Consider the following 144,179-nt stretch of genomic DNA (forward strand, 5'->3'; position numbering starts at 1 on the left):
AAGGACAGACGGACGGACGGACGGACAAACCGAAAACATAATGCCTCCTGCGACACTTCGTGGCGAAGACACAAAAAAAAAAAACCAACATAATAAAACATTAAAACAATTCTTACATTTTCAGTTAGCCGGGATTAAAATAGTCCGTTTGTCTGTCTAGATCCAGAGTTTTACAGCTGAAAATACCTATACATTAAATGCCAGACACAAAAACAAGAAAATGATACCTAGGACCAAAGACACATAAGAAGGCAAGTACTAAGTAAGTGTTACGAAGTACATGATACGTAGAATATAGCTAAGAATGTGTTTTTATGTAAAAGAAAATCTGATAGCTTCCTTTGACATTGAGATTCTATAGAATGCCATCAATTCCGTCACATCCTTCAAAGTTATGGTCCCATAATATCTGATAGCGTGTCTTGAAATACTATATCTGAAGACGGAAACATACAATTGAATTGGCCTGTCTAGTATTACAAGTGTTCTTATTTGAATAAAAGGAATTTAAACAAACTTTGCCAAAAATAACACTAATGAATGCATAAAAGCTGCGAGGAAACTATTTTCTCATCGAAAATGGACAAAACAATAGATTCTTTGAATAAATGAATGTGTGACTGAAAGAATGCTGATGATATGGCTCAAACGTTGTTGTTGTTTTTTTTTTTCCTGCGAATAAAGAGACACTTTGCACAATTTTCTAAACCGGTAGTTATAATAAAAATATAATAATGAACTTTCCAAGAAAGTCATGAGGTATAGTACTATGTGCACGTACATTGTACGTTTGTATATGCCATCGATTACATCTATTTCTCCAGCGACTTTACAGATTAGTCCATTTACATGATGTTTCCCTGGCATGAAACTTAAAATTACTACAGTCCGGAATCAGCAATCCTTGCAATAACATCATTTAGACATATTATTTTGCTGTTTGACCGTAATGATTATCAGACTTTTTTTTTTTTTTTTTGCTGCGTTTAATTAAATATGAAGGCCAAGAACCCTCCCCCCCCCCCCAAAAAAAAAGGCGAAAATAAAGTTTGAATTGAATTGAATTGAATAGAATTAACTTTCTCTTGCTTAGAACCTGCACGTATTGACGCTCTGAATGTCTTCAAATAGGATCACAAAATCAGTATTTGCTTAATCAATTTGAATTGAATTCCAAGTCTATGTTAGCATTGCATTCTGTGAGTCATTTACACGTACAACATCAAACGATATGGACCTTTCTTTTTATTTAGAGCAGATCCCTAACGCAAGTCCATATAATCGTCCTGGGAAAGAACAAACATTTACTGTTACAAATTACTCACGGTTTCAAGTGTAACTTCTAAACCACTAAGCGATACTTCTTCATCCATAAAACTGTGCTTTTACACGTGTTCTTCTTGTTTTTAAACAATGAATATCGAATAACTTTTTATCTCAATTTTTTTAAACCTTAGTTATCCTTGTGAGTTGTTCCGATATATGATTTTTTATTGTCTTTCTGTCTGCATCTTCTGTTACTGTAGCTGTAGGTTCGTTGCTACTGAAAGTAGTAGTGTGTTTTTATTTTTATTTCTATTTATTGTCTTCTTTATAAAAGCAGGGTAGTCCCATTCAAGCCGCAAGGCCTGCTTTCCAAGGGAGCCCTGCTGTGTGTGTCGAATGTCTTATTCTATCAGTATCAAAATCCCTTTTTCAGAATTTCTCGGCAACATATTTCCTATCCATTGTATGTCTTTTTTTTTTTCATATACTGTATGGTTGAGAGTGGGAACATAAACTCTATCCGTTGGTGGATCTAACCCGGGGATCTAACATCTCCATGATGAAAACTATCACTTAAAGGACTCCTATGTTTAGTATTTTCAAATGACTTGACAAATCCTGTGAGCCAACGGGAAAAGTACTGCACATAATTTCCAAAATTACATAGTCCTCACTCCGCAAAATGAGACGAAAATAGCTTCCTCGGCAACATGAAAGAATCGAATTTTGAAAATTCAGTCAATATTGAATTATTATGTTTGTTTCTCCTCAAGCTGAGCAACACCCAAAATATACTATGGCTATAATACCTTTATGAATGCATTGTCCTTGTGAAAGAGGCTATATGGCAGTATATGTGAATAAAAACATCGAAGAAGGCGACAAGTAATATAATAGATAGAAAGTGTTGGAAGGAACATGCTCGTGAAAAGAGACACTCGAAAACACAGGGATAAAACAGCACGAACCGGCTTTTAACAATGATGGAATTACACTCTCTACAACGCTGTCATGCTACAAAAATCACTACTGAATACATCCGGCTTTGTTATTGTCTTCTTGTCTCTCTGAAACTCGTGTTCTTCAAAGTCTACGTTGCTTCCTCTCCTTTGTAATGTATTGTATGTAGACATTTTTTCGTCTCTTTCTTAAAGCCCTGTACAATGCTTCTTCCTATGGGGGAAGCGGGACATTAAGTAAAAGGTGTTGCTTGCAAGACATCACTACAGAAAGCTCACTCTGACGGTGTTTGAGTGTGTAATCTGATTACGTAGCTGACTATCCTAATATACAATATAAGTCGTGCCACTTATCGAACATTCGACATCAAATGGAATGAGAGTGACGTCAGCCCAAACTACGATACATCTTGGCGGGATTTTTCTCAATTAAAGACATATACAATTTCGGTTCATGTGCTTAAAGAAAATAGAACAAAAGCAAAAACACGAACGACACGACGGAAAATAATGAATAAAAGAGTCATTACCGAGCTTTGCTTCTAAAGCACAACACCGTGCCTTTCATTATACGAAAGATACAAGTCACAGGTTTTATCTCAAGCAGAATGATGAGAGATGAGAGAATTCGTTATTCTTTTCTTCCCCAGTGAGGCCAATACACATTGGGTCATCGGCCATTATAACTTACGGGTATCTGGGGATGTTGTTATTCCTCTTCCATTTGGCAGTGGAATGAGGACGAAACAAACCTGGTACATCTTCAAGGCAGTATGGCTGTCTTCAGTTATATCCATACACACAATCGTTTACCTCCCACCTTGCTAGCCTTTCACAGAGTATCAAGCGGAGCCAGCAGTGTGTGGTTCCGCTCTGCCCCAGCCCATGAGGCGTCGCGGACACCGTTCAATGGAGCCGGGTGACGACCACTGTATGTCTTCCTTTTGCTGCGGAATCAATGTGGACACAATGTAGAAGCCCTAATAAGGAAGTTCTCTGTTTCGTGGTGTATAAGGGGAAAAATGTCTTAAGACGTTGATTTCTACAGCGAGCCAGAGGACTTTCCATTTCTGTATAATCTCCAAAAGGTTAGCGCATGAAGACGAAGTGTGGATATTTTTCAAACCACAGTTCCGAGTTATTTTTGCCACACCCTACCACAAACTCATTATTCTTCGTGCTACTGGATAAAATCTGGTCAGGAGATAGGTTCAGGGTAGAATGCAAGTTTATGACGATTGATTTAGGTACAGAAGACATGCTGTTGTTGAAAACGGTGGAGATAAGATGTAGGATATCAACGACAATGTGATGGGGATCGGGAGCTTTCGTTGTGGTGCAGGGCTCATCGAGGGACTGTGAACAGACATGATACACAGAATGAATATGAAAACAAGGAGACATGGATGCGGTGCTGGGGTACCAACAACATACATGTACAAACAAAAGTAACAATCAAGACGTTATAGCAAAGACATGAAAAAACCCCAGAATATATGTACATGTATAGAAAGTAGAACATTTCAAACGAATATAAGATGGTATTATAATAATGATGATGATGATAATACTAATAATAAACATATGGCGAAGGAGGGAGAGAGAAAGATGGATAGCGGAAGGGGAGAGAAAGAAGAAATGATGGTAAGGGATGGAGCTGAAGTCAATAGAACAGGAGCACACAAGCGATGGTATTGTTCGAATTATTTCTTTCTCCGCCCTCATTTTCGCAACTGTGAAAGACTGCATGTAAATCACAGAAATTTGTTTGCCCGAATCCTGCCATGAGGGATGAAGTAGCTAAGGGCGTGGGAAAAGCTCCAAGAGGAGAGTGTCAAAGACAACTTTACCTTCTTAATAAGAATCAGGGGGAGGGGTAGAAAAAAAATCTGTAGGGCAAAAAGCCAGCTTTGAGAAAATCTCTCTTTCATGCCATTTCTTCTTTTTGCCGTTTTATTACAACAAAACTTTATCTTAGTGGGTGTATTTTCGGAAACTCTGGCTCGATAATCTGCAAGATGTATTCATCCGCAGTCAATCGAACTCAATCTTTCGTCCATTAAACCGGGCAATTACTGTGATTCGACCAATTTAGCACGTTCGCGAGGTCCTCAAAGCGACCCCTAAAATCAATCAGCATGTCGGATATTAACAAAATGATTAGAAGCTTCAAGCTAGGGGGTGGGGGAGACATAGGGGAGCTAGCATACGGTTAAAGAGGGGTGAAAGGGGACATTCACACTGCATGCATACCTTATGACCCAACAGAATTGTTCTTTGTGATTGCAAGGATTTTAGAAGTTATTGGCAGCGATGTGAAGTTAGAATAATGACTCAGTACCGGTGGCGTTTGCAATCTTACAAATATTCACATGCTCCATTAGAGATGTCTATACTAAGGTAGCAGACTACTTAATGGGTCAAAAACGTATTAACTTTATGGCGCTTTATGTGAAAATGCATAACATGTCAATGCATCATTTCCATCCATTCTAGGATAAAGCAATGATATTCAAGAAATTTTGAATGCAATTTACTTTCCGTGAAAAAATATAGTCTACTCTAATCCCATTATTTTGAAAAATGCCTCTTCTGTCAAGACAGTAAATAATATTAATAGATTTTGTATAAAATTTTGTGTAAATGTACGCTTCTTGCTGGGACATTTATTTTGTACCTTAATATGAACATGCCTTTTCATTAATCTTTATGGAACCTGTGGTTACCTATGGTTGTAAACTTGAGTAAAAACAAAAACTTCTGACAGTACAATTACTTTGTCTTAAGTGTAGAGTCTATAGAAGCTTCATGTTCACGACAACTGGTGGTTGACTTTGATGAACAGAGCAAACGCAGACACACGCAACAACTGTGTGGTATCGATTGATACGGAACTTAGGATGAGAAAGTCAAGTTTCACAAACATTGTATATTATGCGAAGTAGAGGTGATGATATTGTCAGTTTACACGGTAGCTTGTTGTTGACCTAAACACACACATGCATAAAAATGTCCTTTCTTCTTTCTTTTTTTTTTTTCGTATCATTTTTTCTTCTTTTGCCGCAGGGCAATAACCTTGCGATGACTTTTGAAGGGATGGGTTGTCGATGCTAAATTGTCGGGTGATGTTCGTTATTCCGAAGGTTCCGTATTATATTCCGAAACACACAAATACCTTACACGTAAAGATGCTCGTTTATCCGAAAATGAAATAGGGTTCATCAATGCGAACATTAATTGTGTTATTCCGAAAGTTCGTCATTCCGAGGGTTCGTTAATCCGAAAATGAAGCAAGTTTTGTTTTTCTCTCTTTCTAAAGGTTCGTTAATCTGAAAGTGAGATAAGAATCGTTATTCTGGAAGGTTCGTTAATCCGAAAGTGAAAATAAGGTGCATACTATCGAACGACCATTCGGATCGAATTACTAACCTGGGTATATCGTTTTCGGAATAACGAACCTTCGAAAAAAAAAAAAAAAAAAACCGAGTCTTTTTTTTTTTCCGTTTCAGATTAACGAACCTTCGGAATAAGGAACTGTGACTGAATTATCGACCAGAACGTATTTTTTATTTTTGTATTTTGTGTGTGTATGTATTTGTACACACCGATCAGAGAGTTGTGAGGTGATGAAGTCATCGCCTCATCCAATGTGCATTCAGTCATAGTTGGGACCGTTTTCTCTCTTTGCTGAAAAATATTTGGAACTTTAAAGTCTAACAACTTATGTTTTTTATCTCATGACTAATTTCAACAAAACGAGATAAAAGGGAAACATTTGAAGTATACGTTTGCTTTACCTCTGGTTTCAGCGTTTATCGTGTTTATTATGCTCCCATGTAGTACTCATACTTTGAACTCGTTATGAAACTGATCGTAGATAGCTCGTATACCAGTGTATTTTTTATGCTAATTTTTATCAATCAGTACTTATTCTTTTCTTTTCTCTCTTTTTTTCTATTTTTTTTCTCTTTCCTTTACTTCTTCTGCTCTTTGTACCTTGCTACTTTAGCTTTCAAAATAGTTTCGTCATTAGTACTTTGTGTCCTATCTCCATTGCAAAACGAATTTACATTGATACGTTTTTCTTTTCCTGGAACACGCGATCACAAGCTTTGCTTCTGCGGTTCCTTCGTATTTCACATGTTATAGAGAATTGTCTTTTATATATATATGCTGACACACTTTCTTGTCATGACCAACTTTATATCATATTTTGTATTTTGCTAATTGCTTATTTGTATTTTTGTTTCTTTTTTGTTAAGCCCCAGTCACATACAAACACGGATGCTCAAGGATCTACACGGCAATCCCCGGATCATGCGTGCGATGATCCGGGGAGATCCGGGATAGATTTGCCAAGAATGGAGCGTCGACGAGCATTAATGACTGTACACACAGCATCAACACGGCAGCTACACGAATGAGGCCGGACTAACACGGCATCTACACGAGATCTACACGGCGCTAACACGGACCATGCCGGACAAAGCCGGCATCTACACGGTCCATGCAGGCAGAGCACGGCGTCTACACGGACCAACACGGCAGCAACACGGACCAACACGGCAGCTACACACATGCCACACCTGCAGACGAAAAAGCGAGCAAATTTTGATTTTTCATCAGTCTTCTCGTTATCGTCACGTCAACATCGCCTTTGCTTCTTGAGTAAATCATATTAAACTGATTATGTTGCATCTTTAAAGGGGTCGTATGGGCCATTCTCCGAAAAAGTGTGTAATTACAGTTGTAGGGCCTATTTGTGACAAAAAAAAATAAACATCACAGACTTCATTCATTTTTAACCAATTCAGAAAATTCAATCCTGTAGGAACACAAAACAATCAATGGGTGATTTTTGAACGCTCATTTTTTTTTTTCTAGAAACATTTCCAAACGCAGAGTCCTTTTTTTACTAAGTCATGTTAAAACCACATGTCAGATACGTTACCAGAGGTAGCATCTTAGAAAATTGGATCAGAAGACGACCAGTGTGGTAACGTATCTTACGTATTAGAAGTTCCATTAGCGTGTACGTTTCAGAGCCAACGCCAATCATGCCAATAAATTGATTTGAACTTGTAAGAACATCACAATGTGACTATTTCAGTTAAAACACCGCACTGCTAATCGTAAAGAATGGTCTCGTCATAGATAGAAGATAAGATAAATCTTCAATCATATCAATAAAACTTTGAGATATACATGAAATACGAGAACCAAACAAACATAAATCCACAATAATTTAGTATAGTTATAATTTTTTGATATAGTTCAGAAAGTTTGTAATTACACGAAAGACAGTAAAAATGAAATCGGAAAAGATTTCTATGCAAATCATACACATGAATTCAATTTTCTTTTGTACCTGTCTGTAATAAATTAAGCCTCAAGAAACAATAAATGATGGTAACGTATCTGACAAACCATTTATGTTCACTGACACATTTAAATACAGATTTACATCAAACCCCGATCACTGAAACATGCGATTCAAGAACCTGATTTTTTTTAACCTTTATGGAGATAAAATGCAAAATTATAATGAACACAGATAGACCGTTCATGTAGTCGCGTTTGCTGTGAAGTTGACAACATAAGGCGAGTACCAGACTTTAGCACTTAAAATATCGATAAGTTGATTTTTACAGACAAAAAGTTATTGTAATTATAAAACACACAAACACACACACACACACACACACACACACACACACACACACACACCACAACAAAGCAGAAATATAATGAATTTGGAACGTATATCTGACTGCAATTTTTGTTTATGCCATAATTCTAAGGGATAGTACAGTTCTGGTTTAGATGAGGATTCAGGTTTTAACTTTTTGCAAGACAATCGAAATCCACTAATACGACATACTTCCAAGAACATACAATTTTAAGAGGAATTGAAAGTTTATTTCATGAAATTCGGTTCAGAAATGGCTGAGATGTACCAGATAAAGTGAAAGAAAGAAGTCCAAATAAAAGTAGATGGGCCATCATATTTTGTTAGGACCGCTTTCTTTTACTTTATTTTGGATATCTCGACCACTTCAAAACCGATATTCATAAAACTTTGAATTCCTCTTAATAGAACTGCATGTTCTCTTGGCAAATCTCAATTTGATTCTTTCGCAGTTCAAGTTGGCAGCTTAGCAACTTCAATCTCATCTCGTCATCCACGGATGCAGCGCCTGTGGCAGCAGAGAGAAGTGAGATGATGTTGAAATCTCCCCCAATTTATAGGGAAGTCGAGTGGGTCCGTGTGATCTTGATGTGAAAAAAAAGAGAGATGGACTGCCAAGGATACTCCCGGCACCTACACGGTCGTTGCAGGCATCAACACGGACCTTCCCGGCATTTACACGGCAGCCACACGGACCACCCCGGATTGCTCTGCCAACACGGCAATCCCCGGATGACGCCGGATGTTTTTGACATCCAAAAGTTGCTGTGTTGGCATCCCGGACGTCCCCGGATGTCCCCGGACATACACGGATGCCCCCGGCGTCAACACGGATCTCTCCCCGGATCACCCCGGATCAGATCCGGGGTGGTCCGGGATGTCTATGTGACTGGGGCATTAAGTACATGTACAGATGTGATGTGAAATATGAAAATAAACAACTGGAACTGTTCACTGTGTCTCGAGTGTAAGACCAGTGCAGTTTCAGTGATTCAATTCAACTCGATTCAATTCAAACCCTGTCATTCTTCTAGTAAAGCCCGCCTGCCGTTGTTTTCTTGGGGTTTTCTCTGCGTTTCACTCTATTCGTCAAGGTCAGAGGGGGTGTTTCATCAACGCTTGTCAGCGCCGACAACTGTCGGCGCTGACAAATTTCAACGAAATCTTTGGTTTTGATTGGCTGAGATGCTCTGGTCACTGACTGTTACTATGGTGATTCAAGTTGTCAGCGCCGACAAACGTTGATGAAACACCCCCCAGATTTGATATCTGTTTCGTTGCTGTGAAATGGTTTTCTTGTCACGTCCATCATGCCCGCTTGATCCAGAAAATTGCAAGAATAACTATGACGCTCGCTAAAAGCTACAGATACTACATTTTTGTGTTTCCTATTAAGTCTGTATTTTCAGTAAGTCATAACACCAAATACCTCGATATCTTTTATTTTGATGGAAAACAAAACCCTATATATAGCATTACGAATTAGATAACAAAACAATATTGAATAGATTTATTTACATTTTATAACAAGATTTCAATAAATCAATCATTGAATAGAATACTGTACTGACAATGACAAGATGGTTTTAAAGACTCATTCTCAGTTCTTACCTTTAACGTCCGCTGCAAATCATGTCATAACAAATTTGTGGGTAAGTTTTATCCTGCAGTATACGCTTGAATTATGGATTGATTCCAACAGCCATTGAATGTTTAGATTGGAAGGTAAATGATAATCCATTTATATTGCGGTTATAATCGCCAAGTCTAAAAAGAAAAAAAACAAACAAACAAAGAAAACAACACACATACAAACGAAAATTCGACTGCATTCATTAAAAAAGATAATGTGCGGGCGTGTTTGTGTGTGTGTGAGTATGCTTGTTACTTTCACGATGAAGTGACTGCGGCTAGTTCGTAAGTCATTATTAACTATTCCTATTTCTTTTCGTTCAATGGTAGTGGTAATTATAATAAATGGGCACAGGGTGGGAGGAGAACTTGAAAGCATCTGTCTTTAGAAACATGGAACTTAACGTTTCTATTTCGTAAGCGAAACAAGCAATGCTCCACACACACTTCACACTGCACATTCATTTTCCCCACTGTCCACAACCTGACAAACCCTTGACCACTATTTTAACCAGCAAAGTCTATGGGCATTTCAGAATCTCATGGTAAACGTAGATGACTCTACTAATGTAATTTGAAGTCATAATACAAACATTACATGACTTTATTGTATGTATGTTGTATGTATGTATGTATAAATGTATGTATCTGTACACACACACACACACACACAAACTATTATATATACACACACACACACAATTACATTTAAGCACACGAACACCCATACATGATATATAAAAAATGTGTGAGTGTATGTGTGTGTGTGTGTTTAGAATAGCCCTCACACTCTTATATCTTTTTGTTTCCATTACAGTTGTTGTTTTTTGATCTGCATCTTCCACTGAATCTGGCTTGAACTAAAATAGTATAGTTGCAAACTTATCCTCATTTTGATGAGTGCATGTGATCGTAGGGGTACCCACAACTGCTGTTATCATGTCAAATCATGTATTTATCACAATCACTTGGGTTTCAATCTTTGGACAAAGTAACACTATCATTGCAATGCTTACTGAAATTTGATGAGGCATGTAATGTAAAAAAAAAAAAAAAAAATACTCTACCCCCTCCCCACATCAAAAGCGTTAAAATTGGCTTCTCTCAAACACAAGAGATGATACTGCTATGAGAAAACAACATATCAAATATTGCAGCCCAAAACGGGCGGATAGTTTATTGGTCTGTTCAAGTTGGCGTATGCTCCATAAAATAGAAAATAGTGTAATGTACAACTAACAAGCTAAAAACATACCGATGTAAACCTCATATCAACCAAGGGAAGATCTCATAAATGTCATATATCAAACTTAACATAGTCCAGTTATGTGTCTGGGTTTTCTTTTCTTTTCTGTGATAACCCTTACAAAAAAAGGAATCATGAAAAAGTATATTTGCTCATGCATTAACATATTTATTTCACAAGAAACATGTTATTGATCAAGAAAATGTTCATCAAATATGGATATAAAACTAAACAAGTTATCTAATGCAAGAATGCTTCAACAGCCCAAGTGGAATTCACACAACTATTTCAATATTTCTTCAAAATATACATATATTTATATATATATATCTCAAACACTTCAAAATATGAAAATAAGTCTAAAATAGTTTGTGTGAAATGAATGACAAACCTAGACCAACAAAGCTTAAACAAACACATTTTGAGAAGAAAAAACAATAATTTTCTTCATATCTGATTTAACTGTCCAGTTAACAGAACAGAAATCAGAGATTCAGACCACACATAATTGAATGCTTCCAATCACAAATGCCATGCAAGGTGGTTCTCTTGATTACTCTTACAGTTTAAGAAAGAGAGGGCAGATGAAACCAGTACCATTGTACCAAATATAACATTGAAAATGACACCTTTGGTGAAGTGCTACACCAAATATGACTGTTTGATTTGTTTGCTTTTTATCATTCTTCATTAAATGTCTCAAAGATAGGGAAAAGTAATTGCCAAGGATCCCTTTGGCAGAGATGTTATCTTCCCATCAGTATTTATGCAAAACAAATATGCAAACAAAAATATATGCCAAAAAATGTAAAACTGGCCAGTTAAGCTGCACAAAATGAAATGAAACAGAAATTTTCATGAAATTGTGCATCTTTAAACACAAAAGTGGTGTTCATTGCAATTTTCATGTTGAATAATGTTAGAATATGTTAAAAAGATTCACTATTCATCACACAGCTGTGAGTCAGTTACTTCTATTACAAAGCATCAAATGGATGGCCATTTTGTACGCTGAGAATCAGAAGGGCGCTATCACATTCTAAGATTCAATACTTAATAAAAATGAAACTATCAATTTCCATGAAATAATAAGTTCACTTGATTAAAAGTGGGTAAATTTATAAGCATTGTTCCAAAAATTGAGAAAAATAGTGCCCTCGTGGTTTTAATTTTTAAAATCTTACTGAAAATAAAAATAATTTTAAGTTGACACCATAATATAGAGGAGATAAAATTCCACAGTGTAATACATATAACAATATCTCCAAAATTGTGATAATGCCCCTCTGGTTCTCAGCCAACGATTCACCTCTGAAGTACGGCCTTTGGCTTATATCTGTTGTATTACTGAGACATTTTACACTCTTTCTCATTAAAATATAATCAAGAGTTTAGATTCCCTGAATATAAAAAAAAAAATAGACAAGGCAGTGTATGTGTGTGAAGCATCACAAACATTTTCATCAATTCTTCTTGCAATTTCCAGGTCTGGTACACAAATATAATGTGCTTTCATCATGATGTACATTGGCAAGGCTGTCCACAAAACCATTCATAGATAAAAATATACTCTAACAATGAATATCTCTTGTAAAAATAATATCCCACCTCCTTTTGATGTAGGCCTCTTCATTCAGGCCTATAGACATGTTGCTCTACAAGTATACAATAAGAGCTGTATCAAGGAAACCTGTGAAAATGATTCTTTTCATTTCTTTTTCCTTTATAAATTAGTAGTGATGTTCATGATACAAAATATACATTCATAACCTCTGGCAGTGTATGTCAATGTTCAATAGTGAAGCATATAATAAAAACCTTACAACATTAGAAACTATATTTTAGAAGAAAATGCTTATGATGATATACACAAGCTAATCTACCTATCAATCATTTTCTTCAAAAGAACTTCTGACAGTATGCTCACAAATATCTTTTTGTTTGCAGTAAACAAAGTGCATTCCTTTAACAGTTGGGCAGTGATGGCAAAATTGAAATGTGTATACATAAAGAGTTTCAGCATAGTGTCAAATATTTGCTCTAAACAAGGTAATACCACCCCCCCCCCAAAAAAAAAGAAAAAGAAAAGAGAAAACAACAAAATACTTAGGGAAAGTGGTTCCTGTGTATGCAAGTGCCACCGTGGCTGAAACAAGTGCTTGTAGAATCATTTCAAAAATCTGGGAGACATAATTGCATCCTGCCCTAAAAAAATCTACTGAAGAAAATGCACAAGCAAGAAATCATGTTCCCCATCTGTGACTCTCAGATATCAAGTGTGCATATTCTTCTTTTTTCTAGAGAGACTCATAAATGCAAAGCATCTTGCTACAAACAGATAAGTTTAGGATGAGGATTTAAAATGGAAAGATACCATGCAAGGCACAGCACAAATGTGGATAAGTGGCTTTAAACTTGGCACAAAACAAAAGAAAAGATATGTAACATATTACTTCAAAACTGAACAGAAGAACAATTTTGGAAAATCCAAAAGTAGTACTCCCTATAATAGTGCCATCACTCTCCTTGTACATTCTCATTTAGAGGTGATGTTCTCAATATTTGATACATTCTTTATTAAAAAAAAGGCAGACAAAAAATCCCAACAAAAACATACAAAAATGTTCCCAATCAATCTGATTTTTCTCCTAACGAAAGTACAGAATCATCACACAAACTGACAAGTTTAACATAATAAGCCCACATCTACCATCAAACTGCTTGATAATCATAAAAAAGTGCAGTCCAGACAAAAATGCATATTCACATCTTGGTACACCACTAAATTTGACACATCTGCAGATTGTACTCTTTTGTTGGCTGGCAGTGCTTGCATGAATTCTGCAGTTAACCCCAAAAAAGAAAATAAAATACTGAAAAGTGAATTGTGCCTATATCATTACTAACAACACAAATTGTCCATCCTATGCACATTTCCTGCATCTTGTTGCAGCAACAGTATGAAAATAGTTCTTCCTATAGTGTACATATATACATGCAGTATGCAAGTGTACTATGCAAAAGTTCTTTCACTAATAAAAAAAGAAAAAAAAAAAAGCTTCCTAAAACTACAGTTTGTTTGTGACTGGGGGCAATATATGCTGCTTTGTCTCCTCAGAATTTAGAAAACAATTTGACACAAGGATGTTCAGCCTGATAATAAACTGTAATATATATGCATACAAAATGATCCCATGTCACTGCTGAAATATGGGATGGGGATGCGGGCTAGTAGAGTAAAATATATGCTTACATCATACATTGCATAAAAAAAGAATGTCTCAATATCTGCAGGTTCTTTCAAGTCATTTGGCAGTTTAAGCATGTTTTGAGAGAGGCTGCATTAAATAATTACACCATAGTATACTGAAAGACAACAATGAAATAGTAAAAATCCAGATGCGACATAGACCTACAGCATATGTGACCATACCTAGAGTGATGCAAAGGAAGAAGTACACATTTATTTTATTTCAGGCTCTAATCTGGATGTTTGGACTGATATAACCGGTGCAATTTATCTTCCAAATTCTAGTGCACCTTGAAGAGATATAATACAGTAATTAAAACCTACAGGATAGCATGTCATGCAATCTGGCAACAAATTAGTAAATAGTACTTAATGTAGTCTGTCAATATCGATGATTAGCAATCTTTGTAGCAGAAGTCAGAAATTACATCTCAGATCTTGTATATACCCCTCTCAGGACCATGTAAAATGTCCATGGAATTTTGCTTCCAGACACATGCATGTGCAGGAAAAATCCTCTTCCTCTTTCTTTAACACATTGGCCCTCATCTTAAGATTATGGGCATTGTATTCAGGAGATATTAAACTTTCTTCAAATTCTCTTCAGTTCTGCTTCTTCGTTTGCATTGTAATTTCATAATTCTATTTCACTTTATTTCCCCACATGATTCAGTGCACCATTACAGATTAACTTGCACAGATACTGCTGCAACCTGTGACAAAAAAAGAAAGGAATATGGGGGAAAAAAAAAGCATAACTAAGCAGGATGAGAACATGTGAACATTTCAAAGAGCCATGTAATATCTGAACATCACATCTATTTGTCTGCCTACCTCTTTGGTCAGTGCAAATGCTATATGTATGGCTGAAGCAAAGATGGTTTTCAGGGAGATTGAGTACAGCACCCTACTTGATTCATTGTACTGTGAAGAAGGAGATAGGTTTGGTGCAAAATCCTTGGCCATCCTTTAAAAAAAAAAAAGTTGCCATGGCAACCGGAATGCCTCCGCTATATCGCATGGTACTCCCAACAGATCTGGAATACATCTTGACAATGTGAGATGACAGTTTCATATAATTTGCCAAAAACTGAAATTACTTGTTTGTCACAAATATGTTTACTATTTACTTTCCTTGCACTAGTTTTCATTTGGATGGATGGCTATGCTGTTTGAGAGAGCAGGTATTTGGAAATGTTAGCATTTTTATTTGACCTTTGACCCTTCCATTTGACCTCATGGCCCACAATTCCTCAAATAATCAGTAACAAGTAGCTTCCATTTTCATGGCAATACTTCAAGCTATTTCCACAACATGGGAAAAAATTGTGACATTCTTACATTTTCAGTTAACCTATGACCCCATGGCCAAAATCTTCCCTATACAGAACCATTGTGCAGTAATGCATACACCTAGCTCTATGAAGTATATACATTGGGTAATTTTCAAAGTGCAGGGAAAAAGTGCAATTTCAGCATTAAATGGTAGAACTTTGGCATTTTAACATGACTTTTGACCCCTGACCTATGACCCATGACCCAAAGATTCCCAGATTATCACTTTCAGCAGTATATGCATACAATATTTACAAAGTTTCATGAATATACCTTGAGCCATTTCCATGATATGGAGAAAAAGGCGAAATTCTAGCCTTTCACTTGACCTTTGAGCTTTCACTTTAGGGCCCAAAATTTTCCCTAGAGAATCTTTATTTGGTAACATATTAGTACATTAATTAAGAAAATACCTTAAGGCATTGCATAAATATGGGAGAAATAGTGAAACTTTAAGAGTCTGACCATGACCTTTGACTTTAAGCATGTGCACCCAAAAGTTGATAGGCACAACCTCTTCCACTCATACACACATGTACATATGTAAACTTTCATTAGGATGCCTCAAATGGTGTTTATGTCAGGCTGTGCACAAAATTGATTATGGGCAGATTGACGGACAGACGGACAGACAACCCGAAAACAATATCTCCGGTGGCACTTCGTAGTGGAGGCATAGAAAACATGGTAATAGAAATTGTTTTCATAACTATGTCTATAAACATGTACATGGACCAATAAATCTTGAAAATGGAAGCATATATGTATTTACAACAAGTCTGGGCACATCATCAAAAAATGAACATAATTATGGTAAGTTCTGTACAAATGAAAATAAATATCTTTGCTTGGAACAAACATTTACAACACACTTTTTTACATCACATGAATGGCTAAAATTATACAGATACTGCTAGCAATATGGAGATTGTCATGTACAACAACTGATGTTTGCAGACCACATAATGTAAAAAAAAAAATGCAAAAACAAATTAAGGAATCTGACAGCTTTTGTCTGCAGACTTTTTGAACCATAATGGAAAAGGAAATTTCTGTGGATCAGAAATTCTACTTGAATAGGTGAACTGCAAACACAAATGTTACCTGAAGGCATAAAAACTACTCCTTCTTTCAACAACAAGGCAACTAAGGTTGGATATTGAAAAATTATGTATAAAATTTAAAAATGTGTTTATATGAAAAATATAAAATGTGATCACTGTTGGGATTAACATACAGGTAATCATTACATAAACAAGGCAATTTGATCACATCAATGGAAGACTGGAACACCTTGCACAGCATGTTAGAGTTAATAAGAGTAATAAAAAGAGCTAAAATTCAAGTGCATTTTCTCGTTCCAATACATTTCTTGTACAATCTTCTCTGCAAATGTAGTACATACACAAATATTCACCACTACTTATATTTTCCCAAAACTGTATGGCAGTTCACCTCATAGAAACACTCCTACTGGCAACAGTCAGGATCTTGGAAATAATATCTTATGTTCCAATCCCCTATGCATGCAGCTCTCAACTCATTTCTTCAGGCAGTGTCTTGTAGCATTTTTCTCACAATTGCAAAATTGACAGACAAAACAAAAAATGGATACAAAAAAAAAATTGTCAACAACTTCCCTACAATCACAAAGAGTGACTGCTGAGTAGATACAGTTGAAAAAATTGCAGCATGGAGATATCAAAAGCAAATACTTCGTAACAACAACAATAAAACCCCACATACATGTGCTTGATGCATGATAACAGTAACATTGTGATAAATGTTGTTAATGCAAAATGTACAAACTCCCTCTGACTGTTAAATATTCTTGTTGGTCTGCAACAGTCTACATGGCCAGGGGGAGTTCCCCCTCTCAGAAGGGACTATGATTCCAAAACTCTGAAAACTTCACAGTGAATACCACCAGTTACATCTACTTGCATTTGACATCTACTTTGCATCTGATTAGCAGCCACCTGTGATGCTACACAAACTGTTGAAGTGGCAGAGTGTCTCGCTGTCCTGGAACCATTTTGCACAGCATCCAGTCGTGTGCCTGAGTACAGCTACATTAAACTTTTTGAAAATATCCATTTTGAGATATCAATCTTGTTTATGGCATTCTGACCTCAGGACACTGGACCAATGACAGCTTGTCCAATCAACACCGTCCAGTACATCCTATAAGGGAATTCCCCAAATGTGACCAGTTGCTCTTGCCATTACTGTTGACAGGAGCATACAAACAGGCAATGGGATGTAGATTCACCAGAAAGCCGTTGGTTGGTGACTTGCCCAAAATCTCCTGCATTTTGCTCTTTTCAAACATTTCATTCCTCTTTTCCTTTGTCAGAGTTGTATTGTTTCAAGTTATTGGTCACTAGTAGTACTGTGCCCGACAATAACAAGAAGTGTGGTGGCTCATCACAAACAAAGCATCACTTCATTCTGTTCAAAAAATTTAGATGACCACAGCTTTGTCTTGGAAGAAAGAGCTATCTGGCCACAGTAGAGAGAGGAGATGAGGCTAAATGAATGGGTAAAGATGCCATGTAGTTCACTGCCTGTTGTTCTTCTTGTTGCGCTTATTCCTCCCATTCCTGCGACTCGACGACTGCCTCTGGCTATTCTGTTGCGGCCGCTGCGATTCGTTATGTTGATGAGCAAATCGTTTGCACTTGCAGCTGCGAACTGTCTTGATGCGGTAAGTTCTGACCTGATTATTGTCACAGATTAGGCGGACTTTCTTTTGCCGCACATTGTCATTAACACACCTCCACTCTTTCCTCTTATCGTTGCTCCAAACTTTTACGTGCTCATAGTACCAATCATGATAGGACTCCGGAATGCATGAACCGGCACACACCACCTCCGTGATTGGTCTCGGACTAGTGCAAAATCCATCTGAAATATAGCGCTTGGATCTCAATTCCACGCAATGGACTTGCAACCTCTCTGAAAGGCAAAATAGAGACACAGAAGTGTAAATTACAATTCAAAGTTAATCATGAGCTACGAAATAATTCAAAATCACAAGATATCCATGTTTTTACATCACAATAGAGCCCAATCAAAACACAATAACCTGTTTAATTTTTGTTTCTATAATGCATCCAAGCAATCATTGAATAGGATGGTTTCATCTAAACAATGACAGCCATAATTTCCTATGATTACTAGAATTCTCAATAATGGATTTAATTTCATTTGTCAAACCCTAGGGTTTGCTCCTTATGCAATAAAACTGCCAGTTTTATTGCAGGAGGAGCATAAAAACACAAAGATATCTTTAAAATGTTGACAATAACGATTTTGTTTTTCTTATTTGTAGTGGTTTTATTCTGCAAAGGTTTACTTGAATACACAGTATCATTCAAATGCTTCAAATGTGCTGCCGGACATTGCTATCCACAAGTGAAGATCTTCCAGAATGTGTGACTGGCCTTGTGACCGGAAGGATTGGTAGGAAGAACACAGGTGATATTATTGGTGTTCAGGAGGCATGCCTAAAGTCAACTGCACTGTACAGGTGCCTCTGATGACTTGATTCTCACTACAGTTGGCCCAACTTAATCAGGAGGGGGCTGGAAGACAAGTTTTCCCCCCATTATAATGAGTGGTGGCTGGTATTGGCCTGTGCATATCACCATTTTGACACCCAGTCTGTGAGCTGTACACTAAACCACGCACAGTTTTCCTATCCATTGATGTCCATGGCAACAAGTACACATGTGCTTCAACATACAGAAACAAAATGGCTATAAAAAAGACATGGCAGCTTCAAAGCAAGGGTGCATGCTTCACTGGAATAAACCTCCATTCATTTCTTTCACAAAATAGTCCTATTCAGAGTTCACAATGCAGTCACAATGCCTACAACGCTGCTTATCAATACTGAGACATCTATAGGCAGTACTACTATCAAACTTGAACATGTTTTGCAACATCATTTGATGGAACGACATGTACACTGATGCACAACAAACACACTTTTTTCTTTTTTTCTGATCATCTTTTTTTTTCTCTCTGTCACACACACGTGTCTATACACACACATACAATACACAGGGCTGCACAGTGGCGCCGGTCCGACGGTCACAGACCAGTAAAAGTCACTGTCGGACCGGTAACTTTTCAGGAACTCCACAAGTTACCGGTCCGACATGACCAGTAAAAAATAGCATTGGCGGAGTCAGTAGAAAGAAAAAGAGCAGCCCCGATCAGGGAAAAATAGAATGCAATATATCGCATTGTTCAACAAGTTTTACGCAAGTTTTCGTTTATGACTACCGGCGGTGCAATTTGTACAGTAAACATACATTGTAATTAGTTTTGAGCATTAGCAGTCAATGAGATGGTTATTCGCACTCGCGCATTGGCGCTCACTGCTCACGCACTGCCATGCCATGCAATACATGCAAAGTATGTAAAATGTAATAACAATTCCCCGACTCCGGTTTGTTTGTTCGTTTGCTTGCGATCGGCGGTCATGCCAGACAAGGTCGGAGTATTGATAGAGGCGCATGAATTTCTGTGGTCATTTTACTCATGAATTTTTAACGCAAGATCCGATCCCGGCTTCGCAGCAGCGTGGCAGTTGCCATTTTAGAACTAATTTACTTGTGCCGATTTTTAGAAAAAGTGAAAATATATTCAGCAGCAAACAGATCTGATTGCGTTCATTTTCATTTTACCCATTTCACAAATGAATATTTTCATTCCTTCAGAATGGTCTCATAATGAAGACAGGCGCAAAAAGAATCACGAAATCGGCCCTGCCGTGTACCTTTCAAGAACGCATGCACAAAATGTGACACGATTATCGGGAGAAAAAAAAAATTCATGAAATTATCGCAGTCCCGTTGAAATTTGAGGAAACAATAGGCACAAAAAGTATCTTGAATTCGGTCCAGCATGTCGTGTTGGTTATCAAAAACGCATGCACAAATGCGAAGAGATTATCGGGGAAAAAAGTATGGAAAGCATTTTCAATCCTTCTGATGGGTGCATCACAACAGATTACAGCAGAAATAATTCATGAAGTCATCGCAATCCCGCTGATATTTGAGGTAGACATAGGTGCAAAAAAGATTGTGAATTCGACCGTGTCGTATACCTTTTAAGGACGCATGAATACGAAATGCGAAAAGATTATTGGGAGAAAAATAAAGGACACATTTTCAACTCCTTCTGGCGTGCGCATCATAAGGATTACAAGCCGGATATCAATTCATAACATCGCAATCCCGTTGAAATTTGAGGAAACAATAGGCACAAAAAGGATCTCGAATTCGGCCCTGCATGCTGTGTATTTTTTTCAAAAAAAAACGCATAATATGTACAAATGCGAAGGGACTTTGGGGACAAAAATATAGATTGCATTTTCAACCCTTCTGGTGCATGCATCACAAAAGATTACAGCCAAAATAATTCATAAAATCATCACAATCCTGCTGATTTTCAGGTAGAAATAGGCGCAAAAAGGATTGTGAATTCGGCAGTGTCATATACCTTTTAAGAATGCATGTACGAAATGCAAAGAGATATGGGGAGAAAAATGAAAGACATATTTTCAATGCCTTTTGGCGTGTGCATCATAAAGATTACAGCCGAATAATAAAAATCATTGCATTCACGTTGAAGTTTGAGGAAACAATAGGCGTAAAACGAATCATGAATTCGGCCGTGTTGTATATCTTTTAAGAACGCATTTAAGAAATTCGAAGAATTTATCGGTAAAAAAATAAGGACACATTTTCAACCCATTTTGGCGCGTGCATTGTAAAAGATTACACCCGAAGAAATTCATGAAATTGTCACAATCCCGCTGATATTTGAGGTAGAAATATGCGCAAAAAGGATTGTGAATTCGGCCGTGTCGTATATCTTTTAAGAACGCATTTACGAAATGCGAAGAGTTTATCACGGAAAAAAAAATAAGGACACATTTTCAACCCATTTTGGCGCGTGCATTGTAAAAGATTACAGCCGTAGTAATTCATGAATTCGTCACAATCCCGCCGATATTTGAGGTAGAAAAATAGGCGCAAAAAGGATCACGAATTCGGTCCTGCCGTATATACCTTTCAAGAACGCATGTACAAATGCGAAGAGATAATCGGGAGAAATATAAAGGACGCATTTTCAACCATTCTGGTGCGTGCATCACAAAAGATCCACAGGAATTCATGAAATTGTCACAATCCCTCTGATATTTGAGGTAGAAATAGGTGCATAAATGATCGTGAAATTGGTCGTGTTATAAGAACGCATTAACGAAATTCGAAAAATTTATCGGGAAAAAAATAACACATTTTCAACCCCTCTTGGCGCGTGCATCATAAGATTACAGCCGAATAATCCATGAAATCATCGCAATCCCGTTGAAATTTGAGGAAACAACAGCCGCAAAAAGGATCTCGAATTCGTCCCTGCATGCTGTGATATAAAAAAAAAAAAAAATGCATGCACAAATACGAAGAGATTTTCAGGAGAAAAATAAAGAATGCATTTTCAACCCTTCTGGTGCGTGCATCACAAAAGATTACAGCCGAAATATTTCATGAAATCATCGCAATCCCGTTCAAGTTTGAGGAAACAATATATAGGCGCAAAAAGAATCATGAATTCGGCCGTGTCATATCTTTTAAGAATGCATTTACGAAATGGGAAGCGTTAAAGATTACAGCTGTAGTAGTAGTTCATGAAATCGTCACAATCCCGCTGATATTTGAGGTAGAAATTCGGCCCTGCATACCGTGTACCTTTCAAGAACGCTCGCACAAATGCGAAGAGATAATCGGGAGAATAATAAAGAACGCAATTTCAACCATTCTGATTACATCCGAAGTAATTCATGAAACCGTCACAATCCCGCTGATATTTGAGGTAGAAATAGGCGTATATCATATATGTCGTATATCTTTTAAGAATGCATTTATGAAATTTGAAGAGTTTATCAAGAAAAAATAAAGGACACATTTTCAACCCCTTTTGGCGCGTGCATCGTAAAAGATTACAGCCGAAGTAATTCATGAAATCGTCACAATCCTGCTGATATTTGAGGCAGAAAATATAGGTGCAAAAAGGATCGCAAATTCGGCCCTGCCATATATACCTTTCAAGAACGCATGCACAAATGCAAAGAGATTATGGGGAGAAAAATAAAGAACCCCTTATGGCATGTGCATCAGAAAATACTACAGCTAAAATGATTATTGAAATCATTGCAATCCAGCTGAGCACCAAGAGTGTGAAATGCGCAGCAAGTTAAGTAACTCATGTTACTCTATGTGTGCCGATGTTTAGAAAAAGTCACAAACGCATTTGATACAATCTGATTTTGTTCATTATCATTTTATACTTTAATTCACAAACAAACATTCAATTCTTTTAAAATGGTTCTATACACGAAGAAGAGATAGGAGTACAAAGCATCACAAATTTGACCCTGCAGTGTACTTTCAAGAACGCATACATGATATGAGAAGAGATTTTCGGAAGAAAATTAAAAAACGCATTTCAATCCCTTTTTTTTTTCTTCTTCCTTTTCGTATCAACGAATCAATTCGCAAATGATTCCTTTTTGTTCCTTTTCAATGTAATGATCCATAAAGGCTTTCTTGTGCAATGAAACAATGCAAGCTTACAAAATATCAATCTGTAAAAGGTACATTTTTTTTGGGGGGGGGGGGGCGTATAAGTAGTCGACAAAAAATCTGAAAATAAATTTGCAAGTCACTTAATGCTTTTTAAGGTGGTTGTTGTTGACCAGTAAATTTTCTGTTCGGACCAGTAAAACATTGGTAAAATGGGGTATTTACCGGTCCGACAGAGACAGGTTGGACCGGCAGAAAAGATGGGTTAGTGTGCAGCCCTGCATTACACATATTCTGATGCACTCAGAATGAGAGTTTAGACCAAGGTGGGGAACTGAAGTGCATGTATGAGTAGAAGCTGATTATTTCTAAGGATTTAGTTGTCATTTTTTAAATTGAAGAGCAACAATTGATGTAAGTGGTTATTCCAAAATACATTCCAATATAAGGGTTTGTGGTTCTGATTGAGTAGTGAAAATAGCATGTATAAAGTTTGTCATATATAATCTTGTTGCAGAGACTATTTCATTCATTATTGTAAATTTTATGTCAACCACTTCCTATGTTGATACCCCAATTCAAATTTAAAATCTAAATATTGGAAAAAAAGGACACTCACCCAAAAATTGCATACTGAGAAAAGAGGTTTTGAAGTATAGGGTCTATTCAAGTGCTTCACCTTACCAAGTCATGCTAGCTATGCAATGAATGGGACAAAAAACAGGATGTAAAACACTACAGCAACAACAATGGAGAGATTATCAGATTAACCTGAAATTGAGCATGCTATATCAACACTTTCTTTCCTTGACTGATACCAACTTTCAAAGCAGTAGCACTATCCTTTCAAAAGTTATTAGAGTTGGAAGTGAAGTGCAAAGGATTTAATTCTAAGAAATAGAAAGGGGCATCTAAGACATACCTAGTCACACTAGTCATACCTAGTCACACTAGTCTAGAAAAAGGAGCTAAAAGTGTAAATACACAATTTTGCATTCTTTTTTTTATATTATCTCAAACTTTAGCACAATGTAGAAGAAAAATTGCTTTTTAAGAAAATATGAAAAACTCAAGATTGACTTGGTTGACCCATTTCACACCGATTTTGAGTTCTTGTGTAACAATCAGGGTGTCAGGCTTTTCGTTGGTTTCGTGATGCACAATCTCATATGCAACATAATGAATGAAGCAGGTAATGTTTCTGTCAAAGGGATATAGCTTCTGTGTCTACACTGCTTACACTGTCACTCTGTTCCAAAAAATTCTCTCACTGAAGGTGATAGCTAAGTCTTATACAGGGAGAAAGGGAGTTACCTTCTTTTTTTATGCCAGTGTTCTAATATTTTTAAGTTGCAATATGCTGAAATGAATCTTACTCTTACCCCTTTAATACCAGCATATCCCCTTGAAAAATTGATAAAAGCAATGCAAAATCACGCAAGAGCAAATTCGCTGGCTCAAGCAGCCCAACAATATATATATTTTTTTTTCCACTGACAAAGCATTCATACGAGAAACAGGAGTAAAGAAATAATTGTCTATAGCACGCCTTTGAGAAGTGAACCACCTTTCACACGGGACACTGCATGAAGCATTCCTTTGACTATGTGGGGGGTCTCCTCTTGCACATGCATTACACTCTCATGCATTCATGTTCTCAATATAACTGATTGCATATGTTTTTGCATCTGTGCACTCACAGTCAATTTTTTTTCTATCAGTTTTTGCAGTTAGGCATTACAATAGTTACTACTAAGAACACTTCTAGAGATTCAAGTTCTCATCAGATCTTGTCATTAATGTCTGATTCCTTATATTCAACTGTTGTTTTCCAAAGACACAAAATAACATCAAAATATATCACAAAGGACAACAAGGACGTAAAAGGCTATTGTGACAGAAATGTCTGATATTCACTAAAGAACTGTAGTCACACTTTTAGTCGCACTTTGACGCATTGTAATCTGACAGCACATGGACAGCAGGGACATGGGCAGTAGATTTCTCTGAGCGTATTGGGCTGTGTCTTTGGTCTACTAGAGCAACCAGTTGTAACAACAGAAGTTTCAGCTAAGAAAAAAAAAGAAAAAAGAAAGAGAGAGGGCGAGAACTAGAAGGGGAGATTTCAAGTGGTGATAAAAGATGAACAATTTCACCCTGAAAGGAGCACCAAAAAAAAAAAAAAAAAAAAAAAGAGTGGGGAAAGAAGAGAAGCTGAGATTTGTGAGGCTAGCAATTCAATGGGGAGGCTTGCTTGACTTATTCTGCTCGCTTCTTTTCTTCCCTGCCAATGCGTTCTCCATTCACACGCAGCCACGGGTGACAAACCAACTGACTTTTTTATTTTCTTTCCCTCTGCTCTCATTCTATGTCTTTTTTATTCAACGCTTTAAGCTGCTGGGAAAGAAAGACACCTGTACAAGGCCAGGCACTGGCTAAAGGGGGAGAGAGAAAAAAAAAAAAAGAGAAAGAAAGAAAGAGAGAGCGAGAGAAAGGGGGGGGGGGGGGGACAAGAGAGAAAATTGGAGAGGGGAGTGTAATAAACTGATGGTATCATATCTGCAAATGACCCTTTTTTCTCCTCTCTCCTCCTTCATGTCTTTTTCCCCCCTGAGCCTAAAAAAAAAAAAAGCTTGCTTTTGCTTTGGAGTATATAAGAATCAATATGTGTTGTACTTTCTTTCTTGTACTCCTAAGGAATAAGAATTTTATTTTTCCACACATATCATTTCTACAGGATCTAACTGCTTAATTTTTTTTTTTCAAGGTGATGTGCCATGCTACAGTCCATATGCTGGTGGCATTTTGGACATTCTACAGCATTTAACTTAAGGGCAACTCAATTTAAATGAAAATTATTGCATATGCTTGTATCTATAATTGTATAAAAGTTACACAACTATATGTTTAAATGTAAGTGTATGTGTATATATATATATATATATATATATATATATATTTATGTATGCATGTATTTTTTTCATGATTATCATGGTCTATACTCATTTTAATGTTTCATGAAATTATTTCACTTTTGTTTTTCTTTCTTACTTCCTATTTACAGTATATGGTATTTGAAGCAATTATACCCACCAATCTTCAAATGATTATTATGGTTTATTTCGTTGTTTAATTTTACATTAAATGATTGCATTTTATGTCTTTAATATATATATATATATATATATATATACACACACACACACACACACACATATTGACCACTTTTTGTTTTTGCAGTCAAGTTGAAGCATGTCCCATGAAGAAAAGAAGAAAGAGAAGTCAAAGGCTTTGTGGCATGGAAATGAAACATTTGTGGGAATAGAAAAAAAATGATAGGAAAAGAAACAAAAAAGGTGCTGTTTCCTTGGAGTCACACAGGATTCCTAGAATATTTTCCTTGCAGGTCTGAGTCATAAGTAAAGGTTGATTAAATTTCAGTTTACCCCTTTCCAAAAAGGTCAACAACATTTTTTGCATTGAACGTGCTCCAGTGTGCTAGAAGTAGGAATGATACCTGGCACTGTAAGCTTGGTATTGAGAGGGCTGAACATGCCCAAACTGCCGGTGGTTTTGGGGTGCAACAAAAGAATTTTTCGTCAGCACTCTCAGAGCCTACTTTGTAGGCTAGGGAAACCACCCACATTGATCACTGCAGAGCTTTTTCACTTTCTCTCTTCTTTTCTTTTTAGACAAGTAATCTAGAAGATGATGTCACGGCTACATAGTAGGGAAGTCATGATGTAGGTTTTGCTGGAAACCCCTTCAAGACAAATTCTAATTAAGAAATACAATTTAAAGATGGTATTTTGCTCAAAACGGCAGGCAATCTTGCTGTCATGTGGCTACCCTACTTACCAACACCTTTGGAATTAGTCTTTAGAAAACATGGTTGGAAGACAGCGATTCTGTGGGATTTTTATTTTGCTTATCTGTAGCTAGCTCATCAAATCGCTTACTTTTTGGGATTGGTATTTACTGGATTATCAGTCATTCACAAAGCAATGCAGACAGTCTCTCTCAAAGTAAGTTCTTTCTACCTCAAGTACATCTGGATTACGAGATGAATAACTGGCGAAAGCATTGTATGAGATAAATTCTTTCCATACCTATGAGAATGGAAACAAAATAATTCTACTCAAAGAGTATTACACAAGCAATAATGACAAGAAGGCCAAGGAGCACCATTTTCAACAGTCTCCTGATTGATAATGTCACTGGGAAAAGGAAAACAAATTTTCTTCATAATCTCCATCAATTCACAAATATTAGAAAATATTTCAAAATGTCTATATAACACTACCACTTTAGGGCAGTGACATCTGGAAAGAAAGCAAAAACTGTGAAAGAATGATGACTATTGGTAAGCATGAGGACTCTTCCAATTATATAACAGGAATATGACATTCTAGAAGAAAGATATATATCTCTCCTAGACATCAATCGATGATGATTTTTTTGCAGGCAACAGTGACAGTCATCCTCATTGCTGTTTGTTTGATAAATTAAGAAAGATGTAGATGGAACAAGCGAATACTGCCACCACATAATGCCTTAAATAACTCCATTTTCCTTCCAGTTGCTGAAAATGGCATATTGAGAGAAAAAGAAGTAATATCCATGAACAGTGGAGAGAAATTATGTCTGGAAAGGGATGGGAAAAAGATGAATCTCCTGAAAACATGCTATTTTGTCAAGGATCATCCGAACCATTGTATATCCTAATTTTTGGTCATTTTTTTTATTTCAAGATTTTTAGTTATTTCTATAGTGGGCATTCCGTTTATACACATATTGTTAAATTTTAAGTTCTAATTTGATGTAATTTTTATGTAATCATCACTTTCAGTCTTGTATTTTCATTTTGTTTGTTTCCTCATAGGCAAAGCGGACTAAAAAACGAACAATGTGGCTGTCCTCTCCTATATAAACAACGGTTCGGATGCCTGCAAACACATTGTGTGCGGTCAACAAAACGATCACATATCAGGCACATTGACTTTGCGTGTAAGATCAGTAATATATGACAGTTCGGTGACCACAAGTACTTGTGCATGCAGTCAACACAACTGTCATATACATGGTAGTTGACAACAGTCTTTGCAAACAGAAAAAAACATACACGTAGCTCTCTTGCAATTTCTCGCACATTCCTCACTATACGATTCAACAAAAACATTACATGTTAGAGAAAGAATTGAAGTCTGACGATTACAAATATAATTGGAAATGCCAGACATAAAAGTGTAGCAATCATGATTATAAAATGGGTAAACTTCAAATGCGATTATCTCAAAATATCATTCTTATGCAAAACTTGTACAAACGACGGTTCGGATGACCACCGACGACGATTTTGTCCTTTGTGATGAACGGATATGGGTAGTTTGACGAGGAAAGCATACTTCTGACTTCCTCCCAGTAACCCTTTCTGGATCACCACCTCAATGTGCTGTCAACATTATGCACACACAGGTGGTTACAAGAGCTCAACTATGGTCCAAGATAACTTGGACTGTACACCTACGGACAGAAAACCAATTGGAATCATACTCTAAACGTAATTTAAGAGCACTGGCTATCCCAGTAATATGTCAACAGGCCCATTCAAATACACCCGATATTGATGGTTTTGGAAAATTACTTTTTGCAATGTGAAACAAAAACAATTAATTCTTGGGTGTGAACACACAAAAATTTGTTAACTCTCTCAATACATATCACATTGTGAAAATTGGTCCAGCTTTATTTTTTTTTAAACTGTTGTGGCAATTTGCTTTGTATGGTGTGTGTAAATGGCAAGATGAAGAAACTAATGATTTTTAAAATCCCATAATGCAGTTCTTGCAACACAAGGTCCACACACTCCGGTCATTGTTTAGGCATGCACAGTCTGGAGATTCAAAGCGCTTCAGTTACAGCCAAGTAAGTTTTTTGCCAAGTGTGAATGGTGGCAAACAGAATCGATTTTCACATTCGAAACCGAAAACCGATTGCTCTTGTGTGTGAATGGGGCTAACAAGACTAGTGATTCTTGTTTCAACACCAAAGTCAAAGACACGGTCATCAGAAAATAACTCCTCTTTCTTCTTAATTCGTACCTAGTAGCAGACGACGCTTAGGCCCAATTTAGCTAGCAGGCGGCGCTTGTGTACTGTCCTATCCATGTAGATATCTCAAATTTCACTGAACCAAATCCCACCAAAATTACAGGATACATTTCTAAGCATATTTCAAAGTACTCTCTTATATTTGAACGAAATCAGTAATCGGGAAGGATCAATATCGACAGCGACTTTCAAGTCGTCACTCAAAATAAAACTCACTCTTCGCGAGAGATCTTGGCGAACGCGACCTGCACAATCTAGAACTGAAGTTAGCCGACCAGTACTGTGTGAACAGGGAATTTACGAGGGAACAAAACTCAAAAGTGTAATGATTGTGGCGACTTGTGTGATTTACGAACTACATTTTTCATTTAACTTACCACAAATAATTTGTAAATTGATTTTTTGCTCCCAATTACTTGAAAGATTTGACTCATGATATTAGATGGCTAACTTCAGTCAGTGCGTGCGCAGGCAGGTAGGGCCTACGCCGCGATCACTCATGTTTAGTCGTACAGAGCAGATTAGTTTTAGCGACGACAGGAAAGTCGACAACTACACTTACGCTTCCCACCTTGTGATTTGGTTCCAATTAGCGTGAGCAATTGGATATGAGTCATTAGTATTTCCTGTGATTTTGGTGCAATTTGGTAAAGTGAATTTTGAGATATCTACATTGATACGGAAGAACGCTAGCAGCATACCTAAACCAGCGCTTGGATCGGGCAGCGGCGGCACTGTTAGTATCTACGTGGTCAGGCCACTCTTCCGAGGTATGGGTCCTACTAAAACTAATTGTTAGATCTAACTAGTTAGTCCTTGGTGTAAATACGACCACCATGCGATTTATCTCGACTAAAAAAACATTGGAAATCCATAAAGCAGATACCTTACCTGCAAAATTCAACACAGGAACAACAGTGCCTGCAGCACAAGGGTCTAGATCTATAACGCTAGACCTTGGAGTCTGGACTTCCTTCAAGTTCTGGCAGCAGGGGTATGTATACTATAACGTTACGCTGTGCCTTTTTAGCGCTGTGCACGTACAGCTGTCGACGGCGAGTGAGTGTACTCATCAAAACTTGGACTGCCACATAGAATCTACTCGGTCCTTGACTGCTCAGTAGTCCTAGTCCTAGTTCCAGTCTAGAGTCTATTCTATGTGTACTGGGTGCAGTTTTCTTCTAACTAGGCGTAAATCGTGATTGCCATTGACTATTTTTTGGATTTAGATTTTAAGAATCACTCGGCCCTCATCTACGTCAGATAGTTTGAACTGTCGAACCATGTATCGCTAGCGCTCATCATTATATCAATGCATAGTTAGTGCAACGTTACTTACACACAGTTTTCTATGGGCAGCACGTTCGGATACCGGTAACGATGCCAATTTCATTTTGCATATCTGGAATATTCCCCACAAGTTTTATCTAAATATAAAGCTTTTGAAGAGATTCCTTTTAAAAATTAAAAAAATATTGTTTAACATGTTTATTTCAGCTCCGCTCCATATTGCAATTTTACTAATTAACAGCTTTTCTAGTACTTCATGTGAGATTTCATCAGTAAATTGACATGTGTAGTTCATCTTGCTAAAGTCGGAGTTGTACACCTGTGACGTATGCCAAATTGTGTGGATCGTTCCATGGCTTGCTCGTTTTCATTTTCTTTTTCAAAAAATCATTACAGGCTAATCCTGGGTTTTAGAATCCTCTCTTTCCAGTAGTAGGCACAAAAAAATGCAGATTAGAATTATCAGACAATTAGAAAATGTCAGTACAGTTTTCTTTTAAGGTTCCTAGTTATCATAACTATGATCCTTTTCCTTCTTTGACATTTTGCTCTTGCATTCATATGTCACTAAATTCCCAGTGCTGAATGTTTTTGCCACTTAAAACTACCACAAATGTATAACAATGACATACACTACAGCAAGTTAGAAATGTGTGTGTGTCTTCTCATCCAAAGCATAATCATTTCAGTGACTGGCTTAATTCCTGCATGGGTTGGTGGGGCAAGAAAATGAACAGTCCTATGAGTGTACAGCCCATATACCTTAGGTTCAGTCGCACAGACCATGTATCCACATGTAAACGTTGCTGTGTGTAATTACACTTTGGTAGCATTGATAAATGATAACCCATCAATACTCTGCCTTTTGAATAAATAATGCCTGTTTGAACAGTATCGTACTCAAACATACTTTATATTTTCTTTGGATAAACCCGAGTCTTGAGGTCAAGCCAGCAATAAAACGAAAGATGAAAAGAGAGTAAATGAAGAAAATCTTATTCCCTTTGTGGAAAAAAAAAATACCATGCAACAAAACTGCGACAGGCAATTATTGGCATACAGCAGTTTTAAAATGCATTATGGGTAGCAAAATGGAGGATTTGCTTTATTGTCAGTAAAGCTTGATGTACAAAAGTAAACCTTTCTTTGGCTTTTATGAGAGGTGTAACTGAATGTACCATATGTCTTTGACAACTTTGGTTCTTACTTAATCCTTACCCCTCAAATCAGATGTCCTGCCTTTTAACCCTTTCATCACCACTGGCAATATAGTTGTATGCAATGTTCATGGCTTTCTGGCTGCTGGTCGGAGAGGGTTAGACCCGGCATGGTGGTGCTTAAAACTAAAGCTATACACATGCTGCAAGAGGTTTTTATCTACACTTACACCTGCATGTATGCACAGCATTCTTCAGCACCAGATGCAACTTTTTAAGCAGGCATGAATATTAGGGTCTACATGTCTGTATAAAGAGTTCAGCATAGAACGACCCCTGCCAATGGTGAAAACGTAAACCAAACTGTAGAAGACGATGGTGGCAAGGATATAAAGCATAGGGGAAAAAAATTCACAGCATGAAGATAGCATAGATAAGAGAAGCATGAAGTGTTTGATTTGTGCAATGTTTAGGAGGTGGATACAAAAGCAGATAAAAGTCACCATGCTCTCATGGAGTACTTCATTTACACATGTGTAGCCATGCAGCTCTGAGACGTGTTCTCAATATCATTCCTCAACTAGAAATGTCGCTAAGGCGACTGGTATGCCTCCGCCATAATGCATGATTCTCCTAATAGGTCTATAATAGTACATGTGGACAATGTGTGATTACATTTTCACAAAATTGGCAAAATATTAAAATGACAAGTTTGTCACAAATGTGTTGAATGTTCACCTTCCTTGACCTAGGTTTAATTGGATGAATAGGAGAGCATGTGTTTGGGGATTTACGGACTTAAACTTGACTCTGACCCATTCATAAGTTTATGCATTGAGTAATTTTCAAGGTATGGAGAAAAAGTGCAATTTCTGTATTGAAAAGTACATTGTTGCCATTTTCATCTGGCCTTTGACCCTAAAATTCATCTAGGATAATCACTGTCGGGCAGAACCTTTTGACCTTTGAGGCAAAAAAAGAAAGAAAAAAAAGAAGAAAGTTTCCAGAGAATCTCTGTTAGGTTATATACATGCATACACCAAGTGTAAAAAAAAAAATAATCCTGCTGGCATTGCATAGATATGAGGGAAATAGTAAAATTTTGAAGTGTTGCCCTTGACCTTTGACCCCATGAACCCTAAATTCTCTAGATAATCACTGCCAGTCAGTCCATGTATATATACTATGTTCCATGAAGATACCTTGAACAATTTCCAAGGTACGGAGAAAAAAGTGAAGTTTTAATATATTTACTTGATCTTTTGACCTTTGACCTCATGACCCCAAACTTTCACCAGAGAATCTTAATTGGGTAATACATGTATACACTAAGTTTCAAGAAAATATCATCAGGCATTGCATAGGTATGGTGGAAATAGTAAAATTTTACGTGTTTGACCTTGACCTGTTGATCTTTGACCTTGAGCAAAATTCATTACGGACGGACGGACAGACGGACAGATGGAAGGACAGAAGGAAGGACGGACGGACGGACGGACAGACAGACAGACGGAAGGATGGATGGACGGACCGACAACCCGAAAACACACTGCCTCCGGCACCACTTCGTGGCGGAGGCATAAAAAGAATCTCACCTTACAAACATTGTCCCACATATTCATACTTCAGTTAATGGCTTGAAGACTACTGTATAGCAGATATTCGTTGTTTGATTTTAATCCAGATTGTCAACCAGTTCTGTACTACTTGTGGCTTTTGTTTGTCGATTAACAGAGCACCTAACATGAAACGTGTCCATTTCCTTTTCGAAACTTCCCTCATCAATATCAACATCAATTCAATCTGGGGCTTACAGTATGGACTGAAAAATACTTGTTTCTTAATGATACAATGAAGATATAATTTTGAATGTCTATTCGTGTATTGATGTTCTTGTTATTTTTAATCAGCTGGACAGTCATGTGACAAAAAAAAATTGTCCATCGCATCACTTTCAATCATTTTTCCAAATGCAGGAATACTATTACTAACCATCATGTGAGATCTACACATATGCACATAAACATACTCCATCGTGATACTGCACAAAGCTTTACACGTGAACCCCACCCCCCAAAAGTAAACAGCATTTAAAATACAGTAATTGCGTTGTATAAACCTTGCTAGATAAATTGAACTTTGAGCAGACTCTGGGCACATCGTTTTGATGCTCAGATTATTGCGAGTAAATAATGTAGTAAGATAATCTGCAACAGCAAGTCGATCAGTACTAACTTTATGGTTTTTTTTTTTTTTTGGGGGGGGGGGCAGAAACATACACACACATAAAAGGACACAGAAGACAAAATCAGTTGTTTGGGTCTGTCACATGTCTGCACAATATCAAAATACAGCACCGAATAGTAACTCCATGAAAATGTTTTAAAAGCTGTAATTCAATGGTTATGATCCAGAAGAAGGGTTGACACAATGTAAAGTCTGAGTACTGAATCTTATTTATATCAAAGTAATTCTTGCATTGAGTTGTTTAATCGCAACTGATTGACAAATTGCCCGATATGTCAATCAGAACTGAATCTTATTTCTCAACAGAGGGGTTTACTTTGAATGAGTGTGAAACAATATCAATTTAAGACTCTACAGAATGTCCAGAGAGTAAGGGGAAATCAGTTCTTCATCTATTAAAAAAGAATTTACCCCTTCTTGCTGCTGAAGTCTCAAGAATGACTAAGAAGTTGATCACCTACTTAACATCATTTTATTTAATGACAGAATGTTACTGCAGTAAGATCATCTCCCCTCTTAAAAAAAAAAGAACCTATTTGCATTGCTCCACCTTCCACTAAACAAGTGGGTTCACTAATACTGTATTCACACTGGTCCTTGGATATAAGCCGTGACTAATGCAAGATGGTGTTCCGCACTGATGTTGAATTGGCAAAGCTGCCAACATTCCAACATCAAAATTAGGGAGATTCCAAAGAACAATCAGGGAGACCTAAGTCATGTGTTTTAAATGCATCTCAGTATAGGCCAAATGATATCCAAATCAGGGAGACTTTTGTATCTCATTGTCAAGAAATGAACCGACATTACCACCAGGCTGTTCCTGGTTGCTGGGACAGCAGTAGATGAAAGGTTTGAGTCCCACTGGTTCCTTTTTTCTGACATGTTTGTTAATCTACAGATTAGCAGTTGAGATCTTAACAAATTTCATTTGCAGAGGGAGAAAATTTAAAGAAATTCACACCTGAACCTTCATCCCTCTGAATAATATCTTGCTTTCATTAAGCCAACTCTCATTTGAATGTTTTAATATGCCATAGTTTTCCATTTCCTATAACACATTCGGTATCACTATTTACTCAATTGTTCTATCAGGCAGCTGTCAGTACCAAGCTACATAATCATGCAAACTAGTGTATGTATATATCTGCATATGCCAACTGCAGTGTGTACTACATACTTCTATAAAAAGATTTTCCCTTATCAGAATTATCAACAAGCACCCATCTGCCTGGATTGTTTATTTTGATTATTTGAGTAGGGACTATGACCATCGTTTCTTATTCACTACGCGAAGACCTGAGGCATTTATCTTATGGCAGGTGACAACCTGTGCCCCTCCTCCCCAGCATTCCTCTCCAAACTGAGACAGGTGTTCCAGTGTTCCAATGGTGGGGATGCATGATGCCATATTTAGAATCCCAGTCTATCTTCACTGTAAGTTAGTGTACAAATCGGTATATTCACATGTGAGATAATGTGTTGAATAAACATTCATATGTTAAGGTTCAACTTCAGTCATAAATTGTGATGATCTATTTTTCTTCCTAGGGATCATAGATTAAGATATGCCATCATTGAAAATCGTCTTTAGGAACACAGATTAATAAGAAACAAGAACATACAAACCCACAAGGATTGCATGCAGCAAGAATAGCACGCATAATATCACTGTACATCACATTCTTGTAATCACTTCATCATTTTCGCTCAATTGCTGGAATTCTTATTCAAACAAATCACACACACACACACACACAAATCAAAATATAATCCATGTGAATAATCATATTTTTGATACACCTTGGTAACATTTTATGACACTGGCAATAAATTTGTCTTTTTTGCTAGTAAGGCAGAGTAAATACAATGTTTGCATATACTTGTGAAGCAAAACTTCGACAGGTGACATCTGGCCATGGTTAAAAGGACAGCAAACAAAACAAAAAAAATGACAATAATAGTAATAGAATAACAAGTACCATCATGCCATCCCTGGCAATAGTTCAAGACATGTGCTACTTTATCAAATTACCTTTGGATAAATGATATCTCTTTTTGTTATTGTTTACCTGGTGACGATAATGTACTGTTTTATGTCTAAGTGTATATGATCCCTGCATGGTCCAAAGTGCAATCAAGGTCAGGCTGGGGTGAAACCACTTCAAAATTCACATCATATGGTTTCACAAGCTACTCACCATGTGACAAGATTTTCTGTTATGGTAGTTGCAGACATGTTGTTACTTGCTTTTTTTCTTCACATTGTTATATGTAAATCTTGAACATATTAATTGTGATATGATCCAGGAAATTGTATGAGAGTACAGTGAACTACAGATTAAGGGGGATTCATTCTTCCCATAGTGCAATGACCAATATGCTCAAATTCATGCAAAATGTGATACATTTTCTCCAAAGTTAGCAACATCAATGTTCTGCCTGTATCCTTGGTATATCCCCTTTCTTATCCAAAGTGTGATTAAATGATTATGTACAAATGAGAGCAGTTTGAAACAGACTGCAAATCATGTTACCTACAAACATAAGTTATAATGTTCATATTCATATCTTACTGTTAGTTGACTTTAAACACTGCACTGTTGGACCATCTTATGAACTTCCTCAACCTTTATTGTAATGAGTTTGATTTTGTACTATCTTATGGTAATACAAAAAATTATGTATAAAAGAGCCAATCAATTCCAGAACCAGTAGGGAGCAAATACAACTATTCTCAATGTGCATATTCCACTGTTTTACTACTTGGCCTTGCAACATAATTGTCTCAGTCACTCCATGATAAGAATACTGAACCATTTCAGTGATGTTCCTGCTGATGAATGACTTCTAAGGTACATTTACACCTCTTTGATTTTCTTGAGTCCTCACAATAACAGAAGAATGTGAGCTTCTGTGCTATTAAAGTGACTTGTGACATTTGCAACAAAACACATCTACATCTTCATAAGATAAACATGTGTACTCAAAACTCTCAATCCGATAACCTCCACTCATAATCATGTAACAAGGGTAAAAAAAAAGAAGCATGGGACATTTTAAGCTCTATCAACACTGGGAATTCGTGACAATGGAACCTTTTTAGTTTGATCATTGAAATAACAATGACAACATGTAGCTGCTGCACATGTTAAGCTTACATTTGAGGACTACCAGACTTTAGTTCACATAGACCAACAGCATACCTCAGTTTCTTGCTATCATCTTGCACATGAATTTATTCTACCTCCATTTTGAATGAACAAATATGCCCTACATGACAGTCTGCTTGTTTCAGAATATGCTGGAATAATGCAGAGTACAATATCATTACACTGTAGTACGACAGAATTCATGCCTGTTTTGAAAGCTGCACTATCCCTATATGAAGGAGGAATATACAAAATGAAATGGGCTTAATAAAATTGATATGTCATCTCATAATAGAGACAGACTCCATGAAGCTAATGCAGTATTGATCTGATGCGGTATTATTTTTGGAGAAAAATAGCAGGAAGACACCCCTTTAGTGTGAGAACTAAGCATCGTATCAAATTACTATTTTTCTTCTGGCAATTATCTCTCACTGCTGGACACTAAAGTCTCATCTGGAAAAGTTTTTTCCCTTCTCATTTCCTGTCCCCTTTTAGTTGTCAAATGCGATCTTTAGATGTAGATGGGTTGAATATTGGCTGGGCTTCTTACAGAGGGGCTTCTGCTGATAGGAGAGAGAAGAAAAAAATTATCTGGAGGAGAGATCAGAGTATCAGACAAGACTGGCCCAAATCTGCCTCATCAGTCCTATGGCAAAGAGTTAATGACTGCAGGTTGATGACACAACAAACAGATCAATGTGTTTGGTAAATGAGTCAAATCTTGATCCAGATAATGATAGCTAACAGGGTCCAGCATGGTACAGGGGAGGTGGTGGTGTGTCTGTCTCATAATGTCTGTGTACTACTCCCAATGGCCATAATACAAACACTGCAAACCCTCGGAGGAATGTACTACAAAAGGGTCAATCCACATGCCTGTCATGTCTTCACAGAAAAGGAAACTTTCTAAGAGCGTTTCTGACACACAGATAATTACTGAAAATAGGATGTAAGGATGATAATGCAAAACATGACAACAGTAATTTTTCTTTAACTATTATCTTCATAATTATCATCATGATTATTACGATTATAATCATGATAATAGCACCATGGAATTGTTGTTATCATTATGTCTTATTAGAATGTGTCTATTCCTGTTGACTGAGCCCTGCTATTTCTCGCTATCGCCAATGATGTAAAAAGTAATTGGATGTGGCTTTTTCGTCAAGATTTAGTGCACTTCCGGGACTCGGGCACTTCTGGTGCACGGCATATTTTGCACAGTGCTAGCGTGCGCGTACGTGTACCTTACCTAGTGCCGCGCCAGCCACGGATAAGCAGCTGTACCCGAGCCAGCCGGGCCTGTGTTACATACTGTAGCTATAGCCCCCGCATTGCCCTAGGCCTTGCATATAGCATGCAGCGCACGCATACAAGCTAGACATACTGGTACTGCTTGATCATTGCGATCGACTTTCACATCAGTCATCTCTGCATACGCTGAAAATAATACTGGAAAATATTCACCCACCTGGATATCGTCATGGAATGCCCATTTTGTTTTATTTGTTCTCTGTTGAAGTGCCGCGAACGCAATCAGGAATGAACCGTGATCTCAAACTTATCCTGCCTCCGAAGCAATTTCTTCAAAGCAAGTAACTATACACAGCCACACACTGTATAAGTAACTGCTTCGCACAGCGTCTGGTCGGGCTACCAAGCAAGTCGCACGCGCTGTGGAGTAACCCGGAAACCGCATGCCAGGGATATTTCTGTAGATTTGTTCGTTTATTGTCGTGCGACCAACAAATGGCAGCTTCGCAGTAACGACCCATATAGTCATATTTATGGCAATTTCTCTGGAATGGAGAAATTTCAAATCATATAAAAGCTAAAATTCAAGGCGAGGAAACAGTAAGTACATGTAAGATTCAGTCAGTTGTATATGTAAAGAGCATTAGTCGCGTATCACGCGCATACGAACGGAAGTGACTTGGCTCCCGAACTATCCCATAATGCATCGTAAATGACGCTTAAATGAACATCCGGGTACTTTTTACGTCATTGGCGATAGCGAGAATTTTCAGCGGTCCTCAAACAACAAGATTTTGTACACAAAGAATCAATTGCAAAATGCAACATTAGGGTGCCTGACTCCCCTTCGCGCCCCCCCCCCCTAATCTCTTGTGGAATAACTCCACCAAGTAAAAATAAAACAGAAATAAGTGGCAGACAAAACAGGTGTTGGAACACCTGTTTTGTTATTTACAAGGTAAGCATGTCACTTGTTTTGTTATTTACAAGGTGAGCATGTCACTTATTTTGTTATTTACAAGGCGAGCATGTCACTTAAATATGTGATAACCACATAACAAATCTGTCTCACTTTGTACTGCTATACTTCATTATCATCTGCATGTTTATTCCTTCATTGTATAAATTAAGAGAATATCCATCCCCATTAGTTTCAGATGACTGGTAATGTGGACATATAATTTATACAAATCTATGCACTTTTTTTTTTTTGGCCAAAAAGCAATACATTATGAACCACTATAGTTCTGTTTGGCTGCCTCTTTCAACTTCTATTTCCACGGTTGGAATTCATCCATGTGCATCTAGGCAATGTATAATCAATAAAACATCAGTTGAACCTATCTCTACACAAATTTGGGGGTTACCTTGGGTAAAGAGGCTTACAGAGGAGTTATGCACAGAGTTGAACACAAGTTGGAATTTGCCTCTTTAACATATTTTAACTATAATTATGTTCAGACGATGATCCTCCCTTAAGGTTAGCTACCCTCGAGGTTAAGGATCATCATCTGAATGTAACTAATGTAATCTGTCACAGGATTTAAAGTGTATCTGTACACAGAAATTTGGTTTTCTGACATTGTAGGTTATTGTACTGGTAATATCCCTATGAAATATAAGAGTGCAACATTACTTACATACAGAGATATAGCAATATATAAAGAGACATAGAGCAATCTCTAAAATGCCAAAAATTTCATGCGCCTTGATCTAAGAGTAGTCGTCTGGCGTTATTGACTGCATTCGATTGTGTAGTTTGATAATTTTCTGTACGATCAGTGTACTACGATACTCTAAAAACATGCAAACGCACGCAAATGTCCACATACGCAGCTATAGGTTGGTGGTGCCGCGCCGGGCCACTGACTAGGCAGCCGCGGCAGCATCTACTCATGCAGATGCATACGGCTCGATGAGGCGATACCGATAGACTGTATTCGATATAGCTGTGTGCAGACGGAGGCAAACAAAGGAAACGTGCACACACCGATGGTCTACGCGCGGCTACTATTTTCAGATCTGGCTACTATTGCAGTGCGCACTAGTGCGTGCTGATTTATCAAAATTAATAATTCACAGTTTTGGGCATTTTTTGTGATGGGATACAATTTTCTCTAGAGTTCTTAGGACATGCCATCACACCTCTCAAATTTGAATTTTAGGGGAGAGTTTCCCTTTAATAGACTGCTTCTGTAATGTATTACAATTCATGGAAGTTTCTTTTCCACAACCTAGTTATGAAGCTCCCTCCCTATGGCCCGGATTCACGAAGGTGGTACAATTAAAACCAAGGTTTAAACCATGGACAATTTGTATGGAGTGCCAAGTGTCGCATGTCCTATTTCGTTACAAAATCAGTCATTTCGTCGATGAAATGTTGTCATTTCATTACGAAATGTTCATTTCGTCGACGGAATTACTGATTTGCGAGCGGTACCTCCGAGGCGTGCTGTCATTGTGATGTACATGTGTTCATTGTTACATTGTAATCACTAGTTGTCAGATGGCACGCTCTTCATTCTTGCGCATGCACACCAGTCAACCAAACTTTGAGAACTTAAAGATCAAGAAGTTTGGTTGCCAGTGTGGACAGACAAGCAAACTTCACAATCTTTTGCCATGTGACCATGGCTATTGTGGTTTTGCAATATACTCATATAGCTAGTATATGATCATGAATGCTCCCACTAGATCATATGCATGACAAATGCAAAATTAGGCCAAGTGCAGTTTTATCACAACACAGAATTGCATGAGGGCTATTAATAATGCAACCGGCTAAAATAGTGTATGTAAGAGCGTGTACCACAAAAGCGTAAATAATGTATAACTTGTCTAGGCTAGATACTGCTCTAGGCTAGGGCCATAATTTTATTACAATCTGCAAAAACAAAATAAATCCTATTGTACAAACTAGGGTGCTCTATAACTCTGTTGATTTATGTGGCACTATTATACTCCTGTTCATGGAGAATATGTTCATGGAGAATATAAAGCTTATCGTCGCTGGGGTGACAAGACCTTGTATCTGCTTTTTTAGTGAAAATGACTTTTTTGAATTAATGGTCAAATAATGGGTATTAAGTGATGTCCTGTCCAAATCCCAATTGTCTTCCTCCAAAAATGAAGCCACCAAGGCATGTCAAAGGAAAGGCTTTCCCATTCGCTCTAGTGCTTTGGCTGCCATGTTTTTTGGCTCTCCTGAACATTTGACATTTTGTAGATACGAGGTCTTGTCGCCCCAGCGATGTTATGTTTCTTCCAAAAGAGTATACTATACACGTACAGATAACATCCAAATCTAAATGGACCACTTTCCATACTGTAGATGTAAGGTCCACTGTTAGGACTAAGCAGTCTTTCACATCCTACATGCATACAGTTGAGTAATATTCCTATGTTACTGACTGGCCTTTTATGCTGTCTCTATGCTCAGCGAAGCATGAAGATAAAAAGAAACACAAAAAAACAAAAATGCAGTTTATACATAAGTCTACAAACACTACGTTACTGTTCACCTGGAGCTGTGTGTTTACGCCATGGCTACATAATAGTACACAAATGTAAACAAGATGACTCATTCCTATTTGTGAAACAAGGGATTTCCTGTGCAAAGAATGAAAAAGTATAGGGTAAAACCCCCAGTATTTGGTCATTTAAGCTTTTCTGCACTAGTTTTCACACTAAAATAATACATACACACATCATATCACAGCAATGTATGTGAAATATATCAAATTTCTTTAATCTCAATTTTCATTTTGTTAACTATCACACAGAATTTCACAAAATCCCAAAATATATCACCTTGAAAATTCCCCAGAATACGGTCACTGCAACCAGTATTCGGTCACACGATATGCGCGTTCAAAGTCAATGCGTGTTCAAGGCAGCTGAAAAACGCGCTGCGCACGACCTTGTTGGCGCACAACTGCATCTGCGACATTGCGGCGCCCGTTGGTGACCGAATACTGGGGAATCGCCACTTGCATTCAACCCTTGTACACTGAGACACTGCATTGGCACGTACTGAACTTTTGTTTTTCTTTTGCTTTTTTGAAGATAACCATTACACTCCAAGCTTGCAATATGTGAAAAAATCCCACAAGAGAACGGCGTATTTCTCAATTTTTAGCGCTTTTTCGGCAACCCGTACTCTTAAAACTGGGCTCAATCCGCGCGCGCTTTTGGAAAGTCGCGCCGATTCTGCACTTTTGACGGTGAAATTTGGGATTTTGGATGGTTTTTTGGAGGGGGCTAAGGGAGTTTCCTGTTGTGAATGAGTGTGCAAGTATGTGATTTGATGTGATCTGCGTGTGTTGTGACAGTAGAACTTACTGGCTGGTGATTAGAGATAAGTGACCGTATACTGGTACCCTTACCCTATATTACAAGATCACGCTTATTTCATAACAAAATCAGTGAATGTCACATGACATAAATTTAACCAATCACAAGTCTTGTTATAAATATGATGTTTACTACCATTAAAAAAAAAATCAAAAAGTCATCTGCCTCTGTGACTAATGGATCAATCCACTGATGTGCTTAAATCCACATTTGGGGGGGGGGGAGGCGATGGTAACTATGATGGGTCAGGGAGTATGCTCATAGGAGATAATGACACATTGATCTCATGCCAGAATAGAAGGTAAAGAAAACCTTATCCTATACAAAGTGTACTTGCCAACACCTGCATTCAATTGTAATTCAAAGTAAGAAGCCACACAGCTTAAGTATGGTTTTTTTTTTCTGCATGCTTCATTTCCACTGGATTTCAACCCATGCAAATAAAATAGCGCTTCTTTGTACTGTATTGACTGTTTCTGTACAATAATTTGAAACAGGCTTTTTCAGAGGTAAGTCAAAACAAACTGATTTCGCGTCATTTCTACAAAGTCAACAACTTAACGGTTCTCAACTGGCAATAACACTATGTTTTGGAGACTATCACTAGTTCCTTGTGCAAAAAATCAAATAGCTTCTCTTCTTACATGAGACAAACCCTGGTTGAACTTTCCTAGCAAGGTGCATTTAGAAAGGTGACTTATATCATAATTAGATATCAGGAACCACTTGTCTTTTGTTGCTAAAGAAAGAGAGAGGACATTGAAATGTGCCTTTCAATTCACTGGAACGATCATGACTGAACGCTTCGGCAATGATGCGATTTGCACTTGATGAGTCATATTTTATGGCTTTACCACATCTTCTTTTCTGAACCATTTGCGATGAAGGACCTCAACTCGAATTAGAGACATCAAGTTTATTTGAGTTCAACATAAAATCACAAGTCATGAGAACTAGCTTTGCCATGTGATTCTTCAGTCTGTTACTCCAATAAAAATTTGTTCAGCTCGGGCATCTACACCTAGACCCCGTTTACAGTGCGAGGCGAGACCGCGGCCGAGCCGCGGCCGAGCTCAGCCCCGCTTCAGTGTAAACGCGCAAAAGGCCAAATGCGAGGCCAAAATTGGCCTCGCATTTGGCCTCGCTCTGGAGGTGGTCTCGGCCGCGGCCGAGCCGCGGCCGAGCCCTGCCTCTTCTTGGTGTAAACGCAAACTGGGCCAAATGCGCGGCCAATTGCGCGGCCAATTTTAGTCTGGCTTCCAAACCCTCTGCCTGTATCTTTCACTATTCAGGATATTAACCCCCTCAACGTCGAAAACTAGTATAGTTTAAGGTGGTTTTGTCCTGCAAAGGATTTTTTCCTTCGGCAAAGGCCTTTGCCCTAACGGGGTCTATCACATAAAAGTCCTCAAAATGAAATTGCAATGTTTTTGGAATATATGGGTGACTCATTTCTTCACACTTTGACCTTGTGATCTTTGATCTTATGACCACAAGCTCTTGTCACTCCATTTTTTCATGATCTTAAGAGTGAGGTTTACTGAGAGACCTCGGCTCTCTCTCGAGTCAGGGCAGAAATGGTTACGTGCCGAATGAATGACTGCCTTCCCAAAGTGAAAATGTATCGACGTTCGCAGATGCAATACTGTTCCAATGAACCTTCAAAAACTTTATAAAAATGACTAAGCAGTACGACATCCTACGTGGTATATTGTACATCAAAACCTCACTTGTTGTTCCACAATTACTTACATCAGTTTGTATTTCTACTTACAAGTGTGTGTGCGCATACACTTCTCTCCTTTCCTTGGTCTGTCTCTCCCTCTCTCTCTCTGTTCTGTACGGCCTCAGCTCGTTTGAAGCAGCACCTGACCTTTTTGATATTCACTGATTGGTGTATCATTTAACAGCAAGATGGATTAGTGCAAACTTCCTGACCTCATTTTACCCGAACAAAGTTTTTGAAGAGCCTGCCTAGTTATATGTAACAAGTAAGCAGAAACTTTGTTCCCAACTATCTCTCTCTCTCTCTCTCTCTTCTCTCCATCCCCCACCCCCTTCACCTTTTTGCAAATCGAGCATATTTTATTGATTTTTCACCATTGGACTTTGGAATATTTGAGAGTCGGAATATTTGAGAGCACGATCCTTAGCTGCACTGTGTACATTACACTGGTCACAAGGGATATGCGTACTGGATAAAGGAAACTCACTTATAAGCATAGGTGCTACCTATTAGACAAAACTTTCCAAAAAAAGTAGGAAATACTGCTGGACAACTTTGCCCAAACTGGAGCAGATTTGGGTACTTCCTCAAGATCTCAACTCCTACACCAGCCTTACCCTTTGATTGGCCAGCGCACTTAAGGGACCAGTTCCCTTTTTTTTTTCTCATTGTCAATAACAATACGCATAATGCCTTCTAGGGACTTCACTATTCTTCAGTTTAGAGTTTGTTCATATTATTTGAATGTCATTCTAAATGCAATTGTGGGAGCAACAGTAAGGCATTTTGCATGTGTTGACATACTGTACAGCAATCCTGGACAATCTACTGAGAAGGAACAGTTCTACATTTTCCCACGGGCAGGGAGAAATCTTTATCAAAACCTACATTCTGACATTAAATATCAATGAAGATCCTTTTTTTAATCGTTTTCCTTTCAAAAAGAGCATGGAGGATATAAATGAAATACAGACGGCCAGGCAGTTTTGATCATTAAATTTTGACCTTTCACCCTGGTGACAGTGTTTGGGGGCTCACCAAAAGTCTCTTCCTTTGTCATTTGAGTTTGAATGAAAAGCAGGGGAGAGAAAATGGGAGGAAAGATATCATGATGACGGTAATGATTATCGCTTCTAACCTCCAGGCATCTCTCTCTCCTAAGTAGGAAATCATTTATCAACAATACGGGGAGGAAATGGACAAGAAATTAGCTTGGAGACAGGATGCTCAATCCCATAGACATCAACGAATGAATGGGGGAATTCATCTACGCCTGTGTGCTCACTGCCTTCGCAGTAACATTTAGAAGAGAACAATTGGAAAAGGGGGAACCTTTTTTCTTGGCATCTGTCAAATGAGAATGGCCATTATGACTTTGTCTCCACCTGAAAAGGGGCAATATTTGTTCTTTTGCAGGATTTCTCCCTATCTTTCTGTCAATCTCTTTTTCCAAGTGGTTGCACTTTTCAAAGGCAGCAGAAAGGGCCTCACAGTAACCATGGGATTTCTCTAGGTTTCAATTTCAGATGTACCAAAAAGACCCCAAAACTTTCAGTTGTAATGAGTTGTTCCTTCGTTGAAACTATTTGACTTTACTGTAGTATAAGTATAATTTAATTTTATTTTGGCTGTGTTTATCAACTTTTCCATGTTTGAAACACATTTCAATACCCACTATCAAAATGCATTTGCAAATGTCTTTCGGATCATGTTTCTCGAATTGTTGCATTTATCAACTCTGTCATGAGTCAATTGGGAGGCCTTGTCACTGCACAGGTCTATTGCGCAGTTTGACCTGAGGATTGGAGATGTGTAGTTGGCAGTGGTTGGCATGGGCAGGTCTGAGGTAGAACGCATTTTTCGAAACCACTTTGTGTTCACTAACTCTGCACAGATACTTTCTAGCCCAAACACATTTGCATTCACACCTTTTTCAGTGTTTCAAAAACATGTTTCTAACCCCATAATCAAACCAGCTTTGCATTTTTTAACTGACAAAAACTCCCTGAATCTATCAATCTACAAATTGTACAACTTTGCGATTGGATAGATCTGAAATGTATGACCTAATACATCACAATCTACCCCAAGATGCATCTGATTACTGTCTTAAAGTTGAGCATCATTATGACACAAGACTAAAGCAAAATTTGAATTACAAGCCAGAAAAATTCAAATATGAAATTGGTAAATGTCCATGTTATAGCAGGTAGTAATATTTGGACAGGTTTCTATGATGATCTGAAAGATATAAATTCATGTAATATTTTCAGCTGTTGTTGAGAACCCACAAACAACATACAGCACAAGCACAATTTGCCTGTGGTGTTCACTGCTTTCAAAAAGAATGCACAAAAGAAATAATGTTAACCTGATCTTCATCCATAGCGTCATGTGTTTTTGGCACTCCTTTTTTATGTTTCCTTGTAGGACAAGTTTACCTTAATATACATGTATGTGGATTGAGTGAATCCAGCAATATCAGTAGAACACATCGGTGAAAGTTTGAGGAAACTCAGACAATCCGTTAAAAGTTATGAATTTTTAAAGTCTCTGTGCAGTCACTGCTGGATGAGACGACTACTAGTTTATGATGTACAAAATGTGTGCATATGTAGAATGATGTAAGGAAAATGTAAAGAGAATTCCACAAAATTGAGAAAGTACACATTCCCTCGACTTGTTACTCACATTATATGGTAAGGGTAATATTATTCCCCCTACTTTTTTAAAACAGGCAAGTCAAGTGCTTTTTCATTTTGTGAGAAAATTGAAAACATTAAATTTCCTTTATATTTTTTAGATGATATATCATTCTTACATGTGACATCAAAAGCCATTGAAGTCTACTAATTCAGTGAAGGCAGCACTGAATTACATAAAAAAATCATAACTTTTGAAGGGATTGTCTGATTTATTTAAACTACAATGGTATGTTCTACTGATATTGCTGCATTCTCTCAATTCACATGTTTATCAAGGTGAACTTCTCCTTTAAGCTGAGCTCTCTAACCTTTGGTATCTGCTACCTCCAATCTTGCAAGTTTTCATGCAATAATACTTAACTGGAAATACTGATGATCAAAAAATTTGCTTTCTACATTACACTGTCATTATACACAGCAAAACATACTTCATCCATTAACTTTATCATAGACGTGTGACCTTACATGGAAAAAATTAAGGCCATCAGCATTATGCTATTTGCAGCATGATTGTGGGTGAAATCTAGCTTCTGTCAGAAGCTTTTATTTTCTCCATCACCATAATCTGCCAAAGGACACTGTTTGTGCATTCAAAACAGATGTCAGTGTCCTTAGATGCAAAACATTTGCAAAATACGGCTGGTATTATCTACTGATGTATTCATCACAAGGTCTTATGTAACTATTTCCTACAGGAATCATCGGAGGTAAGTTATCTGTAGAGATATTACAAAGGGCACTAATAACAATTTAGCCATAATGTAGCATTGGGGTATTATGAAATAGAAGAGCAATCTGTATACAAACACATTCACTGTTAGACTTCAGATGTGCCTACATATCTGTAACAGACGATATCCTTTCCTTCTGATTTAAATAGCCATTTTTAAACACTTTTCCCTAATCCAATAACCTATTTCTTTGTTAAACTCTACTTACTATGATTTGTGTCAATACTGTTTGAAAAGACTCTTCAATAGATTTGGATAGCTTTGTATGCAAACTCTATAGAAGCAGAGTTCTTTCTGCATATAGACAAAGAAGATCATCCTTCTACATCAGCACTTGTGTATGGAATACTGAGCAAACAAAGTTTAAAAGGCACCACAGGGTCAGGACTTTTGTGTATGCTATCAACACATACACCACTCAAAAACACATATCATAACTATTTTCACCTCAAAAATTCCAACTGACTCCACAAACGGACAACATTTGTGCAATCTCTTGTTGGGTTGACATTCTGTACCGATACATCACGTTTTGTACATACATACATCATGCAATCATGCAATGTAGACCGGTTTATCACTGGCCCTTACATTCGCCCAGTTGAAACCACAACACATGCATGCATAATAACAAGTTTCAAGTTTATTCATCTAGGTAATCTATACCTACTCTTATGTGCCTGCGTGCACCCAATGCTCTGAAGTACTATCTGTAACCAATGTGTTGCTCAAAAAACACTGCGTAATTTCAAATACGTGACTTGTAAGTGATCATCCCTTTTTAAATAACCCTTCTATGAGTTGCATTTTTCATGTTTCTAAATTTGCAAAGGAGCTACTCAATATGACATCTTTTCCTCAGCACCAATTAAATTTGTACAAATTTTTGCACCAATTTGCTTTTGTTATTTTCAGTCAATACACTTTTTTTTTTTAGATACATTCTCCAAAATTCGGATTGACAAATGCATTGGGATCTTTACGAGAGCTGCGTGTGAACTAAGCACTCAAGGGGTGACATTTTCAGCCAGTAGTATAGTATGTCGTGCATAGGCAGGCAGCATGAACTGTACATGTAACTCTTCAGATGCTGTGAAATGGTCCTTGTCAGCAAGAAATACTGTAGAAATGCTACAGTATGCCAGTATTGTTCATGGTTGTCAGTTAGAATGCTGCCATATTGTTCTTATTAACAAAAAGTGGTTTGATGCTGACACTCCTATGTCATTTTGATGAATTGTCTCTGAGAAAGAAAGCCATACAAACAGCCATTCATTAACCAATCAGGTTTCAGAGGCTTAACGAAATCCCAGAAGGCTTCTATGAAAACCTTTAACAATCTTATAATTGCAGTCGTTTACCCAGAATGACCTGGTGACACCATTGAGAGAGCAATACTGATCTGTGCTGCACAAATGGAAGCAAAGTTTTACATTCGATTGTCAGGCAAAGAACAAAGTCGCGACAAGAGAGGGAAGTATCAAAGGTTTTTTGTTCTTCTCTTTATTTCTCGTTTGAACCTAAACAATGATTGAAGCTATCTCTCGACCTAAAATCTCATTTAATCAAGCCTCCTTGCTTTGGATTGGCTTTGGGACCCTCTATGATAAACACTGTTGTGATAAAAGAAAAGAGAACAAGAAAGAGACAAAGAGACTTAGAGAGACAGAGAGAAGAAGAGAGAGAAAGAAAGAGAGTCAGGGGGAAATGTACGCCAATGTTTACAAACCAGGGGCCCTGACTGAAGTACGTCCACTGGGAATGTTCACATTCAGCTGATTTATCACAGTGATTCCAGCCAGTTTGAATACCTGTTCTCTCTCTCTCTCTCTCTTTGTGTCTCTGTATTTTAACCAGAACTGAGATTAAGAATAAGATATATAGTAAACTCCCTTTTCCTAATCAGTTTTCCATTTATTGGATCATGAATAATCTGGTGAGAAATTGCATGACACTGATGGAATACATTTGCCTCTGTAATAAACCTAGCAATCACTACCCCCTCCTATCCATCCTTTTCATACACATGTCACTGATGATTAATTTGGCAGGTACTTCAAATGGGTTATTTGCAAGTAATCAACCCTTCCATCAACTCCCTGTTTTAGAGAGACAGTAATTGATCGACCTAAACTGTTCCAGCATTGTTCCTGTCACAATCAGAACTGAGCAAACACTCCCGAGCTTTTGGACAGAATTGTTCTTTGGTATCAAAGTAATCGGTGGAAAATGTACGCACTTGTCAATCACAAACTCGGCGAGTTTCTCATGCAATCTTTGTGATTTGGTTGGTACTGTACACACAGGCTGTCACTCCTGTTGGCTTCCCCTCACTGCTTCACACCCATACCACCTGGAGACTTGTCAATCTTGAGTGATGGACAGCCAATGGAAGTGGGTGCATGGGGTGAGAGGAGAGAAATTCATGCACCTGAATGAGATCTCGTATATTGAAAAACCGAGTCCATTGTGGATGCCGCACGCACTTTTGCAGGATGATGAAGCAAGAAAGTGTACTCTCACAGAGAGGGTATGCATTACTGACTGCCTTCGGTTTCCAGCAACAACAAATAGGGAAAGCAGAGATTTATATTCATGATACTAGCCTGATGCATCAATGCATTCAGTTATATTCTGGTGCACATCACACTGTGTGGAAATCCCCTCTATTCACTTGCCAGTTCTGATTCAAAATGAACAGAAAAGACTCAACTAGACTCAATGTGCTAATGGTCAACTACCAAACACACCTATCTGGTCTGCCACCATGCTACCAAAATTTTATTTGGACTGTCAGGAGTACAACAAAATAGATTCCTTAAAAGTTCTGAAGTCCAGAAACCAGATCCTTCCAAGAGATCATAATTGCTTATGCAGGACTCATCAACAGAACTTACAATCAACTACGCATTACAAATTAATAGAAGAGGTGATATATAACATTTGACGATATGATATTCTACCTATTTTGTTGTTGTTGCTTTGACTTGCCTACAGTGAGCATCATACCACTCTATTGTGTTACATCAATGACATATCTCATCCCCATTTTTTCCCCTTGATTCAACAGCAATGATATTAAGAGCACTACAGAGAAAAAAAAAAAGGACAGGGAGGCACCATCTACGAGGCTAAGTCAATATTATCTTTCTCTACTCTGCCCCTCACAAGTAGGAACTGAAATACAGTCGAGCGTGGCTGCACGAGGCCTGGCGTTATACAAGCACACACCTGCACAGCTAGGGAGAGCACCAATTAATACCTGCCATCAACAAACAAAAGTCCCTGTGCACACCTGTAGAATTCTCCAATGCTAGGGTGCAACTTGCGCAAAGTTTTGACTGAGCTTCAGATGCAAAGAATAAATTATGGGGATGACAGTTGGGGGGAGGGGGAAATGAGAAAACAGGTAAGTCATCAATATTGTTGGCTCTACACATATAACAAAAAAAAAAAAGCAGAAAGGGAAAGATGTACCTATTGCTATTTTGCAACAATCACTTTTTGAGCATACAATTAATGACTTAGTGAAGGAACTGTCCATTGAAAGATGGGGAAAAGAGCAGCATTGTGACTTCAGGAAATTATTAAGCATTATAAATTGACATTATTTTCACATCTTCAGAAGATGAGTGAGGAATTACCCTTTTTTTTTTTTGTTCACTTTGTAATGTTCTATACTTTTGACTGGTATGTTTAATGGATATGTTGTGATCGAGCAGATAGCAAACTGCACTGTCAAAAGAAAGTTCCATCATTTTCATTACACTGGTATTCTCCAGCAGGACACTTTGTCCCAATTGTTTCTCACTATCTCCAGGTATATGAATGGACTGGACAGAAATGTGTGCATCAGAAACTGGCAGTGTGGCCCATATACTCCATAGGGGAGTTGAACGAGAAAATGGCAAGTGCAGGATCCATTTTTTTTGTGTGTATGGGGTGCAATATTTGAGTGCAACAACTTTGACAAAAGGTTCTTGACCTATCAAAAAAGCTTTTATAAACATTATTCTAACAATATGTATACACTGCTATATAAGACATAACTTTCCAAATCAAATGTAGAAAAAAAAAGTTCAAAATTGGCACACAAAGTAAAGATAAATACCTTTAATAATTCTTTTGTACTCAGGAATATTCTGTAACATATACAATGTAAACAGCTCTCTAATTTCCTCTTATCATAAGGAGTGTTTCTTATCAACTTGTTACATTTTCATTTTCATTTCTTGCCAAGCATTCAATGATTTGGCTGTAATCCTGACTGACTACAGATACTAATTTGTTCCATTTACCATATACCTGTAATTAGATAATTCAGTACTTCTTGTCATAACTTAAGATTACAAACATTTAAGAAATGTCACAATGGCAATGGACGTGAGCAGTTAAGGATGATTTTGCCAACACAAAATTGATCAAGGAAAGTAAACAACAATGATCTCTTTCCATGCATCTGAGAGAAATGGTAGGCTTGATCTTGTTTTTGTTTTTTGTTTTTTTGTCATTTTTATTTCAACTTTCCTCTCTCTGTACATTTGTAGGTCACACTGGTAAATACATTCACTCTGGACTTTCACAGTTTATGCCACTTCTACCTTCAGATCTTGGGGAACTGAAACTGTCAATGATGAATGTGAGGCTACATTTTCTTCTTGTTCCCCTCTGCTTGGTCCATCTATTCCTCCCTTTTATCTTATTTTATTTTATATTTTATTCTTTTCCTCTTCTTTAAGTATATCTTATTCTAGGTTGTCTTTCCTTACCTAATTGATTTCCATGTGTGCTTTATACTCTACACATATTTTACAGGAACCTTCTTCTTTGGTTGTGGATGATTCATCTGAGAAAGTAAAGATGGGTGGCCAACCAATTTCTGAAACTTGCCTGCATTGTTCTTGCTCAATGTTAACTTTGGCATTTTATATTTCACTTGCAGGCCTCGAAATAGGATTTTGGAGGGGCAAGTCCATTTAGAAAAGGGCACTTTTTCCAAGAGGCCAGGGCACTTAGGTCAGTCAGAGGGGCACCAAGGCCACATTGGAAAGGGCATGTTGGGTGTTTATACGTGATGTGAATGCCCCATAGAGCTGTATGCTATCGACCGTGCTGCTACACTCCAGCAGCGCACGCACGCATAAGATCTCTCCACAGCAGACGACGTTAGGCAGTAGGCCATACGCAATACGATGTAGGTTCTGTAATACAGTACGTTCTCAACGCGTACGCCGCGCTCGCTTTGGAGCACTTCCGGCGCCATTTTGCTTTGAGCACGCGGGCATGAATGCAGAGCGAGAGAGATGTCAATGCTCGCAGCCGTCCGACAGGCCTGGCATTTTTTTAGCATGGCTTGCGACCACTTGCTCCGGCCCGCCGCTGCCTAGCTAGTAACTCTATGGCCGCTGCGCTGCGGAGGCAGTCGGGACAGTAAAAGCCGGTCGGGCGTACACGTACGTAGACTTCTACACGTCGTCTCGTATCTCGGAAAGATACTTTGAGTTTGAATCAGATATATTGGGACGCGAGTGAACTGAAGGTATGATATTTGAGATCAGGAAAGTTGTTCAAGCTTATTAAAGTGTAGACTTTGAGAAAGGGCATATTATACGTCATAAATAATAACTTTCATTCTAAAAGGGCACCACGGCCACAAGAAAAAGGGAACATTTTTTTTGGCCGTAACTTTGATCAAGGAAAAAAAGGCATTGCGGCCAACGAGAGGGGCACCGACGGCCATGGCCGTCGGTTAATTTGAGGCCTGCACTTGGGGCTTCACTCTTTACTTGCCAGGCTTGATGAGCTCTTGATCAGCAAAGTGCCAACAGGGACTCACACAAAGCCTCAAACAAAATCGCCTTTAAAGTTTTGTGAGTGTGTGTGTGGAGGGGGGTGGGGGACACTATCAGCAAGCAACTATTTGAGCTTCACAGGAGCCCACTCATCAGTAGATTAATGGTTTCCTTCCTCACGGTACGTGTGGTTCACCTACGTCCACAAAAATAACTTTTATGGCAATGAAACATTTAATCACTGCAAATCAAGGGGAGCATCAATTACACAAGAGAACTCCCACATCCTGTCCAGCAACGCAGATGGGGCAAATTCCCATCTATCCAGCATCCCTTCCCTTCAATTTCTTTTAAACCAAAAAAACAAAAGCAAAAACAAAACAAACAAAACACAAGAGTAAACTATGTCTGGGCAATAGCAAGCAGAGGATGTTCAAATTAGAAGTGGCTTCACGGATGTGTCGCTACTAGCGTACTTCTCTTTAATTGATTACTTGGGCGGCGGGGGTAGGAGTTGTTACACCATGTCAGTTTACTGGGGCGATTATCATATGAAGCAGGAAATGTCATTCTTGCCCGAGTTGCAGACAGAGGACTCTGTGCTACCTCACATCTGGCATGGGGCACTCAGGATAAGAATGATTTGCATTTTGTCCCCTGTACATCTTCCTTCCATTCCCTGAGGAAGTCTCCTAACCAAACTCTGTATCCTACCCCCATCCCAACCTCCCCCTCCCCCCCCCCCCCTCTCAAATCCCTCTATAAAAAAATCCTTCCATTGTTGATCAGTACGCACTGATTCTACTTTCTTGTAGGCATAACCATGTGTTCTTTTGTCTGGGAATTCTTCTCTCCCAAATCTGCCCTTTGTTACTTCTGTCCCTTCGCTGCTTCTCAAGGCCCCCACTTCACCCATACTTCTATCACATACATAAAACTTATTATCTAACAATTCCCTATGCCTTGTCAGAGTGAAGAAGAACTCCATGGGTGTGCATATATATACAAGGTTCATACAGCATTTCTTACAGCTCATGAGACAGTTGGAATCTTAATTTCATGCATCTGCAAATTTTTCTAGCTGATATATTTTACCTCAGACATTTCTCTCTTAAACTAATTAAAACAATCTGACCCATAGTTGTCAAACACTGTCCATAAATGTATTTTTCAAGCTATAAATTGTAAATACACATTAACAAATTAATATATGTTTTAATTAAAATTCAATACATCTTTACTATGTCCGCAGTAAGATATTATCAAAATTTGGATTTATGTCAAATACACTGTAGGCCAATTGTTTCTTATTGCTTCAGGAAGTAATAGCATGATTGATAAATAGCCAGAGCACACATGGCCAATGCCCTAATCTCAGTTATTTTCTCATTCTCCTCTGACTACAATGGAATTAATCATGCAAAATGTAGATCACATTTCTCCCTTTCACTCTCTCTCTCTTTCTTTGTCTGTCTGTCTGTCTGTCTCTCTCTCTCATCCTCTTCTCCCTGACATAATAATCATATCATGGAAAATACAAGTGCATTAATTTCCATTCTGATTTAACACTGCACAAGAAACTTCTTAAAGTACTATTTATACTTTCCAAATGAGACAATTCTATTCATGCCATATTGTTAGTAGTGACCACCAGACAGCAATGGAAGTTCAAACTTTGTTTGTTTGTATGTTTTTGTATTGCTTAATAGAACTGTTGAAATTTTAGTAGAAAGAGATATAGGTAGGCTCCTGTAAAAGTGATATTTTTGTGTGAGTAATTTTTCACATAAGATGAATTTCGCATGTTTTTAATTCCGTGAAATCAGGACATCAACTGTTGGAACATATGGCCAGCAAAATTATTTGTGTGCTTTTATTTTTGCACTAGCTTCTGGTTGAGCAAAATGCCAAAAAAAAAAAAAAATCCACACCGCAAAAATGTCCATTTTTACAGTAATGGGGAATCATTACACGGCATGTCCATTTTTGTACAGATTCAGACATCAACATACAAGTTATTTAGATTCAGCAATTTTGAGGTAAAAAACTTTCGTGTGTGTAGGCATTCATGTTTTATTGAAAGTTTCTTTCTTCACATTTATTTTTACAGGGACTTTGCAGCATATCACAGTAGTGTTCTTGGGCTTTGCCATTTTATCAGGCACAGGAAGTATTAAGGGAATGACAGTGGGCGTGGATTGAAATTTGTCAATTATCTCTTCTGAATGAGATGAGTAACAGCAACTGTCCTTGTCTGTCTCAGGAAGGGGTGATCCTAATCTCAGCTTGGACCCAGGCCGAAACTGGGCTCTGTTTCAGAAGAATTGGATATTATGAATGAGTTGAATGCCCATTTTTCATTTTCACTGCTAGATAACAATGCTACTGATAACAGTCTAGAAATTGCAATGTTTCTGATATGCTGTTCAGAGTACAGCCAAGTGTTATGAGGGTTTAATGTTGCATTGATTATGAGGATCTACTAAACCATAAGTGAGTTTAAGCATCTATTACACAATAATAATATTAATATTAATATTAATAATAATAATAATAATAATAATAATAATAATAATGAGGGTAAGTTGGAACTTAGAATTCTCTGCATGGGTCTCAGCTTTAACACTGTGCATTCCTCGCATAACGCAAAAGGAATACCTGCAAAGCAAAAATTTTCTTTTTCTGATAGTGGGATTTTTGTTGTTGTTAATGTCGTTTTGAAAAGGGTCCAATGAAAGCACCAATGATAGAAGTTGACAAGAGCAAAGAGTGGCAAATTTGTAATCATGACTTGTTTTTATTATGGCAGAGCTTTGAAGATGATTTGTAGTGCTTGCACGACACTCTTTAGCTCAATTATCTATTGATTAACTTTTCTCTACAGAGGTGTGTGTGTGTGTGTGTGTGTGTAGAGTGTTATGTCTGCTTAAAGATACATGTACAAATGAACAATCTTCAGCAAACACAGACGGAACTCATATTTCTCCAAAAGTCACAAAAATTCACATTTTCAGAGCAGCACAGCACAAAATCACTGAGTACAAAATAGGTGATGTCGAGATCACATGAACACTACTGTTAATTTAGGTGGCTGATGCACATTATGCAACATCATTACATGTGACAATGACAAACCTGCCAACAAATCTAACAATTACACAGCTATAACCATTAAAAGGACCGCTAATGAAACTCCCATTCATCATGGACATGTCTTCTTGGCATTTTGGCAATATGACAATTTGGCCATGATAACCATCACTTCTAAAAGGAATATGAGTGTAGCTTGAAACTTCTTTCTTTTTTTTTTTTCTTTTTTTTAGAACATTCCTTGACATAAAAAAAAATGAACAGAAGAGAATGAACAGAGGAACAGGTGCTTGAACTTTTATGATAATTGTCTTTCAATCAAGGTATGGAACCAATGCTGTTATACAAGCTATGCCATCTGCTCTGCAGGTATGCACTCCTTGTTTTTTCCTGATTGAGTGAGCCATGCATGGTATATGGACTCTGGAGAAAAATTGATTATTTTGCAGCATCAATCACACATTGACCCAGAAGCAGTCTTTGTGACCCAATTCTCACTATGGTGTAATTTCATGGATGGCAAGGTACACAGGCAATAGCATGGCTGCTCACAAAATACAGGAAAAAAAAAATGTGTTGGCACTGAAATTGCATCCTTTAGAGTTACCTCAGTGCAACTCTTCTGCTTTAGATTGTTGCAGCAAGAGGACTTTGAAATAAACCTGACTGCAACTGGTGGAAGGAGATGAACACAAAAAATAGTGGCTTTGATAAGGTTGAAATGATTGCATAGGGGTGATCTGTTTGGGAGAAGGGATACAGCGGGTCCACTTCATGATGGCTCAAGTGATGATAATCTCATCAACACAAGAAGTGAGAAAGTTGGAAAGTAACAAGAGATTGATTTAATAGAATGGTGCTGCACTGACTTTTCATCATGTGCAGAGTCAAACACAAGCTGTAAGCTCACATCTTCATTTGACAAGGATTTAATTCTATATCACATCCATAAGCATTCTACACACCAACTCTTGCTAAACAAAATTCCCACTCTTAATGGTCCATTCCTTCTCTGAAAGAGAGCTTAAAATAGGGAGTGACATGTTCCCTTTGGTTCAGATCTTTGGCTCAAGTCCTGTCCAAGCTTTGATGCTGTAGTTTGTCACAGGTACACTGTATGCTTTTAACCCGTTGAGGACGAATCCCGAGTGTAATCGGGCAAGCGTCTATGGGAAATGCATGTTGTAGCAAAATCAGCCCGTCCTCAATGGGTTAAGTGGCATAAGCAATGTCCATTTGGCACAGGTACATACTAATTCCCACCTAATGCCACAAAAACATGTTTACAGTTTAGAGAGCTTGCTGTGGTCTGGAGATTATTGCAATTGCATCAGTTAAGATACTGATATTGTTCACCTAAGGATAATCAGACCGCACACTGGTCCCTAGCTAGACCGCCTCTGCAGATGCCCGTAAACATTCCATTTGTGTTACGCAGAATCCCAGGTATTTAGTCCACAAATATTACAGGTCAGTCCTACACACGCAACATCGCCTCATAAGGAAATATGAAGGGAGTGTGTATGTGCGTGCATGTGTTTCCAAGTGTTACATACATTGCTTTCAAATGACATGATTTGAAATTTGACTAGAAAAAAAACAAACCTAAAACATTCCTTATTGCAGGCATGATAAAGCTCTTTCAAAATCATTTGGAAAAATTCTGAGAAATAATTAGAACTGCTTTAAATTTCTCCAACGGATTTCCCCCCCCCCCCCCTTTGGATAGATGTCTTGTGGGAAGGTTGTAGAAATATTCCTTCACTGTCTATTCAAGTGTACATGCTCCTGCTCCCCCCCCCCCCCAAAAAAAAGGGAAAGTCAGGAATTGAAAAGAAGTGAATCTGAGAACAGGTCATCATATTCTGAACTCAAGGAATTGCTTTTTTTTCCATGACATAACCACACATACACACACTCATACACACACACACACAAACATCTTATGAGCACAGGACATTGTCTGGACAGAAAGGGAATATACAGCTCCACAAACATCTCATTGTCTGACCATATTTACACACAGCAGAGGCCAGGCACTGGGGTCTGAACAATCCTCAGTTTGCGGCCAGCGTGCAGCGAGCCTTCAAACCTCAGACAGAGGGATACAAAAGTAGTCCCATGGAATGCGCGACACCTGCGACAGAGAGGGGGAGGGAGGGGAAACAATGGCCCGGGATGAGTACTCCACATACCGCATACAAAGAAGGGTGAAAGCGGAACAGGTTTCTGATGAATAACAAGTGGTTGTGATTACAGCACTGTGTTCACACATGCTCTCAAAATCTTGGAGTTCGGTCAACTCTTACGGGACAAGGTACACCAAAAAACCTGGTAGTGAAACAACACAGAAAAGGCATACAACACTCTCCATGAATGTTGTTTCTTAATTTGTTGACTAAGATCAGTGGCTTGGGAAGTACAGTACTGTAGATTAATGTTCATTCCTTATAAAACAGTGCTTTTCCCTCAATGAAATTGAAAAAGAAACACAAAAAAAAAAGTAACTGCAGATTCATATCAGTGGAAGATGTGGAGACATCTTGGGAAAAAAGTGCCCTCCCTTTTCCATCAACTTCTATCAAGTTATCACTGCAGCAGCATAAAGCATACGTATGCACCAGCACAAAGCCTAGACTTTGATATGCAGTAAAGCAAAACCAGAGACCCGAGACGCAAAACTCTTACCAAAACCACTCAACGCACCCTAATTTTTTTTATTTTTTTTTTTACCTCATGCAAGTGATATTCACAAATGGATCAGAAGCCATGGAGGTGCGTTCCGGATGTCCCCGCTTTGACCCGAGGGCTGTCCTTTGCATGTCATTTATCGGCTCCCAAGATTCCGGAGCACATTACTGGTTGAAACCAAAGTCTTGCGCACACATAGACCTCGTCATGCCCTGGATGCTTTTCCTCACATCAAAAGCTTGGCACAAACATGTTGCTGGATAGCCTAGAACAGCCCAGACGTCCTGAAAAACACATACACATGGCCTTGCCATCGAATGCGACTTCCCCAGTGGTCAGGCACCCACCAGCATATGAATATATTCAAAACTGATTATGAAATTAGTCTGGATCAAATATGAATCTAATCAAAATCCCCCCAAACAAATATTGTACACATATAATATGAAAATGGGATGGGGGAAAGAGCTTTCACTGTGGCTCGAATTTCTGCTCTCGCCTTCTTCATCCAGAGGTACTTCCTCCGCATTTCTGGATGACATAAATGGCTATTCTTTCTTTGGCACCAGATGTGGTCTGGATTTTTTGAAGGATCATACTACATTTAGACTCACTGGGGTGTTTGAATGAGACTAAAACTGATGAAAGAAAAAACAAAAAGAAAAAAATGATAAAGCATTTACAAATGTCTAGAACATGAGGGTGATGGGGAAGGGCCAGAAGTGGTGAGGAAATTTTCAGAGCAAGCTGGTGTGGAGGCTTTTCGTCCACCACTGCCACATGACAGACAAGCAGGCTTGCCTTACTGACACATAAAAAAAAAGGAGAAAAATGATTGAGCAAGCACACGTATTATCAGATTATACACTGCACGGTTCATATACAGATTGTATTTCAACGGTGAATAGCGCATTGTGCCTGGCCTTTGTCCACTCACAATCAGCCACGAACACATGGCTAGTCAAGTGTTTCGCTGGAAGACATGCCTTATAGAACACTTGTCAACGGAATGGAACGACCCATTCTTGCCTGCTAATTTATGGAAACAGGGGCCAACCAAAAGAAACCCATTCAATTCACGTTTTGGAGGGTGATAAAACTGGAGGGGGGGGGGGGGGGGCAAGGTAGGATGCATTATAAAGTAAAGCAGACTCACTCTGCCAGAACCTATAAGTTTTACGGCAGGTCACACCAGCAAAATGAAGATAGCCAACGAGGGGAAAGAATATTATGAAATGGTACAAATTATCTCTCCCTTACTCTGTGTGTATCTATGCATGTGTGTGTGTCTATCTATTTATCTATCTTCTGCTCTCTACATCTCTCTATTCCCTTTCCCTTGCATTCTCTGCTCTCAGATGCTCTTTTCTGGTGTCAGCAGAGTGGTAAAGACTAGCACAGCACGCAGCTGAGCACCAAAACGTGTTGCCGAGCGCTGAGAAAGAGAAGCGCGATGACAATTGCTAGTGTTTGTAGTGTATGACACAAGCACACAAAAGGGGCTGGTGAAAATACTTCATGCCCTTTCTAAATAAAGCGGGCCTTTCAGCTCGCAGCACTATCGCAAGCACCTGTAACCCACTGGCAATGTGCCAGGTCCACTGCTTCACTTGCTAACCTTAGTAATAAAAAAAAAAAGAAGAAATATATATCACACACGCACAAAAATGATTTACTGGGGAGAATAGAAGGATCAATGTAAAAGAGATGCATTCACTGCAACTCAAACAATGAAAATCCTCTGGTGTCTGCGGAAATCTGAGCATATTTGAAGAAATAAGCCAATTAAGGCAAGCAATTCAAATCCATCTCGGTGGAAATGAAGACCTGCAAACTCGTATGACCCTGGGACAAGGGCACAGTCAAGATGCAGGACTCCCATAATCTGACTTTATGCCATGGTCCACTTGTCAGATTTATCTGCATTTTTTTTTTTTTTTTTCATTTTCAGGTTTATCAAAAGACCTTGTAAAATTGTTCCCAGTGAATGTAGCTCTGCACCCCCACATTGACAATTGGAAAGCAAAAGAGCAGGAGTTTACAAAGGCCTTCTGCCATGCAGTCATGTTGGTGTTCTGATCAGTCAATCTCACATCATCAGTAGATCATCTGCAGGGCACTAACTGTTGGTGTTTTTTTTTTAAGTCATTTGAGTTAACAACCTTCTGCTTGTCACACAGGAATGTCTACTCACCCATGCCATAATCAGGGACTTCAGCAAAATTGGCAAACTTTTCACTCCCAGGACTTCTCCAAGGAACACTATCTCAAGCTAGCAATGACACTGTGTACAAACAGTTTGTTAACATTATTGGCAGACTCTACATCACACACATCTCCTATATGTACCCCTTCTTGCATACCTGTCCTATCACATCTGCCAGAAAACACTGTGTCACGCACATGATCTCCAGTTCAAGCTTCAAAGGTGTAAATATGTACAATTATGTGACTGCATGTAAAATGTTGCTGGAATGCACATATCCTCATTAAATGGACAAAAGAAATCACGTACTGTATACGCCATATATTTCGCAAGTCTAAATTTTCGCAAATCGGGAATTCCTGACAATTTCGCGAGTGGTTAAATTCGCGATCGTGGAGGCCTGTACTGAACGAAGAAGTGTACACGAGTACGTCATATTCACCTCAGGATCAGAGTCAATATTTTCGTGTGTCTTTAATTTCGCGAATAGCACCTGACTCGCAAAATTCGCAAACATAAAAACCTCGCGAAATATTCAGCGTATACAGTAATTCATATCAACTATCTGGGGCCTGAATACTTGATCTGTCTCCATTAACAGAAAAGAAAAGATGAAAACTTGACAATGACAATACCTCTACGCACACATCCAACTGAAGACCTGTATAGAGTTGATCTTTTTCCAAGAGATTAGGATTCTCCCATCATAACGTAGCATTGTTTTGTCTTGTTTTTTTTTTAAATCAGGATAAAGTTTCACTGAGTACTAGGCGAACATACATATCTACAACTTTTTGTAAATCTAGAATGGAAACACTATCAGCTGGTGAGCTGAACTAATACATTAAGCAATGAACAGAAAAGTCTCACACCAGTGCACTGCACTGCACTGCACTGCACTCACGTACAAGCAGTGACATTGAAGCCCAAGAGATCATTTGGGTGTCTTCTGGGAATCCTGGATGATAACAAGGGCACTGATGTGTACCTTCTGCCTACTGAGTAAATACAACATGCCCAGATATCTTTCACTATGAAGGCAGCAACAACCCCCTTGTGCAGCACAAGCTAGGGATCCCAAACTCTGTGGTTTCTACATCCCACGTGAGTCATCACACGACTTCACTCCTGGTCCTCTGATACAACACATGTACAAGTACATACTTCTTTCTTTCATTCTTTCTTTTGGTATCAAAAGTCATTGGAAGGTACCTGATGTGCAAACACAAGGAGAGTCAGAAGTCAAGTGCCTGGGAAAGATTGGTAAATATGAGAAAACAGAAAATCAGATCTTTGCATTTCTTTATTGTGCACATGAGGACAGAATTGTTATATATGTGAAATAGATGTTTTACAAATATTTTGTTTCTTTTTTTTTTTAATGTATGGTTTGTTCATTTTCATTAATAAACAATAATAAAAGTATGGGTACTTATCCTATCTTCATGTACACAATTCTTGTGCCAAATGATGTTAATAAAAGTGAAAGGTCGTAGGGGAGACTGAAGATGAAGAATGCATTCTTTGCACATAGGCATACCTTTGAAAAGTTTATGCTTGAGCATTAATCTCTAACCACTTTTCATCTATCTTTTAATACTAAGGTTCTTTGATTAACTATAAAATGTTTTGAATTTGGACACTTTTGCGCATTTTACTACCACTGATTAGAACAAAAGCAAAATATATCTAGTTGTTTGTTTGTTTGTTGTTGTTGTTGTTGTCGTGTTTTGAGGGGTGTTAGGAAGGGTACAGTAATACTTTAGCTGAAAAATTCCACACAAATGAGGTCACTTTCATTGGCAAAATGTAAAAAATATAGCATGCAAAAGCTTTTCTCATACATGAATGTACAGTTGTTTTCCCAGAGTATCCATCCAAGAAAAAACATATGCAACTTCAACAAATAGTAAACAGAAAATGAAACATAAAATTTGAATCAAAGCAGGCAGATGATAACAAAGACACAGCTTCATGACCTTTATTATCAAACCACCTACCACAAAATAGTGCATGAGTGAAATATTCATCTTTCAGAGCCACAAGACCACTCAATTTCTACTAATTTCTTTTACTGAATTCTAGGGCTCCCTTGTAATGTGCTTTAAATGGGGTGGGAAAATATGCCTTTTGATAAAACTCAAGCCAACTCAGCAAAATGAGTTGCTTCTTCGAATGTAAAACAGTATTGACATTTACACAAGAAAATGAGAATTCGATAACAATAAAAAGTTGACAATACTTTTTGTATCATACATTTGTAATCATCTTTTTATGATAAATTGATTCATGTGCTCCACTCTCAAATAAAAGATTTCTACACATAGCTTTCATACAGAGATCTATCTATAGTGACAATCAAAATATTGTGCAGTTTGAAAACTTGTCAGCCATGGTACTTCATGAAATTCTTGTCACATAAGAAAAACAGTTTATGCACATTATTTGTATATATATATATATATATATATATATATATATATATATATATACAAGCATTACAAGAAAGGTATATCCAAAGAGAAGTCTGTAAATTAAACATTACTAAAAGCATAAACCTATGGTAATGCAAGATATGTCACGTCAAAGGCCAATATCAGAACTAGAACATGAAAGAAAAACAAAGAAAGGGGATTTGAGGTACTTATGAGGTAAATCTGTAAGACTACCTGATACCAAATACAGTAAGTGCTACCAATGGTTCAGGTTTGTCGTATGGTGCCCAACTCATGTTGAATCCTATATCTTTTGGCATCAGAGAGGATAAAAGATTTGTCTTCCCACTTTTTTGTTCTCTTTTTCTCTCTCTACTTTGATAAATTTGGCTTTTTAGCAAATGTCAGCTTTCCATTACTTTGAGAAGACGGATGCCTTGGTAGTATGGCATCTCATCATAAATTACCCTCAGTCACAAAACCTGTCCCTGGCAAGGCTGGACTTTCATAGAGAAACAGTAATTACAATTGACTAGGCTTGAATACTGACGGAAAGCCGCCGCCAAAGTCACAGGGGCTGGAAGAATGGTGGCAATAGGGGGATTCAAATTTTGAGCCACGCTCCTAGATAGAAAAGAAAAACAGGGAAAAAAAATATCAAATTGATGGAAACATTCGCAGTGGGGTGCATGATGGATTGCTCTGTCATGGTGAATAAGCATGAACAGATATCAGAAGACAAAATGTGTATTGCCTCACGCCCTCCTTTCTCTGCAAATCTGCTCTTTACCCCCACCCTTCCTTCTTCACAGAATCTCTCCTCAAGGAAGGGAGTTCTGCCTTGCCTTCCATGTTAAAACTGGCCCTAGGAATTACAACTGCGATTACATATTCTGATGAAATAATATGCCGTCTGAGTTCTGAGTGTCTGGATTTGATTAGGGAATCATTATTTCCTTCTGGTGGAAGATGGAATTTAGTGGCCTGTTGACGACACCAACTTGTCAAGGCAGTATTGATATTGTGCAGTGCACAAACTATGCATGATGCTGAAAGTCTTTGCTTTGCTTCAGATCCTGCTCAGTGTGCTACATCAATACTCCTCATATTCTAAAACAAAACAAAACAAAAAAAAAATCAATGGAACCTATCTCACCTACATCATAAATTAAGTGGCAAGGAGGGTAATAATATTAATAGTAGATATTTTTAGAGTGCCTTTTCCACCGGATACAAAGCGCTATAAAAGTGCTTTTAATATCAAGAGGTCCTGTTTTGTTGTAATTAAGCAAAATGAATGTGAAAAATTTGTAATTGATATGAATTTCAAAAAGAGCTGTGTTGCAAAGTATTTATCTACTATCATGTCTTTTGAAGTGCTACCCTCTTTATTTTCATGTACTTGAATCAAACTGTCATTTTAACCTCAGTCCCTGTTTATTTCTTGAGCAAGATTGCTTTCGTCCCATTTCTCCATATTTCTTGTGTGCAGGGGGAGGGAGTGGGAAGGGAGGAGGGGGAGCAGGGAGGGGAAATCAGTGCTACATCACTTTTCTGGCTTTCCCCTTCCTTCCCCTTCCTTCCTGACTTATCTGGCTGTCTTTCTCTTTTCTTTTTTTTTTCTGTTTGCATGCCAGTCTTCTTCTCCGTCTGTTTGTGTGTGTCTCAGTATGCATGTTTTAACAGCAGACAAAGTGAGATTTAGATTGTGATACAAGTCGCAATCCAATTCTCACTTTTTAGATCACCCTTCAAACGAGGCAAAATTTCTACCAAATGATCACGATCAAAACATCAATGTTTTATTTAGCAGCATTTCTCATGACAACCAAAAATCTCTCTAACCCACTAGAGTGGAACGTCTAGGACCTTAGCCTGACCCCACTAACTATCTATCTACAGCATGTCTGTGTCGCGTGCAATTACGCATCACAGCACACTTACATGTTCAGGCCTGGACACACACACATCGTTGGCGTGCATTGCATGTGCTCATTGCTGATCTGTTTATGTTTGATTCCATCAGCTCATTGCAGTGAGAAACGGTCCATACTATGGCTGCTGGGCCCTAGCGAAAACAGCTAATGGGTTATGAGCTTAAAAACATAGTTGGTCAAATCTCCATTCAAATAGAACAGAAATTGCCCAAATAGAAAGATTTGTATTGCGATTTGAATTATCATCTGAATCAGGATTTTTTGGTTTGCCAGGCATTCACACAGTAAATTAGTGAAATTTGGATCACCATCCAAACATCAGTATTGTGGATTGCGATCTAAATCTCATTCCCAAACAACCCTGTGTGAACCTACCTACTTACTTACACTTTCTTATACCCTGGCTTGGATGGAATCTAGGCAGCGTCCCAAGGATATAAGTCACTTCCTAGAAGATTGTAATTTCCATCTCCGGCGGATGCTGCCAACCGTAATAAGATGAGGTGTAGACATATATTTTTGTCCCCAATGGACAGCCAGCTGCATGCTCTGGTGACTACCGTACTGTGTATTCTGCCTAAACAGGATGTGTCCTTACATCATTGTGGTCAGATTTCCCAGTGACAAGATGGATGGAAACATAGTCAATCACCCCCGAATTACTCTAGGCGCTAAAGCCAGACCAGCCGTATAACAGTTTGTGTGTACTTTATTTTACCTTGCAGCACCCGGTCAGTAGACTGACTGAAAGCACTCTCCTCTCTCAAGATTTTCTGATTTATATCAACTGATGCAAAGCAGAAGGACTTCAAGCTTGCCAGTTTTTTGTTTGTTTGTTTGTTTGTTTGTTTGTTTTGTGTGTGTGTGTGAGCATGTTTTAACATCAATGGCCTTTTGGTTTTTAGCAGTATTGGCTTTATATAAAGCATGGAGAGTATCTCAACTTGATTTAAATTTTGTTCTACCTTCAAAGTAGGTCCAAAATTGTTATCATTTCATAATCTTTCACTTTCCATTTATTGTTACCATGTATCTGAATTCATTTTTGTTCTTGGTGTTGTTGTTGTTTTGATTCATTATATGTAAATCTTCATGAAAAAAAAAAAACCCCAACAAAACAAGGCTGCTACTAATATCTAGAAAGCTTGTCCGGGGGCTTGCCAAATGTAGCAACAGCTGCTGCATTCAAGTTCCATTCCAAGTACTGAAAAGCATTGAGTTGCTACAGGTGAGTTTTTTCCTCAGAGGCAAATATCCACAGATTTTAACAAATTAGCTAACTGGCCTACTATTGAGCTGCTTAAGAGTGCATAACGGTATATCGCATAACAAATAAAACATTCTGCTCGAGTATCTTGCATAGTAGCCATTCAACATTCTTTATTTTCATATTTTCTCTCCTTAGCAGATCAGTGTGAGCATGCCTCACGTCATATTAAGTTATACAGCATGTGAGATGACAAAAGAAAATGTATGTTTCTATCAGCTGAAGATTTTAAGAAAGGAAAATAAGAACTGAAAAAAAAAAAGATTCCTCATTGCAATTAGGTAACAACAAGAGCATTCTTGAGATAACTAAATCATCAAAGAAATACATATATATGAATGATTGTAACTAGCATCAAACCAGTAATGCTGCAATAAAAACACCTGACTTGAATATTTGCTGGCTATTCTGAGAAGTACTACATCTGTCAAAGGCATTCAGGGATAGTTAAATACAGTGCACTCCCGTTATAACGAAATGCTCGGGACCGGCAGTTTTCTTTCGTTATAACGAAATTTCGTTATAACCGAACAAATACAATATATAACGAAAACAAGGAACCACGTATATTATGTTTGCTGAATACTCATCATACACTGCAAAGCTATGTGAAATGTGATGGGGGATAACTGTATTACAATACTAGAGTAATAAATGCAAGTTCCCCTCAGAAACTGTGTGTGACATAAGGAGCGAACACACAGTGGTGTCAAGCATTCACCCATGCAGAGACGCTATAAATGCTTGTTCCGCTACGTATTTTCGAAAGCAATTCGCATTTCGTTATAACGGAGCACATTTCTTTTGTTTTTCTTTGTCTGTGGTGCTCGGAAAAGACATTTCTTTTGTTTTTCTTTGTCTGTGGTGCTCGGAAAAGACTTCGTTATAACGGAAATTTCGCTATAACCGTGTTCGTTATAAGCGAATTTTGTACCATAGACTTTAATGGTGATAATTTTGGGACCAGAAGATTTACTTCGTTATAACGAAATTTCGTTATAACCGTGTTCGTTGTAACGGGAGTGCACTGTACCCATGACATTTTGGAAGAGGAAATTACAGACATGGATGGTGATGTTTCACACATTCCATTCATGATAAAACTAAATATAAATGGAACACTGTGCAAATATGCTTTCAACAAGAATGTCATCTGATGAACAAACCTAAACATTTCATATGCCTTGCAAATTTTGTAGATCCATGAAATGAATAAGGAGTGATCAAATCAGCTCCACATTTCAACATCTTTTTACCAACCATGGTCTTTGAAAATTTCTTTTGCAATCTTATTCTAAATTTCCTATTCCACACTATCAAATGAACCTAAAAAAATTACTGTTGCCAACTTGCCAACTAAGATTAAAATTCACTTTACTGCCTTCATATGTGACCCGCCACAAAAAAAGATCCTAAAGTCGAGGGAAGTCAATTTTCTGAAAATGACGACATTACTGCCTTACTCTTCTCCATAATTTCATATATAGCAAGCCTCATAAACGTACTCGGGTGTGGAGATATTGATGATTTTATTAGACCATGTTGAGTGGTCTAGGAAATTAGCATTTTGAGAAAACCACCTTCAAAGTTTTCTTTCCCACGCAATCGTGATCAAGGGGAGGTTAGAGAGTTTTCACCTCTTGACAAAAGAAGGTCCACTCATAGCAACTTCCATGATGTTCACTCAAGCTTAGTGCCAGCGGTCTACGCACAACCAATCAGTAACAAGGATGCCATACTTTGACCAATAAGACTGCTCCCTAATTGCTAGGAGAGGGGGCTATCTGCAGCGCTGAAATCAAATCTTCGGAAATGTTTCTGTTCCACTGAAAGTCAGAGAATCATGGCACAGACAAATGCTACTTTCTTGCCTTTCCTTTGTTCATTTAGCTATGAAAGCTTGGCAGATGAAAGACCAAACTTTAGACTACAACATCATGCCAACAACAGAAATCTGATGGTTTTGACCAGTTTTGATGATCTAACTTCAAACTTGATTTTCTCGGCTCAGCCATCAGCGACTTTTGGATACTTTTGTTGTGATGGGTCACATAAAGTGTGCCTTTTATAGCACATTTCAGTGTTTTAAGGCACTCGAACACACCATTCCCTGATTTGGTTAGTTTCTAGAATAAAACAAAAAAAGAGGGGTGAAGGTAGTGAGATAGTGTGCCAAGTCAAGTTGAAAATGACTTACCTGAAATGCACTTTACATTGAACTGAAAGGTTAAGAGCACTCTTGTGGTTTCTACAGGGAATCACCAACAACTCCATTGCCAGAGTTGTGACCTTTAACCCATTGAGGACAAGTCCCGAGTACACTCGGGCAGGTGTCTATGGGAAATGTGTGTTGTAGCAAAATCAGTCCCATCCTCAACGGGTTACTTTGATCTTTTCCCAATAAATACATTTTACAAAACATCTATTTCATAATTTGTGAGACACTTGCACAAACAGTTACTGTCCCCACATTCACAAAAACATTGTTTGTTCATACTCTGTAGATGTTTACACTGGCTAAACCTACAACTGTGCAGTTCACATGCAACTACATGTGTATGAAACAGATTTGAACCCCGTCAGTCAAGAAGCAGGACTACATTCATACTATACCAGTTTAGGGGATGCACTACCTACTTTTCTCATTCTTTTTTCTTTTTTTTCTTTTTTTTTTGGGGGGGGGAGGGTCTTTATAGGAATTAATGCCTGACCTACTGGTTTTTGGTTTTTTTTTTATATTCAATTTCTTTATAGCCTTCATATGAAAAACAAATACATAGCGATGTTGAATCTCGTACATATACATAACAATTGATCCTCTATTGATTACACACAGGCTGGCAATCAATTCTGTTTGTTGTTGTTCTGCAATTAGCAGAGATGCCATGAAGATTCAATATGCAATTTTTCTGAAACTGGTGTTGTAACTGACCCCCCGTGGGACTTGAATGGCTGTTATTTGCAGCAGTACACCTCCAGGCCATTTCCCCCCCCCCCCACATCAAATTACTTATCAATGTTACCGTGGCCTTTTCTCTTCGGCGGCGGTTTCTGGTTGCTGGGTCATGAACATGAAACGCGCTTTTGTCCAATCTCTCTTTGCCTCCTTCTCTCTCCCTTTACTCTAAATTCTTGGTCTCTCTCTCTCTCACTTGTATTTGTCTAATGAGTCACTCTGCAAATACAATTTTTCTCTCTCTCTGTCTCTCTCTGTGTCCTTTGCAACTTACACACTGTACCCACATGCTCATGGGGCCAGTAGCATGAGGCATTGTCACGTCGACCCCTGTCAGTGGAACACCATGGTCCCTACCTCGGCAAAAGCAGTGACAGGGCCCCGCTGTGCTCAGCTCTGAGTTCCCAAAACTGATGTGTCAATTCTTATTTTTCTCCTTTCCCCATTTGTGGCTCTAATGTGGCTGGTTTTGAAACTCTGATACTCCTGTTTTTCGCACATGCATGGTGAAAGGTAACCGACCAGAATAGAAACCACGGGAAGCAAGGACGGCACACACAAGAGCTGCCTTGCTCACACCATGTGTTTGCCAAGCCAACGTCTCACCCTGTTAAGGCAACTGCATAAATTTCTGCATCCTATTTGGTCAAATTACGATAAATCAATTACCGATGTAAAATGCTTTGGTCTTACACTGTACATTCATGCCAAGGTGAATCATACATGGTGAACAGGAAAAATTGCCTGGAATGAAGAATGCAGTATCTCCCAATATGGGCTTTAAAGCTAGGTTCCTCATGAATGGCTCTGTAGATAGAGGCTCTCATTTGTAGTTCTGACATAATTTCAAGATATGGTAGTGTGGTTCGCTTTGACTTTTGCAGACAAAAGCATACTACAGGGTTGCAGCATTCTTTGTGTGACCATAATGTTGCAGCAATGTATAGCGTGGACTTGTAACTTGGTGCCCACAGCTCTCTCTCGCTGTTCTGCCATGGATGTCACTGCCCACTGGCGATCACTGATGCAGTAAGCCTCCTCCAGCTCCTTCTGTCGCCTCACGACTGCAGCAATGTGGATGCTCTTTCACCAGCTATCCCAGCCATTGTGGAAAGGAAAGTGAGATGTTGTCATCCGCGTGATCTTTTGCCATTTACAGAACATCCAGTCAGGATTACATGTTCCTTTTGCCTTTTCGCATGACGTGATCCAAAGACTGCATCAGTTGTACCCTGATGGTCGAGAGCAGCTCATTTTCTGCCAATGCCATCTCTAGCACTTCTGCAGTTGATGTATTCTCATTCTCCTGTGACACAGCAAACCTCAAGACTTTTTATCCCGAGTCTCGTCTATTGTCCATGTTTCTGCATACCTCATAGCTGACCAAAAGTATGTTCTCAAGAGCTGCTTCCTTATGACGATGGACAGCTTACGATTCACGTTGCTCACATGTATACACTATACAAAATATGATTTTGCTTAGATTTGCATGGAGGAACTTCACAGTCATACAAATCGAGAATATTTTGCGAGCAACTTTTCAGGTTCATTTACAAGAGAATATCGTGAACAATGGTGTGAAATTGTTACAAATAACATTTGGGGTTTCAGCCAAAGGATAATGTTGTTTTTCCTTTCATTTAGTGCCTGAAATTATGTAGTGCATACCACACTTGCAGAATGCTTTTCTTGTACCAATTTCTCTCTTCAGAAATAATCCCCAATTTAATGCATTCAGTGAATAGATATGGAGACATTTCTTTCATCTGCTCTTGAAAGCAGAATCTTGGTCAAAATGACTTGAACCTGACAGCAGATCCTCAAAGAACCCTTTGGAATATCTGACTTTCAATAAAGTTTAAGGACCTGCTACACGCTTAATGCAGGATTATCTTACATCTAGCTGCTGACTTTGACAATGAAGATTTAAATGCATTGGCTTCTTTCTTATCCCTTTCTCCCTATGCCCCTACCCCTTTATAACTTTTGGTTCCTTTCACACTTGCATGCCAGTACATGCAGTCAGGCGGATTGGTGGTACTTCAACTCCACCGAGAATAGCTATCACACTGTTGTATAAGTTTCAATCGCATGCTTGTAATTTAGATTTCTGCCCACTGGGCTAGCTTAGGATCCATTACATTAGCTGCCCGCATGAGGTACAGCAGCGGAGCACTGGTATCAATAATAAAGGCAAAACCCCCAGCCATATTCTCTTTTTTTTTCTTCTTTTTTTTTATTCAAGCTGTGTGACACAATCATGACTTGGCCAAACTCCCATGGCAGTGGGGGCATACTTCAATGCCCTTAAAAGCTGCAGTTCTTCATGTTATATTGCAAACTCCGTCTCCCCTCCCAAGGAATATGGTAGTATGCACTGAATGTATAGACCAAGATTTCATTGACCCTGGTATATTGGAATTGCCATGTAAGTGAGATTGAGATTGTTGACTGCAGGGTATGAACAAGAGGTACAAAAAAAAAAAAAAAACCCTCAGAACTCTGGTGGTAATCTGCCCATTACACATCACACAAGTACAACATCCCCTATAAACTTCACACTCATGAGACTTGTATGGGATCCCTATTTATGAGCAGCAGCAGCAGAATTTCAAGTAAATTGTACCTGTTGTGGTGAATTGCTGTGACTTTTAAAATCTAAGATTCAATGAGATTTATCTTAATACTTCAAAAACTTGACACTTTTATCGAAACATACAACATCTTCCTTGACATGCGTATGTTTAGCAGAGATGTACACACAATGACATCAGAGTCATTTTACACTGGCCCTTTTTGCCTGCGAAATTATCTGCAGTTGTCTCAAATCACCCAAAGCAGAAATTACTGAACTATCTTACATTACTAGTAGTGTTGTTTTTTCTTTCCTACTTCTTCTTTTCCTTCTAACGGTTTTGTACATTATGATAAGAAAGTATATTAAGGAGCTTATTCAGTGTCTAACAAACTTTATATTGTTATGTCACATAATTCCACCATGAAATGAAAAATGTAACGACCATAATTCAGGCCTCATCACTTTGAAAAGTGATTTAAAAATGATTCGATAGAAAGATAGGGTAAATATATAGCACATCTGGTACCTGTGAGCAATTTGTTCATCTTACATACATACATTGCCTTATAAGCTGTATGACTATCATGAATGGACAGGAGATTCTATAGTATTTGTACAGTTTACTTGGGCCATGGTGAAGTCAAAATATGAAGAAAATTTTTCAAGGATCTACTGTACGAGCTGAAATTTTCGCGTACAGATACTTTCGCGAATTGCTACTTGGAGGACATTTTCGCGTGTTAATTTCGCGGTTGCGAGGGTCTAACTGAACTTAGTTAGTCACGTGTTGTTATTTTCGCGGTTCAAAGGCGATTCGCGAAATTTGCGAAAATAAAACCAACGCGAAAATTTCAGCTCGTACAGTATTAAACTGCAAAGTTTTTGTTTCCTTACATTCTCCTTGAGAGCATAAACTGTAAAAAATTATTCAATCCCCTGAGTAGAACAGCAGGTCTTAATTAGCCCATGATTACGCAGTTGAGATGTCCATTATCTGGTGAGATATTGCTTAAGAACAAGATAACTGACTGGCCTGGTCAGAAAAAAAAAGTGGGGGGGGGGGGGCAGGGAGGAAGACAAGGACTATGATTGATTTGTAACTGTCACTTCACTAGAGGAGGATGGAGATCAATGACAGCATTATCTCCAGAAGATTAAGATGCCTATGATACACGCCTGCTAATCCCCTTGAGGTCAGAGAGGCATTCACACTTGATGCCTGTCAATTGCCAGATTTCGGCCGGCCACAAAGTAATGCATTATTCAAAACTCTACCCCACAGACAGTAAAAGTGATACTGTGGAAGAACATGAAACATGATAAATATCAAAAGGTTAAATTCACTTTCATTAGAGCAGCTATGATTACAATGCTCTTTGAAACTGCTCTATTTTGAATGAGGTTTGTTACCCATCTTTACAACCAAGGCAAAATGTTACTCTTACAACACCACAAGCAAAAGTAGCTGCAATATCTTTTGGGGTCTTGTAAATCAAAGTAAATTGTACTGTGCCACATCCAAAATGTAGACAAAGTATTAGTACTAGCAGTGAGGAGGAATACTTCCCTAAAATTCTTACATGAATTATGTACAGACCCCATGTGTCGGCAAGGCAGAAGAAATCATGCAACTGACAACTGTAGACCAAAACTCAATTCCTGCACAGGGCAGAAAATTCAACCTGCACTGTGAGGCTATCAGTGTTTGCCTAGAGCTCAAATAAAAAGAAAAAAAAAAACTTGCACATTTGACCGCGCAATAGGTGCACGGTGTGTGTGTGTGTGAACAGTGCAGAATGCTGAGGACAAAAGACCATTTACACACCTGCTGAACTCCGTGTGACTTTGCACATGTTTGATCAGAATGCAATTTATAATTCCAACCGCCCTATTCACACACTTTTTCCCTCGTTGGTACGAGGACAGTTAGACCACAAAGAAGTATTAAGATCACTGACCAGTTGCTGTTGTCACTTTTCAAATTAAAAAAAAAAAAAAATGTGTTTGTACAGAGTGTACTCTGAAAAAACTCTGAACTTAGTCTAGTATACTAATTCTTTACAAAAATGTGTGCCAAAATCATTGTCAGTCACTTTATTTTTACAAGTAAGTTTCCATGATTCCAGTGATTTTGGCTGCAACAATATAAGAGAGAGAGATTCAGTGTACTGCATACATAGAACCTGAGTCCTATGGAGTGACTGGGCCAGATAAGAGAAGGTAAACATTGTTACAGTTTGATTAATAGGATTAAGACAGTTGGCCTGACCAAGGTTAGGGCAACATGTGAATAAAAGGCAACTGCTTGTCATAATCTTACAGAAACCTGCTAGTGCAGTGGGGGAAAAAAAGAACCAAACATTGCAAGCATTAAGGAATGGTGGAACTTTTGAAAGGACCATTAACGTACCGGCACCTACGTATGCAATTGTAAAACTGAGTGCGATTTGCTTGTATGGCTTGATTGCTTGTACAACATTCAGATCTAAACATTTTCATACTCTGAGTATCTGCACTATTGAACTATCGTGATGGAAGACTAAAAGAATGCCATCGTTTTTATCTGGTAATACAGTATATGAAGCAGAAAGGTATTTTGTGATGCCATGTCTTCCGCTAAGCCTGCCAAAAAATTTGCATTGCTTGTCTGTAAAAATACCTGGTATGAGTGTGGACTCTTGCCACAGTGACAATTTCTTTGAGCCAATCTTTGCTTGAACTTAGCTGCATTAGGCACAAGAGCAACAGGTTGCCTAACTAACAGTCTTTTGAATCATGAGGAACAGCTGAAAATTGACAGGGTCAACAAGGCATGTCAAGAAGGGCAATTTCTAATGAAGAGTGACAAAAAAAGGAGAAAGTGTCAAAAATCTTTTTGAGGAAATAATCATCCCCCTTCCCCGTCCAAAGAAAAGCTCTGTACAGTAATCCTACCTTGCTGATATGGCTTCATAGCAGAATGGTTATAGAGCTGGCAAATGTTCGAGTTCAACAGGCATTGTATTCTTTGTGGTAGTTAAAAAAATGCAACTTACAGTATATAAAGTACACAAAATTTATATTCTCTCAATGCAGACATTCTCTCTGTTGCTGTATTTACTTTCATTAATTCCAGCATATACACCATACCCTCAAAATATGTTGAGTCCATTCCTTCGTGTAAATCCAGAAAATAGCAGGGTCCATAATTATGTGTAGGACACACATAGTTTTTTTAATGTCATATGACAACAAAGTCTTATAAGCTGACATGAATCCAGGTTTAAAAGATATATCTGTGTCATTCAAACAGTCATAATATTACTAGCTGTCCAATTTCAACATATCTTCTACGTATGCTTTTATCAATATTTTCTTTAGTCTTTGAAGTGTCATTCTCTTTAATTGTTCACCTTTGATTTTTGATCTTTCCAATTTTTTTTTATACAAACTATTGATACTTCACATTACTACTGTTCAAATCACTGTCAAGTTTTCACCAGACTGAGGTAGTGACAATTAAACCTATTTCCATACAGCTCACATTCATACCAACAACCATCATAAAAAGACTATGTTTGGTCGAGTTTGCTATGTGAGCTTGCAGCTCCTTACTTCATGCCATAGATTTCTAGTTGTGGGACTTCAGATATGAATATAATTTCAACTGTATTTCCCCTAAGCAAATGGTTATTCAAATGCAAGGTCTTAATCATACCATACTCCACTGTGACTTGTTCCATCTCAAGGTGTAGGAGATTTAGAGATCTAGAATATCATTCTGTATAGCCATAACAACAAATACCCAGGACCAAACACATGGAAAATGAGTTGGACTGCACAGGCCATATCTGAAAAATGCATATAAAAATGAATTCAATTCTTTTTTTTTTTTCAACTGATGTGGGCCTACTGGTGTGTAATGTATAACAAATGTGTAGGTATCATGGCAATGACTATGGTCACAGCTGACTGATAACTACCTAGACATTGGTATGTTAACTGTACACACCAATTATGTTGATGTTGTGTCGCAATAGTTGTGTTATTGGAACCATACAAATTCTGTCACTCTGAGTATGAATTAACATTTCCCTTGATTTCTTCCAAATCAATTCAGTGCAATATTCAGTTAGAGTTCTACACTGAATTTTGTAATTCTGAGATGCCATTTTAACCCGTTGAGGACTCGGGCAAGCGTCTATGGGAAATGCGTGTTGTAGCAAAATCAAACCATCCTCAACGGGTTAAATAGCTCTTGAAACCTAAACTCTAGTCCCAACCAAAAAGTAGAAGTACAGAACATTTAAACTGACTGTACGTAAAAAATTACATAAGATACAGAAGTAGATATGATTCTGTGCATTGTAATAATAATAATAATAATAGTGAGACTCTTATAAAGCGCTCATTTCTACCTAAAAAAGATACTCAAGGCGCTATACATAGAACAGAGTACATGATTATTGTGTCACGTTACAACAGTATCACAGAAAATGCGATAGGCTGCAGTTTATAGCCCTTTGAAGATTATAGAAGAAGAAGAAGACACTGTAATTGTGCAAACACTGATGACGCGAAACAGGTGTAAGTTTACTACTAATGTTTCACACAAACTTCATATAAAGTATAATGATGGTATTTGAGTACATGCCTTTCCCTTGCTTGGGCCATGGAAGTAGACTCTAGTAATATTCTCTGGGCAATGAAATTTAGGCCCTGCATAGGAGTCTTAGGACATTGATGTATTGTTGCATGGTCAGGATCTTAACTCGGTTTTTGTTCTTTCCTGTCTGCAGTACAGCGCTGTGAAAAAAAAAAAAAAAAATAGAAGGAAGACTCCATAAGCCAAGGGTACTAGTAGATACTAGTAGAACCTGATGACAATCTTTTTAAAATGCCAGCGAAAAGAGCCTTCTAGTTCTTTTCTTACTTAACTTTTATTTGAAAAGAGCTTGTTTGAAAGGCTTCCCAGCAATGCTGAATAAGGGGGAGAACGCTCTTCTGTACGTTAGCTCTTTGTTTACATGCCCACGGGGTGTGAGCGCACGGTTTAACTAGCATGGACATCGTTCGCAACCTTGCTAGCATTTAATAATATGAAGAACCAAGAAAGCCCCTTCGTGAGTCAAAAAAGTACCGGCTGGCGAACCTTTGCGAGGTTGTTAAGCGGTGCGCCGGGGAGCGAGTGGACCAACGCATAGATCTGACCCGCCAGTAGCAGGGCCCTCTGCTCTTTCTGCTTCTCGAAATGCCTTGTGCGAAGTTAGTGAAGCTTGGACGGATCCTTTCAATAGGTTAGAATGAGATAAAAACCAAGCATTTTATGATGCGGGTTTATAACTCCCGAGACCATTGATGTCACTTTTTTAGACTTGTAATTTGTAGATCTTCCAGTGAGATCGGCACTTCTTTTCCTTTAGCTTTAAATTTATCCTTTATCCTTTAACCTTAACCTTTATCCACCTGCAATTATTTCAAACTCACCTGGTTGAAGAATTGTGGTAATGGGTCCCTCGATATTATCCATATCTATATTTGCAGAACCTGTTCTCCTACTGTCCGACTGGGAGTCAGCACTCCGGTCATTTTCCGGACTTCTCGTAGTAGGCCTAGTATCCATGAAAGGGTCGTTGTCGACAAGTGGAATGTGGTCATCCACAACATACACTTCGACACTCAGTCGTGGCTGTGTCCATAACATGATCCATACTAAAATCCATACCTCCGTTAGTGGGGACCGCATTTTGGCTGCCCGAACATTGGCGATTATCCTCGCACGCCGCGGTAAGAAGTTTCCAAATTTCAACAATCACATCCAAGGAGCAGTAAGGACTGCGATAAGTAGGCATCTAACTTGAAAACTGGCAGAAGCTAACGACGTTTTAAAAAGTACCTTTCAAGTCCATCAATTCACATTCATATCGCATCGGCACCATTACCTGTGGCAGTAGCTTGCACGAGAGCATGCTCTCTGTGTGCGTACTATGCGTCAACGATATCCAACAATCAGTTGTGGTGTTTCGTTAGGCGGGGCCTTTTTTTCTAACCCTTTTTGTTATGCGCCGCAAGCTGTCAATCAATGATTATCAAGCGTTCCCGCTATGGAAGCCACACCTCCTATAATTGTCAAGCGGACGAATCAAACGCGAGAGCTCTTCCGACACAGTACAATTTGTGGGCGGGGCTCACTTCACTCGAGAAAAGTTTTGAAGTCGATCAGTCCATTTCGGCATTTTACCGAGGTCTCCGTGATTGCTCGGGAAGTTACTATCTCGTGCTTCAAACATTGTTTTGTGGATGCGGTTTTTGTTTTCTTTCTGCACCTTACTACAGTACACGTACTACTCCGTGTCAGAGCTCCCTCTTGAAAGACAAATCGGACAAGTTGACGCTGAGTGATCGCAATGAAACGGAGAGAGCAATTACATTCACGCTGAGTGAAGATGATGACTTTTAGATCAGTGGATTGATATTCAAATAATATGTCAGATACTAGTATACAGCGAATATGCAATGGCAATTTAACACACACTAGTATATTATTTGCTTTGCAAGATTCCATTTGATTCAAATGACAGTATACTTTCCAGTGGATTTATTCACTCGTGTCGTTGCTCTTATTGCTGCCATTTGCTGTTGCTTGAATACCTCGAATAATCTATTTGTATCTCATCAAGATGATCTTGAAAGATGACGATTTCATGGGAAATTCACATAATTGAACAAAATTTCACTCGACAAAATAGTTATTTGGACAGTGAATGTCGCACATGAGTTGACATTAAGATTTATTCGCACACACACACATTCATCAATATGACCATACTATGCATCTTTACTAGATGATGTGAACACCATTCCCTCGCTATGACTTTATACCTGGTATTGCACGACTTACTATTCATTGCGTTTATTTCAACATAAGTTACGGTATTCTAAGGCTGCGTTCATATACACACACGAGTCGATGCAACATAGGCCGAGGTATGATATACTCATTGTCTACCTGCTGTTTTTTTTTATTTGTCTTTCCCATCATCCCTTTATTGAATACACACATATATATGTATATGTATATATATATATATATATATATATATATATATATATATATATATATATATATATATACATATATACGTATATTTGATAAGATTCCATTTATTTCCAAGACGTGATGAACGTTTTGCTTTCATCTTTCACTTACATCTCAAAGATAATTGATCTTTACCTGTTTTCGTCTCGTCTTGTCTATAGCATGAGTCCTTCGTCTAGTAAAGTGCAAAAAGTGTGTATTTGTCCGTAAGTTTAAAAACTATTATGAACTGTAATGATTTTGACGTTGTAGTTGAATCTAAATTTAAAATTCCCGACTCATCTCCTTAACTTATAAACCACTGGAAGGAGATGGGGTAGGCCTATAGAGTTGTTGGTCAGGATCTATTTCTTTACCACCACCAAAACAACAACAACAACAAAAACATTTAATTCAATTCGTATCAACAAGACTACAAGACTAAATTTTGATGGATCTACATTTATCTTGTCATTTAATTCAATTCGTATTAACAAATCACAGTCAGGAGCTTGCGCATGATTATTTTTGTAAACAATATTTCAACATGTTTGGCGCGCGGAAAATAAAATGCGAAGCGCAGTGTGACTTAATATGGCGAATATCGGTGAATATTGGTTGACTGGCACGTGCTTCTTTAGTGATATGTGATTTCCAGGACACGTGGCCTTGAGTATGGGCGGAGCATGGGTAATCCGTGGTATGTTCTTTTGTATGACCGTGACATCTTCATGCTGATATTGTTAGCGATACTTCCGTTTCTCATAGTTGAACATTGTTCGAAGTGAACACGCTTGAACGGCTGATTATGATGATCGATTATTGGCGAGAAAAGTAGTTAATCTATTCAACAAGTCGTTAATGACCCTCCCATGGAATGTGTCAATATAGATGCCTATTCTGTAGTTGTATCATGATTTGTGATACAACAGAGAATCAGATGTATACTAATACATTCTTTAATATACAGTAACAAAAATCGTGAATGCTCGGTCATGCACTGTTCTATGGAGTATCATGCCTGTAAAGTGAGGATATAGGCCTAGTAGTGTATTTGAGTCATGATCTTATACAGTAGGCACTATATTGGTAAGTTTTCGTTGAAAAAAAAAATGTATTCATCTTTGGCGTCGCATGTACACAGGTGTATTGTTTCTTCGCACACAACCATGTATGTAAATTCGAAACCAACTTAGTATGCATGGCCGGCTGAATGTGTGTAACTTGATTTATATATCAACGAAGATCGATATCAAGGACGTTTCAGAGGATTAGAGCAAAAGAAGAAAAAAAAAAGAAAAGGTATACATCATACGCCATCCAGCTGTTAAAAAGAAAAAAAAAAAAGAAGAGAAAAACTCGTGAAGATAATGAGCAAACACGCAGTGCCGGATGTGAGTATTGAGGTCTTTATCCACCACAAATTTTGTGAAGTCTACTATGTCGATACAGTCGACATCAATTAGCGTTGTGCCACCTGTTAGTCAAGGCTCACTTCATGGTATAACAAATCGAAAGAAAAAAATGTAGTCTGGGATATTGGATACATCTCCTAGCCATGTATTATTTCAAAGTCAAGTTCTACATCCTCTAACCATGCAGCTCCTCTTTTTTTTTTCCCCTTTATGCATGTCTTCTCCCCCGCGCCCCTCCCTTTCCGGTCTTCCCCGATTGATTCATCCATGTCTTTGTGCCTTCTTCTTCTTTTAGCTTTCAAATATATGTCGATAATTTGTGCCGGTTTTTTATTTCGTTTGTTAAGTTATTGTTCACCCTTATTTTTTATTCCAGTTTTCTCCAATTCAATCTCTACTCTCTGACTCAATGTTCACCCTTTCCTTTTCTTTCATGTCTTATTTACTCTCCTCATGCCTGTTTTATCCTTACCGTCGTTGATTTTGTTATCTTTCCGTTTTGATCGCACAGAAGGAAATAAGTTTAACCAAGGAGTCGCTATTTAACGGATTATGTTAATCACGTCTGACGAGGCATTACACTTTTATCGGAACACTTGATTGGTATGTAGCAACTCTGAAAAATTGCCCCCATAAGGCAAAGTTAACTAAGAAGTCGACGAACCTAAATGAGTGAAGTGATTTATATAATTTCAGATTTATTGTCTAATCCTTGTGTCATTTCCCGGGACAGCCATTTGAGTGATGGGGAAAAACTCTGATTACTTCGTCATTTGCCTGCATGTAAACAACGCACGGATTACCTTCGATATATAACAGAGTTTGAAGCGATAAAGAGTAATGAATGAAAGGGCGCGAGAAAGAGGAGGGTGGAGGAAGAATTCGGGCACATTGCCGATTTAAAGTTAGGATAGTTGAGTTAGGGAAAGAGCTCTCCAATGGGAACGACTAAAAATTTTACTTCTTTCAGCTGATGGCGTCCCTAGTTATTCATTGTGTAGCTTTTTAAGAAGTCGCATATAAAGGATACATTAATTTCAGCAACTATTCCACTATTACCACCAGAGAAATGATTCACGCTGGTAATATCATCCTGACGGTCAATGTAATATACACGATCTAGATTTGATTCGCACTTTTGAAAGAAGCGAAAGTATCTGGGGCCCGTTGCATAAAACTCCAACCGGACTTTTTTCCGGTTGAAATCACAAAATTCCGGTTGGAAGCTCCCAACCAGAGTTTTTATGCAACGGATTTTACATTCTTAGGTTAGCAACCTTAAAAAATTCAGGTTGGGTAAATCCCAACCTGAATTTTCTAAGGTTGCTAAAAAAGTTTTATGCAACGGGACCCAGGTGTTCTTAATTAGTCATAACATCTTTGGTGGGAAGGCGGAGTAGCTTAAACCACAAAGCTACAAAGTACAGTACAAACTATCTAACGTTCAAGGGGAAAACGGGGTGGAGTTAGTTAGACCACTTCATGCAATCCTTCGTATAGAACTAAACGGAATTATCGAGCCCAGTGATGAATAGCAAAGCGGGGGGGGGGGGGGGGGAGGGAGAGAGAAGGAAGAAGGTAAATATGAGAGACGAACTTATCATCACTGAGCTATGCATAGCTCCGTGAAATTACGTATAGCAGACCGATATATAGTGCAAGGTTAATGCTGGTTGCGATTGCAGGTGGGTAAACATAACGGGCTGCTGTCAACGTTAACAATGGATCAACCAGTCGGCGTATATACGAGGATTATATAGCAAATGATTAACAGAAATTGAAGAAAAAAATATTTGATGTCCAATTTTCAGTGGGTTGAGATATGCAGTTACCTAGGGTATAAGTTGTTGGATTTTGGCATGGAATGATGCGGTTTCACCCCACTATTCCCCACTGGGAATCTACACTCTACAAGCAATGCTTTTATGTAGATTCCTCATGTTTCACTTGTTTCACATGTTTAATTGTCTTAAATGTTGTATTTGACAATTCACCCATGCATTTTTTTTGGTTATGTTTATGGTTTATTTGTTGAAATGTGAAATGTGGAATATGGAACAATAAAAACAAACGATTGATTTTCATGAATTCATGGGTGAATCAGTATGTTCTGTACATCAGTGAAAAGTACTATGGGCTCACCGGAAGTGATTTGTCCTCATTCATCAATCATACCATGTGGAACGAGATCTTATTTAATTTTGATTTACACTTTCACACTATTTTATTTGCTCTCAAAGTGCATTAATCACAGAAGACAACTGAAAGCAAAAATGGCTTGGAAATCACGAATGATAGTTTGGGTACTTTGTATAATTATTCAAAACAGCACAGAGTAAAGTTAATGAAAATTTAGTTAAACATTTATTGGATGTAGGGCCTACATGATAATGTGAATAAACGGTGATGATTCACACACTGTTTAATATTTCCCTTAATTGGTTGACTTTTGGTTTTAAGTAGAAGAAACATTGACAATGAAATAAGAACAAATATGCCACAAGAAATACGCGATTCTAATTGTTTCGCGTTTTTACTTGAGCACCATCAACGATTTACCGGTACTTATTCGCAATACCAATCTTATGAATTGTTTCGTACTCCGGTTTTGATAGCTGAAGGCCTGACCCATATGTTGGTATCTTAGTGTGTGTGTGTGTGTGTGTGTGTGTGTGTGTGTGTGTGTGTGTGTGTGTGTGTGTGTGTGTGTGTGTGTGTGTGTGCGTGTGTCTGAGGGTGTGTGTGGGGTTGTGTGTGTGCGTGTGTGTTTTGAACATATATTTGCAAGTTCATTTGGTATCCACTTACTTATTTCTCTCTCTTTCTCTCTCTCTCTCTCTCTCTCTCTCTCTCTTTGGGGGGAAGGCATCGTGACTTTTTTCTTTTTATTTTAATGGAGGTCCGTCATATAGATACTGATGTATATTAACTATACTATATATACTCGCAATCAAATAGACTTAACAGAGCAGCGAAATCTTTAGGAAGTTGAATATAATCTCTGACACCTGAAGATATCTATGACGACCTGCATCATTGTCATTATCTGCAAGCACCTCGAAATAGGGGTTGATTTGGTCAATTGACCTTGACTCCGCTTTATTTTTTCATTTAGTGTGAAAAGTCTCTGATGTCTTTGACGTATTTTGTTGTTTTGTTATTCATTTCATTTCATTTATTTCATTCTCATTTTTCCCAAGAAAACATAGCACAAGGTAAATCAGAAAATCCATCATAAGCATATATACAGTACAGAGTGCGAAGGACAAACGATATACAACAAACTAATAGAAATAAATGATGTATGTATACGGGAAAATACAAAGTTATATTTTGAGGAGAAAAAAAAAAAGAGAACTGAGAGGTCCACTAAAAAGCAGTGCTTGTAGATTGTGGACCACTCAACTTATTCAGTTGGCCACCAAAAGTACTCAATGCTGTAATCTTAAAGCACATCATTGAAGGCATGGGGATAGTGCCTTCGTCCATATTCCAGTATGATGATAGACTTGTAGTTTAAGTCTGCGAACAAATAATATGATGACAACATGAACACACAGTACCTCGGTCAGGTCTTTACCTTAACATTATTATTTCTAAGGACTCCTTATAACTCCATAATGTGAATAAGTTACTGACTTTCGACTGTCGTTTTTCAGTTTGAAAAAAAAAAATGCTAGTATGTGCACAACTTTCATTTAATTCTTTCAAATTTTGTGTTTATCTAGTTACTATTTAGGAATTCTGTGGATGGAAATTTTCCTCTCAGACTATTGGAATTCTTTTTTTCAATAATTCATCCAGGTATGCGCATTTCCCCCAAGAATATACATTAAAAAAATCAAAGTAAACTGCACTTAAAATAAAGTCATAAATGATGACCAGTGCAGATGAGGACATGAGGTCCAACACTACGGATGAATTTCAACATCCGGTGAATCCGTAGAAATAACCAAACTGTTCGACATTGTATACTGACAATTTTGAATGATCCCGTTTAACAATGGGAAGTTTATGAATTCATTTATTTATATCTTAACATAAAAAGTGCTACCGTATATAGGGTTTGGACTCCTCGGATCTCCATTCTATTTCTAGGGTCAGACTTTCCGATGGAAATATCCGTTCCCATCGTGTGACTGTCAAATTTACACATAATCTTGATTTAAGACTCTGTTCGGGAACGTCCGATCGGATATTTTTACTTCCTCATATCATGGCGCATGGATCCGGATTGGGGGTATTGTGGACGTGTGAATGCCAATCGGATTTCAAAACTTTCAATTCTAAGCCAGTGTCTTTTGAATTAAAAAAAGAAAAAAAAGTAAAGCACCGCATTATATAATCATGAATGCAGCAAACATGGCTGTTCTCAATCACGTAACGATCAAAATAGCTTCAATGACAAAATAGGCAAGATTTTCGTTCATTGACATCAGGAAAAATATAAAGTTTGCATCTACTGAATTTTCAAGTTCCTCTTGTTATCACGTCACAGTGATAAAAGTCAAAATAACATAACCAAGGTACACGAGAAAAGTATACCCCATAATTATGTCTCTAATTGGCATGCAAACACTTTGATTTAATTTTCAGTTTGAAACTAATGAAAAAGAGAGATTATACCAATCGCATCCACTTATAGGGGTAGTTGGGAATGGGGAGGTGAAGATGCTTAATTGAAGAAAAGAAATAAAATGTGTCAAACAAAAGTTCATGTGTAATGCAAAAGGAAAGTTGCGGAGCGATACAAATAGTCTCTTTATGCATATTGTTTAATGTGACCGATACTTATTATCTAATGTTTTGTCGGTCTGCTTTGGCTCAACGCATAAACACACTTTGAACGTAGAATTGGATTTTTTCAACTAAATGCTGAATCACTTTAAGGGTTAGCATAAAACATGAGATAGCAAATATATAGTCAAACAATATGCAACTATAATACTTGTAAATTGTCACTGAAGTTCACATCATTCCATTTCAACAGACGGAAGAACCACGATGATGAATAATTAGTACAATGAGGTTATTATCTTTTATGATATATTATTTGGCAACAATTACTTGTTATCAAGTTTGGTGGGTCGACGGTGGGGGGGGGGGTGGAGGAATATTCAATCCCTTGTTTTCTTCAAGGGTAATTCCAGTGAAGTTGAACCTTAGTCTGAAGAGAAGATGTAATATTTTCTTAGCGCAACAGTGAAAATTTGATCAAGATCGGATGAAATAAGAAGAAAAGAAAAATTAAAGAAAAATATGAAAAACAAAGAAATAAGAAAATTATGCTATTTTGAAGTTTCGCTAACTTTTCAGGAAACAGTTCTTGAACAGTCAATAATATCATGCAAAAAGTGAAGTGATGATGTCATCCCTTCACAATTTGCCGTATAGCGTACATAAAATTGTGAAATTTCCAGTTTTTCATTCAAACATAATTGACCGGTACGCCCCAGTCTCAAATAGCGATATATCTAACTGTTCGTCATTCTGAAATAATTCAACCAGGAATAACAACATGTTTCACACTTTAATGATAGAAACATTGAATATTCGTCATTTTTGTACATAATCATTAGAAAATTGTGATGGTATCATCGGCTCACTCATTTCCATATTCATATCGACTGTACGAGAACTGTTCTGCAGAATTTAGCGAAACTTCGAATTTTCATAACTTCTTCAATTTCATCAGATTTTGATAAAACTTTCACTGTTGTACAAGTACGATTGTACTCTTTCTTATCAGACTAACTTATAACTGGACTAAAATTGCCATGTGTATGACATTTCGTGTCTTATATGGATAATAATTATTGACCACATAATGAGTATACAAAACGAAAAATAATGTCAACTGTGTGAGCAATGATAACTGCCTATGATTATACTAATTGACAATATTTAATTATATTACCAATCATTTCTATAAGTTAACGTTTTCTCTTCGATATTCTTGATGAATGGGGTACGCCAAGCGAACGGAAAATGAGCACAACAATGTGACCCCCAAACAAAAACAACAACAACAACAACAACAACAACAACAACAACAACAACAACAACAGCAGCAGCAGCAGCAACAACAACAACAACATTTTCTGATCAACGTAAGCGTAAGGTGTAACCCACTCTCCTATCAGGGTCTTAGGACTTGATTTAGTCTGCCAATGATGTCAACTGTTAATTTGAGGGAATCTCCGTTAAAGATATAAAGTTCTGACTGATATCTAAAGGGAAACTTAGTTGAAACTTAGTTGTGTCAGCCAATGAGAGAGCTACATAGTACAACGGTGCGATGACATGACACATAGTCTCATATCACTAGCTTATTGATTTTCACAATATCCTTCTGAGAAAAACAATAATTATATACAGTTTTAAAATTCAATTTTTTTTTTCAGAATCTTCTTGGAACTTTCACTGTCCATTCTACATTCAGCTGGCTGTATACTCATGAAAGTTATCTTGAATATGGAATTGAGTTTCACGTTAATTTGACCACTCTATAACGGCATAACAAACCACATGACTCCCTCCTGAGCCTCTCCTATACTATCTCTTATTGCGTGTGTAGCAGAAAGGGACTCGATGCGCACGAAACAATAATTATTGAATTTTTCACAACAGATTATAAGAAATCTGGAATGGCAGAAGTCAAATAAAGGCAGCGCATCGGTGAACATTTGAGAGACGATAATTAAGTTATGGTCACTTGAATGTCAACGAACTGTCTCTCTTGGCATCCCATAGCAACCTTTCTTGGTCACGTGACTGCGTTGCTCTTCACTAGACGTCCTGATTTGCCCCCCTCCTTTTTTTTTTTTTCTGCTATACTCTCTAAGTTAATCCAATCAAATAAATTCATGATTCAAATTGATTTCAATGAAGGTTTGATAAACTTTTTTTGTTGTTTTTGTTCAGAGACGTCAGTACATATTCATCATTTATACATGGTTGCTGTTGCTAATAAGACTCTTTGAACTTAAAGGTTTATAGGGGATATACCTTTTACAGACCTCCCAAAATGCAGCAAAACATTAAATATGAACCTCAGGGGACTTGTTTAGGCCACTGCTGAGAAATTTGGAAGTCAACAGTTATCTACAATTTGAATAATGCACAAAACTCAACTACTCAGTAGTTCTGTGTGTCAGCCACACTTAAGCCTTTTTGTTGCAGTCTTCTGTATTTTCTTTTATATATATAAACACAAATCTAAAAGTATAAGAGCTGATGTAATAACATATAGAGTGTGTGGCAAGAATGTATATAGAAATGTTTGTAAGTTTTGATGAAATTTCTTCACAAAATATACATGATGGACACACATGCAGTGCATGGGTCTGCAAAGGTAGCCTAGTAATGTACTGGAATTTACGGTGAGCCCCGAAAAAAAAATTCAATTCAAAATCTAACGGTCAATTAAAAATGTACTAAATGTTACCTTCCACTTTCGATACTTTATGGGAGTTTCTAAAATGATACTCTCTTCAACATACCACTGTATTTATACAACTCTTCATTTAAGGCATGCAAATGGGATTCCCTACCTTTAAGATACTTCATATTCTTGTTGTTTACTACATTCCTCTTCCGGTTTGAATGGCTTAACTATATTCCTTTCTTTTTCTATTCAAATGACCTTTATAGTAATCTATATTACATGGAGAGCGATGACAGATGCGAGAACGATAACAAGTTTTTAACAGGACATTATGCTTAATTGATTTGCTGTAGTCTTGACATGACAGAACTGCGGCAGACATGGGGGAGGGGGTGGTTGGAGAAATGCAGGATGTTTTCACTTAGGACAGGGATTTAAGGTTAACCTTCGTTAACATTTTCATCTCTCCTTATTTCGCCTTCTCTCTCTTTACACAAACACCTTATTTTGACCGGATGTGCACGTGTCAATGGTGACTTTGTCAAAGTAGACTAAGAAAGCGAGAGATGGGGCGAGGAAATGTAGAGAGATGGCATGAGAGATGGGGAGGAGAAAGTGATCATATGAGGCCGAGGATGTTACCGCCGATACACTTGTTTTCATCTCTCATGTAAAAAGAGTATTTGTCTTTACTTGGGAATAGAGCTACGAATATGTCAGCCTATATAAACACAGGACGACCATTGAAGAGCAAGAAAGAAAAAAAAAGGAGACCGGGGGGGGGGGGGGTAGGGATATTATAAAATCTCGTGCCAAGTAATATTCGAATTAGGATCATGAAGTCAAATGAATTTATACAAACAGAACGGAAGAAATTTCCTTAAAATCTTGCGCATGATGTCAAAAAATTGAAGAAGTTTAAAGTTCCAAATCTTTTTCCTGAAACACAGACCAAATTAAATAAAATGATAATGTCATTATATCTCAGTTAGCGTCAACCGACTCGCTCAAACCCTCACTAATTTCAATTTTCAAAATATAATTACTTGGAATAGATTATAATTTGTTTTATTATGCTATTTAGTCCTATATCATATAGTAACTATATTGTACAAACCAATTGGCAAAGTTTTGGACCAGATTTAAAGTAACATACTAGTAGTCATCCCCCTTATCTGATTTGGATATTTTGTGGTTGAGTTCCATAACAGTACACGTTGGAAACATTATCAATTCCATATACATTTTAATTTCATGTTTGATTTTAATTCATTCATTCCTGTTTTATTTTCATTTCCAAGCAATATACATGGGTAATACAAACGTCAAAATGATGGCATAATGTGACATAATCGGTAAAAATATTTTGATGAAACATCCATCACTAATTGTAAACAGTTTGGTTTACGTAAACTTGAACGTGGTGTAACATATCACTTTAAACCACATACAGGTTCGTTCAGTCCACGTGCAAATAAAACTATGACGAGGACATCTGATATTAGGCAGGTCATTGACCTTGGCGCTACGATTGAAAAGAATCCGGTCCGTGGCCGTAATCAGCAACATTTTGACTTCAATTCATGATAATTCCGGCTGTCACTGCAGGAAAAAAAAACAAAACAAAACAAAAAAAACAGACAAAACTAACACAGCAACAACAGCAGAAACAAAATCAAAGGAGAACACTTAAAGAAAAAAAAAATAAAATAGACAATAGAAGTGTAGGTGTGTGCGAGTGACAGGGCGTCGTGTGTGCGGGCGACGTTGAATATATACGATTTCCTCAAGGATAAAAGCTTCTGAATCATGAGTGAAAAACAAGCTCACCAATACAATCATTTCTATAGAATCATATGTAATGTAATGTATGAATGAATGATTTGATAGATAGGTGAAGAAACAAGAAATAAATACACGAATGCAGAAATACATAACAGTATAGATAAATTGGTTTGGTTTATTTCTGCATTTTCTTTCTCCAAATACAATCACAAATGAAAACAGAGTAATACAGAGTATGCAAAAGAGAGAGAGAGAGAGAGAGAGAGAGAGAGTTTAACATACAAATCAATACAAGAAATATCATTTTCGTAACAACATCAGTCTGCAGTGACATAATGAATCAAAATAACATATTAAGGCATACTGTATCTATGAACAGAGGAGAAATCAATACAGGGGATCGTCATCATAAGCAGAGCTTGACGTGGATGAATCCCTATCTATATTATATATATAATACGAATATAATACAACACCAATCATAAATGTACTCATAAAACTCTTAATCTTGATACACGAAACACATTTTGCTAAAGAAAGAAGAAGAAAACAACGGAAAAGAAAAACTTGGCGCTTTAAAGAAGAAAAAAAAAACAACAACAGCACGCAGCACCATTGACTACTGGTATAATAGACAATAGAAGTGTAGGTGTGTGCGAGTGACAGGGCGTCGTGTGTGCGGGTGACAGTGCAAGAGGGAATGAATGCTACAGTATAGCATGCATATTTTTGGGGTAAGGTATGTGCTTTACGGAGGGTATGCAATATACAAATAAGTGCCCCTGTAAAGTCATTATCAAAGAAAAGAACAGGAGGGAATGGAAAAAAATTGAAAAACATTTTGTATGGGTCAGGGCTGACTGAGACTTAAGAAAAAAAAAAAGGAAAAAATACATTGATCAAAGACAACTAACTTGAAACATATTTCAATAACAGATACTTTTTTTTTTTTAGATGAGCCTTAAAGGAAAAAGTGAAATACACTGCTTTAATTTATCAGGTAGGTTGTTCCAAACATCGGGACCGTAATGTCTAATGGGGTTCACAAGGTGAAAGTCTGTCGAACGACGAGTTGGATATGTGTGTATATTCGAATTTAAGTGAAATATATCATGAAATAAAGAGGGAAGTTGATTTGTTGCGTACTTCTACATAAATATACCGGTTTGTAAAATATGGATGTCATGAAGTTTCAAAAGTTTAGTATGCAAACAATGAAATAAAGGATCTGTATGATCTAAATAAGTAGAATTAGTAATGATGCGAATGGCACGCTTTTGGAGTACATACAATGAATTCAATTTAGTAATACTACAATTTCCCCATACAATATTTGAATACAATATATGAGGCAAAATTAAAGAATTATATAACATAATCAGGGATCGTTCCGATAAAAGATCTTTCAACTTCCAGAGTACGCCAATATTTCTTGATAGGGTTCTGTGTAGACAGGATGTACACTACGTATGTTCATTCCATGTCAAATGAGAATCGATTGTAATGCCTAAAAATTTAATAGCCTGCTTCTCGCAAAGAGAAAACCCATCAATTGATGTATTGACTTTAAAGTCCTGTGAGTAGGGTTTTCTAAAATGAACAAAATTTGTCTTCAAAGATAGCTTGTTTGATTTAAACCAATACAATATATTTGATAATTCACTATTCAAACGATTGACAAGGGTCCCTATATCATGATTTGATGTAATAATGGATGTATCATCAGCTAAAAGTATAAAATTCAAAGATGGAGAAGAGTTTATGATATCATTTATGTATATATTAAACAACAGAGGCCCTAAAATGGAGCCTTAAGGTATCCCACATTTAATATCAAGTTTCTGTGATTCATAAGACTGAAAACTAACATACTGTTGACGGTTTTGCAAATAATTTATAAACCAGAGCAGAGCGTGACCTCGTACTCCATACGTATTAAGTTTATGAATCAATATTTCATGGTCGATGGTGTCGAATGCTTTCGACAAATCCATGTATCATACCTATAAAACGTTTATAACATGTTCCTTATCAGCAAAAGCTTCAATTATTTTATCACACATGTGAGCAATTGCATAATCAGTTGAATACCCGCTTCTAAATCCAAATTGACTGGGTATCAATAAATTATTGGTTTGTGAAAACCGATGTAACATTTTATACACAATTTTTTTTTTCAAGAACTTTAGATATACTTGGTAATAATGATATTGGTCTATAATTACTTAATAATTTAGAATCATCTTTTTTATGAATAAGAATAACTTTTGTAAGTTTGAAAGAGTTCAGAAAAATGCCTGTTGAAAGAGACATATCAAATACATAAGTAAGGGGGTTTGCAATGTAAAAAAATTATTTGTTTCAATAAATGAACACTAAGACCATCATGCCCACTCGATTTAGTTGTTTTCAGGGTTTGGACAACATTGATTATTTCGTGATCATTGGTAGGCGTGAGAAACTCTCACAAGGATTGGGTAAATAATCAGTAAAATGCGTATCACATATTTATGTTAGATGCTAAACTAGCACCAATATTTGTAAAATGATCATTTAATAAGTTGACAATTGAGGTAAAATCAGTAATTTCCTCATTGTCAATGATGACAGAGTTGGTAGTTTCTTTTACTGTCTTTCCCATAAGAGCATTGACAGTTTTCCACATGAAAAAAAGATTATCCTTATTTTTTTCTATATTATTTGAATAATACAATTTTCGGGACAATCTTATTACTGATGTTAATTGATTTCTATATTTCCGATATTTCATAAATAAATAATTACTTTGATTCTTTATTGCTTGCTTATATAACTTATTACGGATTGATACCAACCGCATACTACCTTTGGTAATCCAGGGCTGTCTATTTTTCTTTAAGGGTTTCCGTTTAACCAAAGGAATATTTTTCTGATAATAATACAATAACCTGCTGATAAATTTTTCATAAGCAATATCAGCATTGCTTTCATCAAATACATCGCCCCATTCTTCCTGCGCTAAATCAAATATCAAAGAATTAAAGAATTAATAAATGAGCAAGCAATCGGCTCTTGGAGTTCTGTGTGTGGTCCTATGTAGTAATATATACATAAATTGTGTATGATACATTGCTTACCTGTGCGGAAAACTGATTCATTTATAGTTCACCTCAATGCCTACTGCAAGCAGACTTGGACAATACAAAATCAGATGCAGCGAATGGTAGAACTGTCGTTACAATTACGACATGAAATGAATAGTTCTGGAAGTTTCATATAACAATAATTGTCTTCATAACGATGATATGGGTCTTACTCCTGTACCCATTAGATTAACTGAGGTATGGCAATGGTGACATCAACTCACAACTCTCCTATTTGTTTTCCAACACATATAAATATAATTCATTTAATGAAGGACAATCAGAAAATGTAAAAAGTGTAGGCCTATTTATGTATAACTTTTTTTTTTTCTGGATGATTTAGCGAAAACAGCCCCCAGGACTTGATTAAAAGTCATAAATGCTGAGTAAGGTTCAAATTTATCTGTTTCTTTTGGCTCGTACCTAAAAGGAAATTCAGTGATTTGTGTGTGTGTGTGTGTGTGTGTGTGTGTGTGTGTGTGTGTGTGTGTGTGTGTACATCAGTTGGAGCTTGTGAGACCACTAATCATCTTTTCGGCATTCAATGTGCAAAGTGTGGTTGCATGAGAAGATTGCAAAACATAATACTCTTTACTTAAAAAAGAAAGAACAACACAAACAACAACAACACTGACAACTCTGCTATTCTGTTCGTTTGCTTTTACTCGAGTCATTAAAGTCAACTTGACATGGTGTGGAAGGAATTGCACTTTAACGGTCATATAATCACACGGTCATGATTAAAGTGTTGTAAAACATCCGATCGGATGCTTTGCTTCCCCCTTTTATGGCTTATCAGCTCCGGAATTAGGATGTCCTGAACGTGTGAATATCAGCTAGATTTTTACTCGAGGGAGAGATAGAGCGAGAGAGAGGGGGTAGTTTAGTCTGTTTCACATAAGTTTCTAAATCAAGAGAAAAAGAGAGTTCAATGTGCCAGCAAAAATTGCTGATATACAAGTTCTCATTAACCGAAGAGAAACATGACATTGTCAGTGGAAAAGGGAAAAGCAGGGCAAAATATCTCACAACGGAAAAGAGGAAGGATACTTTATTAAAGCAGCGCAATAATTCAAAAGCGTGATCATTTAGAGGGCAGCTGATGGCCCCTGATTGAGATCTTCCGGTGATCAGACCTCACATTACCCCTCTCAGTCTCAACACGCCGATATTTTCGTATATGTCGGACTAGTGAGAGAGAGAGAAAGAGGGGGATGGGGAACGTTGATTGGGTTAATGTTTGATTCAACTCTACTTTCATCCACTACAGCTCGTTCCTTCCTCTCATCACCAGTCACGCTTATGCTTAGTTCCAAACGTTTACATGAGCTGGGATTACACTATGAGCGTTTGCTTTGATTTTCGTTCAATAATTTGAAACATACAAATTTCTGGATCACGAAGATGCAAGCTGGTGATGCCTCGTGACGTGACAGACACATTTATTTAAAGGGGAAATCCAGTCCAAATATAAGTTAATCTGATAAGAAAGAGTAAAATGTTACAAGTTCAACAATATAATTTTGATCAAAATCGGATGAAAAATAAGGAAGTAATGACATTTTGAAGTTTTGCTATTTTTTTTTGAAACAGTTTTTGAACGGTCAAAATGAATATGCAAATGACAAAGTGAGCATGTCATTCCCTCACAACTTACCATATTGTTTGTACATATGCAATTTTGAAATTTCCAGTTTTTCATTCAAATGCAATTATGCCCGAGGCTCAAATCCTCATATATATAACTGATCACTATTCTGAAGTTATTCAACCAGGAATAACATCATGTCTCAGACTTCAATGATTGAAACAATGAATTTTCGTCGTATTTTTGTTCACGATCAACGGAAATATGTCAGGTTATGACATGGTTAACTCACTCATTTGCATATTCATATCCACTGTTCAAGACCTGTTTTGCAGAAATTAGCAAAACTTCAAAATGTCATAACTTCCTTATTTTTTCATCCGATTTCAGTCAAATTTTTGCAGTTGAACTTGTAAGATTTTACTCTTTTTTTTATCAGACTAACTTATATTTGGACTGGATTTCCCCTTTAACAGTTTGAGCACGTGAAATTCGGGGATGCTACGGTGGTATAAGGGGAGAGGAAAAGACTGTATTATTTCATTATTTGGTATGTAAAGACGTAAAAACAAGAAAACGACCAACCTTCTAACGAGAACCACCATGAATAGAGCCTACATAATTATGGACTCGGCAAAATTGCGGTATCACTTTTGCACGCATGCCGCTGGCTTTAAGTTATGAAACGTGTTTGCCTTAGTCCCGACATTCACATTAGAAATGGGAATTGGAATGATGATATACTTTTCCATCTATTTTGCAATGTTAGTAAATGTACACAAGCACTCGTCGATGTCATCTAAGTCGAGAACATTTCGTATATCCGGGTCTTGACTGTTTTTTTTTTTCTTGGTTTTTTTCTTGGTTTTTTTTTTTTTTTTTTTGCGGATTGACGCCACAGACGAAAAGAATACCCCAACCTAATTTTTTCTTTTCGTTGTTTCCTTTCCCTTCGTTTGACAGACGTTCTTCGTTCTCTCTCATTGCATATTTACAAAAATCAAATTCAACAAATTTGCTTACCACTTTTAGATCAGATGTGCCTTGAAGTAATGACTAAAGATGACAAACTCAGGTACTGCGATGTTTGTGGGAGTTTTTTTTTTTTTTTTCAACATTGAAAAGGAGTAGAAAACGAGGGCATGAAAATCTCTTTAGAATATCGCTTGGATGCATCAGCTGTATTTGAGGCATGAGGTGAATGAAAACGAATCTGCTTTCCTCTGTGGATTTGCTCACAAAACAAGAGGTTTTCCCCTCCACAATATTTGCAAGACGATTACCGCCACTGTACAAGTGGGAAGCTGCAGGATTAAGGATTGAGTAAGAGAGTAAGCACTCACCAGTGCACTTCTTTACTCCACAGAATGTACGCATAAATAGTTCACACGTGTTCTATGTAGAAAAGATTTGCAAAGTCTTCTTTTCTCCCCTTCAGCAAAAATCATAAAATGAAGGCAACACTAATGCGAGCAGTCGTTGTGCCGTTCCAGATTGTACATGACTCATATACAGAACTTCCTTGAAGTCGCCAAAGAGCCAACATCTTGCCAACTCCTGCAGATGACGTACACAATATACTTCATTATACACTCCAAATCTGTACTTTCGAAAAATCTTTCAGAGAAGAGTGTTGTACAATGTTCGTTTCCCCTTACGACCTTCACATCGAAAATTATCATCACTAACTTATCTAGATAATCTTATGCTTTCTGACATGATAGCGTTCACATTTAATAACCACAAAATATAAACTGCACCAAAGTCCTCATATCTTATAACTCAAGATGTGACTTGTAAGGTACTGGTCATCTTTTGAACTTTGTAAGAGCGAGGGAAACTGCAGGTAAGCGATCTGATCGTTTGCTTGAGATTTTGTGGCAACGTTAAACCGATTATGACTTGGTCTTCCCAAACCGCAAGGAGATGTCAAGAATTAAAAGGAGCAGGAAGGGAGTAGACAGTATATAATTATATTTTTCTTACACCATGGTGGTAGAAATTGTACGGAAGCTTTTAAGACCCACCGAGAAGACAAAATAATTTACCGCTTTCTCGACCTTTTCGGGTCCGAAAAGGCAAAAAGGAGAAATATGACATCTTGTCTTCTCGACGTAGTCTGATAAGTCGCCGGGCCTTCTTCATGAAATCAGCATGACTCTACGGGACACATTCCCTATTTGATGGTCATACTTCGTACTTCTTTCGCAGTGCTGCTTGTATCCTAACAACCTGTGATGGTTCTAAGATCGGTGGTTAACCAGCGGGGGTAGAGGTCCCGATCAAGAGGATGAAGGGGGTGTGGGCGTGCATGAAACAAGACAAGGAACTACTCATGCAATGCCCTCGTATTTGATAAACTTGTGCTACTGCGTCTAGATTACTATTCAACTTCAAATTATCTTGCATTCATTTTGTCCACACACTTTTTGGTTTCAACTGTTTATCCGTTTCTGCCGACCCTGATGTCTCAACATCTTTAGTACGTTTTCCATCTATTCCTTTCAAACTATTTTTTTTTTCGCTTTCTGTCTCTCATTCACACTTTTCAATAAGATATTGCCTACATGACAAATTTCAAGAATCTAATTCTTTTTCTTTCCTGACATTTTTTTTTTTCTGCTGCTGCTGCTTCTTTGCAGTTTTGCCTTTTCTTTTGGTATTTTGTATGTATGGTCAATTCAAGAAGATTTTCTATTCCAAGAAGAGAAGGACCAATCTTGAGTTATCATCGTGCCATTATTCTTATTCAGACGCATTTGTGAAGCAGCTTTTGTCCAGCAGATTTATTTTGTCTTACACAGGGCAATGTCTGATACATATACAGGTGTATAAAAAGGGTCTCTTTGTTCCCATTTCAGCTAATGATTCTTCGAAGTTAAACACAGCATTTGTTGTATTCATGTAGAACCGGAGGGAGAAAAAGAAGTAAGTCTAAACCAAGGTGCTGCATTTTCTATTGTGGCAAGAGAGGCAAGACAGAAAGAGGGTTGGGGATGGGCATACAAGAAAATCGATATTGCCGTTTAAGAGGGCAAAATGAGAAAATCTGGATGGTGATCGGATTTGTCTAATTTCTTCAGTCACTCATTTATCTTTCAAGATACTTTCTGAAATACCATTATGCAACTTTGGTTGTGATCCTCTTTGTCCATGACTGAGGGATGGGTAAGGTCTTTATCCTAACTTTCGAGGGTTTGGATTAGCTACAGAAAGTCTCATAATGATGAGGCGGTATTACAGATTTAGTCGGTTTTCTGTTTGGCGTTGGTCAGATTTCTCAGATTTAAGCTTGTAAGCGGATTGCTGTCATGCCTTTAGGTTAGTTCCTCTCCGTTGTTCATGTACAGTAATCCTCTTGTACTTCTACGTCTTATATTTTCAGGTAACTCATTTCATCTTCCCAGTCAGACAGTCGGTTATATGGAGAGAGCCAATTGTGAGAAAATGATGGCAATCCCCAGTGTTTTGTCATTTCTTGTTCTTATTGAATTAACGCCTTGGATTGGTCAGAGTATTAAGTTCTGGAGAACAAGGAACGTTTGACAACTACCCTATTGAATCCCAATCACTGCGGAGTGTACTGTTGGTTGAAATTTCCATTCGTAACCTTTGTGCAATTTCAGATTCCATCAATGTAATTCAGTGCTTTTGAATGTACGTGACGAAGTAAAGCACTGACTGACAACTTTAATTCCGCAACAAGAGAACGACTCTGAAAGCAGCTGTTTCTTCAAAGAGAAACTACTCTCAGTATTCAAATTGATCTATAAGAAACACGTCCGTCAAGTAGAACAGTAAAGAAAAAGTACAGTTGCAAACATTTTGCTTAAATCTTAGCATCTTTTCGCAAAACAGTGAAAACTTTCATGCAGTAAATTTTACATGTTATATAATCATATATTTCATTATACAGTCACAACTCCTTGCCATCTAAGTTATAATTATGAAATTGTTACAAGTTGATATCTCCGTGACATTTAGGGCATAATTATTTTCTTCTTCTCGAAGTAATGTTAAAAAGATTCACTTCATAATAATTATGCACTGATTATGGGAAATATAAAAAATTCCAAAGTTCCATAACTGTCTTATATTTGTCATATTGTTTAAAAAAAATGTCACCATTGTTTTTTCTGGTTACTTTCCCTTCACCTATTGTTGAATATAATGAGACCAAAACGTTCTTCAGTGCCATTCACTTCGTATGCGTTTACGGGAATACCCCTATACAAGCAATAGCAAGAATTCTGTGATTTTCATATTAAACCAAACTTGAAAACTCAATTTCACATCATGTTCACGTTTGCTTTGAACAGAATGACAAATATTTTCAGCAAAATCGAACCTGAAATAAGGAATTTACGAACTTTTGATGTTCCCCATGTTTCTTCACGAATCAATTTAATGATATAAGTAGCAAGCACATAATTGACATTGGTATCTAATTAGTACTCCAATGAAATATTCACAAGTCAGGAATAAATTTTCTTTTCGTAAAGACATAAAATGAATAAAAAGATTACGATGGTTCCTTTGAATCAAATTATTGTAGTCTTGAAATAACTTGGCCACATTCACTTTTTTTAGTTGGCTGGGAGGTGGCGCGTGGAAAATTATTTGCCCAAATATGGTTTTGATATTATTTTTGTGTACAAAAAATGGGAAACTTGTGAGGTGCTGACGTCATCACCAATGTGTGGTTGCAATCAATAGTACCGTGGAAAACTTGTGAAACTTTCTGATATCATTATCATTATCATTATGAAAGTTTGACAGTTCTGTTAGTCTTAGAATCAGTTAGTTAGTTAGAATTTACTCCGTGAATTATTTCAGCCAATATGAACATGATGTGAAATGACAATTCAACGAGAGAGAGAAAAAAAAAAACATATCACAGAGAAGACAAAAAAGAAGAGACATGCACACACACAAAAAAAAAAACAACAACAGATAATTGCGGATGAACCTCCTCGAATGGTGTGGCTGTCAAACTGCATGTCGTAATTAGCCGATATAATCATCCAGTTGGAGGCTAAACCTCTACATCGGCTATGGGATCATGGAGATCCATGGTGGGATCATCCGCTAAAATCTATCCTTCGCTGTAGAAGAGGCGGAAATTGCGTTTCAAGAGCTCGACAACGAGGTCATACCAGACTACTTGATATAAATAGAGCAGCCACATTTCGTTAGCGAGAAAGAAGAAAGGGGTTAGGGCAGAGAAAGACAAAGGAGGGAGAGAGAGAAACTGGTTCTTATCACTTTCAACATTCTTTTCTCTTTCTTTGTAATAATTACCACTACATTACATCCTCTCATATAAGATTGCCATTAACTCGGATTCAGAGGTCATACAACTTTCTCGTATATAAATCAATTTCGGCTTTCTAATAGTATGCTTACAACAGACCGACTGTGTATCGGCACTCGATGCACTTTGTTTATTCAAGACAATTGAAATAATTATTATAGATTTTGATTTGCTGCTACTATCACATAGCGATTCCACAAAATTTTCTACTTGAGTTGATTATAAAGAATTAAATCAAATGAATAGAGAGGTAGAGGTTTCATTCAAATTTGATCTGAAATGAGAACACTGTGAACTTTTAAAGTTCCGCATATTTTCACGAAATAATGATATTAGGAGCAACCACATTATCTTATTGTAGATAATAATGATATTAATATTAGGAGCAACCACATTATGTTATTGCAGAGTGTTCCACTGAAAAGCCAAGCTTATAGGACGTGGAACACATTTATTATGAGCCCCCTCGTGGAGACTTTCTATTGTATATCTGATATTAATATTTGATTTGTTCAAGATTTATTATGGTGTGATCTCATGTCAGTATTCTCTGGGGCAAATTATTTTAATAGGGTCCCATTTTCTATTAACAACAACAACAACAACAACAACAACAACAACAACAACAACAACAGCAACAATTTTTTTTTTCCGTGACCTGCGAGATGAGGAAACCATCGGCATTGGAGGGGATATCTCCCCTTCCAGGGATGTTTGACATTTTTGGATTAGAATTCTTCATGTGGTGCACACTTTTTGTGGAATATTTGAATAAAGTTTCAATAAAAAAAGAGAGAATATGAATATTCAGGGCAATGTGAATGGTTAAATCGTGGTAACTGTCATAGCTTGGTGCGTGTGCGTCTTCACTGTGTAGTCAGTGGAAATGGACCGAGCGGGTGTCGGGTATGGGAGGGCAGGTTCGCAACAGGTGCTTGCCCGAAAATATGCATGTGTATCATCCTCCCTGAGACTACATCAAAGTGTCATTACGTGTATGTGTCCTATTACCTTTTAATCAAAACACCGTATTTTGTTATTAAAAAGGTTTGTTTCATTTTTGGATTAACGAACCTTCGGAATAACAAATGTCATTTCATTTTCACAATCGGTTCGCTGTAAATTAACATTATTAATCTTAAAAAAGGGATTCGTTTCATTGCTGTCATTGAACACCATAATAATATTGATTATTGTTTTGATATTTGGACATAACTTATTTGCATATATCCGATCTTGGACGAACTTCAATTCATTGTCTACAGCCTCTGGGAGGATTCTCTCCCTTTTTCTACGTATGATTATATAGTATGCAATGTAATATTGGTTTATTTATGTTATCAGCGGCAGATTTCTTACGAAGTGTAATGTTGGTTTATTTATGTTATCAGCGGCAGATTTCTTACGAAATTGACAATATTGTTTCTGATTTGTACATTACTTTTTGTGCACACTTTGTATCATTTTGTCTTTGTACTAGGAGAAAGAAAAAGGACAAAAATAAATCCAAACCAAACCAAATGAGAAAACAAGACTGAAACGTTAAATGAACAAAGAAAAGTCACTATCATGTCATCCATTTGATTATTGTTTGAAAGGTACCCATTCAGAATGATGTTCGTTGTTTCAAAGGATCGTTATTCCGAAATACACAAAGTCCGTACACCTAGATGTTCGGTTGTTCGAACATGACAGGTTCGTTAATCTGAACATTTGTAGCGTGTTTCCGAAGGTTCGTTAGTTCGAACCTTATTTAATTTTGCGACTATACAAACCGAACCTTCTGAATAACGTACCTTCGGAATAACAAACTGTATACATAACACCCATTCACTGCCCTTTTAGCTGACCTATACCAACAAAACTTATTTCTACTTCTAACCAGTTGCCCTAAAAACAAAGACTAAAGAACAAAACTAATGCTCGACACTGACTTTTTCTTTGGTGGCCGTTCGGGGCCACTAAGATGATAAGATTTCATTTTTGGTTACCGGGCAATGATTAAATGATTATTTTTTAGTATATACCGAATAAACTGTTAAACAGTTCATGAAGTGTGCAGTGAAACCACTTTTTCTTATCTCACTTTTAAGAATGAACTACAACTCAAAACCAGAAGCGAAGTCAGAGGATAATTAAATTTTCATCTTTAAAATCCCGACTGTTCCCATCAGTTATCGCTGTGAACGAATTGACATTTATATGGTAAAATAACCACATTTCTAGACCGCCTGTGAGTTTTGAACACGGGGGCTACGAACATGCTGACATGGAAACTTCATCTTCAAAATGGATGATGCAACATTCGAGCTTGTTGAGTCACTTCGCATAATCATGATTTCCCATTTGTGGTGAAAATTATTTTTGGACGATCTTCAATCTAATTGTACACGTGCTGATTACACAAAACAACCACATGCCCATTGCCGTTCTCTTTATATATATAAATAAATAAATAAATATATATATATATATATATATATAATAAAAAAGGTGACGCAGTATTTTTGTGGTAAAGCAACGTTTTTAAACAAGTGTTTAGAGTATTGCGTTTGGATTTTACATTATAGTAGGACATACTGGTATGATTTGACAAGCCACAAAAAAAAAAAAAAACTTCCATTTTTTTAAGGTCCAATGTCACTTCACGTTGGCTTCAGTAAACACAGTAAAATAAAACAAACATATAGTTATGGGTCTTCAAAGCGTGACATAATTTTTAACACACAGTGATACTGCCCACACGAAAAATGTCATATGTGCAATGCTGTTATCTGCGGTAACGATGTTGTAACTCAAAAGTGTGCCACTGGCGTATTTACAAATCTTTTCTGCATTTCGTTTTCGACATGAAATCAAATGAAAGGCAGTCTCGAATTTAGTGTCAATCTAACAATTTAATATAGCAATGAAAACATTTCAGATGGGAAAAAGATAGTAGTGCTAAATTATGGAGCAAATGCATAATTTTTACAATGTTCACTAACCGGTTGGAGATCTATGGAGTGATTACATTTGCATGTGCGGCTTGAACCAAGTCTCTGACAACATAACTAACTTATGAGTCCCATGCAGAGTTTCCGGATTTTATGTTCGAGTCAATGACAAAACTTGCACTGCTTTGCTTGCTTGATATTACACTCATCTTGAATATGGAGTGGCATTGCACTTCAGACATTTTGGGGCCATGCGGCCATGCTGATGTACTTCTCATGTTCACCAAAACAACACACACGCACATTTATTTTTACAAGTTTTTATTTGATCCTCCATCTGTTATCAGCACAATAAATGCTTGTAGAAGCAGAAAAGTGACGAAATATTTTAACGTAATTAATTATGAAGTGTTCTTATGCAAGCGTAGATTGCCAAAAGACACATGCAACAGAGCGTCAAAATGTGTCAATAAATGGAAGGTGTGGATTTCCGAATACAGCAATGTGTGGTACATCGGTTATTGTTTATGGCACGGTGTACACATGACAATCCAACGTCGGGTGCTTTTTTGAAAATGGGAGTGAGCTGTCCTCAGTGGTAGAGGAATAGCACTAATCTAGAGTATCTACTTTTCTCGACGTTAAAACTGAAGCCTGAACAAACGCTTTTTGTTTTGTTTTGTTTTTTTGTTTTTTTGCATATAGGAATCTTTAATAACTTTCATGGATAGTGGTTGTACTGCAAGGGCACCTTGCTATAGTGCTTGAATAGTTTTGTGTTTGTGAACGATGCACTGAAAATGAAACTAGAGCACAAAGCAAGGTTTCCGGTATGATTGTTCGGCAGCTCGAAATAACGACATTTTCCTGAGGTTATGGGCTGTAATTGGCATTATGTGTGCCATCATAATTCTGCTTAATATAAGGGCTAAGCGGCCTAAAGCTTTAGAAAACTCAAGATTGATAAGGCAACTTCTCGTTGCCTAACCGGGTCAGTTTTATCAGCATAATTTGCATGTATACTTATATGTATTCAATAATGATTAGGCCTAGTTTTGTTTTTTTTTTTTTTTAATGATTACTTTTTTCTACCATGACAAGTTGTGCATTGAGTTCTTTTTTGTTTGTTATAATTTCATTCATGCATATAGGCCTACTTCATATTGTGTTTGATGAACTGTCCTTATCAGATAAATGAAAGTCAAATTGACAGCTTTAATCGCTTTTGAATTGTTTTTTTTTTCTTTGATCGAAATAAATAAACTATTGAATTTGATTTAATTTAATCGAATTGTAATTATAATATATATATATATATATATATATATGCGAGTGAGTGTGTGTGTGTGTGTGCACGTTAAGTGTAAGAATATAAATATTCAAAACCTTGGACTTCCAAGATCTGTTTAATGAGCTGTCATTTATTGATTTATTGACAAGCTGCAAAAGCTGGTTTTTATTGCGCCCTAAGAGTGTAAGCGCACGGGAGAACTCCCACACCTTATTCAGTTGGCCCAACACCTGTGACATAATAGCTGTCAAAAGGTTACCAAGACGACCATTCTAAGTTAGCACTCGTGGGAAGTCGGCTGGAACCAGCGAATATTATTGTCAAGCGAGTGCTGCACCATTTATACCATTTGTACCAAATAATGAATAAATCCACCCACTGATTTTTATGAAGAGTCATGCACTGTGTTGACAATGAGTCACCAAATATAGACGAGGGAGGTACTACAATGAGATCGTATCTCCCTCGTGTAATATCGTCAACCATGACCAGTGATTCAGTTTCCACGTGACTGAGATGTGTCTAAGACAATGAGAGGTCGACGCGATCAAGTTTACGTGAATGATTTTAGTAGGGCGCGATCCGTCGATCTTTCACCCTTAATACCTTATAGTCCGCCCGTCACCACAATGCAGCACGCGGGGATAATAACACTGACGACAATAACGACCATTATCAAGGTTTCCTGCATGCACAACGCAATGATCTCCTGCCTGAGACTCCTAGCCAACTCGTCGCCGGCGACGTGCCCTGAAGGTCTCCACCGTAATCTCTCGCAAGGCAGCGGCGAGGTGTAAGCTCATGGCATGATGTCCTCCTGTAATGGATTTGTAATTAGACGAAATCAGGGCGGAAAGCCAGAAAGAGAATAGTATGTTCTTGTTATAGGTATTTTCCGGTGTTAAGTAAATAACGGCAGAGCTCCAAATTCCCACTAAATTTTGGCTTGCACTTATTTCCTTTGTTCAACATCCATTCTCCGTGAAGATTGCAACCATATTGTTCAAACTCTTCCACCTCCTTGCTCAAACGTTGTGTCCACTAGTAACGTCGCATTTCAATGTCTTGTAATGCTTGGTCAGAAAGAAGCGAACGCTTGAAAACTGAATAAAGAGCAGTTGCGTTAGACGAGCAATGGCTGGCTGCCTGAGCAACAATATGGCCATATTATACAGAAAGCTGGATAACACGCGAGCTAAGTAAGAGAGGAAAGGGCAAAGAATAGCAGCGGTACGTATCATAAAGGCCTCTACACAGTCTTGAATTACTTTAGGTTTACAGAATCATTTGGCATGGATCCGGATGACTTGTTGGCATGGTAACATACAACACCTTACCCTAGCAGTGGTTCCCACGAAGTCGTTCAACCATTTCGCTGCGCCCCGATACGCACGGTGTTTCGCGTACACTTGAGGGAAATCAAATGTCTAGAATTGTTCCAGCGGTCGAGTTCATGTAGCCTTTCCCGAAGACCCTCCTAATTGTTGAGTTTTCCGTTCGAATCTGAGAAGAAACTGAGGAAGCTGTGGTTGGTGAGATATTATACAGAAAGAAATCTTTACTCACAGAATTTCTTCTATCGCCTTTGATCAAGAGTATCAATAATGCAAAACCGTACTTTCACCGGTTAGCTCTACGCGACCACGAAATATGTGAAGTCTGGGCTAAGACTAATCATATTCTTACATTCAAATTGATACCCCTCTCACGTTCAGCTTATTCTCTTTCCGGTTCATAAACAGCTCACAACCATTTCTCCCAATGCAACAAAAGCACGGGAGGAAGCTTTGTTGGCATTTTAGAAATGAAATCTAGAAGGAGGGCAGGAGAATAGCGTCACTTCAATTTAACAACAGATTATCATAACAATGTACCCCATTGTGACAACTAGTTATAACCCTAATTGTGCAGTGAGGTGTTCTCTAAAGGATACGAACCATGTGCCAGGTGCTCATTTACATTATTTGAGCAATAAATGTCGCAATTTATCTATTCAAGGAAGAGACAAAACACAACATTCGGGGGGGGGGTGATTTTCAACAAAAAAAAAAAATTCTTTCAGTCTCCCCGATTTCCGATACCTCACTCTTGAAGTGGGATTTATCATTTCATTTTTTCATTTCAATTTATTTTCATCTCACATATATCACAATAAAGTATATAAATACGAAAATTATACAAAACATAATTTAGATGAGACTTCATTGGAATGTACAGAAGTTTGATTTGGTATAAACACGAGGTCTGTATGCATGCGAATTAAACTGTGGTTATAATGCGAAAAAAAATATGATGGGGCCTGCGTAAAAGCATTAGCTTGTACAGCCGCAGGTCCCGTGAGTAATCAGATTAGGGGAAGTTTAAAATACGGATGTTTTTTTAAGACCAACTATATCTGGGGAAACCGATTAAAACAAACAAAACAAAAAATCCAATTAAATATATGTCACTGAATAAAAATACAGATAGCTGCCTGAACAAATATACGATTGTATTTTATCTTGATAGATTTTTTTTTTTCCTCAAGGGATTAGTTTCGGATAAAATCAATAAAACACAAACAAGGCATGTAATTATAAATTTGAGTGAATTGGTATAAAACAGTAAATGGTACATGTATGACTCTTCCAAATATGTCAGTTAACAAATTAACATAATATGTGGGTCATTTGACATGATAAACGATACACATTATATACGGTACGAGTTTGGAATCATACTCAAGTGAGGATACAGTCAAATGTCACATACTCCAGCACATACTCGCTGTCATTACAATGACAACTGTCATAGTAGCATTTTCATGCTTCCCTACTGAATTTTTGTGTTCATGCTTTTTAAGGTCAACGCTAAAGTCTGACGAAGGCTATAAATGGAATTACTATTTCTATAGGCGAAAAAAGATATACAGAAAAAAAAAATAGATTTGAGACAACCCAATACACGAATGCATGATATTTTGTTCAGGATTAGGATAAATTTGAGCCGTAACCTTACGAGGAACCTCGTGGGAAAGAAATAATTTCGACTTAATTCGCGTGATAATAATCAATTACTTCAAGCAAAGCGAGTACCGTCAGGCAATGTGTAAAATCGTAAGCCTGGAACTTTCTCGAATGCTGCAGATAATAATTATCATGTTTGAGCTCAACTGAATAAAAGCTGGCCTCATATTCTTTACTTCTGCTGCAACAAGAACTAACACAAATATAAACAAGTCTAGCATAGTGACACAATTACAATCTACAAGGATTGTAGAAGGAATGCTTATAATGGCGGCCCTCTGCATAATCGTTTCTTAACTATAAATGTTATTCTTATCACTGCTGCATAGACAGGCATATTGTATATTATATTTCTTTCATATCGTTGTTTATGCAAGTCAAAAGACTGTGTTAAATTTATTTTATATATTTCCTACATGTTCATGATTATGTACTTATATGTATCGTGGTTTATGCAAGTCAAACGACTCTGCGTTGAATTTACTTTGTATACTTTCTGCATCTTCATGATTATGTAACTTATGTATATTGATTTGCAGAAAATAAAATATCTATCAAACAAAACAAAACCAGAGACCGCAATAGCGGCCGTAGATGGAGAATTATAGACCAGCATGACGAGACATTACAGACGTGCAGCTACACGAGAAAACAACGAACAATAGTGAAATACAATTTTTATATCCTTGTTTTGTTGTATTTTTTTTCTTTTTTTTGGGGGGGGGGAGGGGGGGGGGGGGGTTACCAAGTCATGATGTTCCAAGTGCTTCACAGCATCCTAAAGCCTCAACTGCGGGATTCATAGCCATAACCTACATCAGTATAGGCCTTTAACTTAAAAAACAGGGTTCTTGTCAAGCAGTGAGTAACGACGCATATATGCTGAATGCAACCTTATAAACACTAGTCTTTAGCCTCGTGATCGATACTAATTCATAAACCTTAGTTTAGAGAAAACGAGCTCTGTCAGTAAAAATGCCTTGCTCGAAGACTAAATTGGCACTGGCGTGGCTATAGAATCTGAGACCTTTCCACCTTTCCGTTGGAGCAGATAGGTGGAAAGACATTCCACCTCCCTTTTGGAAGCAAAGCGCGCAATCGCATAGATAGTTGTCACATACATATACATTCATACACACACACACACACACACATATATATATATATATATATATATATATATATATATATATATATAGAGAGAGAGAGAGAGAGAGAGAGAGAGAGAGAGAGAGAGAGAGAGAGAGAGACAGAGACAGAGAGACAGACAGACAGACAGACAGAGACAGAGACAGAGAGGGAGAGAGAGAGATATAAACACAGGTGTTCGAATTAGCTCGTGCTTCTATTCGATAGTTTTGGAACACCAATTCTTTATTTTTTTTAAAATCAAATTTGACATTAGGATTTTGTTGCATTCTTGACACGAAATAGAAGAACAAAATCATAATTTTTATTGATAGAGACTGTTGAAAGGAAGCAGTAGTAAAATCATTGCTTAGTTAGATTAAATCCAAAGTTCAAAGGGAGGTAACTTTCCAATAGATGTAATAACGACGATGAAATTGACACATTCGATAAGGGATAGATGGATGTGTATTTATTGCACCACCTTATCCATGAAAATAACTTACTGTTTTCTCGAATAGAATGTATGTTAGGTTAAAGCTATGTTAACTCGATATGAATGACCCGGTATCTGATGGACTACTGTCTCACCCTTTTATTTGTGATAGGTTGTCTCAAAACAGTGGACAAATTGTATATCATCGACACGGTTTTGAGAGAAACATGTTAAAAAGTACCATGCAGTATAATATGCAATGCAATGCATATTATATATCGAATTATGTTATATACTACTGTTTGATCATAATGATAATGACTGTGATAACGTACTCTTGTTTAACGGACTATCTGAAAGCACTTCGACAAGCCATTCTTTATGCTCCATCTTGTATGTACTGTCTATCATGGTCTATGTATAATGTCAATGTAATCGATGTATTATTTTCTATTCATCACACGGCAGAGATAGAATATGTCGGGTTTATGAATTACCTGTCTTCGTTGCGTTCGTCGTTGGATATAGTTGCACTCAAATTACATGCACTTATGGATATCTGCCTTATACATATTCTTTACCCGCCACCAGAGTTCATTCGATTAATTATATTACATACACCCAACCTCGTGCTCGATAGAAAGCAGAAAAGGCAGAGGGAGGGAGTGGGTGGGGAGGGGAGAGAGAGAGAAGGGGAGAGGGGAAGAGAGAAGAGAATGTGGTTGTGATTGATATTACAAGCCTAAGTTTAGGACAATAGTGCACAAAGAAGAAATGCCCCCTACGGCCACCCGACAGCGAGTATCGTCACGGCTCCCTTTGCTGTCTTTTCACAGCGATACCCCATCAGAGGGGCGCAGCGACAGAACACCTCAGGCCCAAGATGATAATGCCTCTGTCTGAAAGAGATGTATCTGTCGTTTGTTTTCTCCCTTTCTGGCCCTCCTCCTCTTCATATTGTTTTTCTCTTTTCCCCTTTCAGGGAAGGAGGGGTTACAATCCAGTGATGAATGGGCTTGCATGGTTTATTCATTCAGGCTCGCTATCATCATTATTCGAAATTCTAGGTGGAAACTATCCCGCACGATGTCTTCTTCACAACATGTATGTCATGTATGTAGCATATAAACAACGAGATCCCCCTATTTGAGAGGTAGAATGGAGTTCATTCCACTTGATACTGTGGATTGATTTAACGATCTTTAACTTTCAGCCGACGACACCTCTACGTGCGTATGATATCGACAAGAAAGATATAAAAAGAAATGATGAAGTTATATATATATATATATATATAGTTAGTTAGTTAGTTAGTTAGTTAGTAATTATGTGTGTATGTACAATGATGGAAGCGCTGAGATGCACCCCACCGTACAACCGTGTTTCCGTCTCTCTATATAGATTTGAATAATTCCTTCTGCAATAATCAATCTCGTCTACTCCTTATCTAATTTCTGGTACGAACTTATTGTTTTTTCAAGATCAGCCACAAGAAGAGCCCACATTCCAGTATTGCTCTTGACTTTATCATTGTAAAGTGACAAGACGCTGTTTAAGTGACAAGACGCTGTTTTATCATTACATAGAGCCGTTTTTTCCAGTTCTCTTCCTCATTTTCACTTTCAACTTGGGCTGATAGTTTAATGATTTCAGCTTGAAATGCATCGTATTCAAAAAAAAAATATATATATATATATATACAGACGATAGCCGATGTAAGACTCATGACGACAATTTTCAATTTCCCGTTACTTACAGAGTGAAACAATGCCAACTATTACATTTTGAATGAGTTTTTTTTTTTTTCCCCACTGCCCAATTTTGAAATTGGATACATTTCTGTTTACCCCGAAGTTTCAAAACAAAATAAAAGAAAACAAACAAAAGAAAAGCTATATAGACACTTGGTGATGACTGGTAGTGATACGTGTGCAAGTGTGATCTTCAACGTGTGGAAAATCGCGATGAAACATAAACACGACGAATTCAATGAACTCGTCCTGATAAGGATCTCTGCAATCTCGTTCGTCTTTTGTCGATATTCACATGGTGTGGGAAAATGTAAAAGTGCGCCAGGAAAATAACCGTGAATGAGCCAGACCTAACGAGGGGATTAGCCTAAAAAATGGACTTATATAAACTTGAACTCTATTGCATTCGAGAACCTTTTTTTTGGGGGGGGGGGGATTGGAGTAGTGGGAGGGGTAACAACTGCCGGGATGGTAAATGAATATCATTTCACATAATCAATGAGACCACCAGACGGCTAGGAGACTGCGTGCAAAATGATCTGAAATAACTTCTCTTTATAGACAAGACAAGACAGCAAGATGTCAAGGACGGGTTTATTTAATCACAAGACTGTTAATTTGATTTTCTGTCTATTAACCTAAATAGTCTATATTTAAAACATCAAAGCTTCGAATATAAGCTTAAAATGTTTCCTGAAACTTATTGATAATTGCTTTCATGGTATAGTTAAATGTCTGTGTAATCTAACTTATGTTTTCTAGTATTTTCAAAAAGGTATACTCAGATGATATTCTTTTGTTTCATTCATAATTTAAAAGTACATGTAAGCACTGTACATAATCCTATACTATATTTAGGGCTCATACTTATGCCCTTATATTATTATGTATAATGTTTTCGTTAGCACTTTCCAATTTCTTTCGATATTGTTAAACACTATGTTAATTTTGTCTATACTCCGTTGGGGTCTACATTTTACACACACTGCTTCTTATTCCCAACAACATTTTTAATTACATGCAAAAATGCCACGCCATATTACATGTATACAATGCCCACAATGTGGAATATGAATAAATTTCATTTCATTCCATTTCATTTCCTTTCAGTGTACAGCCGTGCTTTTCCTGGACAAGACAAACTCATACAATGTGTGACATGCCATGTTCATGTCATGGACAACTGTAGAACTAGAACGAGAAACTGTCACTAAGTGTGTCTTCGTGTATGTGCAATACAATTATGATGATATCTGATCGCTTTAAGAAAATCCCCTGTAATAGTGGGGCGCACTTTGCTGGAAATATTTGATATTTCTGTTGTGTTTGTGTGTGACTCTCTGTGTGTGTTTGCGCGTATGCATGAATGCGTTTTTATATCTTTGTTTGTTTTAATCTACCTGTAGTTGTGCCAATCGTTGCGAGATAGAAATTCAAAGTACCCCCCAGGGAAGAAAATTACAAGAAGCATGTGTGTAGATATGCAGGCACGGAATACAGATACAAATTATACAGTGCGTATCAGAAAAAAAAAAACGCAACAAGATTTGATTTCAAATTTGTGAAGATTGTGTTAACTTTACATCAAAGTGAGTAGCAACATCTTAAAACCACATAACTCCTCTTACCAATGATATCTTATTTATTCATACACGGTCATGGATGGCTGAGTAATCATTCTTTTTGGACAATGGGTCAAATTGGACTTTGGACCAAGTTTAGACACTGCAAGAATCAATGTACCTTATTAGAAATAAACTTAACAAATGGAACAATGAAATTAATAATCGCAACTTACCATTGTCTTCTTTCGGATATCTCTTTTTAACATTACATCCCATGCCCCTCAACATGGCCACCATTCCTTTCAACACAGAGATTAGCTCTTTTCTCCATCTCACGCACAGCCCTGTTGCGAATCATTGGGGCTTGGTGGCGTAGAGCTTCAAACTCATCAGTGATTTTTTGTCTCAGAGTTGCACTTTGCTCTTGAGATAACCCCAAAGAAAAAAGTCACAACAAGTCAGATCCGGAGATCGTGGTGGCCACTCCACATCATGATACAAGGCAATCACCCGATTTCCAAATACCTCAGCCAATCTGTGTCTTGCTGCAACTAGACGATGGGCTGGTGCGCCATCCTGTGCCCACCATAAGCGTCTGAACACACCCCTTTGTTGCACAGGAAAATTTTCCATTAATTCAGGAATCACATGTTCATTTAAAATTTGTAAGTATCCATTTCCGTTCATGTTGTTTTCAAAGAAGAAGGGCCCTATGAGCAAACCGTTTCCACAAAGTCCAGCCAAGACATTCAGCTTTTCTCTACGAAAATCGACGTCATAGTTGAATGCAGAAACTGAAACTTGGTCCCAAGTCCAATTTGACTCATTGTCCAAAAAGAATGATTACTCAGCCATCCATGACCGTGTATGAATAAATAAGATATCACTGGAAAGAGGAGATATGTGGCTTTAAAGGGTGTGTACAGTTCTGGTCGAGGTGAGGATTTAGCTTTTAACATTTTGCGAGATATTCAGAAATCACTCCCCTTATGAGATGTCAAAGAGCATACAATTCTAAGGGGTATCAAAAGTTTGTTTGATGAAAATCGGTTTTGAAATGGCCGAGATATCCAAAAACAAGGTGAAACAAAGATATCCTTAAAAAAGGCATGGCCTGTAGTCTTTTATTGTTACCACTTTTTTTTTTGATATCTCAGCCATTTGAAAACCAATTTTCATCAAATAAACGTTGAATCCCTCTTAAAATTACATGCTCTTTCATATTTCATAAGAGGTTTCACATTATCTCACTTAGGAATGTAAAAAACATGAATCCCTTACCTCAACGAGTATACTGTACAGCCCCTTTGAGATGTTGCTGCTCACTTTGGTGTAAAGTTAACACAATCTTCACAAATTTGAAATTAAATCTTGTTGCGTTTTGTTTTGTTTGTTTTGTGTTGTTTTTTTTGTGTTTTTTGATACGCACTATATATGTGCAGAATACAAAATAAATCAGCAGAGCTGTCGGTTCGGAAGGGCTGTGGTTGACACGCGGCTCATTCTCTTAGTCTGGCTTTTCAGAAAATAAATGGACGTGTGCTACAATCTTTCAATGACACAGTTATCGACACGGGATGCAAAGTTTTCATGCAGCTTTATACCTCGTGAATGAGATTCCAGCATAAGTCTCCGCGGATTACGAAATGCGATCATGCGTTCACTGTTCTCATCTCAAATTTCTCTGGTATGTCACACGCGAATGGATTCAAGAAAGACATAGTGGCCCGAATTCACGAAGGTGGTACAAATGAAACCATGGTTATAAAACCATGGACAAAAACCATGGAGCGCCAGGTGTCGCATGGAATATTTCGTTACGAAATCAGTCATTTCGTCTATGCAATGATTACTTTGTAACGAAATGACAACATTTTGTAACTAAATGACAACATTTTTATTTTTGTAACTAAATGAACATTTCGTTAACGAAACGGTCATTTTGTCGACGAAATAATCAATTTCGTAACGAAATATTCCGTGCGACACTTGGCGCTCCATGGCTTTTGTCTATGGTTTAAACCATGGTTTCATTTGTACCACCTTCGTGAATTCGGGCCAATGGGTCAAAGAATGTTTATGTGGTTGCCTTGTGCCACGACAGGCGCTGTGGCAGTAATTTGAGAATGATACAAATGGAATGAATTTCAAGTCGGACGCCTGTCATTAATGACTTATTATCTGTTTGTCCCAAGGCTCAAAATGTCGATTTCTGTCCACATTCATTTTCTCCTAGAAAGTAGAGGTCCCCTACTCCACCCACAGCCCTAAGTCTCCGAGTATCTCTCTCTTTCTCACTTTCAAACACAGGTAAACTTTATGACGCTTTAATTATATACTTTATGTACGTAATTACCAAAATGTACAAATGTGTGTATGCATGTGTGTATCTATGTTTGTGTGTATATAGAAATACACTGTATAGTACGGTTTTCATGAGTTTGTCAATCAATTTGTGTAACGGCAATGAAGTAAGCAAGAGAATATTAAGCAGAGGGGTGAAGGCTGAGGTGTGAATTTTCTTCAATTTGTCTCCCTCTACAAATGAAATTTGTCCAAAGATCGCAACAGGTTCGAGTCCCTTGCTTCCTTCTTTTCCGAGATGTTCGTTCAATTAAAGATCAGCATTTGCGATCTCACAAATGTCATTTATAGGGGTAGACAAACAGAAGAAAATCTACACCTCAGTAGTGAAATATTTCGCTGTTTTAATTGTAATTGCAGCATCAAAATGTAATTAAAGGAGAACAAAAATGAAGAGCACTTGAATATTGTCAGCGTATAGCACATGCACGGGAAGCGCTAATTCCGGCATTCGAATTCGTACAGAGTATTCACATTCGGAATTTGTTCATTCAAATTTGCAATCACAATCACAATCACAATGTGTGTGTGTGTGTGTGTGTGTGTGTGTGTGTGTGTTTAATCTCTTACTAATAATATTGATAACATTAATGGCGAACAATACAGTGCAGATTCAGTGCAGTCTTACCGTACTTATGATAACAAAAAAGGGGGAAAAAAAAACCCGGCAACTCTTTCTGTGTGGGACGGAATGTACTTTAAACATTTTTCCAGATATTTTCTTCGACGACTTTTTTTTCCAATACATGTAACGTCAATCACCACAATGGCGGCAACTTTGACATATCATTGTAAATACATGTATTTCAACACGGATTTGACGGGCTGCTAAAAAAATATTGTAGATATTTGCAGATCCACTTTCGATAAAGACAAATGCTGTGACGAAGATTCGATGTTGCCAGATTGATTCCTCAGAATAAACTTGAATGTTGCAATTACGTTATTGCGTACTCTCAATATCCTCCTGAAAATCACTTTTAATTATGATATAGATATAGAGTGCAAGCAATTGAGGACACCACAGTGATCAAGCTGTCATTCATTCATTCATTCATTCATTCATTCATTTTTTTTTCCATTTCCAATAGAAACATAATCGTCAATATTTTACAGAAATTGAATACATACGTTACATCACAATACATAATAAAAGATAAGTTAACAGAATATTTTTAATCATACGGAAATACTGGAAATGGGAAGGAATGCTAAAAAGCAGAGCTTGTAGGGTGCACCCCCCTCCCCCCCCCCCCCCCCCCCCCCCCACACACACACGTAATACAACTCATGAATTCGACTGGCTTGATCGACTGCATGAAATATCTGAAATATCAGTACCGGAACAATAAGTAAGAATGATCACATTAGCTCAAGTCCTGAAAATTCGTTGATATGCTCAATTAAGTTCAAAGTTCAAGTTCCATTCACTGCAATCGTTATCACACTGACATAAAGGCAATTAATTGATACAGGTGTATTACCTCGACGCCCTTCATTTGGAACGTCACTCATCAGCGATGATGATATGCCATCATATTGCTTGTAGCACCAATTTGCTCTAATAATTCAAGAGCATAATGAGGCTATACCTATACCAATCCCCATGAAATATGATTTTTTTTTTTTCCTTCGCAGACAAAAGAATTTTCTATGCAGGGAAACATCGGAAGAAGGCGCAGAAATTAGACAGCCAATATTCTGTGTGATGTCCGATCGAGAGAGACAGAGAGAGACAAAAAAAAGGAACTGGTACGGCCCAATGAAGAGGAATTGAAGGATACCTCCCGCTAAGCCCAGTACCAATGCATCATCCCAATTGTTACGTGTGTTTACGCCTCTTTTCTTTTTCTTTTTCTTTTTTCAATAGCTGCATGCGACTGATTTCGTGGGGTTGATCCCGTGGGAAAGCTTCTCCTCTGCTTGTCGTTGCGACACGCTCGTCATAAGTTGAACTCTAGAATTGGGTGTCATCAAACAGACATGGTAGATACTGGAGTCATGTAGCTTCCACCAAGGGATGATAAGGAGATAATTATGTATTGATTAATATTTGAAGTTTGTGTATTGTAATCGTGTTGTCTTTGGAAGGGGGGCACATCAGTAAAGAAAATGATATGTGGATAACTTCGGTGTGTGGCAAACAGTTATTTAAAACGATTATTATCATTATTTTTTTTAATTTTTTTTTTTGATTTTTTTTACCGGGATTGGTTGATTTTGGTGGGGTTTAGTATTCTTACTATCGATGTCTTAAATATCTCATCCTCTTTATCATCTCCCACGTGCTCAGTACCTATATATTTTATCATTGCTGCTGTTGTTTCTTTCTTCCTTTTTTTTTGGGGGGGGGGGATTTGTAATCATCTACACTTTGTATGATTTAATGTCATGGACACTTTTTAACGGTTCCTGTCCAGATATTTTCTTTCCAAATGTATTGTGTTATACAGACAAATAGTTAAAGGACAAGTTCACCTTCATAAACACAAGGAGTGACAGAATGTAGCAATATTAGTAGAACACATCGTTGAAAGTTTGAGGAAAATCGGACAATTAGTTCAAAAGTTATGAATTTTTGAAGTTTTTCTGCAGTCGCCCGCTGGATGAGAAGACTACTGCAGTGTATGATGTCACATGCGTACAACAATATAAGGAAAATATAAAGAGGATTTCACAAAATTTCATCTTTTGAAAAAAAGTATACATTCCCTTGACTTGTAGTAGACAAATGTTATGGGAAATATTATTCCCCCTGCTTTTAGAAAGAGGCAAGTCAAGTGCTCTTTTATTATGTGAAAAAAAGTGAAAAAATGTTGAATTTTCTTTACATTTTCTTTATACTGTTGTACTCATATGACATCACAAGCTGTAGTAGTCTCCTCATCCAGCAGTTCTAACACAAAAATTTAAAAAATTCATAACTTTTGCTTCGATTGTCCAATTTTCCTCAAACTTTCACTGATGTGTTCTACTAATATTGCTGCATTCTCTCAATCCGCATGTTTATGAAGGCGAACTTGTCCTTTAAGGATTCGCATTAGTTAGATGCAGTAAAATCTGTATACCAGATATATCATATACATTATGTACACGTATGTATATATATATATGTATATATATATACATATATATATATATATATATATATATATATATATATATATATATTTCTATATATATATTATGTATATGGAAAAGCATATCTAGACAGTAAATGTATTAACATTATCCTTAGACAGGCGAATGAAAATGCGGAAACTAACATACAATGTAGCACGCACATTTAGCCAGACCTGTGATGATTTTGTTGTTGAAGTTGTGTTGTATCGGACTACTACTGTCACCCAGACAGCAGAATGACAAGAGAAGATGAGCCTATCGCATAACATGCGTATTTTGAGTTTGCAGATATTATACTCTCCTTTACACGGTTAACAATGCTGGGAAAATGTGCATGTATGATAATAATGAGCAAGTGCGCTATTTCTCAACAGACGGAATTTCTATGTCAAATCTCAAGAGGTCTAGCGTGTTGATAGCCTTGAATAATACTCTTACCTGTGTGAAAGGTCATTACATTATTCTACGTTTACCCCACGTGGTGTCTGTGCAAGAATGAAAAGTAAGAAAAATAAAATTTCATAAAGGCCACAAATGCGGTCGGATTAAGTTCCATGAATGAACGGTGTTGACGGGAGGAAACATGTGAACTAATTGCATAATTGAAATGTCAGTCTAACAAGACGAGTTGGGGTCAAGAATTGTTACGAACTAGGACGTTTGCGTGTGTGTCTGAGTCTCTGTGTGTGCGATAAGAGGGCGATTCAAAGGGCATGTACTCTGAAGAGTGTATTTTCCTCTCACGAGTATTTCATATTTTCAAGGTTATTCGTGCGAACTGTAGAAAGATTAGAAGCGCAGTGTCATCAAACCCACAAATTTGCATCATAGTAAGCAGTTCTTGGATATCACTATCGTTTTTAATAGACAGGCTGTGACCATGGAGTTGTAGCTCCATGGTGTAACGGTATAACTTTGTAACTGGCTGTTTCAGAGCTGTGTTCTGGTTGCATAAGACATTGTCTGTAGGTACCTCGTCTATTTAGCATTAAAGGGTTTTTTTCTGTAAGGGATCGTGTTTTTCAGAATGCTACGTTTGAGATTCAAAAGGATTAGAAAAACATATTAAGATCATACAGATTCTGAGAGGTCTATGTGCCCCAATCCTCTTCCTTTACTTCTCTCCTTTTTATATTTCTCTTCTTCTTATTCTTCATTATAAGTACAGGCCACCATCGGGTGTATTCTCGTACTGTTGTGCTGTGTGCAGTGTCTAAATAAAAACAAGGAGCTTTGGGCTGCTAAAAAAACAAAAAAGTGGACATGATCTAATGTTCCTCTGGAGGAGGCTCTGGTGGAATTAGTTTGTTTTTTTTTTTCTTTCTTTTTTTCTTTCTTTTTTTGGCTACCTGGTCGATGTGATGATTCCAGTTGAGCTTCTCATGTAGGTAGACTCCAAGATATTTTGCGGTGTCTGCTTTCTCCAAGGTTTGTCCATGACTGGTGTATGACGTCATGACGATATTACGTTTGTTAGTAACGTGAAGGACCTGGCATTTCCTGGGGGTGAACTCCATTACCCAGTCGGCTTCCCACCGCTCCAGTGCCCTGATGTCTTCCTGGGGTTGTACCAGGGAGGTGTTCCACCTCCCTGGTTGTACACTGTCTTCTTCTGACCCAATGCTAATGTTGCGATAGATTACGCAGTCATTGCAAATTAACATCGTAACAGTGGTGTCTCATGACAGATACTCCGCCAGGTTGTTGATGAATAGCAGGAATATAACAACGTACACTAGCCTGCCGGAGACTCCAGAAGTCACATGGGAGGCGGTTCCTTCAAGTGGTACCTGCTGTCTACGATTCTGAAGGAAGTCAGCTACTCATACATGGGTTAAGTTTCGTATGTCATAGTAGTCCAGTTTTTGGAAAAGTCTTCCCTGCGGCACCTTGTCAAAGACCTCAGCTAAATCTAAGAATGATATTGATCTGTTCTTGTTGTCCTTGGCTAGGTCTTGGATGGCAAGGGCACGTTGCGAGACACAGGATCGCTTCTTACGAAATCCAAGTTGGACATCACAGAGTATGTCATAGTCTTCAAGATGGTCCATGATGTTACTATGGACTATATGCTCAAGGGCTTGACAGATTATTGAAGTTATAACGATATGGTTCTGTAGTTTTCTGGTTTGCATCTTCCACCTCTTTTTAAGACTGGAGCAACGTTTGCATTCTTCCAGTCCTTACTGAGTCCTCTCCTTGGTCAAGGGAAGCTTAATTTTAGCACAAGTGCGAGCTCTCGGGCTAAGTTCTTCAATAGCCTTGATGGGACTTTATCATGCCCAGTGGCTTTGTGGATTTGAAGTTCCAACAGGATTTTAAACACACCAGCTAGTTGGATGTTGATAGCTTCCATAGATGGATATGGAGATCTACCCATGTCCTTGATATCAGTCAGGTCCTCATCTCTGGTAAAATCAGGCGAGAACTGTCTGTTCGGGATATTGCATTTCGAAGTCCTGTCTGTGTGTGGTAAGCCATCAGTAGGTTTCAGTGAGGCTACACCAGATGAGTCACATCTGTTATTGTTAATTAATGAACTGGTGGATGAATCTTGACTGACAATATCTTACACATATTTGTTGTAAGCATCTTTACTTGCTTTCATCATCTGTTTTTTTGTTTTTTGTTTGTTTTTGTTTTTGTTTTTTTACAGCTAGGTACTTTGCATAGTCCTCGACATTGTTGCTGTCCTTGGCTCTATCAAAGCTACGCTTCTTTCTGCGGGTCAGCTGCTTCAGTGAGCGAGTGATCCAAGGATGACTTAACCTTGTTGATGCCCTGTTAGATGGTAGGCATGCTTTTCCATCAGATGTAAGAGGGAATTTTTGAAATTGCCCACATGACTTGCACTAAACCAGTCCTGTCAAATTGTCCTGTGAAGGCTTGCTCAAATGCAAGATAATCTCTTGGAGAGATTCCATGTCTTCATGTTTCCATAGGATTACCTTCCTCTTCATCGGTCTGCTTCTATACTTGCTGCAACCAAAGGAGGCTTTAAAAATGGAGTTCCAACTGGCTGTAATTATTCAAACAGTTATTGTCAGATTTCTATTGATGTACAAAAGAATTCCACAGGTGCACTTGTGCCTTTGATGATCGATGTTCGACGCCGCCGTCTTGCTGAGCAATCTGAAGATTCATTTTGAACGTTATCATAATGCTGGCCATATTTTGCTTATTTATTTATTAAAATGAAATTTCACTTAATGATAAAGCATGTAAGACAAAAGTCAATACCGTCCAGAAATTTGTGCAAAAGTGTAAATCGGAGCTGTATCATGTGAAAATGTTTAAAACTGTTCCATCCTGGAAAGCTGGTTTTATCACTTTTCCGCTTAATTTCCACAAATGAAACTAATATGGAATAATCTTCAAGTATAATTCTTTATTGATAGATATTAAGTGCCTGGGTATACCCAGTCGATTAATTTTCATCTTTATTTCAGCATTTTTTGCTCCATTTCTATTCGTGCATCCTCATGTCTGTCCCACCTACCTTTTATAAGAAGGGATAGCGAAAAGTAATTACCACCACAAAGACATGTCTTTGTCATGTCGGCAGATCCTGTTTGGCACATGCTTCAAATACTTTTGAGCGGCGGCTTCGAACATCGAGCAAAGGAAATAAGACGGTTACGACTCCATTCTCTAGAACCTCCTTGCTGCAACTGAGGATTCCACCCACCAGCACAATATCGTGGTCACTTACTCTATACCACCAGGTGGAACACACTAAGAAGAGTGGGTCTATTTGTCAAGAACAGATCAAGACAGTTGTTCTGCCTAGTAGGAAAGGACACCATCTGCTGAAGATCACAGTCCTGAACCATCGTTAGGAACCTTTGCTTCACTTGCATATGATTCTCACTACCTGATGACGTCTGTATTTCCCAGTCAATGGCAGGTAGATTCAGGTCCCCTCTGATGCAGCAGACGGAGTCGCGGTATAGTCTGTGAAGATCTACGGACCGGCAGAAGTCCTCCATGGATTTACGGGTGGTAGGAGGAGGTCTGTACAAGACCCAACAATAAGGAAGGCCTTCCTAGAAAGGCTAACTTGGATGATGATAGCTTCTATATCTAGATCAAGAGGCAGCAGTTCAAAGATGATGTCCTCTTTGAGCGTTGTGAGAACACCACCGTATCCGTCAAAGTGGTCCTTCCGTTAGGGTTGGTCAACATGTTGATCAAAAATCCAGCTCAATTCTGACATAATTCACAAGAAAAGCTGCCAACAGCAGAGAGAGAGAGAAAAAAAAAACACACTAGGCGTTCAACATAGAAATAGGGTCCGCTTGGGTCATGCCTCGTTCCGGGTCAAAAATGACTAGGAATTTGGTCATGAAGACCCGGAATGGGGTCACCCTGACCCAATTCATGACTCTGAATGGGGTCATATCTGACCCCATTCCTAGTCATTTCAGACCCGGAACGGGGTGTGACCCCAAAGGACCCTTTCCGGGTCAGTTCTGACCCGCATGTTTTTAGAGTGAATGTTTAAGAATCATACTAGAGCTCAGCATAAACACGTTATGATCGCGAATTGTAGTTAAATCTCAAAGTCGCTTGCTCACGGTTAGAAAAGAAAATGGCAATAATGGCGTGGTAACTTAGAAGATCGGTTGTGTTAGGTCATGATTATCTTGAGAGAAGAGGAAACATGTCATACTTTAACATACTTTTTTTTTCTTTAAGCGTTGAACTCATCTCTTATACTGAGTATGTCAAATTGCGTATTTCTCGGTCTTAGTGTACAGGACACGGAATGGCAATCAAGCGCATGATTGGGTAACGACTCTACGGATGGTGCCAAGTTGAGGCGTGGGCGGATGAAAACTTTAAATACCTGTGTGCTGATACCTGTCCTTCAAACTGGGATTTCCCCCAAAAAGTTCATATCGTCCTGCTCAACAGGCACGTTTTGATTGTTCTGTTAGCACATTGTCTCCCAAGGCATTATCTCTGGTAAACGTCGCAGGAGGCTGTCATCCCTTGCGATGTTGTAGAGCTAGTTATAACGCAGGGATCATAACTATTAAAGGCAGCCCATCTTAGTGCATTCATGGAGCTACTACGGTAGAAGCTCAATGGTACATGAAATCCATAGATATTCTGCATTGTACACCATAGAATACATATAAAATAAATGGGGCAAATTATGTAGTTTTTTGTGTGATGCTATATGCCCTTTTAATGACGAGAGCAATGATAATGATAATGATGATATTGCCATTTGCAGGAATTGACGGATTTTTAACGAAGAACGGTTAACACAATTCAATAACATGCATGCACAATGCAATACACCAAACATCTTAACTGCATGGCTATGGAGCGCAAGTTAAATGACTCTCTGATTAACAGCGTAAACTTGGCGTTTTCTTTCTCATTTATCTACAAAACTTTATTTTGGAATGCAGGTAAAAAATTACGATATGATATATACATATATAATACGTAACCTGATTATCCATTATTTTACGGCAGTCGGCATGACGTATGGTTGCCGACACTAATCTGTTTTATGAACATGTGTAAAGTGAATTTCTTGGTTACTTGAAAACGATAATGTTTGTTTTCAAACTAAAGATTGAAGGACTATGATTTAATAATGAATTATGTGATACTCGAGGCAATATAAATTATCAGTTGTAGCATCTAAACGATATGGAACGAAAATAGTTTATTTCTGAACCAAAGTTAAATCCTTAGTTTCAAAATAGAAAAGGTCAAACTGTATTCTCTAATTCTACGTGAGGGAATTAAGATCCAGATCACAATATTTGCGACGATCAAAACGATATATCCTACAAGATTTGTTGGTCTGTTCGATGTGGCTGGTTCTTTGTAGGGTTGTTGATGTTTTTTAATGTTTATTTTTTGCCGATAGTCTGGTAGCCAATTTTGTGTTGAACTGAGTTTTCAGCGAAATCATGAGATAAGTAATAAACACAGTAGCACAAGCAAATACAATATGAAAGTTTGACATACAAAAAGAAAAAAAAAGTAGAAAAATGCAACGTAATCTACTATCATGACATATGACACACAACATTAAAAAAAGAAAGTGGCTAAAGCTCAATAACTTTGAAATGAGATATGTGAAATTGCTTGAGACAAATTTTTGATGGAACTTATTGCTCTGATTTCCTTTGGTCATAACTTGTGTGTGTTTTATCCTGAAAAACATTGTCTGTTTTTCAGAAAGTAAGTCATCATATTATATGGGGCTGAATATTTTTTTTTTAATGGTATCATGATAACGCAAGTTAGGGGAGACACATACACTTCCAGTTTACGTTTGTAATTACCATGTAATTACACTATTAGGTTGAAAGTGAAGTGATTGTGCGAAAACCATTGTGCCATTAAGTGAGATCTTTGTCAGGACCTGCTTAAAAATCTTGAGGGCTTTTTGACCAAAACTAAAAGGCAGGTGTCATCTACCGTGATCTACGCATATAAGTGAAACGGAACAATAGTTACTTTAGACAGATCACTCAAAACAAAAGCATAAGAGAGTGTCTAAGATGCTTCCTCCCCGGACACAGAGCACTCTAAACAAAGGAACTGACTGGTTCACTGTGGTAAGCTGTTTTCTAAAAACTTAAATCGTGGCGGAACCACTCTTTCACACTTTCAGCGAAACTATAATACACCATCATTTTTAAGGGAAGCTTATTTGGGTGACATTAAATCTAAAGAGACTGAATCCGCGTCTTTAAAAACAAAGTAAATTAATTTCAGTTAAATTACATAAACCATAATCCTACTGAAAAAGAAAATAATTTTTAAGAACTTTTGATTAGACAAATACGACTGACATAGGTCTGTAATTCTGCATATAAGCTGAATCTCCACCTTTGTGTACGGGTGTAATTCTTGCTCATTTCTTCAGATAAATATCATTCTAAAGGTTCGTTAATTCGAAAATGAAATGATATTCGTTATACCAAGGGTTCGTTATTCCGAAACACACAAATTCCCCATACATAGATGGTCGTTAATCCGAAGACAAAAAAAAAAAAGGTTTGTTAATGCACATATTTGTGGCGTTATTCAGAAGGCTTGTTATTCCGAAGGTTCGTAACTCCGAAATGGAATAAGATTTGTTAATCAGAAAAAAGGGGGAAAATGTGTACTAACGAACCTTCGGACTCACGAACCGTATTTCATTTTTGGATTAAAAAAAAACCTTCGGAATAACGAACCATTTTTTTTTTTCGGTTAAATCCGAAAATGAAAAGAAGATGCGTCACATAACGAACCTTCGGAATAATGAACCTTCGGAATACCGAAATGTAACCGATCAATTTATTGTCTTAGTGGGACTCTCTGGGAAACGTTGTATCTCGCAAACTTGACTATCGGACGGTGATCGTGCATTGATCGGCTTTCTCTGTTCCGGTTCTTGTCGGTTGAATACAATGAGTTCTGTCGTGATCACTCTCCTTCACATTACATCAGTGATCCAGTTTCGAGTGTTGTAATACTTGATGAAGCAGAGGAGATGGAACAACTTTTTTTTTTTTGACAACACTTAAATATCCATTGTTTCACTAAAACATGAGCATGTTGTATAGATAAACCGTTTAAACAAATTGAGTTGATCTTACTTCAAAATAATTTCCAGTACTGTTGTATATGAATTAACACATCAAATACATAATCAAACATCAAATACATGTACATACACATGCATGAGAATAGAGAACATAAAATTTCATAGACTATAATAAGTAATGCAGATCAATGCATTGCACAAAAATGAATAACAGACTGTAATCACGGATGGTTCTCAGGCGTCCATTATTAAAGTAAACTGCACCATTGAGCATCTTAAAAACCTCGATCATCCTATGCGTCTTCTTTTTCTTCGAAAAGCTTAAAGGTAGATACCCTCGTTCACAGCTTATTTTCTAGATTTGTGTCCTTCTGATCAGCTCATTATTTCACTTTTCATAAGTTTCTATTCCACCGACTCCAGCACATTTCAACTTATCTTTTCGACATTGTCGACCGTTATGACGTAATCATAGGGTGTTCTGTAAGTTCATTTATTAGTACTTTAACGCGAAGTTGTGTAGGTTTACACTTTGATGCATATTGATTTGATTTTGTTTTTACGTAATTAATAGAACTGCGCCAGTCTTAAACTAAAGGCTTAGTGGACAGTTCAAGCACATTTTTGACATGTTCCGCTTTACAGTAACATAAAAAATATGAAACAAACCAAATCCAAAAGCACAACGTAAAATAGATTTTAACTAGAAAGTGTGTGTAGCTATATACAAGAAATTTATCCTAGCAAGATTTTAAATTTGAAGGAACCACAAAAGCTGAGATTGTAATTGTGGGTTCAAGGAAAGAAAATGAACATTGTGTGAATATACGTCTTTGCATTGGAGTTTGGACACATAAATATTTAACTTTTTTTTTAACACACCCATGAATAATTGTAACGGGTGCAATATCAAGATATTTCATAGTGACCAATTTCCACATGTAATATATCCTTTAGTTATTAGATTTATTTTTACTTCCTGCTAACCATTTTTAATAGTTCACCCGCTGCAGTTTAAATACCAATATATATATATATATATATATATATATATATATATATATATATATATATTATAAAGAAACAAAGAGAGGAAAAACTGACCAGAAACAAATAATAAATAGTGAAAACTTTGAGCAAAGAAAATGGGTTTCTTTGCTCAAAGTTTTCACTATTTATTATTTGTTTCTGGTCAGTTTTTCCTCTCTTTGTTTCAATATATACTACAAAAACAACAACAAAAATAAAGAGCTGCATCGCTTCGGTGATCCCTCGCATTTATTCCAAAGTTGATTTACATCCTTTGGGTTTATGTCAGGTTAATGTGTGTGTGTGTGTGTGTGTGTGTGTGTGTGTGTGGCACACATACACACACTATAGCTTCTGACCACACGAGCAAAGAGAATGAAGGGTTTGGGACGAACACCGAACTAGGGCGTTCAATAGCTCAGTTGGTAGAGCACCGGTCTAGTAATCCGGAAGTCTCGGGTTCGAATACCGATGAAAACCCATTCTCTTTGCTCAAAGTTTTCACCATATATATATATATATATATATATATATATATATATATATATATATATAAAGATACTTTTTTTTAGTCAATTGTTATTATCCTGGGGTTTTCTTTTTTTTTATTAATAAAGTTATATGTGTATTTTGGTGTATTATGTTATATCTGTATGTTAATGAAAGTTTTTATGTACAATCATTGTTAGCAATTCAGCAATTTCACTGCTGCATGTCACGGTTTTGATAAACCATGAATTATATAGGAAAAATGCAAAGAAGAAAGGGCAGACAGAATGCAATGAGAAGTCATGACAATCTGAAATTTCAAATTTTTCAGAGAACACTTCTTGACCAGTCGTTATGAATATTTAAATCGGCAAGTTGATGATGTCATGCTCTCACAATTTCTTATTCATTTTATATACAGAATTGACAAAAATATCATACTTCAGCTGTATAAATATAGAATTTGCCTTAAAACCAACCAAGATAAAAAGAACAAAATAATGTTACCTCTGATATACTCTGGCATGGGAATATGCTTTTACCTGTATAAGCTTAAAATAACTTTTTTTTTTCTGAATTTCATAACAAAAATTGTGAGGGTATGGCATCATCAACTCGTCCTTTTGGATATTCATAAGGACTGGTCAAGAAATGCTTTTCAAAAAAAAATGTGAAATTTCAAAATGTCATATCTTCCTTATTTGTTATCCGATTTTTTTTTGAACGTTCTGCAGGTAAGGCTTTTTTTTATTTACAGTTTATTTAAGTTTTGGGAGAATATCCCCTCTACACACACTATAACTAGAAAGGCGGTCGTGTATACGATGCGAAGAATGTTCCACGTTGTATACGATGCGAAGAGTGTTCCATGCGAAGAGTGTTCCAGTGTTCCACGTTTTACAAGCGTGGCTTTTTTAGTGGAACACTGTTTTCCATCATTGTGATTATTTACTATTTTTGTTGCCATGACAAAGTGCATTGTTTCTTTTTACCACACCATTCGTGTATAATATACTTTATATTGTATTGAAAAAAAAAATCCTTTATCGGACGAGTGTAAGAGAAATGAAAAAAAAAATTGTATCACTTTGGATTATGTCAACTTTTTCTTTTCTTTCTTTGTGATGATGGAAATAAATAAACTATTGAATTGAATTGAATTGAATTGAATTGAAGAGAAATTGTAGGAGTCCTCGGCAAACAAGAAAAAAATGTTTGATGAATTCTTGAAATCATTTATGTAAAAAAAAAAAAAAAAAAAAAAGCAGACCCTAGAGAAAGCTTGAGGAACTCCGCAAAATAATGTTTTCAAAGTAGAATTGAAGCCATTAATACTATCACATTGTGTTATATCAGTCAGATAGCCCTTGACTCGGTCTAGGGCCTTTGTACGTATCACAAAGTACTGCAGTTTGTACATCACTACAAGGTTGATGGTGTCAAAGGCCTTGGACAGGTCGAGGAATAAACAACGGTATGTGACAAGTCATCAATAGCATGATCTATACTGTGTCAATGAGAGCAGGAAAAATCCAACTGGGAATCACGCAAGATGTTACTACATTGACTTATAAACTTATTTCGATCAAAAGAGATCAAAAATTTTAGAAACAGTGATGGTCAAAAGTGAAACTGGACATTAGTTGCTGACATCTCTTTGATTGCCCTTTTTCTTTTCTTTTTTTATCCTTTTTTTTTTTTTTTAAAATTAGGCACTGTGCCGGTAATCTCGGGATGTATTCAAAATGTAAGTTGAAATAGACGTGTATTATATCTATCAGCAAATTTCTTTTACGCAACATCCTTTAAACATTGCTCATGCGAACACATAATTGCTGAACTTGTACTACAACAATTCGAACAAGATTAAAACAAGGCACGGATACAGGGTGAATCGCATTTACAACAAGCCAAGCCAGCACACTAATCACTGACGAATATTCTTTTGCAGGCTGTATAGAGATCACATTGCAAATACAACCATATGAGCTACACATGTTATATGACATCTAGGCTCTGGTCTTCATTTTGATGATATCCGTCAGGAACACCGAAACACAACAGATGTTAGAGAAGTGTTAAGTGGGGGCGCATTACCCACTATTTTGACGGTATGACGGTTCTGAAGTATCTTGACGTAAACCGAAACCAGTGAGCAGATGACACGTTTAGGGGAGCCATAGCCCATAACGTCGTTTCTCTCTTTGATTTCTACTGCATAGTTTGCAGCAAGACTATTTGCATCATAGGGATGAATATTGGTTTCCTAGTTGTTCAGCGAATAGATTTGTCACGTGGAATCACAGAACAATGTGCTCGGCAATATGCGTTTGAATAACATTATCTTTCTATTATGCAAAATATAACAATATGCATTGTACCGGACCCCCCACCACACCCCCACCCCCCCCCCAAAAAAAAATGCGGCCAATCAATAAAAAAAAAAAATGAACGCAAAGATAAAGTTAATGATGTACCGATACTAAATGAAGGTGCGATCCTTTTCTGGTGGAAGAAAAAAAAAATCATATGATGAATTATCAAGAGCCGATCAGAATTAACGAAAAGTCGCTATGATAAGATTGATTAGAGATTTTTTTTTTTTTTTTTTGTCACCGTATCTAAATTATGGAATTCTTGTGAGGGGCAATACACATCAGACCTTAGAAGACAAACTCCTTCTATTGCAAAAGATGGCGATCAGATTTGTTTTATAACGTCCATATCCGAGCACGTACTGATGCTTTGTTTTCTGAACATAATATTTTGAAAATAAATAAATTTGTATCAATTTCAACTTGGCCCGTTCATGTTTTATTACAACTGCAATCACCTACCTGAAATGCTTCACGATTTATTTCATCGAAATAGCTTCGTGCACAGACACAAAAAGAAGGCCAGAGTTTGGGTATGCTGATGGCATCGGGCAGATTCTTTAAGATTGTCCTTGCCTATTATATCTCTCTCAGAAATTATCAATCGATCGATTTATCAAGATACGAAAGGTAACATCATTCCAGTACCCGGAATACCAAACCAGATATCAAACTCTACTAATATCTCACGGCGGGGTTCGCAAGACCCGACTACCCCCCCCCCCCCCCTTCGTCTCACAAACACGCATGCACATTTCTTTGTTTGCCCATCATGTCATTTTCTTTGTTCACCATGTCCTGCTTCACATACTGTCAACAAATCAGGCCAATTAAGCCACCACACTAGCGCACTCCATTCCCGCTCTCATGGTGAGTGTAATCCGCTGTTTTTGGTCCACAGATATTTGAACAGTCGGTCAAAACATCTCCTTTTCTTTCCTGTAGAAAAACCTCCAAGCGCAAAGTGAAGACGCCAAGGAATTCAAAGGTTTACCCATAGTTATCATGTGAACAATGAGATCGACAGGCGTACTTGGCATACGAGTGACTATACAGGAGCCCCGCCAAGAGCTTTGCTCCTGCAGGGTTTTGGTATATCACAAGCCTCATACGCCTGTCGGTATCATTGGCAACCTTCCCGTATGTAATATCAATGACAATTTACGGCGGTGGTCAAGAGAGGGTTAAAAATCTCCCCAACCTTCCCTCCCCATCATCCGTAAACGGCAAAAGAACATGCACACTGGGCTCGGATATGTTTGGAACAGTGAATGTTTGTTATTTTGTTTTGTTTTGTTTTCGTTTTTCTCTCTCTTGTCTTTCTCGGCTAGAGTGAGGTGCAGCTTATTCTATTCCCTGTTGACCGGAATGAAATGCATTAGGGAAGCAATGTTGATTTGTTAAACGACAAAACATAAAAAAAAAAAAAAAATGACTTGTTTGCCCCGCTTAGAACATGCCATGCTCTCTCGAAATTAGAAGTCAGTATTGTACAGTGTAGGCAGTCTCCATAGTAGCTCTACCACCACAAAGCCAAATGCTAATGTGCCTGGCTGGTAACAGGTCCATCTATGGTAATTACTATAATAGAATCATCGTGATCCCTCCTCTCCCTGCCCCCCCCCCCCCCCCCAACGAAAAGGACAACTACAGCCAACAAAGTAACGAAAATAAAACGATCAAAAAAGGTATGATATTTCATTCAAAACCAAAATAAGGTGGAAGAAACAGAGGCCAAATATTTATCACGATAATACATCTAACCAATGATAGATCAATTTGGACTTGTTTCACTTTGATTCTGAAACTTTCTTTATTAGGATGTATGCACCACAGAAAGAGATACAAAGAAGAGTTAGAATATCATATTTTCAGGGTTGGAAGTGATTTTCCCAGGGAGGTGGAAGAGAGCCACCTCCCTAGATTTTCCTTAACTGAGTTGCACGCGAATCAAAAGATAAGTTCTTCTCATTTTCTTTTCTTTTTTTTTTCGGGTCACATTAGAGATTCTTTGCTGTACAATATTACTTCACCATAGTGGTAAATATGATATCTTTATCAATTTTGCGTAGTTAATGTGAGATTCATAAACTTTGAAGAAAAACAAACAAACAAAATATCCTTGGATAAATGCAAACACTCTTTAACGTCGCTGAACAGGGATGAAGGAGCGTGAAGTCAAGACGCTTAGTGATGTGTTTCAGCACCCGCGGGTAAGTATCTTAACGTGTGTTCTTAGATACGACTGGTGCCTCACACTGACACTTAAGTAGTTCTACTCTTGCCCCCAGCCCCCCTCCAATTCGCCTTTCAGTAATCTTCATCATCTCAAACGGACTTTCACGCACAAATTACAGGCAGGCATGAATACCGTGAAAGCCAAAAATGACAAAGGAGCCGTGGCAAAAGAATGAGAAATGATTATCCAGCCATTTTAATTTCAAACAAAGCCAGGAATGTTGTTTATTTCTCTTCGTACAATGAGTGTCATTGTAGCGATTTTGGGAAAAACAGATTCCGGAACAACTTTCACTCAATAAGAAATCAGGGCCCGGAGACCTGCTAAGTGCTTTTATTTTGTAGCACACTGTGAAGGACCTGGTTGTCAATTTGCGTTAGATTACCCTTGATGAGCGGGTTGCGTGTCCGGTGACAGCTGCTTTTTACCCGCCTTGAGCTTCTGCGTTTTCAGAAGAATATAATAGCTCTGTGATGTTACCTTGTCAACAATCGCCTAGAGTAGTGCTCTTTCATCGTAGAACCGTAGTATGAGCTCATTATTTTAATAACAGTATGAATATTAACTTTTAACTATAACTGTTCAATACTTATCACTACACACATTTTATTTTCTCTGTTGTAATGAAAGTGGAAGAGAAGTTGCCAACAAAACAAAAGTAGTTCTACATACATATTTCTTCACATTTTATTTTATTGGTTTAACGTTAATTCTCATTAAGCATCTAACTGGGTAGGCTTAGGGATGTTATTATTGGCACTGATCCTTCATTCTTGTTATATTCAATTTGCATCCCTTGCATCAACTAAAAGATATGAAAAGCCTATTATACCCAAGAGCTGTTTGTGCCTGCATTGTGACCAAGCGCGCCGGAACACTTCTGTTTTTTTTTTTTTTTTTTTTTGGGGGGGGGGGGCAAAATCTCAACGGGGGCACATTGTGACGATGTGAGATCCTCGGCGCGTGAGCGAAGCGAGTGAGCGGGGGGGCGGAAAGGGGGATTACCCCCCCCCCCCCCCCCCACTGTAGGGAGCTTTTGTAAAACAGGGTACAAAAGTCGCGTTTATAGACCAAATTTGTAAGGAATTAAACATAGTGAAAATAATCAGTGCGAAGGACTGTGGTCATTACATACGGGAGCACATGTGATGGTGTGAGATCCTCGGCGAGGGAGCGAAGCGACCGAGCGGGGGGAGGGTGTGGGAGGGGGGATACCCCCTCCCACGGTGGGGACTTTTTGTAAAAACAGAGTATAAAAGTCGCGTTTATAGAGAATTTAAAGCAAATTTCTAGGGAATTAACATATTGAAAAAATCAGTTGGAAGGACTATGATCATAACATACGGGAGTACATTAATAATGTGATGGTGCGAGATCCTTGGCGAGGGAGCGAAGCGACCGAGCGGGGGGAGGGTGTGGGAGGGGGTATCCCCCCTCCCACGGTAGGGACTTTTTGTAAAAACAGAGTATAAAAGTCGCCTTTATAGAACATTTAAGAGCAAATTTCTAGGGAATTAACATATTGAAAAAAATCAGTTGGAAGGACCATGATCTTAACATACGGGGTTATATTATGTGATGGTGTGAGATCCTCGTCGAGGGAGCGAAGCGACCGAGCGGGGGAGGGTGTGGGAGGGGGATACCCCCTCCCACGGTAGGGACTTTTTGTAAAAACAGAGTATAAAAGTCGCTTTTATAGAGCGAGCCACTTTCACTTTTCAATTTATCTGAAATGTACTCATTAAAAGCTTAAACTTGATCGCATCGTTCGAACAATAAAAAATATTCTTATACTACTAGAAAGCAAAGAAGAAAATGAAAAATGTAAGGTTTACTATAAAGGTATGTTTCAGCGGGCACACTCGAGGACACGAGGCTACCATCTATACACTAAATTTACTCATAAGTTACTATTAGTGTATAGATACAATAATGTATGTTGTTAGTGTATTATTTTCGCCCCGTTAGGGGCGAAAATTTTTGCATTTTCAGTTATGAAATTACAACATTTAGACAAGAAATATGCCTTTATTGTTCATTTTGGTCTTTAAATCAGTGATTAATTATTTGTTACAGGGGGCACTTTGGGGGGGGGGGGGCAAAAACTCGTTTTACCCCCCCAACATTTTGTTTGGGGGGGGGGGGGACATGTGCCACCCCTGCCCCCCCCCCCCCCCCCCCGCTTCCGGCGCCCTTGATTGTGACCCATTTTTTGCTAATTGCTGGGCGGTTGTTATACTTCGTCTAAGGATAATTCTCATTTCGGCGGCAGGTAACCCATTTTTGGTATGTTGCCTTTCTTCTCTTAATCTTTTTGTTTGTTTTTCAATTCGCCCCATGCGGCAGTGGTAACAGAAGCACACATGTACATATCCAAAGAAAGTTTCTAAGATGTGGTTTAGACGATTTAATTACGTGGTGAATAACAGCAACCACCATAACCACCCAATTTGATCCGCAAGCCCAAGTGAAATAAGTTGAATATTTGATTACCCTTCCCGACTTAATAGAAGAGCTCTGAATAAAATGGATGTTGGAAGACGTATACAGTGAAAGTTTTTTTTTTTCTTTCGGTATCATCTGCAAGAAAAAGAATTTCGGTTCATATCGAGACAAATTAAGATGTTCAGTTGTCCCTTTGGTCTTTACGATTGTTTAAGGAATATATATTATATATTAGATTAGATTGGATTACAGAGTTGTTAAAAACTCGCCAATACATTCTTAATATAATGAATAATAAGAATGATAGATAATAAAACCCAAGTCTGCTTTGGAGCTTCCTTTAACCCAATGTAAAGAGATTTTTTTCCCCCTCGTCGTCCATTTAATTTCCCATATCTGATATTCATAAGATCCACCCTTGCTTTCCCTCTCTCACTCCATTTTACACTCCGGCAACACCAGCAAAGTATAGGCTTTTATTGAGGTCAACATAGGTGGCGTGTTTCGTGGGTGGAGCAAGAAAAAAAAATGACGAATGCAACTGAGAGATGTAAAGCTTTACACGAGATGCTCTCGTGCTACGCTTGCCGCTCTTTATGTCACTTTTTTTTTCTCCTAATATCCCTCTGACCTATTTTCGCACTTCGCAAGGTAGACATACCAACACCTGGGCAAAGTGGGCACACATCGCAGGTGCAAACAGAAATTCGGGTCTGGCGTGCTCGCCACGTTGTATCACCATTGTTTAGACTTGCATTCAGCATGTTCAATGAAGGCCAGATCATTTGAAAGACGAGTTTCTCGGTCTGCTCTGTGTACAGAGGATTTTTTTTTTTTTTTTTTGGTTGGTTCAATCAGATTCAGAATAGAACGCTACCTGTAATTATGTTCAAAACATCGTCAAGTGCTTTTTAGTTAATCAGGTCTTACTTTCCAACCCAATTAAAAACTGGCGTTCCCTGCGTGTGATGTTACAATTCTATTAATATCATTGATAATATATAATTTGTGGCTTCAAAAGAGAAAGAAAAATCAAGAATGAGATCTTTTTAAAGCACACACGCACACACATATTTTAAATAATCAAAGCCACATTACGCATAGTGTGTGTGTGTGTTTTTCTCGTACTTTTTGTGAGATAAGAAATTGCAATAACTAGGACTGGCTTAGATTCTATTTGCAATTTCATAAAATAGTATTCATGTTTGATATCTTATCTTCTCATATATCAGTTCTTCCCTAGAAAATGAAACACATAATATGCTAGCCTACATCCTTCACAAAGTTTAAAGTTCACAGCCACTCCATAGTCAAATAGACTTTGATAAACATGGCAAACTATCAAGCTGATAAAATTTTATCAAATCTGGTAAAATACAGGACAATGTGTTTTTAATTAAAAGGGTGATATCACAAAATGGGGAGTTGATGAGGTGGCGTTTGCCATCGCCTCACAAGCCTGACATGGACTCGAATACAAGTCTTCTCTTAATTTACTTCTTATAAATCAAATCAAGAAATACTTGTAAATGATGTTTTCAGGTACTTACAAAGTGTGATCAAACTGGTCGGAGTTGAGTACTTTCACTGACTGTAATATATACCGTGCGTCCCGATACCATCTGTATGGTCCAGCTTCATCCTCCGCGGATTCGTCGCTGAAGATCTCTTGCACCTCTATAACACATATTTCTTCCAGATAATATGGACAGTATTATCATGCTAATCAGCAAATCTCACCAAGTGATGAAGTCGGCTTCTTGCTACATATTCATTTCTTGTCTTTTTTGTTTTACATTGCATTCTTTATGTGCGTCAGTTGTCTTTTTTCGCTGACATCAGCTCTTGCTTTGGTGTTGCAAGAAAGTCCTGAAATGACCAAAATGAAAGACCTGCAAAACCTATTTAGCACGACCAAACTTCTCATGAATGTCAGTTCAACACTCTGTTCAAGACAAAATGCATAGATGATGTCACAACAAAACAAGGCCATGTACAATCGTATATCAAATCACAGTATTTCCTTGAAAAAAGGACCCAAAGTATTGTCATTGTGTACTGAATGCCTGTGGTAGATTTCAACATTTTACAGTGGTCCCGTAATATTCTGTCATCATTGTCTAATCATAGTGAACTGGTCTTCGTAGCTTTAAAAATGCTCTGAATTTTCGATTTGATTTTGATTTGCTGCCATATTTCAGAAAGGACTTTATTTCTGCGTTTTCAGAGAATAATACAGTAACTGATATTTCACGTTATCTTTATAACATATACTGTACAGAAATGACTAACAATAACTGTATATATATATATATATATATATATATATATATATATATATATTTGATATAATAGACTTCAGCTGATCGTCCATTATAAGGGAACATAGATATCGGTCCTTACAGCTATAGAAAGTGTAGAAGGTCGCCATACTAAGCATAGCCTGTAAAAATGGCCGGCCTTATTTGATATGCAATGACGTACAAGAGAGCTGTATGATTCATGAATGGTGCTTGATGTTCTAAATTGTAGTAAAGAGTGCTAGCAAGGATGCATGTCACCATGGACCTACTACACATGGACTATGAACAGAGGTCTTTCTTTGATCCCATCATCACCACCGCCACCTGATTATGTGCATCTTAATGAGTGTACATTCAGGTGTCTGGACAGTATTGTGTGATCATAGTCACTAACAAAAGAATCGTTTCCCTCATTTCAGTCTTGTTTCGCTGATGTGCCTTTCTTAGACGAAATGTCTTTCAATAAATACAGATGATGAGGAGCAGCAGAAACTGAGAACATGACAAATTTAGTGTCAAAAGATGGGTAATTGCTGATTCGCACATTTTCGCACACGCATAAGACCTTGCCTAATGGTAAGATATACCTGTTTTCTACCATTACCATCCCTTTTTGCTCTGGAATAGTTAGTTTTTGCTCTGTGGAAAAGTGAAATATTGAGATCACAAATGACAATCATTCTGCCAAAATGTTAGCTTTCTTTCAAAAACTACCTGCTTCTCCCAAGCGAAATTGTTTGGGGCATAATTTCCTAACATACGCAACTGCACATTCACTTTACTTGATTTTTGCGAGTTATTTTCTTCTGCGCATATAGTTCAGGTTTCTCGAGTCTCCGTCTTGTTCCTCTCCCGGCTTGTTGGCGGTGACGATCATGGAATCAAAGCAGTGAAGCATGTTAAAAATGTCTTTGTGGCGCTTTTGAGGTGTACAGGTGGATGAATTAATTAACGATACGATGAATGTCCTTGTATATTAGGTCCATGATGTCACGATGTGGCAAACATATTAAGATTATAACAATATATTGCCAGCGTTAGTCATATCAAAATGAATCAATCATATTATTCTGTGACAAGACACATTTCTTAAAGATTGGTTGAAATGACAATAAAGAGGCATGGATTTTATACGCCCGTGCAGGGAGGGTATTCAAGATATCTGGACCATGTCGAATTGGTTTTTTAGCTAATAAAAGCTTTGGGTTGCGTAGATGAAATAATGAGAACGACGTGTTTGGTGTGTATATAAATATGTTCATTAGCAATCAAAACATCTTAAACAAGGAGTAAATTATGAACATGTTTATACATAGCCGCTTGGTACAAGAAGATATCATGAGATTTGTCTTTGTACAAGTATAGTACAGTACTGTACAAGTTTTGTACAAGACTTGTCCTGTACAATTAAATATCATGAGACTTTTTGTTTGTATCATGAGACTTGAGTTTACGTAGTATACCTAGTGTCGAGCTGGTGGACTTTTTTTTTACGTAGTGTCGAACTCGTGGACCTGTATTACCTAGTGTAGAGCTCATGGGCCTTATTTGCCTAGTGTCTCGCTCATGGGCCTGTTTCACAGTGTCTTCATAGGTATAATAGTGGGCCTGTTTTACTTGGTGTGTATAGCTCGTGGGCTGCGTGACTCGTGGACCTTTTTCATTGTCTAGTTCGCGGGCCGTATGACTCGTGGGATGATCCCGGTGACATACGATAAGTGAAATGTTCAAATTTGGCTCTGAGAAACTCCACTATGACTATGGTTATACTATGGCTTTAAGATTCCCTCAAGAAAACCTGATGATTATTTGATCGGAACCGAATTTGACCGTTTTCTCTATTAGTCGGGTACCTAAGGGGGGTCACCGTGCATCCCCCCAGGACTCCTCGAAACTTACATTTTCAGGATCCTCATGACATACTAAAACATAATCAAGATGTTAACAGGAGCGAAAAGTGGCTGTTCTAGGTGAAATTTAATGTATTCTATTGTTTTTCATAATTTCTTATGTATTTCTTTGTTTTTCAACTTTTTCAACTTTTGTTTTTTCTTTGTTTTTCTATTGGAAATTGTCACTGACCACTTTTCTACAATAATTAGCACAAAACTAATCAATGAAAGTGATTAATTGTAAAAATAATCAGGTTTTCATGACTTTCATGGCAGAGCACCGTTTTCCATAGGAAATGTACACAAAAGCACAAAATTGTGCCCGTTTTGGGACGACATTCCGTTACAAAAATGGGCGTGACTTCGCAAAAGTATGCGGGGAAGTTGCAAATATGGTCTCAAAAGTTGCGTGAGACTTGAACAAAACAAAGTCAAGTAAGGAGTCCTGGGGGGTGCACGGTGACCCCCTCCTCCCCTTAGGTACCCTACTATGTAGGCCCTACATGTAAGCACATATTATATATTACATACATACATAAGGACGGGGGGTGGGGGGATCCGCCCCCCCCCCCCTCGAAGTTTCGCGCTATACATCTGTCGCGAGGCTTCTTGACTTTGTTTGGTCAAGTCTCGCACAACTTTTGAGACCAAATTTGCAACATCCGCGTATACTTTTGCGAAGTCACGCCCATTTTTGTAACGGAATGTCGTCCCAAAACAGGCACAATTTTGTGCTTTTGTGTACATTTCCTATGGAAAACAGTGCTCTGTCATGAAAGTCATGAAAAATTGATTATTTTTACAATTAATCACTTTCATTGATTAGTTTTGTGCTAATTGTGGTAGAAAAGTGGTCAGTGACAATTTCCAATAGAAAAACAAAGAAAAAACAAAAGTTGAAAAAGTTGAAAAACAAAGAAATACATAAGAAATTATGAAAAACAATAGAATACATTAAATTTCACCTAGAACAGCCACTTTTCGTTCCTGTTAACATCTTGATTATGTTTTAGTATGTCATGAGGATCCTGAAAATGTAAGTTTCGAGGAGTCCTGGGGGGGATGCACGGTGACCCCCCCCCCCCCCCTTAGGTACCCAAGTATATCTGGCGTCCGTCTTTGCCCAACTGTGGGACAGTTTGATGCCTGCATAATCCACTACTTGATTTGTTCTTCAGATTTATTGAGTAATACGGCTGTATAATGTTGTTCATCATGGGCAGATAATAGACCAGCACAGTGTGTTTCTAAAAAAAAAAAAGTAACCAAAGTTCAAAGGTCAGCTATGTCAAGAATACATGGTTTATCATTGTGAAATGTTAACTACGATTCACAGTGTCTCATCAGCACCTTGGCACTTTGACACCTTGCTTGAGTCACCATTGTCACGGATCACAGTTAGGGTCCTTCGAAGGTAAAGGGCACAAAACCTACGTTGTCCAAGTATTTAGTTTGTAAGGCACAAAACCAACTTTTCTATATAGGTTTTGGTTTCATTGTTTGTTTGTTTTTCACACAAGTTCCAATGAAATGCTATCCCCTCTGTTAACATTTTGCGACTGACTGTAATTTACAATCTCTGGTGAGCACATCATTCAGGCTTCAGCCATTACCTTACATGCACCAACACCTTTGACGTGTCCAATGTGCGCCTCCCCTGTCGACACAAATCTGTGAACGACGCTGTATGTCTCGCACTGCTTTTCTAACCATTGCGGGATCATGACGAAGAACATCAATCTCATGCAGAATACGCGCTTGCATGTCCTCCAGATCACGTGGTGGCGATGTGTATACCCTGCTCTTTAGGTATCCTCAGAGTAAAAAGTCACAGGGTGTCAAGTCAGGAGATCGTAGAGGCCACTCCACCTCGTGATTCAGGGGTATTATGCGTTGGCCAAATAGCTCTACCAGCCTCTCACGGACAGCTCGAAGACGGTGTGCTGGAACACCATCCTGTACCCACCTATGGTGCCGGAGCACTCCTCGATCCTGTGTTCCAAAAATTTCCTCCAGCTATGGCACAATGTGAATGTCCTTATTGATCAAGTCTAAGTTCATGTCACCATTCATATTTCTGTTAAAGAAGAATGGCCCAATTATTTGGCCACTTCCACACGGGCCATTTTTGTCTGCTCCTGTTTACGTCGTAATTGAACTCTGGTGGAAGTCCTGCAGCCTCGTGTTCCACGACCCCACTCTCGAGTCCATGCTAAATGCGGCTTCGTCGCCAACAAAAATGTTTCGCAGGAAATTGGCATCGCCCTAAATTCTGCCCGGGAGCCAACTCGAGAAGTTAAAGAGACTGTGGGCAGTACTGGTTGAGGTGGGGATTCATGTTTTGAACATTCCTAAGTGAGATAATGAAAAGCCTCTTATGAAATATGAAAGAGCCATGTAATTTTAAGAAGGATTTAACGTTTATTTGATGAAAATTGGTTTTTAAATGGCTGAGATATCCCAAAAAGTGCTAATAACAAAAGGCAACATGCCACAACTTTATTAGGATCTCTTTGTTTCACCTTGTTTTTGGATATCTCATCCATTTCAAAACCGATTTTCATCGAATAAACTTTTGATATCCCTTAGAACTGCATGCTCTTTGACATCTCATAGAGTGGTTCTGAATATCTCGCAAAACGTTACAAGCTAAATCCTCACCTCGACCAAAACTGTACACACCCTTTAAATCTCCTCTGGAAATCCCTCTCCAGCGTTAATTTTTATGACGCTCATGCGCTTTGTAAGGATAGGCCCTACATCTTAATAAAGGGATCGTACAGTTTTGGTTGAGACTTAACTTAAGGTTTTTATCATTTTTTGGTGAGAAAGTGAGAAACCTCTTATGAAATGTGAAAGACCATGTAATTCCAAGAGGGATTCAATGTTAATTAGATGAAAATTGGTTTTGAAATGGCCGAGATATCTAAAACAGAGCGATCCTGATAAAGTGTGGGACCCACATTTTATTGGGATCGTTTTGTTTTACTTTGTTTTTGGATGTTTCAGCTATTCCAAACCCGATTTTTATCAAATAAACTTTGAATTCCTCTTAAAATGGTATGCTCTATACTATTTCATAAGTGTTTTCTTGGTATCTCGCAAAAAAAGTTGAAGCTCAATTTTCATCTCTACAAATAATGTACCATCCCTTTAAGATCCAATCATGCAATACGATGGAATTGTTGTGGTCCTTGGATGGGTCTCCAGTTGTCTCCTAACAGCCTCAATGTTTTCTAGGCATCTCCCACTCCTCCGCCTGCCAGAATTACCCTTGTTTCTGTTAAGGCTTGATCCGTATTGTTGGTATTTGCGCACATTCGCCCATAGGCCTATAGTCTTTCTGGATAGAGGATCTCTGTCTGGGAACCACAAACAGAATGCTTCCCTTGTATCCATTATGCTACCGATGAAATGTTGTCACCACAATTGTCCTTTGCTCAACTGTAAATTGCACCATGATCAGATATCATTTGTTGTCTCCTGTCCCACTTGTCCCACTTGAACCCTTGTAGGGTCCATGTTAAAACTAAACGGTGTTGAGTGCTTACCTGACCTTGCTGCCAGGGCAATATCATAAGGCTATTACATGACAGTGTAGCAAATCAGAAAGAATGTGGGCCTTTGTTTCTTCTGACATTGCAGCTGGACCACCCCCCCCCCCCCCAATCCGGTTCCGCCAGCCCTGCCGTTACATAGCAATGAAACAATATCAGTAATTTCGAAGAATGCGGGGTTATACATACCTGACATTGCAAGAAGAATGCGGGGGTTATGCATACCTGACATTGCAGCAGGGTAATTACCTGCTGGATGAAAATATAGGAATAGATGCAATTCATCTCATTTTCATTCAATGAAATGAATGTAGGAAAGGATGTGCTCAACAGAGATAGCAGCTAAACACTGGTTATGTAACATTACATTCGCTTGCAAAAACAGAGGGAATAGAATTTCATTAAAACTTGGTGTGAAAAACAAACAAACGATGAAAAAAAAACTTGCAGAAAAGTTGGTTTCATACTTTACAGGTCAAAACTTTGAAAAAGTAGGTTTTGAACCCTTCACCTTCGAAGGACCCTAACTCTGTGATCCGTAACAATGTTGACGCAAGCAAGGGTGTCAAATTGAAGTTGATGAGTTACTTCGTATTTCATCAAATATTGCACAAGAATAAACCATATTATTCTTGACACAGCCTTTTTTAGGGACACACTATAAAATAAAACAATGAACCATTCAAATCTGTACACAAAGCTTGTTCCTGACAACTAAAGGTTTACCCGGCCTTGCCTAACATAGCAACAACTGATGTATGCGGTGTGTAATCCAAGTATTGATGTTTATTCATCAGGAACAGGTTAATGGACCTCAAGCTAGTCCCCACAGGGCTCGAGGGAAACATCACTGGAACATCCCTAGAACATCCCGAGATTCGCCAGGAACAAACTTTAAAACTTAAAGCTACTGCACTTTCTCATAGCACTCTATTAGCTTTATCACTTCTGAATCTAGCGAAGAATATCTTTAAAGATTCCTTAATTTGGGGGGTTTGTCGGCCCCTGTATAGGACCCCACCCAGGGGGCCATTGTGCCCATTTGAACAAACTGAGTTCCTATTACCCTATAGGGATGTTACTCGCCAAATTTGAAGAAAAACAGTACTAATCATTCTTGCCGAGTTGTTTTTATCTCAACTGCCTAATATTGACGTAAATAAACACCGATTAATCAGTGTCTTAGTAGTGTAGCTATGATTAAAAACAACAACAACAAGGACAAACATACTGTACTCGGGTTGGATTCGAACCAACAACTTTCTGATTGCTAGACAACATGCTAGACAGGCGTCATATCCCCTTACTCAGCGCAAGAATCCTCAATTTGAATAAATACGCATGTAGTACCCCTGGCGCAGTACCCACTGCCGTAATGAATTAGAACCATCGCTGCACATGGGTATCGGGCAGAAGCTTGTGTATAGTAAGCCAAATTATGTAGTAGGTATGTCGCCTGTCTTGGAATCAAGCGGTCGTTAGTTCCGAGTCCAACCCGAGTAGCCTATGTATGCCCATGGTTTTTATCATGGCTACCACTAAGACACTGAATAATCGGTGTTTATTTACGTCGATGTCAGGACAATATTTGGCAATGTCAATCAGTTGCAGTAGCTACAGAGTTGGCATAATTATAAAGATTATTGAGCATGAAAACAGTGATATACTTTCCACTAAGAGGGACTACAGAGTTAATATGTGCATGGTAGTAACAGTGAAATAAAAGTATCAGAAGTGAAAACAAGCTATAACTAGAAATGTCGCTACGGCGACTGGTGTATGCCTCCGCCATAATGCATGCTTCTCCTAATAGGTCTATAGTACAATGTCTTGACAATGTGTGATGAAAGTTTCACACAATTGGCAAAATATTAAAATGACAGGTTTGCCACAAATGTGCTGAATGTTCACTTTCCTAGAACTAGGTTCAATTGGATGAATGATTAAAACGTCAGAGTGCAGGTATTTGGGGGAACTGATGATTTTTACTTGACTTTTGACCCTTTTATAAGTTTATGCATTGAGTAATTTTCAAGGTATTGAGAAAAAAGTATAATTTCAGTATCAAATGGTAAAATAGTATTATCTAAACCTGGCCTTTGACCTTTGACCTCACAGTTCCAAAGAGAATCACTGTTAGGTAGAACATGCATAAATATGTTAGTTTCATGATAATACCTTGAGTTACTTTTGAGATATGGAGGAAGAAGTGCAATTTGGCACTTTCACTTGACCTTTGACCTTTTGACCTTTGACCTTTTGGCAAGAAACTTCCCACAGAATATATATTGGGTTATACATGCATACATCAAGTTAAAAAAATCCTTCAGGCATTGCATAAATATAAGGAAAGCA

At 37.7% G+C, this 144,179-nt stretch overlaps 1 protein-coding gene across 1 annotated transcript; it reads right to left on the bottom strand.

The window, feature by feature from the left end:
* Nucleotides 1–16,780: 16,780 nt before the first annotated feature.
* LOC140237773 (uncharacterized) lies at nt 16,781–78,617 on the bottom strand. Its single transcript, XM_072317709.1, has 2 exons — nt 78,128–78,617; nt 16,781–18,335 (listed from the first exon to the last, which is right to left on the bottom strand). The coding sequence occupies exons 1-2, from the start codon at nt 78,384–78,386 to the stop codon at nt 17,938–17,940; spliced, it is 657 nt and encodes a 218-aa protein (XP_072173810.1). The 5' UTR covers nt 78,387–78,617; the 3' UTR covers nt 16,781–17,937.
* Nucleotides 78,618–144,179: the final 65,562 nt, after the last annotated feature.

Source organism: Diadema setosum, chromosome 14 (assembly GCF_964275005.1).
Source record: "Diadema setosum chromosome 14, eeDiaSeto1, whole genome shotgun sequence".
NCBI classification, from domain to species: Eukaryota; Metazoa; Echinodermata; class Echinoidea; order Diadematoida; family Diadematidae; genus Diadema; species Diadema setosum.

Excerpts from the sequence above, each read along its gene's own strand:
- LOC140237773 (XM_072317709.1), bottom strand. The coding sequence starts at position 78,386 with ATGCGGTCCCCACTAACGGAGGTATGGATTTTAGTATGGATCATGTTA. Across the intron at positions 18,336-78,127 it reads TACCACAATTCTTCAACCAG|AGAGGTTGCAAGTCCATTGC; the intron begins GTGAGTTTGAAA and ends TTTGCCTTTCAG.